We start from the raw sequence: 130,995 nt of genomic DNA, 5'->3' as shown, positions 1-130,995 counted from the left end.
TAATTTTTTTCATCCAAAATAAATATTTATTATCAAAGTACATAATAATAAAATTTTAAAAATAATTTATAAATACTGATGCATTTTTTAAACAAAATAAAATGATTTAAATTTAATTAACTACTTATAGATAGTTTTAATTAATATGCTACTTATTTTTATGCAAGGATAAATGTTTATTCTTTTAATACTTAAATTATAATTTAATGTTTAAATAAAAAATAATTAAAAACGTAACATTAATGGCTACATATAATTTAACTTGCTTGCATCATTTTCGAACAATTTTCAAATTCTCGGATTTTAATAATAATAAGTTACCAATTCTAACTCAACGAAGCTGTATTTATATCAAAAATTGAAGGAAGCAGCTGATATTTATTAAATATGTAAGCAAAGTTCCCCAACCGCAGTAATCAAAAGAAATAGTAGAGGGCAGGTGTTGATTTATTGAATGCGTTGGCAGATGGTTCAAAACGTATTAAGCGTATACAAAATTCTTATTTAATCGAACATGATCAAGAAATAAATTCTTGCGAAGATAGCGTAAAAATTCAATCAATTGTACATCATCAATTGTCATCACCAATTTTGAATAAGATGATAAGGTATGCATGGTACGTTGCCCAACTTTCTGATGAAAGAGAGACATTTTTAAATGCAAATGAAGTTGTTTTCTCATAGATCTCTTAAAGAAACCTTGCTCTTGTGGATAATCATTATTTATCAGTTGTACAAGATATCGAAATATATTTTGTGTCCAATATTTTTACTATAGTTACTATTCTGGTTCTTGTATATAATCGAAAGTAAAAGTATATAGGATAATTTTTTAGAAATATTGAATAATTTTTTTACGATGTGAGTATTTATAATTAATAATTATCACTATTTATGTTATATTGTCACGTAGATACTTTAGCATGGAATTCAATGACACATACAAGAAGTAGAGCTAAAACAATTTATTAACTGAACTCAGAACACAGTGACTGACAAATCTTCTGATTTTATACTAGCAGGGAAAGTTCCAGAATACTTTTCTGGAGACAATAAGAAAAGTCCAGAACACTTGTCTGGTAAACTAAAGAAATGTCCAGAATCTTTTGGAACATGAAATAAAGGGAAACATAAAATCAAGGAATTAAATATTTACACAAACTGTGAATCGCATTGTCTCTAGCGGGATTCGAATTTGCAATCTCGTGATTATGCGATCAGTGCTATGACCATTCAACTGACTCTTTTCAATGCGGCAATATTTATTACTATTTTTTAAATATTAAATTGCAATTTAAGTATTAAAATAATAAACATTTATGCTTGCATATCATTATACTAAATCTCATCCCGATCTCAGATTTCACCCCCGTGACCTCCCCTTGTCAGTACTCAATAAGAAGTGAGAAAATATATATTATAGCAGTGAGTTTTGGTATAAAAAAACTTTGTCCTCTGATTATTGGTGGGCAAAAAAAATGAGTTCATAGAACTCCGGCTTTTTTGTTAACCAGCCTGCCCTTCCGCCACATTAGGCCGGATATTCGGGAGTGTAGTGTATATAAATAAACATATATTTAGGAAATATTTATATTTATTTTATACAGAAATGTTTTTGATTTGCAAAGTTATCCACTCTGACGTCTCTTAAGAGCAATAATGGTCAACAACCTTTTAGTGCAATATTTTTAATAGGTAATTAATTGCACACATCAGATACACATATATAAAGTGGTTTCAGCATTTAAATTTATTAACAGGTGGCCATATTCCTCGAACATATCACAGACACCGTTTACCACACAACACCATTTTCACATCACTCCATCGTGCCTTCTTTCGTTCTGGTCTTTTTTAGAGTTCGTTCATAGAGGGCGCTAGTCAATATACCACGTTTATATCCATTCTATTTCAGATATCTTGTTATTTAAATTTCTATAATAAGTAATCTAATATTCAAAATTCAATGCTTAAATTTTGCCTTCAGATAGCCTAATACTTAAATACTTTGATTTTTTACAGCCTGATGGATAGAGCCTTTCTCGTGTACTCTTTAATAAAATTGTTAGCCCCCCCCACGCATAAAATTGTGGAGCTTCGGTTACATCGTGAATACCTTGAAAACGGCATTGGCAAACAACAGTAATGAAATTTTGATCTTTGGTGTAAATTTAGAATTTTTGCTGAATCTATTAAGTGATCCTTGGCGATTATTTTTTTTTGGCGATTAATGCTTGGTGTTTAGGAGTAGTACCTGAAAATCGAATTTGTGTTTTAGACTCGTTGTTCTCACTCGATTAAAGCCAAAAATGTGACATAAAATTGTATTTGTAGTCGCGAAATCAATTAACAAAATTTTACTGATTCAAGACATTGCATGTTTGAGTTATTGTGTCGGTGTAAAGACCATATACCAAATTTCATTAGTCTGGTTCAAAGCATTTTTGAGTTCATTTTTGCCACAAACAAACAGGCGATGCCAACATTATGTTAGTCGAACTATTGGAGGTCTGAAACGTAGAAATTCTGCAATATATCTCGAATTCGGATTTTTTGACGATTACAACATTTTCTGTATATTTCATTTACAGGAAAATAAAACTTAAAAAAGGCTTGAACTGACAATAATACAAAATTTAAAAAAAAGACGAAAAATCTGTAGATTGAGGAAATGAAAAGCTAATAGGAAATATTAATTAACATTTTTTTTTCTTAATTTTGGAGTCTATAAGATACTCTTATGTAACTCACGTACAGAGCCGGCCTTCTCTATAAAGGGGCCTGGGTGCAAAAAATCCAATTTAGGCCCTAATTTTTTGTGAAATAAAAAAAAATACAAACACGAACATATACAGTACTGTGCAAATTAATTGGGACAAGCATATTTTTTAAGAAAATTGTTCCTTTCTCGGAGATTTTCCGCCTCAAACCGGTTTCAACTGCATTTTCTTAGAACGTGCGACTGCCCTTGACTAGTCTAAACCGGTTTGACACGTGATCAGGACATGTCGAAAATTTTTCCCTTCAGTTGCTGTAAGAAGTGATCGCTTGTGTGAATTGTCTCTTTCTGACGTGTATTTAAAAAATGGATATCACTCCCAGGAAAAGAACAAGAATTGTTACCCTTAGTCAGCATACTTCTATGACTGTGAGGGATATTGTTGCAGCAGTTGGAGTTGGAAAATCTAGTGTTTCTAGGATTATTAATCAGCAAAACAATTTTGGGACAGTGTCTCCAAAACGAAAGAGTAAATGTGGACGCAAACGCAAGATCACACCTCGAACAGTATTATTACTGCGAGATTTTTTTTTTTTTAATACATCAATTACTTCAGAAAAATTACAATTTTTTGCAATTTTTTTTTAGATGCTTAAATGCGCAAGTGCATTTAAGCGTTTTGAACACATGCTTGACCGAAGATTATTCTTAGTTAATTTTAATTTGTTGAAAGAGCGCTCAGCACTTGCTATAGTAATTGGCAAATTCAAGAAAATTTTTAATACAGTTAATACATTTAAAAATAACTAATAATAATTATGATTTAGCATGTATTGCAATAAATCTTGTGCGTTATTTACATCTCTTTCATTCAAAATCAAATCTCGTAGCAAACAAATTTCCTGCATGAGGTTTTCATCTACATCTTTTTTATAAAACTTTACAAAGTTTTTGGAACATTTCTCTAATTTATGTTTTTGTAAAGCTTTTATATCAATGATTAATTTGAAATCAGAAATAATATTTGGTATACTTTTAAATCTATCTTCTTTCTAATGTACAATAACAATATCAATTGCAGTGTTAAAAAATAACACCTTAATTCCTCTATCGGGTTTTTTATAACTTCATCTTTGGCTAATTTGGAATATAATCGTTTCCTTTTTAAAATTCGTTTTTTGCAGGAAGATTTTCTGAAATGTTCAAATTACATGCTAGCATTTTTGCTTCGTCTAAAAATGTGTTAAATTTTGTTCTTAAATTTTGGATTTCAATTTTAATTTTATTGACTAAATTGAAAGCCGAGTCAAGAGCAATTGTTTTTGCTTGAAATAGTTTATTGATAGTGTTAATTTTGGACAATATTTCAAATCATACTATTAAACATAAATAAATGACATTTCAAGTATTGCATCCAATAAAATTTTAGCTTTGTATACCGCTGTATTATCGTTACTTACATCAATAAATTCTTAAGGGAATTACAAGTTTGTTCAACCGATGTATTCACTGCTTTAACTGAATCTATTTTGGCTTTACAACGCATGTCGCATAATGGTTTAAGAGTAATCTTTAAATGCTTTTGTAGAATTTCCCATCTTTTTGTAGATGCAGAAAATAAGCAACATAAGCGTTGCAATATCCCCCAAAAAATTTACAATATTTATCGCTGAAAGCGGGATCACAAATTAATAAATTAAAGGAGTGTGATAGGCAAGGCACATAAATTGCATGCGGGTTTAGAGAAAGTATTCTACACTGTACACCTTTATATTTCCTTTACATGTTGCTACCGTTGTCATAAGCTTGCCTTGTACAATTCATAATATCTAAATCAAGCTCACTTAATTTTTCCAATATTGTTTTCGCTGGTTCTTCTCCAGTCACATTAGTTACTCCAATAAACCTATAAATGACTCATTTGTAGTTAACTTTTTCTCTTCAAAATTTATTTACCTAATAATGATTGAAGTTCGTTCCTTATGGGAAATATCAGGAGTATAATCCATTTGGATACTATAGTACATGGCTACTTTTATATCGTACTTAATTTTGTTAAGGACATTTCCTAACGCAGAAATAATTTGTTCTTGTGACCTTTGTGCTAAATGATGCGCAATTCTATTTTTAGAATTTATTTTTTTGTATAGATGATCCACTAGCACAGGGTCGTATTTACTTAATAATTCGATTAAACAAAATATTTAAATTTTTTAGGCGTACCTATTATTTTGTGGATTTCCCGAAGTGCAAGATTATTACACCCTAAAAATAGAATTCTATCTACAGTTCTTTGAAATAGTAATTTGAATCATGCCGTTTCTTTACTTATATTAACTTCATTTGTTTTATAAATAATCGAATATAAATTTAGTCGTCTTAGTAATTCTTTCCAAGCAATAAATGAATTAAAATGACAACTAGAACACTCATGATTAGGGATTGCAATACCGGTATACCGAATACGGGTATTTTGAGCCATTTGTACAAGTTTGTAATACCGGTATTCACAAGTTTAAATACCGTTTTTTTGGAATTTACTAGAAATTTTTAAAATTGTCTCCACTATATGTTCAGGGGTCGCCAACATAGCAAAATAGTATATGTTTTTGTTTTTATGTCTCCCTAACGGGCTAAATTAATTAGCTAATTAATAACTTAATTAATTGCTTAAATCTAAATAATCAAAACATGGATTATCCCTGAAAGAAGATATTGTATTCATAACGACTGATGGAGCAACAATTATGAGAAAAGTTGGAAAGTTGATTGGTGCAAATCAGCAATGGTGCTATGCTCATGGAATTCAATGGGGTCAATTCATGTGACGTAAAAGTCACATGTCATGAGCTATTCGCGCATGGCATTTAAGTTTCATCCGCACCGCTTTCGTCGATTAGTCTGCCATTAACGTTCTCCGCCGAGTATGAAGCGGATTTTTTTGTTTACATTTGAAGTTATAATTTTTGAGTCATTTTCTTTCCTCTTATTATGTGTTAACAGAGGAAATACTGGTGTGCTGATGGATGCATGCTTTAATGTGAAACACAAGAGTGACTGTCATGTTAAAATGTTTTCTTATTTTCCTTTCAACAACTCCTGACTTGGGTTGATAGCTTTGGTATAGATTTTTTCAAGCCTTCGAAGTCGGTGATATACTCCGATCATTTTGAAGAATTCATTCAGTGTGTGTCCATTTATTAAATATAGCTGTTCCAGTAATTTGGTAGAAAAACTCTTCGAAGAAAAAGAAATCGGTAAGTGATTTGCCATCAAAAACAATCAAACAAAAACATGATGCATTTCTAATTTACTTTATTCACATTTGGTGAAATTTCTGATAATTTTGAATATGCTTAGAAGGTTTTAAAATGTTTACATGAATATTACATTGCATTTTACTACAAAATTTTATCTAAATTTAATTAATGTAAGTAAACAAATTCCTGTTGCAAAAATAACAACTGCTATAATGCTAAACTTAGGTGGAAGTGAATAAATTTCTTAAAGATTTATTTAGTAAGTGAATTCTTTACTAACTACTAAAAATCCAATTTTCTTATTGACTGTTATAATATATATATATATAATTGATGTATTTTATTAAAAGTGCTCTTTATTTGATAAATTGAATGCTAGATATAAGAAATATATATATATATATATATATATATATATATATATATATATATATATATATATATATATATATAAGTTTTGAAAACACATGTCAGTTAAGTATATAAATGCAAGAGAATTGATTACTAAGCAAAATTATATGAATTCTGATTTCAGTGGAATGTACTCTGCTTCTTCCCAGACTATTACTTTTTCTGAAATAATCGACAAGATCAGCAATTTGCAAAATGAGCTACAAGAACTTCAGGATTCTGTAAGAAAGAAAGAAATTCATTCCAGAAAATATTGGACTTTTTTTAAAAATTTATTATTATTTATTTTTATTTATTTATTTATTTTCTATTTCTTTAACATATCAATCTTGAATTATAAAATTCTGTAAAAGCATAAAAGTGTTTGTTTCAACTACTCTTTATATCCTATTTTAATTCTCTCTCTCTCTATATATATATATATTTATCATGACCTTATTCTTGTTTATTAAATTTACTCTATTATATTGTTACGAAAATTTTCTTCTGCTACAAATACCGTCAATTAATCTTAATGACGCAGCGCATTTAATCTCTAATAGTTCATTAGTTCAGCAGCTTTCTTGCTGTCTAATCCTCCAAGACCTCCACGTGTCGGCGACTCTGACTCTCTTACACACAACTTCTGACGATCCACACCACTTCTCACGATACACACGACACGACTTCTTCCTTGTTGAGAGGGGGATTACGGCTCATTGGGGCCGCAGGCCCCACCATCCGTAAATCTAACAAGAAATAAAACTTTGGGGTGAATAAAAATGTTCTTATTAGTTCAAGGTACTAGTAGATGATGAGAGATTATCAAGATTACACCACAGGAGTGAGGCCAGGAGAAGGGAGCACTGGTTTTCGGGGTTCAGATTAGTAGCCAGGAGCCAATGAGGTGCAGGATACTGGGAGAAACTTGTCAGGACCAATCAGGAGACGGCGAGGGTAAGGGAGACGTAACAGCGCTGCAAGAGAGAAGAGCGGGGTGATTATTCTAACAGAGCATTAATTAAGATGAGTTTCTTTTCTTCTTTTGTCTTAGCCACTTTGATCTTTTTCGCTGCATTGAGAAGGCCTGGAAATTCCGCCAGCATAGACTTGATTTCTCTTAGTGAATCCAAGAGATCTTGAATAGGCATATTTTCAGGGGTGGTTCGGTTTCCTTGTTTGGGTGGGTCAGGAGCGATCGATTGATGATTACTAAACTTGTTTTTTGCAACATCTGCGTAGGATTTTCTTATCTCCGGATTAATTTGATCACTGGGTAGGATTTACATCCACGCCAAGAGGCGAGGTGTCCAGCTTGGTGGCAGTTGATACAGACAGGTTCTTCTATCTTTTCTTTTATGTCACATCTATTTGTAGGGTGCTTGCCGTTGCATTTGATGCATCTGGGGGTGCATTTACAGTTTCTTGCACTATGATAAAAACCAGCACAGTTGTAGCACATCGTGGCTTTGTTTCTTTTTCTGTAGGTTTCAACTCTGATCTTTAGAAAAGCTATTGATTTCAGGTTGTAGATATCTTGAACAGATTCAGTCCTTTTAAGTTCAACCATGAAAATTGGGTAGAGGGTTTTCTCACGATAATTTCTCAGCTGGGAGATTCTTAATGGGTGGAAGTTCCTTTCTCTAAGTTCTTCATTGATTACACTACTTACCATGTTGACTGGGAGACCCTTGATGATGATTTTAAGTGGGCGGTCTTCAAAAGATTCAGAGAAAACATATTCTTGATTCTTTTCATCTAGGAGGGTAAGAATCTTATCTCTTTCATCTTTGGCATATGGCGAGATTTGGATATAGTTATTTCTGAAGGTGTTTACGGTTCTTGGGAATTGTCGGCAGATTTCTTGCAGTATAACGCTGTAGTTTTCGGATATTTTCAGATTGATGGCTGGGATTTTTGACTTTTGGAGATCTTCAGAGTGTGTGATTTCTTGCTTTTTATAGTCTTCCAAGAGGGCGTATTTATTCGCAGTCTCAATGTCAGGTTCATTAGTTGTAGAGAGAGTTCTCTTCGCTGTTTTCCTTGGGGATACTGGTATGAAGTCGTCGACATTCATATCTTCATCGGGTTGTGTGGCATCTGTGTTCTTCTGTGGAGTTTTTTCGGGTGATGAGTCCGCGGAAACAACGGATTTGGTGGTTGGTCTAGGAGCAGGCTGGTCTGGGTCATTCCTTGGTCCTTGATGTTGATTTACTGTCAAGATTCGGAGCTTTTCGTAGAGTTTATTAAGCTCTTGTTGGGCGTTTCTCTCTAGGGCGGCCAGTTCCCGGCTGTTGGGGTCCTTTCTTATCATGTAGCGGACTTCTGTTACTTTCTTCTTCCCATAAAATATAGCATCTTTGCATCTCTTTATTTCGTCGCTTTTGGCAATTGGATCCATGTTGTCGAGGTCCATAGCGTTCACCACAACTTCCTACCAAAATGCAAACTTGAGAGTCCACAATTTCAAAAACCACAACCAAATTTCTAGTTCTAATGAATTTTTCAAAAATATTTTTCCTAAAGTTTTTATATTACTACGATCACCGCTGCTCACGACTTCCGACGACCACACACTTCCACGACTTCTTCCTAGCTTGATGGTTGGGTTGACGGGGCGCCTAGCCCCGGCAGGGGCTTATCCCCGGTAAGGAGAGACTTCACAGTGCTTTGCTGTCTATACTTTGCCGTGGCCTTCTTCGACGAAATTTGGAGATGACGAGTGTCAGGACTCATTGTGATTGTCTGATATTAGGGTGAGGGTGGGAGGGGGGTACGCTGCCGTTGGGCTTAGTAAGTTTTTACTGCTTGTGAGCTAGAATTGGCTATTGAGATACAGTATAATTTGAGTTTGAAAAAATAAAAGTTAGGAAGAAAACTAAGGGGCTGAGATAAATTAAAGTAGTATATTACGGGGTCTTCTAGAGTTTGTAGATGGTTTATATTTAGGAATTTTAGCTATTGCTTCATTTTCATTCTTATCCATGTTTTTAAAGAAGTTAGTGGCTACATTTTTAATGAATTTTTTAAAGGGGGATAGTCTAGACATAAGTACATATTTGTATTGGGCATGTAGTATTTCATATTGCAGAAATTTCTAATTAAGTTATTTTGCTGGCGTTCAATAAGTCTAAGATTAGTCTTGGCAGCATATCCCCACACAGGGCAGGCATAAGTTAATACTGGACGCAAGTAGGAAGAGTAAATAAGCATTTTATTTTGTCTACTCATTTTGGAGTTTCGAGAAATTAAGGGATAAAATTTACGAGTTAGGTCTCGAAACTTTTTAGCTGTGTAAATAAAGTGGGGTTTCCAAGTTAATTTACTGTCTAGAATAACGCCTAAATATTTTCATTCCTTAGACCACGGGACAGTTTGATTTTTAATTTTAACTGGGGAGAAATTCTTTTTACAGTTATTTTTATTAAAAACTATAGCTTCAGTTTTACTAGCATTTATTTCAATTTTCCATTCGACGAACCAGTCCTCAAGAGATTTAATATGTCGGTTTAAAGCTATGGTAATGAAATTTTGATTTTTGTTTCTAGCTAGTATTGCAGTGTCATCAGCGTACATGCACAACATAGTGTTAAATTGCTTGGGGATATCATTAATAAACAAGGAAAATAAAATTGGCCCTAGTTTAGATCCTTGAGGTACACCTGCAAGAATAGGTTTTACTTCCGAAAATTCATTGTTTATCTTGATTTTAAAGGATCTGTAACTGAGGTAAGAAATTATAATGTTGATAAGGTGTGGGGGTATGTTGTAATTAATTAGCTTGTATATAAGACCATCTTGCCAAACTCTGTCAAAAGCTTTCTGAATGTCAAGGAAAACCGCTGCAGTTTTTTGTTTATTTTCAAAACCTTCCTCAATGAATTCTACTGCTCTAATTAATTGGTGGGTTGTAGATAGGTTACGGCGAAATCCAAATTGTTCAGGTGTTAGTATATTATGTTCTTCTAGGTAATTATTTAATCTATTGAGAATTATCTGTTCAGCAATTTTGCTGACAGAAGAGAGTAGGGATATGGGCCTATAACTGCAGGGATCAGTTGGGTCTTTTCCTGGTTTTAATATGGGGATAACTGCAGCTGTTTTCCATGACATGGGAAAATATCCTAATTTGAGAATGCTATGAATTATATTAATTAAAAATTTTAGGTAATTGTCCGGAAGTGTTTTTAACATTTTGTTGTTAATACTGTCAAGGCCAGGGGCTTTTTTGATATTAAGTTTTTTAATATGATCCTTTAATTCATCAGTTGAGGGAGGGGGAATATCAATAAACTTTTGTGGCAATGAGTCGAGAAAGCCTTTGACTGTATTATTTACATTATGTTCTGTGGTGAAATTGCTCAATTCATTAAGTTGAAATTGTTTCTCAAGGCTAGCCGCCAGGCAGTTTGCTTTTTCTTTATCAGTTATTGCAATACTAGCAGGGCCTTTAAGGGCCGGAATTTTTTGTTTTTTACTTTTAAAAGTTTTGACAAGTTTCCAGATTGATCCGTCTTCTGTGTTAACACTAATTAATTTGTGTATAAATTCATTGCTTTGGATTTTATTGTTAAGTATTTCAATTTCCTTATTAATTTGGTTCATTAGTCTCTTGAAGACTGGGTCTCTGGTTTTTTGAAAATTTTTCCTGGCAAAGTTCCTGTCCCTGATTAGGTCTCTAATTTTAGGGTCAATAAAATTTTGACTATTTATAATGGGGGTGGAGGCTAGATTTTTTGCATTAATAATTTGCGATTCGAAGATGTTTACAAAATGGTCAAGTTTATCTGGGTTTGTAAATTCATCAATGTTTGGGGTTTCTGATTGACTGAGGGTTAATTTAAAATTATTCCAGTTTGTTTTAAATTTATTAAGATTATTGGGCAGGGAATATTTAAAGAAAAAATTTAATAAGATGGGATTATGGTCAGAGCTAAGTTCAGGTAAGGAGTGAATTTCATATGGGTACAGGAAGTCTTTAATTAAGGTGAGGTCTATTGTATTGGCTGACTGATGCCCAAATCTAGTGGGGGTGGACGGTGCTATAATGTCTAATCCGGCCTGAAGGGCGAATGATTTTAGGGAATTACCTTTTGGGCAGTTACGCTTACAATCCCAGCTAACGTGGTGAGCGTTAAAGTCTCCGCAAATTATTTGATTAGGTCCTGTTTGCATCAGGTTTTCGATGTCGAAAATAAAATTGGAATTATCTGCACTTGGGGGGATATAAATAGAGATTAAGGTTATTGGATCTTGATTTTTAAAATTTAATTTTACCACGCTAGCTTCTACATGTTGTAGTAAAGGTGGGGGGACCTCACTGTGAGGTAAACCATTTTTAATTAAAATTGCAGTACCGCCGCCAGCCTGGTTAGCTCTGTAACTGTAATATGAGAAATAGTTTGCCAGGAAAATTTTTCTTTGTGGTCTAAGGTGGGTTTCTTGCAGTAGGATTGCATCGGGGCTATACTTATTTACAAAATTACGAAGGTCAATTATTTTATTGTTAATGCCATTTGCGTTCCAATAGACTATGCGAAGGCTATTGCAGGAGAAAACTAGTTAGTGACAGGTAGACTTGGGTTATCGAATGCCTTCATGAGTATATCCAGTTTTTCCATAACAGTGTTTGCGGTTTTTAGTTTTTTAAGCTGTGAAAAGAGTAAAGGGTACTCGGTCGTTAGCTTTTTCAGTTCTTTCATTGCTTCTATAATGTCAGCGAAATCATTGCCTTCTAAAACGGTGTTGTTGGCTTGTTTGTGACCATAGGTTTGTGGCACCAGCTCTGGTGGGCTTGTATGGTAAGAGTGTAATGGAGGCGCTATCTCATGATGGCTTGTGTTTTTAAAAAGACCTGCAAAACTGACATTTGGCCTGATCAAAGCTTGATTTTTGTGAAAATAGTTGTCCCTATTTTTTCTCGCAGACTGAATTTTTGGGAAGGCCTCGCAGCCGCGGTAAGATGCTATGTGCCCTTGTTTGCCGCAATTGATGCAAGTTGGCGTTTCAATTTTTTCTTTTATTACGCAAGCATTAGTTTCGTGGCTTTCGCCACACTTCAGACATCTGGGCTTTATGTTGCAGTTATTCGCTGCATGGTGAAAAAAGTTGCAACGATAACATTGCGAGACTAGGTTGCGACCTCTGTAGGGCTCTACTGTGATACTAAGGTAATCCAGATGTTCTATTTTAAAGATTTCCTCGGCTTTTTCAGTTTTATTAAGTTCAACCATATAAAATGGAAGAGGTCTCTTAGTTCTTAGCTGGGTAAGTTGAACAACCCTAGTCACTGGGAAACCACTATCAACTAGGTTTTGAGCTATTATTTTTGTGTCGTATTCATGGGGGAGCCCTTTGATGACTGCTTTTAATGGTCTTTTGTTTTGGGGGGTTATGATATAATAATCATAACCCTGCTGCCTGCAGAAATTTTGAATGGCTTTGTGTTGATCAGCCGATTCTGGGAATATTTTTATGAACCCTTTATTCAGTTTGTTAACAGTTTTGCCGCAGGTTTTGGCAATTTGGGATAAAATTTCATTAAAGTTATCTGCATATTTCAACATTATTGGTGCTATTTTATGTTCTGCAGTGTTGGGAGTTTCATTTTCAACTGGAATATTATTGAGGACTTGAAATTTATTGCTTATGTTAATTACATTTTTAGGGGGTTCCGGTTTATTTCTGGCAAGTTTCCTCTTTGTTGGAGAGACGAAATTATCATTACTCAGGTTCAGGGAGGGTTCCTTAGAGTGTTCGCATTTCGAGTCCTGACAAGAACTAACGAGGTTCATCTTACCCAGAAGGGTCTCCATCTCCTGAATCGCTTGTTTTCTTCTAGACTCCATGGCTGCAAGATGCGGGTGAGCATAATCAATCTGCTCCCTCTTGGCATGCCTTGTGGCTTGGTTGATACCTTCAATTTCAAGACTTAGGACTTTTACCGCATCGCGGATCATCAGTCTTTCCTTGCAATGGATGCAAGTGTATTTCTCTTTAGTTTGAGGCAGATCACTATGATTGCCATCAATGATCATTTCTTCATTCGTCTCCGCGCATCTGCGCTTTCCACCTTCTTCGCAAACGCTACCGTTCATGACGGAAGCTAACACGAGAATGACTTCAAACAAAATCAAGTGAAAATCACAGCCTGCTTTTATGCACACAAGTGAATACACAGCGACTACTTCAACAACCAACAACGAACCAACAACAACCCTTCTTCCTAGCTTCAGATTGCTCGTCTTTTATAGTTCCGGGAGGCGGGGCTAGAAACTGCAGACCAATCAGGGCGTAGCTGGCTGTACCTCGTGTCTTAGTGGATGGATCGTGAAAGTTCTCGAACTTTCTGGTATTATCTATTTAGTCGCCAAACTCGCCAAATATATCGCCAAGCCACCAAATGCTCGCCAAGTCTGTCGCCAAGCTCTAAGTTCATTGATCTCAGCACGTACAGGACCGATCGTACAACGGTCTTTCTTACGATGACTCTATTCGTGCCGGGTAGCAATATTATAGGTTTGTAACAATATGTTTTTGTTTTATTTTATGATATTCATTCAACTTAATTTTTATCAATGTAACTTTAGCAAAAAAAAAAAAAAATCATAAATGTTCTGCTTTAAAAGTATATTGTTCAACATTATGTTTTTATTGGTAATAAAAAAAAAATGTTGTTTAGTATCTAGGATGTTTCTGTTGAATAAAACTGATTTCATCATTTACATTGACATTCTTGTAATACTGTGTTTATATTATTTCTAAGTAGAAAGAAAGATTTATATTATTTCTAAGTAGAAAAATAGATGTTGATAAATAGTAAATAGTTTTTTTTGAATTAGTGAGTGCATTAAAAATCCATTTGATCCTATTTTTCCAAATAATTATCATATATATTTTATCTATATATATATATTTTTTAATGTGTAAATAAAAATTATGAAAATTTGATTTAGTTTGTTTTCCCTTAATGATTTCTACAAATTAAAATGAAATAACTGATTCATAAGTTGCATAGATTTAAAAAAAGGTATCTATGCCTTTTATATTTCATAATTTGAAATTGTAAACCTAATTTATTCAATATATACTAATTTGAGTTTCATGTTCTTTCCTCTGAGCAAACATAAAACATCAAAGTCTCAATATTAATAAAAATAATTACATAAGAAAAAAATGTGATAATTTTATTAGTAAGCTTTAAAATATTAACTTATCTAAGAGTAATAATTATTTTTTAAAAGAACTATATTCATAAGATTCAACGTTCAATAATATTTAAATAATATGTAAAAAAGAACATATGTAATTTTTCAAAAACACTGCCATAGTTGTTTGTTAAAATGTATCCTTTGGATAAAAAAGGAAGGGATATGGGAAAGGAAAGAATAAAGTGGCACCAAACGAATTAAAAAGCGATGGTAATTAATTATGCAAAAACAATAATTCCATTGAAAATACTATAATATAACTTAAAAATACTTAATACTTAATATAAAATATAAAATTACATAACTACGAAAATTTGGATTAAATAATTCAAAATAATATCTTTTTTTTAAAAAAATCAGAAGTTTTTAATAATTGATCGGCTAGCGTAATATTTACAAAACGATGGTTTCATCAACGTTATCGACAGACATCACGACATGCGCAGAACGATTGAAAATTGAACAGAAGCGGTTTGTTTGGTACATGACACGTGACCGTGAATTGACCCCATTAGGAGTAATAGATGTATTATACCAAAAAAATAAAGAACTGAAGAATCCAAATACTGTGGATATAGAAACTTCGGATTCCGACTTTGAAAAGAGTGAGAGTGATATTGACAATGAAGATATTGACAATGTAATTGTTGAAAAAGATATTGCTAATGAGGATGAAATATTAACCCATTAAGAATTGCTTCCTATAATTTATAAAGTCCTAAAAATTGTTAAGATATTTAAACGTTCCCCTACAAAAAATGTCATATTACAAATATATATACTAACTGAAAATAAAACAGAATATATGTTAATATTAGATTCTAAAACATGTAGGAACAGTTTACTCCTAATGATGGAACGATTTTTGAAACTGAGAAATCCAATCCAAAAAGCAATAATTGACTTAAACCTGCAAATTAATTTTTCAGATAATGAATTCGACTTAATATCCAGAACTGTATCAGCTCTAGTTCCAATAAAACTGGCTGATGAGGCTTTATGTCTGAGAGATTCTAATTTATTAACAGCTATTGCAACAATAAATTTCATGTGATACCGAATGATTAATGATTAAAAAAATGGGATTAAATGATTTTAAAATGATTTAATTATTAATGATTTTAAAAATGGGAATGAAAAAGAAGAAAAGAGACTAACCAATTCAAATCTCATCATGACTATAGTAAATTTTCTTAAAAATTTTTACCCACAAACCTATCCATATTCAGAAGAATTCGGTACAGTTATCGAAGATTATGATGACACTGATGATAGTGAAAAGGAATTGTCTCTTGAACAAAAATTAGAATTAACGATAAATAAAAAAAATTTCAACAAACCAAAATACAATACAGAAATCAGCTATATCCAAAACCATCCGACGGGAAATCGATTTATTTGAAGACAAGGAATTTAGAGGTAGATACTTGGAAAAAGTATATCGCGCATTGCTAACAGTACCACCAACTAGCGTAGATGGCGAAAGAGCGTTTTCGACAGCTGGTAATTTTTCCACAAAATAAGTTTTCAGGCTTAATGACAATACAATTAATGCATTATATTTTTTAAGATCACATTTCCAAATTTTGTATTAGTACCACAGACTGAATTGTAATATTTATACTTTTTTGGGAATTAAATAAATGAGATGCTCCTTTACTTTTTTTGTGATTCTTTATATACTTTTATAATTTATAAGTTACAAATTATTTTTTGTGATATTTTCACTCTCTAATAAAACTGACCTGTGTTTTCTTTCTTTTTCTAAAATTTCTACTACCGGTATTAAGATCCAAAAAATACCGAATACCGGTATTGAACTTTTGGTCCAATATTGCAATCCCTACTCATGATCTTGGATTACTGTTGACAGCTTTCTCCAGTTATTATAGCCACCTAGAAAACGTGTAATTTGATCATTTCCTCTTCTTTTGGAAAACAGTATACAAAAAAAAAAAAAAAAAAAAAAAACGGAATCTTGCGTTTTTGAATAAATTAATCAGCTGCGAAGTTGGATTTCACCATTTGGCATTTTTAAAAGTAGTGCGTAGTTGAAAATGATCTATCTTCAGCATTTATAGCAAAAACTCTTTTGTACTGTACAGGTCCGATTATAACACAACACATTCTAAATTTATCAGTTATAATACTTGCCCGTAAACCAGGATCATTTATAATCTCTTGGTCATTTTTGTTATTGTCATTTTCGTCATGATTTTCTGATTTGGTCATATTTGTATAAACATACGATTCTTCAACAAATTTCACCGTTTCCACATTTTCATTGCAAGACTGCGTACTTTGTGCAGAACTTTCTTCCCCATTTGCAGTTTGAATTGTAACTTCTGAAGTCGAAGCAATTTCTTTGCCAGAATTACTTCGTAACCAAGAAAACAGATCTACTTGAGACTTCTTGAAATTTAGCTTTCTTCTTCTTTCCTTTTCTGATAAATTTTCTTTTTTGACTCCTAGAGGGATACATCCTTGGCATGGACATGGTTATATCTAACAGTATTAAGCGGTTTATAGAATGAATTGTCAAATTACTATATGCTGTACTATATGCTTTTACCTAGTAGGTGAGGTAAGTGACTGTAAATCTAATTACGTTGTATTAACTATATTTTGCATACTTGCACTATACTATAATACATAGTGTAAACTTCGTATATTTCTAAATCCGTCGACTGCTCCATTTAAACTTCTTCCTTAAAAGGTTTTCATTCCGGTCGTGGCCGGTGAAGCAGTAATGCAATGTGCATTGTTAGGAGTTGATCGTTTAATTTATCTTCGTTTTACTTTTTGTTTGAACAACTTAATATAAACGAACACGCATAAAAAAAATATTACATTAGATGTAGTAAAAAGTAAATAGTTAAGGATTTACAAGTCCATTTCAACCCAGCCTTGACTTCTGACCGCCGCTTGCGCCCAGAAGTAGCGCCGCTCTGTCTTAACATGTCTGAAGGGGATTTCCTCATGTATAAATGAACTTTTTCCCTCTTTTTATAGGTATCACTGCTATCATTGCCTAATAACGGCGTCAGTCGACTCTCAGCCAGCCACGTGGAAACAAACTTGAATACTTTCAGAACGTGCAAACGCTATTATTATTCAGAACACTATTTTAATTCTTAATCACGGTGAGGCCATGGCCGCCGCACCCCTCAGATGACCGTCCCTGCTCACGTAGAACATAAAATTAGTTTACACAAACTTAATATATAAATTAAATAATTCTCAAGTTTGGTTTTTGCAAAGTATTAAAATAACTTTAAAACTCTGATGAGTTAAATTCAATAATACTTTCTATTTTTATTGTTCCCCTGCAGATTTCTAAAAACTGAAAGCTATTCACACCAAAATTGAAATAAATAATTTCATTCAATTGAATTTAATGACAGAAAAGCTATACCATCTTAGAGATTTCTATTCCCGAAATATCAATACATGATAAATAAAAAAAGTTTTCTTCAATCATTTACTAAAAAAAAAGATAGAAGTTTTTTATATATATCTTTTGCATAAAATGAGTTAAATTGTTTCTGATATCAATCGTAATAAAACGCATGAAAAATCGTATTATTTAATTGCATTTTTTTCTTACAAATGTTTTTTATCTGGCCGGCTAAACATTTTCACTCGAATTCAATCCTTCTGAGTTCCTAGAGAATTAATTGATGAAACTACGTATCAGTCAATGTCAGGGAACTAAGATCCCCACAAAGAACATCTGCCGTCAGAAATCGCCTCAGACCAACTTCTCCGATACAAGGGGTGTAAAAGAAGGAAAAGAAAGGGTATCCCTCGCAGGAGGAGAGGAAACGCTAGAAATAGAACTTTCAACCTGAAGGAAAGTATTCTCCTATCCCCTTAATTAAGGCTATAAAGGGAATGGAGAAATCTGTGAATGGGTTGAAAAGTGGACAGATCAGTTATTCCTAGAATTTCAGAATCATTGAAATCATTCGAAACCGCATATCACTGTGCTATTCCCAGGAAGTGTTTGTAAGAATGAAGTCATTGCTTGCTCAGTGGTATCAGTGATTTCTTGACTTCAGTAGGGATGACGAATATTTTAAGAGCGGTTATTACGTAACCAATATCAAAAAATCACAAATACCAGTGATCAATACTTTTCAAAAAGGGGTGTGATTCAAATCCTTGACATGATCTTACTGGTGATATTTCGATTAAAGATCTTGAATCACGATAGAAAGTAACAATCGATAGATTTTTCCAATGGAAGCTCTCAAACAAGAATTCAATCATGCAATCTGTGAATGGGTTGAAAGGTGAACTGACCGGTTATTCTTAGAATTATCGTCTCATTGAATCGCATATCACTGAAAGTGGAGCTATCACAGTAATGTGTTCATAATTGTGAAGTCACCGCTCCGCTATGATAACCGCTCTGCTTGACTTTCCGATATTCGCATTTAACAATGCGTTATTCCACTAAGATAATTTCTAATTGCCTGTGACCACAACCTCCGTAATACATTACGAAGGTAGTGCTGTGACATGACCCTCTAATGGCATACATTCCTGTCACTCTTCAGGCGCCATCTATTGACAGAATATGGAACTAAAGTGAACATTTTAAAGAAATGACTTTTTTTTAAATTCAAATTTTCAGAAAATTGTTTACTCAAATAAATAAATTAAATTAATAGTTTTGAAAAAAAATTTAAATTAAAAAGTAAGCTGAAATAAATCAATTAATTCAATCACACGTTACTTAAAATAGTAAATTAAGTATTAATTACTATTAATAAATTTTATATTTAATAATAATTTATCATTTTTACTGAATAATATGATTGAAATAACAGATATTTGGACGAATATTTAAAATTAACTACAGCAAAATTATTTGTTATTTAAAAAGTCGTGGATTATGCATATGTAGACTTCAGTGACTTCTCGTCCAACAATATGAGTATCCCATAGAGAGAATTTTTAATTGCCTGTGATGTGACATTCTATTGGCATTCATAGAACCATCTATTGGCATAGCCCTAATGTGAAAATTTTAAAGAAATAATATTTTTCATTTCAAATTTCTCAGAAAATACTTTACTTCTGTAAGTAAATTAAATAAATAGTTTTGAAAAATAAAATCAAAATTAAAACTTTTCTCAGATAGATAAATTAAGTCATTCCTATGTTATTTAAATTAATAAATGAAATAATAATTATAATTAAAAAATGATTATTAATACTAATTAATAATTTTTATTAAAAGTGAGATTAAATAACAGTTATTTGGAAAAAATATTTTAAAATAACAATATTAAAAATATTTGTTATTTAAAATACACGATTTAATACTTGCTATTAAATCGAGGATAATGCATCTCTAGATACAGCCGATCCTTGCGGAATGCTAAGTTCAGGGAATCGTTCTTCTGAGAACGAATGGGTAACGGACCTCAGTGAGCCGTCGCTCGCTTTGTTTACTGCTTGGCGATAACCTCTTGGCGACCATCCACAGTAAGGTAAAAACGGACTATTTACTATAACTTCGACTTTTCTACCGCATTCCGCATTGGGTAGTTCAAACTTTTTGTTCTCTAGTCATTTTTATCACAAAATAAATGGGGTTTTGTGATGTGTTATTAGTTTTACAGTGTGAGTTTAACTAATTTTTTATAATAAAAATATATTTATTGAATAGTATTCTCTGGCATTTATAGTTGTGACAAAATGTATTTATGAATTATAATTTATATAGAAATCGGATGTTTTCTTTTGTGTCTGAATATGGATAAGAAATAAAATTCCTATTGTTATACATGAAGCCAAACATTAAAGAGTTGTTGGTAATTAAAGCTATCATCAAAATTTTGTGATCTTTTACTTCTGCAGTTTTAAATTAAGCTTTTGTTTTGTTTCCTGTTTTATAAAATGAAATTATTCTGCAATTCAGACCTGACCCTTCTAAAACAAAACTAGAGACACACACACATAAAACCTCTCATCATAAAAATTTTTTTATAGGAGACTATATATTTGTTATTTAGCTGCACACCTTGATTGGTTGCATAATTATTTATATAATTAATAATTATTGATATATAATCAAAATAAATAGTTTAATAAATTTTTATGAAATATATTAAAAATTGTAAATAGCTGTATATGCATCTGTAATTTTGAGAAAACTCTACTTCATAAGATTACACTAGGTTTGTTTCTCTTAATAAATGTGTTTTTCAATCTGTTCAATTATAAGCTTTCCTTGTTTGTATTGATGTGAAACCTGCAACAGCTGCTGTTTGAACTTAAACTTTAGATTCATTATTTATACATTCTATAGTGTAAAATGAAGCTTCAATCTTAACAAGTTAATTTTGTTTCATTTAAATCTAAATTATTTTATGCAATATTGTATGCAGTGATATCAAAATGTTTACAATAATGTTATACAAAAAATACTTTCAAGTGATAAAAAATTTCTCATTAATTTTTTTATTTAAAAGAATGTTATTGAACAAAATAATTTGAAAATCTATGAAAGCATTTTTTAGCAAAAGATTTACATATTTGTGCTACAAAGTTATAAAAATTTAGCCATTTTAGCTTTGAGAAGTTACAGGTTTTTAATGCTATTTCTATATAAAATATACTGATATACAAAATCAAATCTTTTTACTTATAATATTTGCTAGAATAATTGTGGATATGCAAAGTTTTGAATGCTACTTGATGTTCCAACAAAAATTAAAAAAATTCTCTAATTATTATATTGATTCATTTATTATTATTGGAGAAATTATGTGCCATTCTGAAGTGTTCCAATCAACTTATATTGGTTAATATTTCATATTAAAAGCACACAAAAGAATTTTCTACAGGTTTCTAAGTTTCCTTAAGCATCTTACTATTATTACAGAAATGCATTCTTTTCATATAAATTTGAAAGGTAGCACTAAAATGATCTATAGTCTATTGAATGAAATTATATATAAACTGAAAATGTATTGTTAAAGAAGAATCATATGGAGAGAATAATGATTAATAAAATATTCATTTCCAACTTATTGATTAATTTTTTGATTTTTTTTTATATATATAGATTTAGTTTGAAGAAAACCAGGATTTAATCATGCCTAGAGAATTAGATATAGAGAAGCTTGAAAGAAAATTTTCATCTCTAACAAAGTCAAAAGAAAGTATTCGAGCAGTTTCTTCCTGGATTATACATCATTCTGAATTTTACAAAGAAATTGTTGAGCAGTGGTACATTGCACTAACTAAAGGTAATTATTATTCATTACTTCAGATTCCTTGTGTAGAAAAGTTAAGGAAATATGTCAAAATAATTTTAGAATTATTGATAGTGTTATAAGTTGATTTAAAATGTTATTAGTCTGATTTTTAAATAAATGTGTAGAAAATATAAATTCTATAAATTATAAAATATTAGGACACAATTGAATTGAATTTAGAAACAAATAGAAATAAAATTAATTGCTTCTTTAAATTATATATTAGATTATGTTGCATTTGTCAAGTCCTAAAAAATTATAATTATAATGTTAGTTATATTTATTTGAAGTTCATTATTTCTCAATAGTAATGTAACTATATCTGAATGATTTTATTTAGAATTGATGGTATCATAATAAATAATTATGGTTAGTTTTCAAAAGTTTTATTACTTAGTTTAATTTTTTCTTGATATATATACATATATATATGTGTGTGTGTATGTATGTATTGAAATAAAAGAAAGAAATTAAGGTATATATTTTATTAAGTTATTAAAATAAAAATAAATCATTAATGTATTTGAAATGTGAAGCCAAATAGAAAAGTTATTAAAGGAGATGCCTTAAAATGTACATTGTATAGAGCCACTCGATCTTTAATTCTGCTACTGATTGTTAGAATCATTTGTCTGTGTTATATTTACGAAATAAAAAGCATTTGCCACAGAAGTCTTTAATCCTTTTTTTCTGCCACATTTAGCCTTATATTGTGCAACATTGTCAATTGTTAAGGGTTATTTCGTGTATTATTGAATTAGGACCAGAAAAGTGACTATTTAATGTTGATTACTAAAAGTAGATGCTTAATAGAAATTAAATACTCATAAAAACAGAGATCACAATGACCTGATTGTAGAGGATTAGATGCAGGATCAGTGGGTTCCCGATTCAAAGCCAAAATCATTATATAGATAAATTAAATTTTTTAGTAAACTTCAAACATTTCCCTGCTATGTAACAAAAAAGCTTCAGGAAGGATTGTTCATAAGTTTTTTCCTACTTATCTGACTGTAATTAAAAATTACTAAATTTTCATTACAGCATTTGTATTGCTACAAAATAAGATGTTATGATAAAACTAAATCTAACACACACAAAAGAAAACAAGGGGAGGGGGAGAGAATTTTTTAAGAAAATGCTATCAAATAAAAAATAGTAAAATAAGATCTAACTTAGCTAAAAATAAGATACAAAATAGCTAAACTTTGATTAATTGATTAAAACGACAATTTTTTTTAGTGCATGACTAGTGACTTAGAAAAGAGCTTTCTGTTTAAAACCTATCCTATTGTATAAACCTATCCTATCCTATATGAATGATAATTCTGTATGTAAAAGAATAAATAAAACAAATTTTATAAAATATCTTCACTAGCTATGTTTGAAGAAATTCTATTACTCAGAACATTAAATGAAAGAATGTGAATCAAAAATATTATTTCATGTTTAAATAATAATTTTTATGTGTTATTATAGCATTTTCATTTTGAAAATAATATTTAAAAAGTATTTCAGCTTTATAATTTCTTATCAAATGTAAAAATTTCATATTTAATTTATTTGAAAAGGTGAGGATCTGATTTGAAAGTCATATTTAATATCTAAGAGCTTTTTAAGTCAGAAAAATTGTGACAATGCGCTATTCTTAGGTTTAGTTTTACTGATTTTTTACAGAAAATTTTCTAATCCATCATTTTTAAGTATCATTTTTTAAAAGTTTTTCTTTATTTGCGTAGAACTATTAGTAAAAATTTAAACACTGCCCTTAAATATGTGCCTATCTAGAGAAACCTTTATCTTGATAACAGTATCTCAGGTACGATTGCTACAGACTAACTAATGAAAATTTCACTCTTGCATATATATATATATATATATGTGTGTGTGTGTGTGTGTGTGTGTGTGTGTGTGTGTGTGTAATAATATTTTAAACTCTAATTTCAATTTAATTAATTTCCAAGGTTTTATCTTACTTCAGCTCATAGTAACTTGATTCTAAAATATTCTCTTATTTCCTGATCCAATTCCACTTTCACTAATTAATTAATTCAAGAGAAGCTTTGTAAAATTGCTGAATTGGCTAAAAGTCTAACTTTCCCACATTCCGAGTTAAGGGACAAAATACCGCTGACGAGACAAATTCTTTTTTAAAAGATCCCTATGTTTCCCTTGCCTTGTTGACGCGTGTAGCAAAAATCCGTATCGAAATCCTACTAATATATTAGCACTGTAAAGAAATATTATCCCTATCCATCCCTCTGGTTATATAAGACCAGGCATAAAATGTTCAAGAGCTTTTCCCTTATTTCTTTCTGTGTTGTGTGTTGCTCGTCGCTCCTGCTTGTACATAATGCGTGCTTCTCTCTATACTTATAATAAGGCTCATGTATGTTGGCGCTCTACAGGCCAGACCGTTCGATCTATAGTTACCAAATTTGGCACATGCATACCTTAGAGGTCGGAAATGTGCACCTGGGGTCCTTTTCTTTTTGAATTTTTAATTATTAATTAAAAACTAACTTTCTCGCCAAAAAATTTTCATTTTCCCACCTCTAAATGAGTAAGGCTTGTTTTTTCCCCACGCTAAAGATGTTAGGCTTAGTAAATTTTCGGCCGATTATTTCAAATGATTCTGTCTATTTTCTTAATGTTTGATGCATTTAAAATTAAACATTGTTGATTAATCGATCTTTCAGATTCATTCTGAAGTACTTTTAAATTAAAATAAAGCAGAATAAAGGAAATTAAAAATATCTAATCTGCATAGCGTTATCCCAACTGGCGTAGAAAATTCACGCATTTACGTTACCATAATTGGCGTTGAAAATTCACGCATACGCATTGCGTTCTGATTGTTTACAACTATTTTCAACGGATACGGACTTAGTTTTGAAGGCTTGACATGTTTTCGACAGATTATTTCAAACGATTCTGTTTCTTTCATTAATGTTTGATGCATTTAAAACTAAACATTGTTCATTATCGATCTGTTCATGATGAATCTGAGAAAATTTTGTTGAATACTTCTTGAGATATGACATAAATTAAGAAAGATATTCTTTAGTGCCCATAAGGTTTAAATGCTCAGTGACTCCGTTTTCAGTAATCATATTTAAAAAAAAGAAGAAGAAGAAAGCTTTGTTTCAGTAAAAAATATTCTTATATCAATTGCATTTTAATCATTTCCACTTTAACTTCAAGCATAAATTCTGCGGGAGCTAACAGGAAATTATATACATATATATATATTGTTACAGCTGAAGGTCTTTATAATGTTATGAGTGACTTATATAACTATCAAATTTGAAGCTTTAAAATATTTTGATGAAGAAGCTATTAAAATAGGAGTTACATAAAATATTTAATTATTAAAATTTTATTATGACATAAAATATCTAATTATGAAATAAAACGACGTCACGAAATCGAAAGTCTCTTCACTGCCTTCAAAACTGCATTCTGATTCACATAAAATATTGCTTATATATTATTTGTATACTTTAATTACATTAAAAACTTTATTTTTTCATTGTGGGATTTTTTTCTATTCATAATGTTGAGGAATTGAGGAACATTCTGATGAAAACTAATAACTAAAATCACTTGCAAACAAATAGTAATCATTAACAGAAAAAATATACAATGCCAAAAGCAAAATAAAAACAATGCTAAAAGAAAATATTAGCTATAACCTCCAAATGAAATGAGAATATTATGAATCAGCTCATTAACTGTTGCTATAATCCAGCAGGGAGTGGGGGATTGTAAGCAAAATGTAAGGTTAGGATTTTCTAAACCCGTGACTAATTTTTATTCTTTTGACTCATCTGTTGTACAATTCTCTCTCTTGTTGTACCATTGTTTCTCCTGCAGTAGGATCTTTTCTATTCATAATGTTCATGAACACTTAAAATAAAGCTAATCATTAGAACTAGATTGAAAGAAATACTATTTTATTGCTGCTGCCACTTCCTTTGTACAAATGATGAGTCGCACCTTCTAATGCATGTTCATGAACATTTTAATATTCAAGATAAAATGCAAGATCACATAGTAAAAATTGCAAACCTCATTTTTGCTACAATCTAATATTTGAAAAAAAAAGTGTAAATAAAGCATGGAATTGATGAATCATTATTTGCACAAATAAAAAAAAGTAGTCTTAGACACTAAAACAGTTGATTTAGATGCCAAAACAACATAACAGACATCAGTGGGATAATACTTTTGTAAAGAGTTATTAAAATTTTATTACCTAATTGTTCAAGTAACCGTTTTCATAAATAACTAAAATACAAAAATAGTTTTTTAATGAATTATTAAAAAATATATACCTTATTTTCAAAGAAAAAAAATCACTAATATATTTTTCTTTAAATATATTGTTACAAACCTGTAATTTTGTTTCCCATCACGAATAGTATCATTGAAAGAAAGGCCGTTTTACGATCAGCCCTATAGGTGCTGATAGCAGTCGGCCACAACAAATCCTGTCTATACTGCTACGTTCAGTGGTGGCGGGGTGGTCGGCTGTACGTAAGAAGAAGAAGAAGCAGCCCTATAGGTGCTGATAAGGTGCCGCATAAGTGATCTTAGAGCTTGGTGACCATTTGACGGCGACAACAAAATCGATATTGCTGGAAACTTCGGGAATTTTATCGATCTATCCAATAGAAACTAAGATACGCCCAGATATTCTTGATTGGCCAGGAATGTTCTCGGCCTTCCTCCCGGGAACTATAAAAGGACGGCAGTCTCAAGCTGTAAGGAATCGCAGTTGGAATCGTACTCGGAGTCGTAGACAGGTAACAAGTCTTCGAGAGGATAGCGAAGCAGCGGCGGAGTGCCAGCGTTTGTGTGGAGCTCAAGCTATTGCTGAACTGAGCTGTGTGCCGAGTCCTGTTGTCTATTGTGGAAGCAGCATCAAGTCCTGTGAGGAGTAGCCAGTCTTGTGGTAGTGAGTTGGCAGTTGGATACAGTTAAAGCGAGCGACAGTGAGAATTTCAGCCATTTGTCGAGACCGTAGAGCGAAGCTCCGAGGATCTCCTCGCCTGCTGGATTCTGTCTGGCCGCTTTGTGTGCTGTGGTCGATTACTAGTTGTGGGCTACTGTTTGCTGTAGTGTGCTGTCCTGTGTGTCCGTCTCGGCTGTACATATTTATCGTCTTGTATTCGTCGTCTTTGTGTTAGTGTCTTCGTGTTTAAATAAACGTAGTCGTTGTTTTCTACTAAGGGACTGTTTATTTCAGCATCGACCATCAAATCTACACAAAGAACCCTTCGACGGACGAGGAAGTAAATCCGTAACAATTTGGTGTCAGATGTAGGATTTGATAGGTCGATAATCATTAGAGCAATGGAAGAAGAAATGAAAGCCGGACAAGAGAAATTTATGCAAGAAATGAAAGCCTGACTAGAGAAACTTTTGCAAGAAATGAAAATCTTTATGGATGAAATGAAAGCTTTTACGAAAGAAATTAAAGCTGGGTAGAGAGAATTAAAGAAAGACCGTTCGTCGATGAAAGAAGCTTTAAAAGATCAAGTTAATAAAACCGAAGAAAGCGTCCAAGATGGCAGAGAAGAAATTGAAGGAAATGGCGAGAGCCAAGTGAAAGAGGAAAAGGCCGAGGATCGAATGGAAACCTGTGTAACCGAAAAGGAGCTTAGCGACCAAGAGGATGAACCGAAATTTAATAAGAAGAGGCATGCACAAGGAGATTGTCAAATAATTGCAGAGCTAAAACATTCTTTGAATGAGTCCCCTGAAGTGGAATCGGAAGTACAGGTGCTTGGAGATGGAGAAGATGAACTCTCTTTGGATGGGTCTGTTAGTGGCGGCCAGTGCTCGTTGTCTATGGATGCAGGAGTTGATACGACCCTGTTTGGATCGGATTTATCCAAGAGGTTAAAGGGACAACCTCTTTGCAAGCCTCTTGGTAGCTCTCTGCAGAGTGCTACGGATGAAGGCTACGTAACTGGAATCGCTGGTCCTTATAGTCTCGGCCTCGACTTCGCTCAAGAATTCTGGCATGCGACGAATTTTCTTAGGAGTGCGATGCAAAAAGGAGCCGTCGAATCTTCTGTGTATCCGGATAAGTTATGTCGTCGCAGAGGAACCCTTACCACAAAGACAGATGGGCTCTTTAGAAGATCCTGTGTTAAGAGCTGCGGACAGTTCACAAATGAGCCTGGAATAGGAGGAAGTATTAACGTGAAAGTTTTGACGGCGACGATGAATCCCTGATTTTCAAGTGGACTCCGGAAGGCACTGTTGGATCATCCTAATATTCAATTGGTTCGATGGAAGAAGTTCAAAGTGACCAATCGACCAGCCTGGCTAGAATTCGTTCCGGAGAGCTCTGCCACGATACGATGTTTGGCTCTATGGGACATCTTGCATTTTAAGGACCGAAATCAAGTCTGGGTGTATAATCCGAAACGAAGAAGAGGCATAGGTCAAAGGCAATGAGAAGCCTCGGACCGATCTTTAGCTGTCGCCAAATTAATGGATGGTGTCATTACCGCAAGTGCGGAAGTCGACCAGCTATGGATCAACGAATTGTTCACATCGTTCGGAAGCTTACGCCAGCTGTTGGATTGAAGTGGGACTGCCGGGTCGTCAGTCCTTAAAGAGAGGAGCAACGTTGCAAACCTGTAATTTTGCTTCCCAGCACGAATAGTATCATTGTAAGAAAGATTTATGATCAGCCCTGTAGGTGCTGATAGGGTGCCGCGTCAGTGATCTTAGAGCTTGGCGACTTGTCGGCGACAAAATGGATATTGATGGGAACTTCGAGAAATTTATCGATCTATCCAATAGGAACTAAGCTACGCCCAGATATTCCTGATTGGCCCAGAAGGTTCTCGGCCCGCCTCCCAGGAACTATAAAAGGACGGCAGTCTCAAGCTGCAAAGAATCGTCATTGGACTCATTAGAACAATTAAAATACATCATAGTAAATAGCTCTCCCACCCCCCTTTTCTGTTCTGTGTATTGTGTCGTCCCATGTCATACAAATGCACACAATAATTAAAAATCTAACTAAACTGATATTTATATCTACCCCAGTTAATGCTCAACATAATTTGTCTGTTACTAATAACCATTTCAGCTGAGCGGAAGATGAAAGGCCGCCGAGTCTATGCTCTTCCAAAAACCTGCATCATCATTGGCATTGGCAATCGTCATTGGAATAGCAGTTGGAATCGTACGCGGAGTCGTAGACAAGTAACAAATCTTCGAGTGGATAGCGAAGCAGCGGCCGAGTACCAGCGTTTCTGTGGAGCTCAAGCTATTGCGGAATTGAGCTGTGTGCCGAGTCCGGTTGTCTATTGTGGAAGCAGCATCAAATCCTGTGAAGAGTAGCCAGTCTTGTGGTAGTGAGTTGACAGTTGGATACAGTTAAAGCGAGCGATAGTGAGAATTTGAGCCATTTGTCGAGACCGTAGAGTGAAGCTCCGAGGATCTCCTCGCCTGCTGGATTCTGTCTGGCCGCTTTTTGTGCTGTGGTCTATTACTACTTGTGGGCTACTGTTTGCTGTAGTGTGCTGTCCTGTGTGTTCGTCTCGGCTGTACATATTTCTTGTCTGTGTATTCGTTGCTTCGTGTTTAAATAAACGTAGTCGTTGTTTTCTACAAGAGGACTGTTTATTTCAGCATCGACCATCAAATCTTAAATGAACCCTTTGATCCGTAACAATATTCACTTCAGATTGCTTAATTCATTCATTCTTAAGTAGAATAATTTAATATCGACTTGTTTACAAGATTATTACTGGAATTTTGAAATTTGATTTGTATTCATTCAAGCCTGCATTTCCGGTTTACAAACACTTGTAATTTTTTTAAATTTTATAATCCTGAATTTTGGATTTAATTTTTTGTCGTTTTTTATATTGATTGATTTTGAGAGATTTTACCTTAATTGAAATATTTGATATTTTCTGTTTCTTTTTTTTTTCTTATGATTGGTTCAAGATGTATAATATTTTATTTAAATTAAATATATATAAATATAGAGACCATTTTATATAAATTTATTTTTTGTAACTTTTCTTAATTTATTTTAGGTCAAAATGCATTGTTGATGTTTTTTGTTGTTAATGAAATCATTCATTATTCTGGAAATAAAAGAGTTCCTCTGTTCAAAGAAGCTTTCTCTAAAGTTTTGGAAAAAGCCGTTTGTCTTGAAAAGTAAGAATTTTTACTCTTTGTTGTATGTCTAAGCAATTTGTTGATGTTATAGTGTTTTCATTTAGAAGGAAGATGTAAAATTACTTATTCATTTTACTTGTTTTATATGTATGAAGTCATTCAAAATTTGTTTTTATATGTATAAAGTCTTTCAACATTTAAATTATCTTCCCCCCCCCCTGATTGAAAAAGTTATTGTTTTTTAGAATTGCAATTCAGAATTTCTGTTGTATTGAAATTAAATAAAGATTCTACTTTTTCTTCTTACCTGATATTATTTTTATAAATTTTCTTTTCACTGATCATTGATTTTTCTTAATCTTTGTTTCGATATATATATATTGCTTTATTATCAAAAATTTCAAAAAAAAAAAAAAAAAAAAAAATCATTTTCCTTGGAAAATTTTTTTAATGGAATTTCATGTAATTTTTTTTTTTTTTTTTTTTTTTTTTACCATTTGAAAACATAATTTAAACATGCATAATGAAGCTTAAGTTTAAAAAGCTATATACCCTAAAACTTTTGTAAATCATTATCCTTTTGAATGCTCTTTTTTGTTTGGCTTGGAATTTTGACTTCTAGACATAATGTTAAAATAACCTGTCCACTTGAAACTCTCATCATTTTATTTTAAGACAGAAATGGAAAGAAGAGAAACAAAAAGTTAAAGTAAAGTAAAAGCATTGTTTTTAAAAACAATACAAAAATTAATATTAATCACCTCTTTTACATCATGAAGAGAAAAGTTGATTTTATCCTCTTCTAGAGGGATTCAAGTAGCTATATTTACTAATTGTAGAGTAGGAAACCTATTATTAGTACAGATGGTGAGAATAATTTAAATGTTGTTTATTTATTTATTTTTCCTTTTTTTATAGCACAAAAGGTTAAAAAAACATAAACAAATGCATTAAACATTTTTAATGCATTTTATAATTTCTTATTATAATTTGTATTAAGATGTAATACTTCTTATATTTTTAATTAATTATATTTATAAGATTCAGTTTAAAATATTTGTAGTAAGTATATTATAATTTGTATATTTAATATTTTAAATGTTTCAAATTACCTAAAACATGAACACAAGTGTCTATGAACCTATTATATTCATAATTACTGCTATTATCATAATAAATTTATACAATTATTTTGAAAGATTTTCTTACACAGAGATTCCTCTAGATGGATGGTGTCCTTGTTTGAGGACACCACTCCTGCGAAAGGAGGCAAATTAAAATTTTTGATTGGAAAATCCTTGTGTATACAACCTGTTGGTCACATTGATTGTGTTTTATTATATTTCAGAAAATTTAATGACCCATGCAGGAAAGGGTTAAAGTTGTGTTGTTTTAACTGTCTCTTACATAATGTATATAAACTTTTGTTATAGAGATCAGTTCCATAACATCATAGTGCTATTAAAAATGTAAATCTTCTCTTCTAATTATCTTTCCCCTTTTTTATTCATCTTCAAAATTGTCCAACTATTATTCAAAATCATCCTTCTTTAGTTCTCAACAAGAGAAGAAAATCACATAATTGATTATTTGATGAAAAAATGAAAACAGTTTGAATTTCAGAGTGGCATTGTAATCTATTAGATTTAGGCATATATATGTATATATGTACACACACATTTAAAAGGTTGCTAATATTCAGGAAATATTTGTATGATATTTAAATTGGTGTTGTTGGAAAGATATATATATATATATATATATATTAATTTTATAATGGGAAAATTGTTCTTGTGCTGTAATATTTTGAAAGCTGTAGCCGAAGAATGCTAAAATTTTCCTTCTTATTTAATTTGTTAATTTTTTTTTAAATCACTCCAAGGTGCACATTTCTCCCTCCTTAAAGTATATAAGTTCCAAATTTGGTGAAAAATTATTGAAATTAATTTTAAAATGTATATTCAAAACTTGATATTATTCAGTTTAAGTTTTTGCTGTGAATTTCTTTTCTATTTTATGGTATGTACGAAAATTTTATATGTATTGTTCTTTTTAAAGGGTCAAAAAAATCAAATCGGATGTGTGCTACATGTTTAATTTGTGGAGAGAAAGGAACATGTTTGAAGATGACTTTTTGAAGAAATTAGAAACTAAATGTAAGCTAAAAATGTTTTTTTTACTTTTGCTTTATGTGTTGTTATACAGTGTTGTGATTTTCCTTTCCTTTTTTAGACTGAGGTGTATTTCAAAAGTTTACTTTAGAACTTTTAATTTCTTTTGATGATAATGATAAATTCATAATGCTTTAGCATGTTCAAAATCATTGCTTTTTAATGAAATTTCTTATCTGATCTTATGACTAAGATTGTGAATCTGTATCAAATATTGTAATACAATCAGTCAAAAGTAAGATATTCAAAATACAGATTTGTTTTATTTCGTATTCTGTGTCATATTGTGCAAACATCTGAGAAAATCAAAGGATATTCCTACTGGTTTAAAGAAGAAAGAAATTGCTTGATATAAGATGAACTTTTCTAAATATTGACAAAATTGTGGATGAAGCAGAAAAAAGTATCATGAAATTTGCAACACTGGTCAGTTACTAAATATTTCTTTAATCACTTATATATTCAAATAATATGTTTGATTTACATTCGAGCAATTTTATTTACAGTGAATGGTGCTGAAGTAACCTCATCGCTTTCAGCAGCAGCAGCAGATGATGATTATGAAATTTCTACAAGGAAAATAATTTATAATTACAAGGTAATATTAAATTGTTTTTTATTTATTTTCAATATTAAATTATGTGAAATTTTAAATAGAATTTTTTTTTTCTGTTTTTTGATATGAACTGTGTGTTATGTTTGTGCTTCTACAGTTTAGTGTTTTATTGACAGTACATCATTGGATTGAAAGGCTGAACATCAATTTAATTAAAATACAGAGATAGTTTATAAGTTTTTTTCCCCCTGTTTTTCATTGTGTATGGGTATGTGGTAAATTATTTTTCTAGATAACAAACTCATAATATTTTGCATTCCTAATACAATAATAAATAGATTCTGTGTTAGATCTATCAACATTAATTCATCCTATTCTGACTTGGCAGTATTAACAACACTAGCTACCTTTTTAGACCTAACTTATTTGCGAAGATATTGACATTTTAAGCTGTTAAATGATTACATTTTGAATACATTAAAAAAAATTTACTTTATTTAATATGGATTTTTTTACTATAGATGAGTTTGCATTTCATCATAACAGTAAAAGCATTGTAACAGACTGTGTAATAATTGCATTAAAAATTATTAAAAATAAAGAAAGAGTTATACGGACGTAAAATTGATATTCATTAAAAAAATAACTTTTTTAGTTTTAGGATAATCATTTTCGTGAGATTAATAGCTTTGGAAAATATGTTCATCAATTTCTATAGATGAGGCAAAGTGATTGCCAAGTTGGCAATGGGTAAGACAATTTATTTGACACCTATTTCTGGACTTCTTTTTCTTTTATCCTTTTTTTTTTTTTCCTCTGACTGAATGAATCGTTGGATGATATAGCAAACCCACTTCAGAACTTTCTAATATTTCTTTCATTCTAACAATATTTTGCTTCTCCTTTAATAAGTGAATTGTTGAATTAATTTCATCAGTAAGAACATTCAATGAAGCAGTTTGAAACATTCATATAGCAATTTGTTTAAATCTGGCTCATTCCAGTAAGCAAGCTTACTCTTTATATTAAGTAATGAGAGCAATTTCTATGCTGTATGTGTTAGTGTTTTATATATATATATTGAGAGAAAGATCTTTTTGTATTATTTACAGGCTCAGAAGTTTATATACATAAAATGAGAGTAAATTAGTGTTTTGATACTTCCTTTCATCTAAAATTTATATGATACTCAGACTCAGGCTCAGAATTTTGAATAATGGCATTGATTTTTCTAGAAAATTATAAATTTCGAATTCCACCGCTCAACAAATATTGTTGAATCTATAATATTTACTCTTCGTCTACAGTCTTTATGATGAAAAAAATAAGTAATTCATCTAATTTCTATTGATCCATTATTACATATATTAAATTCACTATGAATTGAAGTAAATAAATTTGGCTGTATCTCTAAAATCATTTCATTTGTAGTTTTCTGAATCTAATTGTCCAAATTGTATGATTTTTAATTATCTTGGTTTGGTTTTTTTGCTACTTTACAACAAATTGCTGATATAACAATTCTTTAATTTAGGTGAGGAGAATTTGCTTTTGGGTTGATAAAGTTTTGAATGTGGTGCCAATTGCTTCTTTCTGTCTTAAATTCTTCTATGGTGAACATGCACATGGCATCTTTCACTATTAGTCTTGTACTTGATGTATGTAAATTATCTTTTTTTAAGTTTTTACAATAATTTACATTAATTGAAATAAATATATAAAACTTCAAATAAATTGATTTCTAGATTGAAACCATTATAATGTTTTATGAAAATGATCTACAATACAGCTTAATCTATTTACACTATGTATCTCTGCTACTAATAAAGAGGAATGTGTTGCTCTTGCCGGCCCTAAATTATTGTTGTCTTGCAAATACATGCCTTTCTTTATTTTTTTAGAAATCATTGGTTACCTGGGTGACCAGGTAGAGAAAATCAGGGAAATTTAATATAAAATTAGAATTTTTTTTATAAAGTAGTAATTTTGATCAAACATAATAATTCATTGGTGTTTTTTCATAAGTAGAATGAAACATCATTGGCAACTAATGAAAACCAAACTTTTACTGATAGTCAAAAACAGATTACGAGAGAGAAGTATTAACCACCATATCTAATTTATTGTATATATGTATAAATGTATAGTATTTTTGCTGAAAGTTTTTGTTTGCTTTTTTTCAGAACATCAATCAAGTTATCAACATAATTAGTGAAAATGGTTTTATGTACTGTGGGAAAAGGCAGCCTAATTAAAGCCCAGCTCCTGATACTGTTATGATTTTAAGCTGTAGTGGACTTCTTTTATTTAAAAAAAATATATTTGGAGCTACCCTCCTCCCTCTTTCTTCCTTCAAATGCCAAATCGATCATACCATATGCTACTGAAGTGAAAATGTGAATTTTTTGTATAAATATTCAAAACTGGATGTAAAATATTGACCCATTATTATAATTCCCAGACAATTTATTTTTAATTAAATAAATATTTTGCAATAATTATTATTGTTCAGTTCTGATTGGCATGTTGGTAAACAGTATGGATAGGTGAGACCCCATTGGAAGGAAATAAATCATTCATTCATAAGCAATCTGCCAATGTTTTAAGCAATCAATATGTTTTTGTACTGCATTATTTGTGAGTAAATTTGAAAAACAGTTCTGAGATATGACTGGTTGGCTAAAAGTTGACCTAGCTGGCTGTGTGTTTTCTAGTGTTGGTTAATATATTTGTAAAAAAAAAAAAAAAAAAAAAGAGTTTCAAATAATTGAAACTTAACTGAAATTCACTATGTGAAAATGGAGTTTTTTTCTGAGCATAGTTAAAAGAGTAGAAATTTTTTTCAAATACAATTAAGAACATATTGTGCAATAATTAAAGAGGATAAAATAAAGCAGCAGCATTTTGAAGATATTAGAAACATCTGAAAACTGTGAGGGAAATTCGAACAACAAAAATGTTGGCTACTCTGGATCCCAATGGGAAGATTTATTTTCTCATTTCATAGTATCGCCTTATTATAGCTTTGTATTAAAAAAATTAACTTTTTAGATTTAAAAAAAATTGCTATCCTTTTTGTTTTTTTTCTACAATATCTTCAGTATCTTCAAACAAATAGGTATTATCAATTGAAAAATCCTTTTTTTTTTTTTTTTTTTTTTTAGCAATATTAACTTGTTTCAGCCTTTGATCAATTTCAGAAATTTAAAAATAATTTTTGAAATTGATTTCTTTTCTTCAAATACCAATGCTTTATATTGGGCCATCACTTTAATTCATAAAAATATGAAATGTAAGGAAAACGTGGTTAGTCTGAAGTGAATAATGACTAATCTGAGAATGGAAAGGATTAACTGGGACTATTTGTAGAAGGAGGCAAGCCTCTTTTTTCCTCTTCTAAATTAAGTTGAATGATTGCTACTTGTTGAAATTTAAACTTTGTACATAAAACAAACAAATGCTTCCTTTAAAATGATGATTCCTGTAGACCAAATGTCCCTGAAAAAACTCAGAGACAAACTTTATGCCCGTATTTAATTAAGTTCATGGACTGGATCATGAAAGCAAATGAATTTGCAATAGTGGAGGAGGAAATTACAAAAAGTTGTCACTTTAAGGACTGGTATTCTGTGATTTGTATATTGCGCATTGTATAGGCAGCGAACATCTTTTCACATTCCAATTGTTATCGTAATCATCTCTCCTCTATATATCCCCTATTGTTGTGATCCAAAAGGATTAAAATAGTGAAAAGGTTTTACACCTGGACATAAAAGCAAATGCAATCTTTTGATATCTCACATTCAGGATAGTAAGATATCATTTCAAAAAAATCAATTCATATGTATTATTAACTGTTTAAAAAGGAAAAAATTATCATTATAGATAAGTTATCATTATAGATGATATTGTTATATACAGATTTTGCAATATATTTATGTTTGGGAGGGTACTTTTCAACTAGGTAAACAACAATTATTACCAATAAAAAAATATTGACAAAGCGCTTTAATTTATTGTTTGTTTCCTTGTTGCCAAGATGTATGCTTGAGAGTCAAATACAGTGGCCACATTAAATGCAATTCAAATAGCCATGTTATAAGCTTTTAATTATTTGCACTTTATGACACAAATCTCTTTAATATAGATTATATTATAATTATGCCATATTTAAAATAGTAAAATTTTTTAAACAAATATTTTCAAATAACTTTAATAACAACAACAGCAAAAAAAAAAAACTTAATGCAAAAATTCTTGAGTATCAAACATAATAACTTATGCTCAATTTTTTTTGGAGGTAAAAGTAATTAATAGATATTAAGAAAGGCTTTTAACTAATCTAGAAATATTTATGCATCAGAAGAAAAAAAAGTAATTGAAAAAATAATGATTCCTGTAAAAACCATAATAGTTTGACTAAGAATAGCTCTGTATTTCTCAAACAGCACTGTAAAGGTGAAAAAGTCAAAATATTCATATCTTATTTTTCAGATATATGTATAAAATCTTGTACAATAAGAATATTCTATGACTGCATATTTGTGAATTTAAGTGTTTCTGCATGGATTTATATTATTGTTATATATTTACTATTGTATTATTATAATATAAACAAACATGTAGCATGTCTTTATTTCGTAATGTAAATTGGTGACAACTATTCTTAACATGTTTGATTGCTACAGTTTCCAAATATCTAATCCCCCCCCCATGATTTTGTGTGCATATATATATATATATATATATATATATATATATATATATATATATATATATATATATATATATATATATATATAGGTTATTATTAAATGACATATACTTATGGTTTCCTTTTTTCTCAATACAATAAATATTTTTTGTTTTATTGTTTTTATTTATAAAGTATATTTTTTATTTTAGTCTCAAAACCTTTTTGACAGTTTGAGAAAGCTGACGGCTGCAGAAGCTGAAGCAAAAGAAAAAATAGAAGTTTTTTTAAAATTTGCTGATGAGCTTAAATCAGTTGATTTGAATAACTTTACTGGTATATTACTTTCTGTGTTATTTCTTTAACTTGTTCTTGCATACTTTTTGCTGAAATGTAATATTCATTTTAAATCGGAATGGTTGCTCATGACTTACAGCCATAGTTGGCTTGAGTGCTTCTTTATCATCTTTTTACTAATATTATCATATCAATACTCCTGTACAATGATTGAAAATTTGTTAGTTTAATAATAATGGTATAGATAACCGATGTTTAATGACATATCTAGACGTGATAAGCTTTCATATGAAATAAATATTTGCGAAATGGGGCTCGGTGACTGATTTGTTGGGTTTTGTTTTCCTTATTATTTTAAATATACATACTTCAACAGCCATTAATTTTTGTGATCTAGATGGTCATCAAAAATTCTTAGCATGTTAAAACTTGCCAAGAGTGTATACTAATACCTGGATGAGAGTTTGTTTTATAAGTAAGAAGGCTTTCACTTTCCTGGTGGGTAAAGTAATGGTATGTGATTGATTTACCTTTACTCCAAAGATAGAATGTTAATTTTGTGGAAGGGGTTGGGCTTTGCTTGGTAATGATTGTTTGTACTCCATCATCAGTTCCAAATACTTTTGTGAAAACTGTCATTTAATTTAATCCAAGACACTTAGGCAGGGTAAGGATAAGTCTTTCATAGCATATATCTAGTAAAAAAGTTTTTTTTTCAGCGACTTTGTACTGATTTTTCTTTAAAAAAATTCATAATTTCATTTTTTCTCAGTTAATTTTAGTATTTTATTTTAATATAAATTAAAAGAAATCAACTGAAATTTGTGCTTTAAATTTAGTTAATCATTAACAGATTAAAGTGTATTTTAGAGCGAATTGCTAGTAAAATGAAATAAGTGCTTTTGAAATTTTCTTTATTTGGTATATAAATTTTTAAAAACATATTCATAAAAAATGCTAAAAGGAAAAGAAATATCTCTTATATTTGGCACAGCTATTATGTGCCTCATTAAAAAAAATGGTAGTTTTTATAAGAACAACAACAGCAGCCATAATATGCTAAATTAAGCAAATGTTTAATAATCTTCTGCACAATAACCCCTTGCAGACCTTGACTGACTCAACCACATGCACTTTCCAGCGCTTTCTATACCCTGCAATTCCCTTCCAGTTCTTTATCCTCAGAACACTCGGGTCTCTTTCCACATCATCCAGCCATCTAATTGGAGGTCTTCCTCTGGCCCAGATCCCATAGGATTTTTAAGAGTGGATATTTTGAGGGCAAATGTTTAATAATAATGTTCAATAATGAATAATCGTTTTCAGGCACCAGATGTTCGCTCACTGTGTTAATAGTGTTAATTTAATCATATCAACCGAATTTCATGAAATACATTATATCATATGATAAGAAAGAGCTGTGGTAAATTATACTTGCACAGTAACCATAGAGTATTTTGATTGGATATTATGCTTGCAAAGAGAAGAAAGTAATTATTGAAATAGGTGCAGTTGTTGAGCCTGGGGGCAGGGTTGTGTCAAAGTTTAATATTGCCTGGGGTCATAAACATTCATATAAAATAAAAATTGGTAGAATTGGACTAATATTTGGGGCTAGGGGATCTGTTTTTATGGTTTTGTCAGTTATTTTAAATAATGGAAGTGTGTATTTGAAGGATTTTTCAAGAAATGGTATGACTTATATTGCATTGTGCCGTTGCCGTATTGTTGCTGACAAGTTAAAACATCATTATGTGGTTTTATTTATTTTTTTATAAATTTTTGTTTTGATTTTATTTTATTTTAACATTGAATATGACAAATTTGGTCCAAAAAATGCAATTTGTACATTTTTTTTAACTTTTATTTTCGAAAAAGGTGATGTTGAAAATCACTGAATGCTATTGGAAGCTTATGGTGATTATACTTCCTAAATATCAACTTGTGACCACTAGTTCCAATGCTACAAAACTGGCGATTGGGATTCAGAATATAAGAAACATCCAACTCTTCCTAAAAAGATTTGAAGATGAGCAATTAGAAGCTTTATGATGTTTAAAGAACCTATGAGATTATTAAATGTTGACCAGTCAACAATATCTAGACATTTCAAATTCATTGGAATGATTTATGAACAAATAAATTGAATACTGTATGAGCTGAAGCCATTGAAAAACACAGAACAGCCTGTGAATCATTGCTTAAAAGACACAGAAAAAAAATTGCATCATATGGTGGTATAGGAAATGAAAAATGGAATTCTATAATAATCCAAAGTGCAGAAAATCATGGTAAGTCAATTCAAACAAGTCATCAGCATCAATGGCATAACCAAAATACATGTCATCAAATTCATGCTCTGTATATGGTGCTGGTTCTTTGGGATAGATTCTGGTTTAAATTTTCGATTCACTATTTTATATAATTTAGTTAATTAACAGCTTCTTCAGCAAAATATTTAAGTTTCAGATTTTGATTGTCATGTAACCGATGCTATAAATTTCTATTATTTTCTGTCAGCTTTCATAAAATTTGAACTGTAAATTGAAGTGGAAATGATTAAACTTAAATTAAAATTAAAGCTTTTTTTCTGAAATCAAACATAAAACAGAATCCTTCCACTCTGAAGTTTTAAATGCATTCATCTTTTTTGGAGGCATTTAATCAAGCTTTTCTACTATTATCTAAAGCAAATCTAATTTTGTTACTTTGCACTTCAAAGATTATGACGCTGTGAAGGTAGTAAACTTACAATTCTTAACTATTTAAAATGTATTGGTACTTCTTTCACATGCATATATTAACACTGGTACACTGCTTACAATTTTTTATCAATTTATTCATTTCATAAAATGTGTCAGCAACTTGTGAAATGTAATGTTATAATAATGTTTTCAGTTTAGATCCATCTTGCATAAATATGACACCTATTCTTTAGATCCATTTAAGTCCTAAAAAAATGGAGCAGTCTTTGTTAGAGTGTATTGTCTTCAAAATTTGCATCCCCACCCAAGTGAACTGAAATCTATTATGCTTGACACTATTATTATTTTTTTTTCTGGTGTATCCAGATCTCAGATATTGGCTTCTATAGTAGCAATTTATTCACACTTTTCTACAAGTTGAATGAATATCATGCAACCATATCAAGTCCAACAACTTTGACATCTTTAATATCATCTAAATGTCACTACTGGATAAGATTAGCATCTTCAGTTACATGACTTGACATTAGCATTTCTGTTTTGGCATTCTTTATTGTTTATTTTCTATTCTATTTTATTTCTATTACTTGTTTTTATTTCTAAATTTTTCATTCGTTATAAATTTCAAAATAGGAAATATTTGAAACAGAAGAGGGAAATACAGAACACAACTTTGAATTCATGTAAGTTGAAGTAGATAAATCAAAATATTATTTTATGGTAAATTATTTATATTGAAATATAATGTAAGTCTACAAAAATTGCTTACATGATAGCTAAATGAAAAAAATTAGATGAATTCATTTTGCAATGCCTGTAATCATTATTGCATAATGTTGATGGATACTGTAGTATCCTTAGCATTATCTGATAATTGTGTTTATTTTTAAAATTCTTATCCATTAAAGTTGTTTTTAGTTAACATACATTTTTTTAATCTTGTAGACCTGAATGAATGTCAGAAGATATTAAAAGTGATTGATACCTTTCAAAGTCTTGTCGAAGACTGTCTAAAAGCTGCTGATAATGAATCCGAAGTTAGGAAGAATGTTGTAAAGGAATTGGAACACAGTTCTGTTTTTTATAATGCACAATATGGAGATGTGAAGAAAGCTTCCAATGTGGGTATACAAAAATTAATTTTATATATTGTTGTTGTCAATTAAAAAAAGGAAAAACTAATTCTAATGCATTTTTTCAGGTTGTAATGAATTTTGTTAACATTTGACTTGGCTGATTTTATTTAAAACTTTACACATTGAAAAACTTAATAACATTATAATGGAGATGGAATTAATTGTTCTGAAAATGAAAAAATTGAGCCAGCAAGCCATTCTCTATACTTCTCTTTCTGTCTGTCTTTTCTTTCTTTCTTTTTTTTAATTTTTTTTTATATACTTCTAAATTTAAATTCTTATGAAGAATATAAAACTCCCCAAATTAGTTTCCGATTTGATTTAAATTTTATACATCAAATTAATTGATATTACATTTTATATCTCAATAGCAATTTAAAATACTCTAAAAGTTTCGTTATTTCAATTTGTATATCATTTTTCAGGCATATACGACATATGGGAAAAAACTGAAGAACATGGAAAGAATGTTATTTGAAAAGAAATTGACACTTCTGTCTCAAAGTGAAAGCAGCTCTCCATGTTTTTCTGAAAGCAATACATGCACATCACCAAGTAAGTGTACTTATTTTAAAATTGCAAGTAAACTTATTATGTATTGGTGTTTCAAAATAAGAACTTTTTGACAAGAGATTACAAATAATGCGAAAAATAATAATGGGTGTTTGAACATTTATTTGTTTAATTTAAATCAATATCAATGTCCTTAACATTTCAATCAAAGAATTAATCATACCTATCGCTGAAAGAAAATAAGCATTTGTGGAATTATTGTGATACTTTGTCCCAAATAAGAAATAAAAATAGCTGTGTTTTAACAGTTACGCTGATGATCATATTTGAACATATCCATGTCAAATTATCTAATGTCTACCAGTTATGATAATCATATTAAAAACTATGAAAATAATACCTCAATCAAAGATAACTATTTTTTTTATACAAATGCATTATTGTAAGCATCCACCAACTGTAAAGAAGTCAATAAAGTTGATTATTCTGTTTTACGCATTCTCTGGAAGAGAAAAAAATTCACCAAATCTGATCAGCAATAATACACAAATACCAAATTAAAGTTGAAAATTTTTTTATAATTTTCTTCTGATATTTAAAAAGATTTGTTCTTTGAAAAATATGGCTTAAAAAATATTGATTGATTTATACATTTAATAGAAAAACTGATTCCAAAAATTTGTAGTTTTATTCATAAAGGACTCATTAAGTGATATTGTATCTATATATAAATAAATTGCCCAGCTCTAATAACTAATCCAATTTTGCAAACTTTTGTTTCATATGAAAGCTTGTAATGTCTAAATATTTCAGCCATAGTTACCTGCTCGCATTTATCTACCATTTTTGAGAGAAATTGGGTACAATATCTGTGAAAAAACCCATGACAGAACTTTCCAGCCCCAACCACTGGACCAATTTTGAACACTTTAATTTTATATAAATGCACATGGTCCTTAGATGCATTATTAATGGTCAACTACTCTCCATGACCTCCATTTTTGAAAGAAACGGAAAAACACTGTTACACTGTACATTCTTTATGGAAAAAGTAATAATAATGATCCTATTTTCAATTTTGAAATGTTTTGTTTCTTATGAATATTTATGGACCATAACTACCTTATCCAATGGGCATCTACCCTCTTTCTATCCATTTTGAAAGATATTGCAAAATAACATTTTGACACAGTCCTCAACTTTGGCAACTGGATTGATTTAGCTAATTTCCATCACTAACTATACAATTAAATGCCTTCTGTGACCATATTAAAGGTAGAAATGGTGACCAATTAATATAGTCATGTAAACCAACTTTGATGAAACACATCTAATAAAAACAAACAAAAGTACTAGTTAAAATTGTAATTGCATAATAATGATAGATCGTTTTGATTTGTTAGATTTATTTACGGTATGTTCAGTTGTTGAGATTAGGAATTTTATTGGATTTCTGTGTCTCAATATCTCTCAGATATGGAGATGGAAGGGATGGAAATGAAATAAAAAATTGTTTAAATCATACTTTATATATTTTATTTAGTGGTTGAGACTAGGAACTCTGACATGGGATTTTTCCCTTCATTGAAAATGTACTGTTAACATGGGGACATTGATGATGTATTTTTGTCATAAATTTTCATATCATTTAAAAAATATCAAAATCAGTTCAATGCATATCCACTAACAACTACTTTGTGGAATTATGGATATATAGTGAGAAACTACAAAAAATGCCAAAAAGAACCCTCACAGCAATGCGGATGGTGAAAGTATTTTTAGCATGGTTAGGGAAAAAATAAAATCCTAATCCAGCATGAATAATAATAATAAAAAAAAAAAAAAAACACTGAAGTCACCTTTCATAATAAATATGAATGCAGGTGTTGGTTATTATGTTAAACTGAGCAATAATGACGTTAAAAAAAGCAAAAGTGATTACTAATCAATGAAACAAAGTTTAAATGTCTGAAAAATAGTGTTAATTTATTTCATCAACAAAATCGTGGTGTGCACAATTATTTTTAAAAAAAATTATTTTACTTATATATTTCATTGATGACAAATGTCTATTAATTTTGAATAATGTTTGAAAACATTTGTTTTAAAGTTAGACTAATTTTTAATTATTTATTATTAATATTACTTATTTTTTAAAATTAAGTAATTTTAAATTTCTGTCAAAATATCTGTTCAGTAATTTGTTGATACTATTACTTTTTATCGATACTGTGTAACATCTATAAATAATGCTACTGATGACTGGATAACCAATGTTGGAGGGTATGGCAATGATTGTTGCTTAAGGACAATCTTTGTTTAGACAATAAATATATGAGTGGTAGGAAAACACCTGATCATTGTATGTTGCTAGGCTTTAAAAAACAACCTAACGATGGAAATAGATTTTAATTAAATTACATTTTAATGATATGTTATGACAGGAAACAAAGGGAAATTTGGCAAAAGCAGTGAATACTGTGTCACTTGAAATGATCTGTTCAGCTAAATGTTGGCTAAATCTTCCTTAATTTTTATTCTTACTTTAAAAAATGCAGAAGGAAAACTCAGAAATAAATATGTTTTAATATATTTTAGTGGCTTAATGATTAATTATTTGATTTGTATGGTTTATGAAATTCTGAGATTCAAATTATTTATCTAAATAATTTTTACCCATTAATGCATCCTATTTATAGTATAAGTTACATACTATTACTTAAACTTACTTATTACTTATTATTTAAACTTATTCCATTATTTCTTTTTTGATTTTTTAAAAAAAAAATCAGTATATATTCCCTAACTCCTGAATAGTTTATAGCTGTTATAGATTTAAGTAAAGTAGTTTAGATTTAAGTATAGATATTATTTCGATTTTTTTTTTATTTATTTATTTTTATTTTATTTATTTATTTATTTATTTTGCTTGCTTGCATTTATTTTTCACATTTTTTAATAAATTTTTATATTTTAAAAACCGTTTAATATATCTGTAATGAAAATATTTTAATGATACATTTTTATTATTTGTTCAATAATTTTTCGTAAGAAAATTTCAGAATTTAATTTGTTCTTGATATTTTTAACATTATTTAAAAGAAATTTTGTGTTTTAAATTGAAACGAGTGTTTATGGATTGTTTAAAATTATATTGATGGAAAACCTTAAAAATAATTTTGAGTGTTAAATGAGGTATATAATCAATCGAAAATGAGTCTGTAAACCATTTATCCTTTCATTTCAGGTTACAAAGTAATAAGAAGGTAGCTTTGATTTAGAAAGAAAAAATAAAATGAAAAGAGCTTGAATTTTTGAAAGATCAATAAATTTTTGATCATGGGAAATGGTGCAACAAAAAATTTTTGGTTTTGATACACACCCTTTTGTTTATATATATATATATATATAATATAAGCCTATTTTGGTTGAAGTAGAATGCAGGTTCGAAGACATAGAAGACACTTTGTATTTTTTAATTCTCTTTAATATTCATTCTGGGAAAGCAATTTATTTACAAGCAGGCGTGGACAAGGCACATCCAGTACAGCTCGAAGCAAAAGCAGAAGTAAGAAAAAGGGACAAAACAAATGATCACTAGTCTTATATAACATGGGATTTTCGGCCACATGGCGATGGAATACATGTTTTGACCTTTGACAAGGGCAACAGAGAGATCATTTTCACTTGATACGTAGAATTGATTGTGCAGTAATTTTTACACAGTTTCATATGTGGTTTGGGGATCAAGAAACAAGAGAACACTTTAGAATGACCCCAACATGGGCTGAATTAGGCAAAAATTTTAAAAATTAATTTGGATTAAATTAAATATTAAAATATCATAACATTTATACATATAAACACCTCAATAAAAAGAAACTGATATTGAAATAGTGATAATGTATTAATTTTAGCTTGAAGCAAATTAATTTATGAATTTCAGTAATTTCAATTTCGGACTACATTATATTAATGCATGAATTGAACATAAGGATTTTGCTGATGCACAGTTTTTTATTGCTGAATGCGGAGGATATGTTTATGATAATTTATTGCTATTTGTTTTATATTCAGTGTGTTCATTCTGATTAAAGCTTAATAACTAATGCTAATTATGATACCATTAGAGGAAGATAAATATTTCCTGCTGAAAATATGCTTTAATCAATGTAAAGATTCATATTGTGTGTTTGTTTCAGTGATAACTATATAAATGAAAAAGTTACAAAATGTACATTTTTTTTTATCTAATCTTTGGATCTTCATCATATTTAATAAAATATACTTGGTTAATTAACATTTTAAGTTTTTAAAAAAGATGAAGTAAAAGAAGTAGACGGTGGTTAATAACATTTTAAGTTTTTAAAAAAGATGAAGTAAAAGAAGTAGACGGTGTACATCTCTGATATTAAAACTGATTATGTTTATAAAGCCTTGAATTTCATTATTTTAGGTGAATCGTTAACTGCCTTGAGAGAAGCTTTGTGCATTGATTGATGGATCTGGTTGAAGGTGGCAGTTCAAATAGTCTAAAATAATAGTATTCAGTGTTTCATAACTCAGTCAGTTTTAGTCTTAAAAATATAGAGTATTTTTTTTTTATGTTAATGTGTCAAGCATATTTTTTCTATTTATTATTGATAAGGAAATATTAAAATATATGCAACTGAGAGCTTTATAAAAGTTTGAATTTTGTAATTTTTAACAATTTATTAATTGAAACATCATAAAGTATAATCCTTTACATCATTTAAAGCCTTTTTCCAACGGGAAGTAAATACCTTATTCTAACTGTTTGAAATTAGCTGTTTACCCCAATTAGAGTGGACATCATATATATTTAAATAGGTTGATATTTTTTATTCATCTGAACTGCATTTGTTGTTAAGCATAAATTTGAAATCTAAAATATCACTTTTGTTAAAATGACTGCTGACAAAGTGTACATTTATACCAACTTCAACACTTTATGCATGAAGTTTGTGAAAATGGCTAATTTCACAATGCTGAACTGAATAAAGCTGAGTTGCTTTTTAAATCAGGGGGAAATACTAATAGTTTTTATTGCAGTTTTATTAAATATCTTTGTTTCTGTCAATTTTATTATTATTTTTATTTCTTTTTAGTTACTTGCACTTTTCCCTTTGATCATGATAATGCAAGCGTATCTAGAACTTCTTCAAAAATATCACTTGGTTCTATCAAGGAGAAAGGCCAAAGTACGATGCTTAGTCCTGACAATGTGAATAACAGCATTTCTTTCTGGAACGAAATTTCCTCAAATACCTTGTCGAGTTTTCCTAAAAATTGTGAAAAAAGTTTAGAAGAAACTTTTTCTAAGAGAGTAGATCAAGCACCTAAACAAAACTTGAGTAAATTAGCACAAATATTTGCAGAAATAAAACCAAATTCTGAAAAACAAATAAGACCCAAATCAGCTCTTACTGGAATATCTAATCTAAATGTGCGAAAAGAGAACAGTGGTGGCTTACAGATAGCAGTTGATCAGCAAATTAAAGTACCAAAAAATATAGAACTCATTTCTGCAGCAAAATCCTCTAATCAGGAGACAATCATATCAGATCTCTTGACTAAAAAGACTTTAAATCAAAAAGAACAAACAGAAAATGGTAATGAAATAGAGATTTTATTTGAAAAATCGTTTGATACGGAAAAGGCTAAATCAAATACCAGTATTAAAAGAAAAATGGAACCTTTTCAAGAAGAAGAAATTCCAAATATCAATAAAAGAGGAAAATTTAAAAAAGTTAGTAATATTTTTATGCCATCTTCTAAAGCAATGGAAAAGTATAAAGAAATTGACTTCTTAAATAATAGAAGTGAAACCCAAGATTCATTATCAATTAATAATGAAACTTCTCGGGAAGATAAAACAAGAAACAATAGAACTGTTATTCCTGAATTCAGCTTCAATTCAGAAAGTAATTTTTCACTGCAAACTCCATTAAGAATCATTGATTCTTCATCCTCATCCTCTACATCTATTGAATTTCTGAAATATATTCCTGGAAAAAATAAAAGCAGTCCATCTCCGAATGTTGAAGATAATTGTGTGACTGATGCATCAGCTGTAAAAGATTACATTGAAGCTGGAAAGCTTCTAGAAAATGAAGATTCTGAGAATGTGATAAAAAATCCATCCCATAATTCCAAATATTCAGAACAGTTCGCAAGCAATGAACAAGAAATTCCATTTATTGATACTAAATTACCAAAGCTAGCTGAAAATGACGAGAAAATGAGCTCACCAATTTCAAATGTGCAGTTAGAATCAAAGGATCAGTTAAAAACTGGAAAGGCAGATGAAAAACCTAACTTACTGCAAGGCCTTGAAATTATTTTAGAGGGCTTTGCTAATAAAAGTATTTTTAATTGTGATTTTAAAAAGGCATTGAAGGATCCACCTATAATACCTCTTGAAAACTGCCTCATTTTGTACCATATACTGAGTACTTTTGATAAAAAACATGCTAATAACTCCAGTCCTTCAAGTTCTCAAAATATAGTTCCTTCGAAAACAATCTCAGAATCTGCGGTTTCTTCAGAAATTCATAGTCAAGATAATTTAGAAGTCATGGATATGGAATGTGATTCAGATTGAAGAAGCTATATGAGCTTGGAAAATACTTTTAACCTATAAATGAAGAATTGTATATTTGTAAATAATTATGGCATGTGGCTATTTCATGTTAAATAAGATTATGAAATTACATATTATAAAAGTATAACATAAAGTAAATTTTTATATGCTGGTAATTAATACTGATGAGAAAGAAGAAAACGAGCTTGGAAAATTTACATATGACTGCTGCATATTATTTATAAATAATTATGGCATGTGGCTGTTTCATGTTAAATAAGACTATAAAATTACATTTATAAAAGTATAACATAAAGTAAACTTTTATATGCTGGTACTTAATACTGATTAGAAAGAAGAAAACGAGCTTGGAAAATGTACATATGACTGCTGCATATATTTGTAAATAGCTACTATGTTTTATCATGTTAATCAGATTAATAAAAGTGTAAAAATGCAATATTAAAGTGTAAACCTTCTGGGACTTGAAATGGAGTGAAATTACAAATGAAGAAGATGCATAAGCTTTAGAAATGATAATGTAAATAAATAAATGGTAATGTAAAGATGCATATTTGTAAGTAATTTTATTAAATTTGATTATTTCATGTTAAATAGATTGTGAAACAATTTTATATGAAAGCAAGATATGAAATAAACTTTTTTATGTGCTGAAAGGTGATACTGAATGAGAAAGAAAATAAATAAATATGGAATATATATATATATGACTGCTGTATATATTTGTAAATAAGTGTCATGTTTTATAATTCATATTGGAAAAAGTGCAGCAATGCCATATGAAAGTATAAACCTGCTAGGAACTCTTCTCTTTCACACTATTTGTGATTTTGAATATGAGTGAATTAAACGAGCTTGGTAATAAGTGTAAACCTTTGGGACTTGAAATGGAATGTGATTCCAAATGAAGAAGATGCATAAGCTTTGGAAATAATAATGAAAATAAATAAATGATAAAGTAAAGATGCATGTTTGTAAGTAATATTACTAAATCTGATTATTTCATGTTAAATAGACTGTGAAACAATTAAAGCAAGAAAAAGAATAAAATTTTTTATGTGCTGAAAGGTGATACTGAATGAGAAAGAAAATAAATAAATATGGGATATATATATATATGACTGCTGTATATATTTGTAAATAAGTGCCATGTTTTATAATTCATATTGGAAAAAGTGCAGCAGTGCCATATGAAAGTATAAACTTGCTGAGAACTCTTCTCTTTCACACTATTTGTGATTTTGAATATGAGTGAATTAAACGAGCTTGGTAATAAGTGTAAACCTTTGGGACTTGAAATGGAATGTGATTCCAAATGAAGAAGATGCATAAACTTTGGAAATAATAATGAAAATAAATAAATGATAAAGTAAAGATGCATGTTTGTAAGTAATGTTACTAAATCTGATTATTTCGTGTTAAATAGACTGTGAAACAATTAAGGCAAGAAAAAGAATAAAATTTTTTATGTGCTGAAAGGTGATACTGAATGAGAAAGAAAATAAAAAAGTATGGAAAATGTATGTATGACTGCTGTATATATTTGTAAATAAGTGTCATGTTTTATAATTCATATTGGAAAAAGTGCAGCAGTGCCATATGAAAGTATAAACTTGCTGAGAACTCTTCTCTTTCACACTGTTTGTGATTTTTGAGTATGAAAGAATTAAAGGAGCTTGGAATACGAGCTACATATTACTATCTATGTATTTGTAAATTATATTAATGTTTATATTTTGTTTTGTAAGATTTGTAATAATGCATTTTGGAACTTCAAATAAATTATTTGTTTTCATTTTTTGCTTTTAACTTTCTAGTGGAGATCATATTGATCACAACTGTCTTTATATTTTTGTTGTTAGACATTGCTTTTTTTTTTCCCACATGCTTTTCATCACATACCAATCTTTATGCAAGTTCAAAGAAAAAGAATTCACATCGAATTTATTTATTCCTTGAGAAAATAAAATTATTTTTAAAATCATATTATTTAAGTAATTTTTCATTTGCCACATTGGTTATGATTGCTGATCTATATTTTTTTCTAGATCGTGACTTCTTAAGGTAAGGCAAAAATTTTGAAATTTTTTTAAAATTCAATATTCTTTATCTCTAAGTAACTTTTTAACACACACTCACATAAATAGTTCTTTTAAATTTCTTTCTACATTTATTATTTGAGAAATTACAATAATTTTATATTTTAATGCTGTATTTATATCGTTAAATCTATTTTCTCAAATTCTATATTTTGATAAAATATTACAAAAAAAAACCTTCATAATTTAAAAACTAATGTGAATTTTCTATTTAGCTTTGTAAGTAACTTCTTAATATATTCTGCAATTCTTAAATTACTTATGCTATATTTAAAAAGTATTCTAGAGTAGTTTTAATGTTTTATAAAGAGAAAAAATTGAAAATTCCATGTTATTTATCAGTTGAACCCAAATATTTAAAAATCATAAAAATATTACTTAAGAAACAAAACTAGGCCTATATATTTCTAAAAATTATCTGAAAGAATTAGAACAAGTTTTTGATAAATTTCTAAACTTGAAGGTTTTTACTTTATATTTTTTAGCCTTCCCATCCAAAAAAAATCAATGAGATAGTTTTGTTTCATAGGTATTTTCTCAATCTGTTTTATGCAAAAATTTAAAAATGTAAGTGTTTTATAGCATTTTTCAAAAGCTTTTTTTAACCTTCTTGTTTTATATTTAATTATGATGCTTGAGACCTAGTAGTAGTGCGAACATTTTTAATTTCATATACATATTTTTTAATTTCATCTGAAAACTCATGACCTCTAGATGTGCCATTAGTGATCACTTTCACCAATTTCCATTTTCCCTTATGAAATCGTAAAAACTCTACTTCCCTTAACATTTGCTAGGTAAAAAAACAGCCATTGAATTCCTGTATACTTATTATTCCGATTCAGGAATTCATTACTTCATATCAGTACTCACGATTTTCAGGTAAGTTATTAAGGTTCTACCACCTTTCTTTAGATATTCATGATATAAAATATATCTCACATATCTACCATCTAAAGAAAGATTTTAAAAAAAAATTCTAACATTATGCTTTAATTTGATTCAGTTAAGCGAGTTTTTTTCAAACAGGTCTTTTATTGGACCGAAAGAGAATGGGGTCAATATTTCCCAACCCTGACACGGAGATAGACCCCTCGGGGTCAAGTGCAACTGAACTCGGAAATGTGGACGGAGGACTCAGGGAAGAGTTGTCTTTTCTTTGTAAGGGTTCATGTCCCTGGAATCGGCTCGTCCGGAAATAGGGATGTTGTTCCTGTAAAAGCACCGCGGCTCTTGCGGTGTCCGATGCGCCTCTGTCGGCCTAACGTTTTAAAAGCACTCTTATTTTCAGTTCAATTTATATTTGGAACTGAATAGAATATGTCCCAATCTTTCTGCTGATTCAAACTCATGACTAATCCAATCTTGCAAGCCATTGCCAATTTAAATATCTTTTTAAAATAAACTTTCATGATTCTTAGTTTCTTGGGTTCTAATCTGGCAGCATGCCAAAACATGCAAAAGATTTCTTCCTTCATTGACTGGATCAGTGAAAATAAAATCATTCAATTCATCTAGAAAATAATTAATCAAAAACCAATCAATTAGAGTATTTTAATCTTATTTTTTTAAATTAGAAAAAAATGTCCGAATAAATACCTCAAAAAAAATTCGAAAAAGAATAATGGAAATAGAATGTCGGTTGCAGAAATTTTAGTTTTAAATTAAAAAATTTTTCAAGAAAAGTGAATAAATTTTAAAAATTTTTTCTTAAAAATGATAATTAATAGCACAGCTCCAGAACAAATTTCTTTAGAACAACAGTTGATATCTTTGATGGCACATTTTTTTCCCTACAATCATTAGGATCCATACTACGGGAAAATGCATGCGAAAAATCCATTTAAAACAATACAAAACATTAAATAAAAAAAAATTCATTACTGAATTTTAAAATTTGGGCTTGAAGTGCATTAAATCACTATTAGTCACATTTCATGGCTGCAAGTGCGATAGATTTGTGTAGATTTCATCGGCACGCAAACAGATACACGAACACTTCCTTTTAAGTTAAAACATATATTTGAAGCACTATGGTGTAGGGTGGTGGCAGACTGTCCTGCTTGCCCGATGGAAAGTGACATATAAAACAATATGGGCACCTAGGATGGTGTAAGAAAGAGCGAGAAAGAAAAGAACATGCTCTAACAGAGAGTTCCTTTTGCTTTGATTCTTTGTACTTGATTAAACGCCGGGAAGTCTGGTTGATAGGTCGTTGGATTCGCATCCCTTGGGTTGTGAGTTCGAAACCCTCCGGCCAAAGACTCTCCATGTACATGGTGGCTGGTGTACTCATAAATATGTCGTAGCCTCAATGTCCTCTACCATTGAAGATACTGGATGAGAGGTGATCGTTCTCTGATTCAGGTCTAAATTACGATCTTTGAATGAAATGTATGAATGAAGTCCGCCCCGTAAAAGGGGCTGTGACGCATGAATAGCTAAGACGTATTCTTGGCCCTAGATGGCGCTGCAGAAAACAAAAGACGCTGACACTCGGCATTAAACCCGCTAACCTTGTAAGCATGCTTGTCTATGACAAGTGCCATAAGCAACTATAACTTGATTAAACGACGTCATTACTTATCTTTTATTTTTTTATAATTGCATTTTACCGTCAGAATCATAAAATCACAAGGCCTTTCTAAGTTTAAGGGGGGGAGGAAGTACTAAAACCTTTAAAAAGGAGCAGGAATGATGTAGTTTGACGACCGAATTCACGAATGAGGGGAAACACACACACACATACGTATTCTTCGATTAATGTGTTTAGAGGAGTTTATTTAAAGGCAAACACCCTTTGAAAAAATAGTATTGATGTCCCTTTGCCGAAAGATTCTTTCAGGCAAACAATTGGAGAAAAATTTTGTATTCCTGATTAAATTTTTCATTAAGAAATTTAACCAGGAAATTGTTTTTTGATGATATTAGTAAACATTTTTGCTTGTCTATTTTCCTTTGCTTTTACTGTATTAAACCCTGGCCGCTTTCGGTAATCAGCTGATTCGTACGTTTTGTTTGTGTTAATTTAATTATTTTATTGACTCGCCAATTTCATTTTTCTTTTGAATTAATTATTAATAACTATGTGTATGAATTTGTTACATACACTCAAACATAAATACAATGAAAAAAAAAGCAGAAAAATATAAATAACAGAAATAAAATTTGTCATTTGAATTAAATTTTATAAGGAATAAAAGAATAAAATTTTCTAAAATTTTTTTGTTCAATGGTGATTATTTTTCTTCTGATTATTTTGGTTTTAAAGTGAATTTAAATTACATTTATATAGCTTATTTGGCTAAATATTATCTTAGCTACCAATAAATATAATTAAATCTGTACAGATACACTTTTAGATCACAAATTGCTCTCCAGAAACAACACTATTTTAATATTTTTTGTGCATTTTTTCTTATATAGGAGGCAGTGGGCCAGAAAAAAAAAAAGAAAGAAAGAAATTCTGTGTTGGATTAAAGCGACCTAAGTTGGTGGGGATATACTTTGGAAAATTAAAATATGCTATTTAATTTATGCTATTATATGCTATTTTTTTGAAATTTTAATTAATTAAAAATGAAATGAACCATTTGATATTTTTCTCGCATAATCTCCTAAAATACAAAAAAAAAAAAAAAAAAAAAAAAATCAATTATACTAACTTAATTGCTATACTGATATTTGTGTATTTTTAATTAATTTTCACAAATATTTTAAATTTATTTTGTATTGTTTTTTAATATATTTCATTGTTGTAAAACAAAAACTCTTTTTTTCGTTGTTGCTTCAAATATTTCATTTAGGGCGTTTCATTGTTGATGATGAAGATATGAAAATAATTTTATATTTCCATGATGCGAAGGTATCTGTTTTATATATGCTTTTAAAAACTTTTTGATATTTTCTTATAATTAAATTTAACTTTAAAAATAAACAGAGTTTTTTCATCGAGTCTATTTTTAAATAGTTGGTGTAAGAAAATCATATTAGTAGCAGTTCAATAATATCCGATTCAAGTAAAAGTTCAAATTTTAGGTAAGATGGCAGAAAATTCGAGATGCAAAGCACAATAAACAGAACTGGTAAAGCTTCTAGAATAGTACATGTTATATGCCACTCAAAATTTGAAAATTAAAAATAATTTGCTGACATAAAATATTTGAGTGAAGTTTTTAGCAACCATCAATCCCGGCCAACTAGGTTGTCATCAAAGACCCTTAACAAACAATAACAAACAAATTAACAATAGAACCACCAGAGAAGATTATCTTGATATAAGGGAAAACGCAAATTAAGACCGGGACTAAAAATTATCAAACTAACACAATTAAACTATCTAAAAAGTAAATGGAAAAAAACAGCATTTCATTTAGAAATGTGACAACTAAAAGGGAAAAAAGAGGGAATCCAAAAAGTGACACGAAACATGCAAGAAAAAGGAAGAAAAAATATGCAAAAGGTTTGAATTAAATAGTCAAGTACAAAAAAAAAAAAAAAAAAAAATCAAAACCACAGCCTAATTGGCTTTTATATTCATTTTGTGGTGAATTGGTATGAGGATAGAACCTAGAACCTTGTGGTTCGCAGTCCAGTAACATGACCATGATACAAAAGCAATTGCTCGTGCAGTGTAGTTGTTAACTGGCTTATAAGCTTTCACCACAGACTCTCCCTCCAGTGAGTCGGAGGTGAGACAAACGATATGGCTGTTGAGTGGTGATGTATTAGCTGTTGATTCTAATGCGCCTGTACCCATTTGAGTAACGCCAAGCGTTATGGCGAGCGTGTATGGGTGAATGATTGCTGCGTCAAGTGAATCTGATGACTTTGGGTTGCTATGGGTAGATGGCGCCACAACAATTGTACGAAGGTTGAAAGATCATCGTCCGAGGTCACTAATGTGGCGGATTGATATGAGCAAGGATAGAACCTAAGACCTTGTGGTTCGCAGTTCAGTAACATGACCATGATATAAAAGTAATTGTTCGTGCAGCGTGGTTATTAACTGGATTATAAGCTTTCACCACAATTTCAAAATATTTATAAAAGTAAGAATTCAATAGCATTTATGATTTTTCCAAAGACATTTAAGAAGTATATTGTCCCGGACAAATTTAAATAAATATTGAACAAGTATGAGGGGAAAGACAGTACTGTATTGTCAACATACCTCGTTAACGTATTTTAGCAAACATTTTTTTAATGTTTGCTAAACAGATCTCGAATACATTATTGGCCTTTTTTTTTTTTTTTTTTTTTTTACAATTCTTTCATTGACTTGGCTGAATAGATATTTCATAATTTGCCATGAAATTTTTATCAGTCACATCGGCACAACAAGCAGCTTCATTTGATTTACAAGATTTAAATGCGGAAGAAATTTTTGAGACCTGGGAACTTCTTTTTTTAAGATAAATATTTCTTATCAATAAGGTAGCTTTGCCAAATATTTTCTTTGCAGTTTCCTATGACATTAGCCTTTTCCTTCGACTGTTTGGCGCTAACATTTGTTTTTTCTTCTTTATTTTTAGTAAGAATTTCTGCTCTGAAGTTCCTTGCTATTGAATTCATATTTTATAGCGATCCCTGTTCGTTTTATCTTTTAGATAGTTCAGTTAGTTGTAGGTACAGTTGAATTGTAGATTTCTTATAAGGCGGAGAAAGATGACAAATCCATAAAAAACGGAAAACCGTGGATTCGCGGTAGAATGACATCCCTGTTCAATTCATCAAAAGGTTTTAGACTGTTAGAATTAAAATAGATTTGCACTTATGTTTTTAACAGAAGAGAAATATTAGAGTTACTGATTTATCAGAACAATGAAGCTTACTTTTCTTTAAGATATTGGAAAGCATTGTTGAAAATTATACAATTAAGGCTTAATTTTTAGAATATTTTTAAAATATTGCTAAAGGTAAGCATTAAAACAACATGACATGAGAACTTAATGGATTCTATTTGCAATAACTGTGAAGTTGCAGTACTTGTGTTTAATATCAAAGATTTTATTACAGGCTTATATATTACAGGCTTATATATATACAAAGATATTATAACAGGCTTCATGATAATGCATGTGATAACTTTTATGAGCTTTATAAAGTCATCTACATACTATCAATCATTGCAAGAGATTCAAAGCTGAAGATCATTAAGAATAGATTAAAAAATTGTCTGTGGACAAATTGGAATCACATGTATCACTTTCGATTGAAGGAATTATTAGATGGTTTAAATGCAATAACGATTATTGATAGATCTGTACAACCATCTAGAGAACTGAAGCGTTTGTTTGTCCTTAAAATAGTGACCTACCTAGAATTTCTGCACTTTTGAGCTGTTAAGCTGCGATAATATGTGTTCTTTAAAATAATTGACTATGGTAGATAGTTTGCACTTAAAAATAAATTAAATAAATTATTAAAATTAAAAATAAATTATCAAAATAACAATATTGTTCTGAAATATCAATATGGTACAGATTTATCAAAAATAATTCAATTAGAATAAATTATTTTAATTTTTCGATTTTAATTATATATATAAGTGTATGTGTGAGAGTGAATGAGCCCCCACTCGTTGTCACCTAGCAATTAATATTTTCAAATATAGTTCGTCACTTGCGTGGGACCCTGTTGGAAGCAATTGGTTTTATCGACTAAAGGCTGGCCCTGGTTATATCTAAGGGTAACATGTTATTTGCAAGTATAGTATTTATGGACAAATTGCTATTTGCAGGTCCTACACTTAGGAATAAAACGTTATAAGTTACTATCAAATGTAATATTTCTTTTATAGAACTTTTTTTTTGGGGGGGGGAGGCGAGGGAGACTCCTTTCCTATTGTTTTCTTCTGTAGGAGTGTACTTCATGAAAATTAATGTAATTTAATAAGAATTTGCTACTTCAATGATGACATGTAGTGCTTTTGGTTTCTGTAATTTCATTTAGGATGCTGGCTTCCCTTAAAGTGATTTAATATGTTGAAGACAGCATATTTATCGAAACATCAGAAAATAAAACTACACTTATAATTTCTAAGCCTACAGCATAAAAGATTGCTTACTAACCATAAATTTCGAACACACCTTGCTTTTATTAGAGATCCAAATTCAACAATTTAAATTTGTTAATTAATTCACATTGAAAAAATGTTGAATTATTTGAAAATAAAATTTTTAATAAACCAGAGAGCTAAAAAAGAAAAGAAATTGTCTTCATACCTTTTTCGAAGCCTATTTGAATGGTTTAGACAATATAGCATAAATTCTGATCTTCAGATCCTTAGTTATGTCCATATTGTTTCTTCCTTTTTTTTCTTGACTGTAAAGCTGACCTGATTTTAAAATTTTGGATTATCCTTTTAAAAAGTTTGAATGCAAAATTCATTTGCTCTTTAATTATTATATTTTTTATTCACCTCTAATTGATTATCAGCCAGATTTAGAATAACTGTTTTCATCTTCCATTGTATTTGTAAGAATTTTTTCAAGTAACAGGGGTGTTTGTGGGACCCCAAAAAATCCCCTGAAACTTTTACGGACTTACTACCGACATTTTGGAGTTTCGAGAAGGGGGGGGGGAGAAATGAAAAATTACGATTATGAAGTATTGAATGACCTAATTATAAAAGTTCAATGAATTACTTTTTTTGCAAAATTAATAACCATTAATTTTGCAAAATTAAGACCTTTGAACCCAGGTCACGTGATCGCACATCTGGTCGAACGAAGTCTTTCCCTTTTTTTTCTGCCGCGCCTACTTGCCGAAAAGAATCCAGAAGAGAATGTCCGAGAACCGGGGGAATGAGTCATAACTCGCAATAAGGAAAGAACAAAAAAGAAGTTTTTTCCTCCTTTTCACGCATTATCACTGCCTTTGGAGAAAGAAAGGAAAAGTTTTCACCACACACACTGACCTTGCGTTTTCTGCTTTCAAAGCAAACAAAATTACCCAGATCAAAATAGATAATTCATTATTATTCTTACTTCCTTTTGAACGACGATCCCCGGAATTTCCGGGTATCAAAGTTCAAAATCCCCGGAATTCCGGGGTTTCCCCGGAGCACAAACACCCCTGAAGTAAGAGTATGAATGATCTTTCTCTTCTAGACGTACAATTAAATTGACAAGGATGCACAGCATCAAAAAATAATATTTTAATTATAGGCAGAGTATGTATTGATTTGTATGGTCTAATATTTGATGAATTTTTATAGCAAATATAAAGCATTATTTCATAAAATCGAAAGCCAAGTGTTTCATGTTACAATAAAAGAAATCAAAACAAATGCTCCCTCATAACTTCAAATTTCTGTTATTAATACATATATCAAGTCCTAGAGTTAAAAGTCAAGCCTTATACAATTCAATTACTGATGGCAATTGCCTGGATATCCTTGGTAGCTTCTAGATTATTTGGTATCATAAAATAATTTAGAAATTTCCACTTTGTCGATCCTAAATACACAATTTAATTTCTAGAAAATTTTTATGTCACCAATAAAACAAAATTTTATGAAAATATCAGTATTTTAAATCTTTTAATAATAAAAGTGTCATAATTAATTAATAAATTATTATAAAAACTATACATTAATTTAGAGGTTTCAGTTTCAGACAGTGGGCAGATTTTCCTTTTCATTGAACATCTGTAATAAAGAGGAGGAAATTAAACTAACTATGACTTTGATGTTAATTATAACTTATACTCCAACAGTATAATAAAGTTTGAACATATTCTAAAAACATGATACAAAACATATATATAAGGCTTAAAATAAGGCTGAATAGTTTGTTTATTGGATCAATTAATTCTTCAATTTCAGCTTGTATTACCTTCTTATTAGGAGATGTGGGGAGCGAATTCCCTTTCTATTTATGGCATTTGAAACTAATGTGAAGTGCAGTTTAATTCAGTAGCTTTACCATATCATTAACTGCCTGTTGACTAAATTATATATATATATATAAAGGATGAAATAAAATTAATATATGCATTAGTGCTATTAATGTAGTGGAAGTCATCACTGAAGTTTGTTATTTACTGAAATATAATTAAAATTCAAAATGCATTAATAAATTTGTTAGAAAATAAAATGACAATAGAATGAATCACTAACTAATATGTCAAAATTAAATAATATTTTATTACTTTGATCTAGCAGTAGTCTACGGTATAATAATACAAAAAACTGGACTTAAAATTGGAGGAATAAAGTCAAACATTATTGAATTTTAGATGAACACTTATACAACAGAGAAAAGTATATTTTGAATTAAAACAGTAAGCTTTAGGCAATAGAAACCAGGGTAAAGAATATTATTTGTATGTAGCAATCAGTACCTGACAAACAGATAATTTGAGGTTTATACACTGGGAGTTGAACTCAAAAATATTCAGCAATGTTCATTTAAATCATTTGTTAAATTAAAATAAACCTTTCATAATATTTAATAGATTCTGGATTATCTTATGTAATAAAAAGAGCTATCTTCATATATATATATGAAGATAGCTCTTTTTTTCATTACATAAATTTAAAAAGACAGAAGCTCTTCAACTTATAATTTGCAAAAATCATTTCTTTTTTTAAGTCCCAGTAACACTGATGAACTAGCAAAAATGAGGAGATTTTCCATTTCAAAAGTATACGAACCAAAACATAAATTTTAATTTCTTCTTTTTACAACTGAACATTTATTGATAACTAGTGCTACTTTAAGTAATTATAGTAGAAATCAAAGATCAGAAGCCTCTAAATGTTTTACCTAACATCACCTTTCATCTAAAGAATCTAACAATAATTTGAAGTTTCATCTATTAAAAGTATTTTTGATATGCTGTTCAAAAATGTCACAACATAATGGCACATTTTTATTACAAAAATATTTAATAAAATTCATTTAAAATAAAATAAATAAATTATTATTTAGTTTGAAAATGAGTGTTCATGCATTTATAGTTGATAACAGTGCTAATTTAAACTAATATTATACTTATCTTGATAAACATATTTAAAACTATAATGATTTTTATATTTAATATAATAATGATATTTTTTAAAAAATGAAGAGAACTTGATAACAAAATCAATAATAAACTTTCATGATTCATGTAGACGTGAATATTGCTAATTTAATCTAACAGCATTAAAAACTGTATATAGTTATATTTAATTTTTAAAAATAAAATGGAAAACATCTGATAGCAAAATTAATAATAATTTTTCATAATTCTTGTAAATGAATAAAAAATATAATAAATTTTCATGATTCTTCCAGATGAATAAAAAATATATTTTGCAAATACTTAAGATTTTTTTATTAATAATTTTACAATGCTTCAGTTACATTCTCTTTCCAATCACCTTTTGCCCATGAAGGTAATGGAGATTCAAATTCCCAGCCATCACCTTGATATTTCAAAGCATGAAGAAACATTATTAAATCTTTGGGTTGTGGATCCATATACTTTTGATGACATAGATCACATGAATCTTCAATGATAAAGTTTTCAGGTTTTTTCACATATTTCTCCGCTAACTTTTCATAACCATCGGATTTAAGGTAATACTCTAAAGCGTTAAGAGACATTTTGTTTTCTTCATCATTTATTGGATTATTAGCATCAGAGTCTGCAGGTATTATTGGTGCATTGTCATCAATGAGCCATTTCTGAAGATTATGAGTTTTTAAAAGGTCTTCCAACAGCTGATCTCGGGATTTTCCCATTTCTCCATTTTTTCCTTTCAGAGGACCAAATGCATGCTCATGATTGTAAATTGGATCATTGATAATTGGATGACCAAGATATTGTAGATGCACACGAATCTGATGCATCCGACCAGTTAGAGGTTTACATCGAACAACACTGGAAGTTCCATTAAAGTTTATTTTTTCAAAAATGGTTTCACAATCCTTACCATTTGGACTTACAATGCAAATGCCCATTTTTGGAGATATTATTTCAAGTGGTTCTTTACAGTGGATAATACCATCAGGAAAATTACCAACTACTCTACAAACATATTCCTTTTTAACTTTCCGTTCACGGATTTGTTCATTTATTTCTTGAGACTTTTTAATGGTTTTAGTAAAAACAAGCAACCCTGATGTTAGACGATCAAGTCTATGAACAGAGTATAGTTCCTTCAAACCATAATCCTTTGCTAAAATAAATAACAAACAATTGTGTCGATAGCGCCCACAAGGATGAATAGGAATTGAAGGAGGTTTGTCAACAACAATAAATTCTTCATCAGAATGTATAATATTTATAGGAGCAGCAATAACTGCTATTTCATGCCTATGTACTTTATTAGTAACACGATCGTTTTCTTTAAAAATGTAATCGCCAGTCACAGGTTTGCCATTGACTTTTATATTGCCAACAGCTATATTCTTTTCATATTCTTCTTTAGAATGAGCACGAAATTCCTCACAAAAAACATCAATTAACTGTCTTCCAACCCAACGGCCTTTGCAAAATGTCGTGTAAGTGAAATAATAAGGATAAACTTTTCTAAGATAATTTTCAAAATAATATTCAGTTTCTATTAATGTAGAATCCTCCAATCCACGCTGTACTTCTTTCGAACGAATTCTTTTAGGATTTTTATCAGCAAAGTCACCTTTTCTTTTCGATAACACTTTTTTCATTAATGTATCAGCAGCAGATTTGTCCGATCTTCCTTCAGTACTCATATTCAATTTAATAATTAATCAACAGGCGATGACGATAAAGAATCGTAAATTGATAAAGATAGAAGGCGCTCTGGGATTTTTTTTTATTACGGTTTCTCTACTTCAAATTTTTGAGGTTTTGATTAAATAACAACCATTTTAAAGGAAGGATGAAGAATTGTTGACCGGCGTATGCTTCGGAGCCGGGTTCTTGGCCTATGCCCGGTTAACAAGATCAAAATAGAATATCACATGAAGATTAAAATCTGTCTGAAGAAAAATCAGAAAGACTAAAATAGCTTTCAATTTATGACATCTCTTACTGGGAAAATCACAAAACCAAACTAAAACAATGGAAAATCCTTTTAAACAAATTTAAATTGAATACAAATGTAAATAATTCCATGTGTTCATGTTCGCAAATAAAGAGAAATTGATGCCACTCACAGCTTTGATTATTTAATAGCTAATAAAAATACAAAAAAAATCTATTCTTGTGAAAACTATGGTGTAAATAGAATTAAAAATTGAAAATTTTTGTTTCATTTAAATTTAAACTGCACATGTTTTAAATATCACATGGAGGAAGATTTTTTTTCTCGCATTAACATCATCGTTTTAGTTTTTCGAATTTTGAAATTTTCTATGGCAACTGTAATTGCAGCCATTTTCATTCTGGAGCCGCTATACATCGTATGTTTTAATATACAAACAATAAATATTGAGTTATTGGTTTATAAATCAAAATTTTTGAAATAAAATTAATTGTTTAGTGAAATAAAAATGAGTGCTGAAGGAAGATTTGAACGAGAACGTTATGGATCCCGATCACGGTACGATTTTAAAGAAACTGTTGTTACTTTATTTTATCTAAATTATTTCGTATTCGAAAAATTTAAATCTTGTTATTTTGTTACACTAGTGAAGGAAGGATTTACTAGATTAATTTTTACTAATTAGGTAAAACTGGAGTTATCAATGTGTGAATAAACTTAAAGAAATTCGAAATAAGAATACTTATAAGCTCATCTTTTGTATTTCGTCTTCTAAACCGTAACGCTAATCATCACACAAGTTAAAGACTATTTTCTTTTCTTTACATTGTATAAAATTTTTTGTACATTCCAGTTCTATTGAATTAAAATGGCATGGCAAGTATTTGCCGCGGCAATTGTTTATGATTTATGACATGATGTTTTTTTTTTTCGGTCGATTCTTTTGTAAAAATAATGTTACATGTAAAATGATATATTTTCATAAAATAATTAAAAACTTGTATTGCTTCATCATTTAATACTTTTTCAATATTAAAATTGAACATTTCATATATTTTATCTTAGGTAAGATTCCCTTATCAGAAAATTCAGATTGTTGATCAAGTGCTTATTGTAATATTAATTTTCGAATAGTTTATCATATTTTTATAGTTATGTTTATGAACTTATTTTTCATTGTACTTGATTTCATTGAATAACTTACTCATTTTCTGATTTTTATGATTTCTAACATACTTCAAAACTATAGAATAATTTTAAATATGATTTTAGAGATAGTTTTAAGAAAGAATATGAAGTAAATGTTTAAAAATTTTTTTCTCACATGACTTTTCTTATTTGAATCTAATTACATTAATGAGCATACATATATCTGAAATAATTTGTGAATTTATTATTGAATATATGCAAAGCCCCCCTTTTTTTAATGCAGTTTGAAAAGAACTTTAGTTTTAATATCTATATTCTTAATGTAATTTGAAATTTTGGCGTGTGAAACAATTGTTCAGTCATCACCAGGACGCATAGCATCATTAAAATGTGTATAATTTTGGGGGGAAAAAATAGGAGTTTTTCGAGAAATGCAAGTAAAGCTATTTTTTTTCGTAGGCTTTCCTTTATATTGCCTTTGAATATGATAAATTGAAAGTATGGTCATAAACCCTTGTTTAGGGATATGTCAAATCAATAAAGTAAAAATGGGTTGAATTTGGAAAAAGAATTCTTTGTGAAATAGATCTATGGATGCCAACACTTATTGAGATAATGCTTAATAACCTTTTTTGCCTCCTGCTCCCTCTTTTCTTCAACAATGTGCATTGCTATTTTTTGAAGTACTGGAATGGTTATCTTGAAAAGGCGATATGAAATACATACTGTGTCATTCAAAAAACATTTGAACACCTTATGTGTAGGTGAATAATTTATCTTAGTTATGCCAGATAATATTATATAAAGCCTTTTGTACGCTGTTAAGGAAGAATATGTAAATTGATCTATAATTAATTCATATTATCACTTATATGATAACTTATGATTGATATATCTGTATTCCTGTCACTTATTGTAAAAAATAAAAAACTGCTTTGGGTAGAAAATGGGAAAAAAAAAATCTATTTGTTTTTTTATGAGTGTTTTTAACCAAAATTTTGTAATGAGATTCTTCTGATGAATGTTTTACATTTCCCTTTTTTTATATTTAATGATGATATATATGATAATGCACATATGTTGGTGGTGGAAAACGGGGTGAGTAGCATCATGAAAAGTTCTTAAAAAGTGCTTAAATTTGAAAACCATTTTTTTTGGAAAAAAGGTCCTTAAAGGTGCTTAATTTTTTTGAAAAGTGCAAAGAAGATATTCCTTTTTGTTTCCGCAGACAATGAATATGATAAATCGAAAACAGTCATAAATTTTTGTTTACTGGATATATAAAAAAATAAAGCAAACGAAAGGGAGTCATTCAGTGAAGGGATACACGAATTTGAACTCATGTTAAGAAAATACGTAATGAACTTTTTATTTGCTCCTTCTTTTTCCAACAATGGGCATCGGCGAATATTGAGATGGTTATTCCGAAAGAGCGAAATATGAAATATGCCAAACTGGTAGCAACTCAAAAAACGTTTGAACTTCTTTTACATTTAGTGTTCTAAATAAAGAATAATTTATTTTAGTTATGCTTGGTAACTTTAATTTCAATTCTTTTTGTGTTCTTAAAGACTACGCATATCAGCTCCGATCGATAAAAAATAAGAATCAGTATGGTGCGGAAAAAAAATAAATAGATACATCAGAGATGGCAGAAGTTGTTCTAAAAGTGTACATAAAAGATATTTATGATATTTAACTGCTTTTATTCTAGTTACCATGAAGTCTCATTATGCATTCAATTATCATTCTCGTTAATGTGTTGTTGTGAGTAATCTTTTGAACGACTCCAAAAGGGATTTTGCTGTACAATTATTTATTGTGATTGTAATTACTTAGTTGATTGCATAAAATCCAGTGAGATAAAATTTTAATTTTAAAACGTAAGTTTTCAATAATTTCTTTTGCTGTGTACTTTTTTAAATGTCCCCATTCCTTTGAAAATTATCATTTGTTGAATCAATCTTGTCGAATGTTGGTTTTTATTTTTAAAAAATTGTGCTAGGTCTGATATTTAAAATTGAAGAGAAATAAAAAAAGTATTAAGAAACCTTTGATTCAGATTATATCATTTTGTAAAAGTTTTTTTTCTCTTTTTGTAATTTTTACATGATTTTTTTTCTTCCTTTTTTTTTTTTTTTTTTTTTTTTTTTGTTTTCCAAGGAAATTTTTCTTCCTCGGTATATAAACATTTGCCTGACTAAAACAGAGTATCATTGAAATAAGAAACATGAAATTTAGTAGGTAATTCTTTCTGGCTGTTAGAGGATATCTAAAGATGGATTTTGCAAAGTTTTAATTAGAAATTCAATTGAAAAATAAAAATTTTAATGAATTTCCCACATAAAGCTAAGGAATATTATATAAAAAAATTATTTTTACACCTTCTTAAAGGTTTTATATAATATTTTCCAACACTCTTCTGTGAATTTGGTTGCTGCTTGTTACTTCTCATTTACTTTGATGACTGTGGAACGCTTGCATTAATTGTGATAGTAATAGAAGGATTTTTCCATTAACAGCTTCCAAATCTGACCTTCTCCTATAGTATTTTGATGGATTCATCTTCATTTAAAGCTTCAGAAAAATACCAGCCATTTCAACTCTTACTCCTTTTTTTTGTAAATCCATTTTTTAGGACCAAAGAAGCAAATTCATAGATAGTACATATGTTTGGAATTCAATTCCTGTAAAGAAACCTGATGCAAAATTCTGTTAATGAACGCAAAGTGGAGAGTATCGCGTACAGCAGTTTGCAAGTTATCCTCCGTAGAAAATTAATGCTGCCGACGTCCCCATAAATATATTCAGCAACCGACATATACTATACTCTGTAGAAGTTAAAGAACTGTCATGAAAAGCTAATGAAATGAAGGATTTTTCACTCATAGCGAAGTGCAACAATATTCAAAGAAGAAGGATAAAAATCAGAAATTATCAATGAATTTTTTTTAAAATAGAATTTGTATAAATAGTTTAAATAAATTTATTTATATGAATAGCAAATGTCTTATATAATCATTTTTTAATAAAAATAACATTAAAATAAAAGCTGTATGTATTAGTTAATTTAATTTATCAATATAAAATAATACTGTCAGATTTTTATCATTTTAATGTTAAAATTTGAGTTGAGTATTTTAAAAACTAAGGGAGAGGAAAAGTCAGTTACTTTTTATATGTAAATATTTTTAAACCATACACATAAAAAATAAAAATAATTAAGATGTAGAAATTATTTAATTATATTTTTTCTGATTTTATTTAAAAAAAATTTAAACTTAAATTTAAAATTATTCTGATAAAAATCTATTTTATCTGTCAGCATTATCTAGTATTATTAAATTAAATTTTCTGAATTAATATGTGATTGGTTATGATTTTTTTTTGTATAATTAGCATAAATTTTTTTGCCCGATATCTTTTTTAAATTTATTTTTGTTGAATTTATCAATTATTTGAATCTTTAATGCTTGTAACATATATTGAATTCCTTTCAATTTGCTCTTAATTCAAATTTTCAGAATTTCTTTGTATTAATTATTTCTGAACATAATCTTGCCAATTTAAATAAAATGTGAAGCTGGATTCAACATTCAAATATCAATTAAAATGTGAAAAGTTGTTTTCTGATCAAAGATTAAAGTCTAAAAATCTTTTTAAATAGATATTTTTAAAATTTTTCTATAAAAACTATAATTTATTATAAGACAAAAAAAATCCTATGAGAAGAAAATTCTTGAGTTTATGTATGTACAAAAGTGCTTGATTTTTTTCGCTAAGGTGCTTAGAAAGTGCTTAATTTTTGTATCCATTTCACACTACAAACCCTGGAAAATGAATTTTCAGGATTTGTTCCTTTTTTTTCAAACAGTGAGTTCAGTTCAGGATTGTAGCAAATTTTATCTTTTAAATAAATTTATTTATATAAATAGGAAATGTCTTATATAATCATTTTTGTAATAAAAATAATGTTAAAGTAAAAGCTGTATGCATTAGTTGGGTTTTTTTAAAAGACTTTTCTATGAACGGATATAAATATTTAAAAAAACACAACTGGCCCATTCCATGGATTTTGAAACCAAGGGGCAAATTTTTTTTTAATCTATTATCATGGTTATAACACATAATTTTAATGAAAAATATCTGATTTTGCTTGTTGTTGACTTGATTTTTGTGTAAAAATATTAGATCTCATCAAAAATTGCATTTTTTAAAACCTTGGCTGAGAATTTGTAAATGGCCTGTTTCATTATTATATTTTTTAAAGGTTTCTATAATTATTTCACCTTTCATAAGGTGCCTATAGAATTTTAATTTTCAATTGTTAATATGTTTTTAGTAATACTATATCAAAAAATTACAAATTAATGTCTATTTTGGCTTTGTTTTAACAATCAAAGCTAATGAAGATTGTGGAGTGTCACATACATGACCATTAAAACTTTTTTTTTATTTTTTGCATCATTAAATTAATAGAAAGTTCTAAATTTTTATTTTCTAAATATAATCATACTATTTGATGAAACTGCATTTAAAAATTTAAAAAATATTATAATTAATTTATAATTTTCAATGGTCAGGTATGTGACTTCAAGCAGTTATGTATGTGACATTGAATTATAAAATCCAAAGCAGTTATTTTAAATTCATCTCACCAGATGGCAGTACATTCCTTTACTTCTCCAGCTATAACCTAATGTTTGTTTTTAAGCAAAGGTTCACAGCACACTGTGTTTGAAGTATGCTGCAAGTCAGATTTTGCTATCTTTAAGCATCTTAGTCTTATTTTGCTATTTTAAGCTTAAAATATGGATGATGAACAAAGAATAAAAAATGCTACTAAACAAAAGAGATATTATGAGAAAAAAAGAAATGATCCTGATTTTAAAGAGAAAGAAAAGCTAAGGCAGAAAAAAATAAGAGATTTAAAAGCAGCAACTATGACAAAAAAGGAGAAAAAGAAACAAAAGCAAGCAGCTAGAGAAAGGCAGAGGAAATGCAGAGCAGCCAAAAAGATAAGTAATTCTACAAAAATTTCAAGTTTGAATTCTTCTATTGCGACTACCCCAGAATGTTCTCCTTATACAGTTCCCCAGACACTTGGCAAAGCAGTTAAAAAAACTTTGAAAGCCTTACCAACCTCACCTCGAAAACGAATGGCTGTAGTCAGCAATTTAGTGGAAAAGGTAGGTTTAAAACTGCAAAAGGAAAGAGAGTCCAATATCAGTGATAATAATCAAAACAAAGAACTTGTGGCAGACTTCTTGTGCCGAGCAGACATAGTCTACACTGCTCCAGGAATGCATGATGAAATGATAATTTGGGAAAATGGCATTAAAAAACGTGTTCGTAAACATTTTCTTACAATGTATATGAAAGAAGCACATGCTTTGTTTAAGGAAGAAAATCCAAGCATTAATATTGGATATTCAAAATTTTGCAGTTTAAGACCTAAAAATGTTCTTCTTCTTAAAGACACACCTAGTGATCAGTGTAAATGCAAGAGTCATGAGAATTTCATTCTTTTGTTAAAAGGATTAAATATTGATTATAACAATGATTTTTGGAAAGAAGTGCTGTGCAATTCAGACTTGGAATCAAAGTGTTGGGAAACAAAATGTGATAAATGTAATGCTGGAAAATTGCTTTTAGATTTTATTGGCAAAAAAGGATTAAATAATGCTTCTAATGTACAATGGCACCAATGGGTTAAGTCAGAAAATAAGCGCTTCTATAAAGAAACCAATGAAGGTTGCATAGCTGAATTAACTGATAATGTTTTAGAAAATTTTCAAAGTTTTAAGCAGCATGTAAAAATTAAACGAATCCAAGCTGCTGCCTTTCAATCTGATATAAAGCAAAGCAATACTGTTGTATTGCAAGTAGATTTTGCTATGAGTTATTCATGTGAGTGGCAAAGTGAAATACAGTCTGCACTATGGAGCCGGGAAAACGTAACTTTGTTTACAGCTGCATTATTTGAAAAGAATCATAAAACACAGAGTTATCTTATTGTAAGTGATACTAAAGATAAATCTAAGCTATCTGTGTCTGCTTTCATTTTGAAGCTTTTGGAAATTATTAAATTTCAGGCAAATAAACCAAAATTAATAATTTGGAGCGATGGACCATCCAGCGAGTTTAAAAACAAATTTATTTGTTACTTCCTCTTTATTTTATTCAAAACACAAAAGCATTTTTCTAGTTTCGAATGGAAATATTCAGCAACTTCCCATGGAAAGGGAGTTGTTGATGGGATAGGAGGTACTGCAAAGTCCCGAGTCTATGCGGAAGTAAAGGCAAGAAGAGCTATAGTACAGAATGCAGTTGATTTTGCTACAGTTGCTGCAAAAGTAGTACAAAATATCACTGTCATTCCTATGCTGCAAAAGGATATAGATAAAACTCAAATTGATTGGAATTTAGCTAAGGATGTTCCAGGAATTAAAAAAGCCCACATAATTAAATGTTTGGATGAACACATTTGTTTATTTACAAGTCAGCAAAATTTGGATACAACTGTGCAAGAGCTATGCTTTTGTAAAAATACAGAACAGTGTTTGAAAAGAACTCCATTACTTGCACAAAATCACACTTCTGCATATATTTCACTTGGCAAGTTTTTACTTGTAAAAGTGTTTGGAAAAAAGTCCTGGAAGCCTTATGTAGCACAGGTGTCTGCATTAGATAACACCGAAATCAATGTTATTTTCCTAAAGCAGGTATCCGTATGCAACTTCATTTATCAAGAGAATGATATAGGAGTTATTCAGCGGGATGACATAATTAGAGTATTGCCAACACCTATAATTAACGGTCGCAATACTGTAATATTTCAAAATGCAGTTATGTGAAATTGAACGATGTCACATACATGACTACTTGTCACATACATGACCTGTAAAGTTACATTTTTTTTTTAATTGAAAAATTAAAGAAATATTTAATGCATTTATTAGTTTGTCTTCATTAAACCTTTTTCTTATGGGAAACTTTTTTTAAGCACGTTTCATGCATATAATTCACTGATTTTTTTAAAGAAAGTTGGTGTTATCAAATCACAGTTCCAATTTTTGTCACATACGTGACTATCTAAAAAAAATTTTAAAAGGTCTCTCAAAATTTAAATACAAATATATTTTTCATTACCATTTATTAAAACTCTTTTTTAATTGTCTAACAAAATTAAATTTTTGACTTTCACTACATTTGTACATAAATTTATCAGATATTTATGCATATCTTTTAGTCCGATTGTCACATACATTACCGTGGAATGGGCCAACTGGTTTAGGAAAATACTGTTAGATTGATAAATCAGCTTTAAATTCAAATGTTGAATATTTAAATGGTTCATTTTTAATATAATTTATTATATGAATATATTTATTAGATTCTGTCATGTTATTATTTTATGAGAATTATATTTGTAATGAATTTGCTAATTTGGTGTTTGATTTTTTTTCTTTTGAAGTTTAATTAGTATTTCATCTTTCAAAAGAAATATTTTAATGAAATTTATTTGTAGGTCAAGGTCTCCATTCCGTAAAAATTTTAATGAGCGCTCTTACAATGACGATGACTTTGGTAAAAATAAGAACAGGCGACGTGATCGATCTCCTGATGCAAGACGATCTGGTCGGGGAGCAAATGTGAAAAACAGGGTGTTTGTAAATAATATACCATTTGAATGCAGATGGATGGAACTAAAAGATTTATTTAGAGAGAAAGGTATTTCAAAATTGCCAATTCTTTTTTGTACAATTCTTGAATAAAAGAAAGTGTATTTAGATGATTTTTAATAAGAATATTAGATTATTAATAGATGATTATTTTAATAAAAATGTTGATTCATACTTTTAGACATTTTTATGTATTTGCATTTGTTTACAAAGCATTCTTATTTTGGAAGTATTTTTTTAAAACTTTCTTTTTCTAGAAATAAACTTTTAAAATAAAAACAAAAATTAAAAGGCAGAATTATGTAATTTTTAGTATTATTTGTATTACAAAAGCAGAATTATGCAATTTTTAGTTACATAAGTCTGCATGTTCTATTATTTTTCACTTATTTTTATCACTAAATTGCAAAGACAAATTATTTTCATAACATATTTTTATTTCAATTTTCTATTATTATTATCTCATTCATTGAAGTTATATCACCTTTAAAAGGTTAATCAGAAGGAATCCTAATCAGACAAATCTTGCTCATTCAAGCATTTCTTATGCAACATGATGTTATGTACCATATTTTTTCTTCCTAATACCTGTTCATTGCAGAGTATGCATGTGACCCTGCTTAGGTACCATATAAAATGTTTCTTAATAAAGATGAAATTATTGCTTAGTATCCACTTCTATATTTTATATATTTAGTAGCTACTAAACTAAACTCAGTGGCACAACAATCAATGTTGGCAAGGCCTACAGTGCCCATATCTGCTTTCTTGACTGAGGCCGTGGGGTGCAAGGCATATGTCCCAGTTAGGTGATCAGCCTAACGCAGAACCCCCAGTTTTTAATTCCCAAGCATGCTTGGTCCTCAGTTTATCAACCTACTGAAGGGATGAAAGGCTGAGTTGGCCTTGCCCAACCAGACGATCGAGCATCGGACTTTTGCGTTTTGAGCGCAAAGTGCTTCCACTAAGCCACCGGGCTTCACATTTAGCAGCTACTACTGCTTAATGAAAGTATTGAACTCGAAATTAATAAAGCTAACAAAAATTATATATTTTTTATATTTGTTTTTGTATATTGGAACTGTAAACATACCTAAATTTTAAGTTTTTTTTAGAAGATAATATTTTTCGAATGTTAAAATGTTTCAGTTGGAGATGTTGCTTTTGTGGAATTGTTTGAAGATGAAAGTGGAAAATTTAAGGGCTGTGGGTAAGTGTTTTTTTACCCCCTTATATGCTTTTATCACTTCTGTTATATTTACAGTTTTGTATTCTAGCTGGCAGTTTCGACATTCTTAGCCATTTATCAAAAGAGATGTGAATAAATGAAATCAGTTGAAACTTCTAAATCTTTTTGCCTTATATAACACTTTTGAAGATTGAAACGATTCATTTTTCTTCATAAAAGACATCTTAAATGTATATATCTATAATGGTGTAGAGTAAAATTTTTGTTGCCATCTGTTTTCTTATGAGATGCTAAAAATAAATTTTTGCTCTAATGAATCATCAAAATGCTATTGCCTTGTTAAGAAGAAAAGTTTTTAAAATTGCTATTTAATGAGAAACCACTACCCTTGAAGGGCATTTTCTGGATGGCCAGCTGACTGCATAAACCATGAAATTTCAGAAAATTTACTTTAAAATCAGATTTTTTAAAAAAATAATTCAGTAATTACTATTGAATATAATGATTCAGTATTCATAAGTAGAATGAAACATCATTGGCAACTAATGAAAATCAATTATTTACTGATAGTCAAAAACAAATGCTAACCATATTTCAACACATACATTAAATTGGGGGGAAATTTATATTAAAATTTCTGAGTGATCAAAATTTGGGTTTGCTGCAGTGTTGTATTTGAGAAAGTCCTTCAATTCTGATCAACAACTGCAATGCATCTAGATTATAATGGATTTTGATTCAAATTGTACTGGCTGTTTTACTATTTGCCTTTTATATTCAATAAATTTCTCTAAAAAAATGTTCTTTTTATGGCATTGGCATGATAAATTGTCAAAATTATAATTTGTTAAATCATCATTATTAGACCAAGTTGCAGTTGATGCTAGGTTTTAGTATTAGCAAATAAATAAATTTATGCCTCTAAAATTTTTTTTCTTTTTATGCTATAAAAATTGATTCTGTATGTTGACATTCAGCCAATATGCAGGTGAGTTTTTATTGTGATTGGTGCATTAAAAATTGATGCAGATATTTTATTTTGTATTTGTAAATGAATTTTTTTTTTCTCTTAGTAGACTTATTGCTCAGTTCTGATTTGTGTGCCGATAAACAATATTGATAGAGGAGAACCCATTGGAAGGAAACAAATCCTTTCAATCTAAGCACTGTAGCAATGTGCATGCGTTTTTTGTGCTGCATCTTTAATGAGTAAATCTGACAAACAGTTCTGTGATATGACTGGTTTTTCTAAAAGTCTGTCTAATTGGGTATTCACTTTCTAATATTAGTTAATATTTTTTCAAAAAAGGGTTGGAAATGTTAGTGTTTTACACCATTGAAGGTTATCTGTAATTTAATAAGTGAAAACAACATTTTTTTGTTGTTTAGTTTTGAGTTTCGGGGATTAAATTGCATTTTACATTGATTTTAGTTAATAGAGTAAAATATTTTTCACATATAGTTAAGAATATGTTGTAGAATAAATAAAGAAAGGAAAAGAAAGCAAAAGAGAATATTAGATATAATCACATAAAGCTTAAAAAGCATGGAATTATCATGGAAAAGTCTAGAGTCAGAGAATCAAACAGCTGAGATGATGACTATGCAGATTTCGTAATATTAAATGTAAAATATATATGTTATTATATTGTAAAATATATTTATTTACTTTTTTCCCTTCTAGAGTGGTTGAATTCAAAGATGCAGAAACTGCACTGAAGGCTGTGGATATTATGCATAAACACGAACTTCGAGGGAGACCACTGAATGTTAAAATAGTATGCAGTTTCATGAATTTTTACTGTGCTGACTATGTTTCATTTCTATATTTTATAAAATGATGACATTTAAATATTCTTTTTAGAGTGGATAACCGTAAAAAAATTGAAAGTAAAAAATTATTTGCAAAATATTCCAACTGCTGTTATATGATTAACAATAAGACTTTTTCAGATTATACTTATAAAAATAATGTAGTATATTGCAAAATACAGGTTGATTATAATTAAAGTGCAGGTGTTTGAAGAACTGTAAAAGAAAAACTACTTGAAGTATGTTGAAAAAATTTGATCTATATTATATTTACAACATGGAGAAATGAATTACACAACAAAAAAAATGTTAGTTTATTTTTTGCAATAGATGGCGCTGTAGATTATTAAAACGTTGTTTTTGCTCTGTACTATTTCAAAATGAATACTACTTTGTTTTAAAATCATTATGATGATAAAAGTCACGTATCTTTAAGTTATAGCCATGACTTTGTCAAAGGTAGAACGTGCTCTGTTAGTAAAATGTTATTACCAAAAGAATAGTAATTATAGTGCTGGTTTGAAAGAATATCACAGTTTTAAAGATTTGAAAAAAGGACCAATGTCTGTGAATGGCTTAAAGAAAATGATTAATAAATTTGAAGCTACAGGAGAACTCAGAGTGCTTCCTGGAACTAGAAGAAGATCTGTGAATCGGGAAGTTGTGGAAGAAATTAGGGAAACAATTGATTCAGAGTTAGTAGATCAGCGATCTGTAAGCTCTAGAAGTGTAGCAAGGACTTTATCAAAACCACGGACGACCTTATGCAAAGTTTTGCATTCCATTTTAAGACACTATCCATATAAAATTAAAATTTTGCTGCACTTGCCAACCACACAATCCTCAACAAAAAATTGATTTTGCTAACTTCATTCTTGCTAAAATTGATGAAGATGAATCATGGATTCGAAAGATTTTGTGGACTGATGAAGTACACTTTACTTTATCCGGACAAGTCAACACCCATAACTGTAGGATATGAGGCTCATCCAACCAGCATACTGTTTTCAGGAAACCCTTTCAATCAACATTTGTTGCAGTTTGGTATGGTATGACTGGTCCATTATTGGTCCATTTTTTAAAAAAAATCTTACACCAACAGAGCTAATTTACTGCACCGTTATAGACACTAGTTACACTCAAATTTTAGAAAGTAATGTGATCCCTGCTTTGCAAGACCGAAACTGCCTCGATTCAACAACATTCATGTAAGATGGAGCATCACCTCACATTGATCATTGTATTACATAACTACTTCACCGAACTTTTAGTGAGAATCATACAGTTAACAGATGTATCCAAAATACATGGCCACCTCGTTCATTTGATTTGAATCCTTGCAATTTCTGGCTCTGGGGATATTTAAAAGATCGTGTCTACAAGTACAAATATAACTGTTGTTGCTTTAAAAAGCAGCATTACTAGGCATGTCCTAGAAATTCAGCAGGAAACATTAGGTGCTACTGTGGATCATGCTATCTTATGTCTACAGCATTTGATAGGACTTGAAGTATCCCATATTGAACAAATATTGTAATACATTACACATTTCATATTTTAACAAAGAAAAACAGTATAAATTACAATGTATAAAATATTGGCATTAAAATGCACCACCTATGGGAAAAAAAAGTTGAACTATTTTTTTTAATTGTGTAATTCATTTCCCCATGTTGTAAATATAACATATATCAAATTTCTTCAACATACTCCTTCTTTTCCAGTCCTTCAAACGCTTGCACTTTAATTATAACCACCCCATATTTTTCAGTTATTTTCTTCTGTCAATTATATGCCCTATTTTTTTATACTTTGTTATGTTTCTCCTGTAGGATACTGGTGAAATGGACAGACGGCGAACTTCGTCAAGAACATCCGAACGAGAATTCATGAGAAATAGTGATGGATTTGGCAATAATGAGTTTAGACATGAACCTTCATTTAACACATATGGTCTCAATCCAGATTTTTTGAAATCACTTGGAATACATGGACCATTAAATAATAAAGTTTTTATTTCAAATGTTAGTAACGATGCTTTCTTGTTAACCATAGATTTGCGATTTCATTGTCATGATACTTTTTCTCTAGAATTAGTAATCTAAATGCTAACTTTTTTTCTGCCTTAGAATTTTTTTAACTTGAATAATTTTTTGAAACATAATCTTTGAAATATGAGATGTGCTGCATTACATTATTACGTTTCAATTTCTCTCTCTTTTTTTAAAGAATTATATATTAATAACTTGAATTTTAAACTGACTTAAAGTGAATTTTTAATCTTGGAATTATGAAACAAATACTAGATAATGAACTTTGTACAATGAATTGCTATCTGAGGTGAATTAAAAACTTTGCTATAATAAAATCTATAATCATTTTATATTAATGAAATAAAACTTTAAAAATAGAGATATCACTCTCTCTCTCTCAATTAATCAAATCATGTTAATTATTGATTAATTAATAAATTTTAACTTTTAATAAGCATTATATAATTTTAATTAATTAACTTTTGAATTTTTTTGTACTTGAATAAAATAATATTAAAATTATTGAATGATAGTTAATTATTTAAATCTCTAATTTTTAAAATTTCATATTTTGTTTACTTAGAATTTTCTAGTCTACATGCAATAACAAAGTGTTAATATTGAAGCTTATAATGATGTCATTTGTGAGAAATAAAAGTTATGAAAACTGACTCGTGATTATTATGAATTGTGAGGTGACATTTATCGTTAAAAATATTGTTTTTCAATTATCTGTTTGACAATATGACAGAATAATCTGTTAATAATGCATTTAACAATTTCTATAGAAAATCATAATAATTGTCTCCTGAAATAAGCTTATAGAGTTGCATAAGAATAAAAAGTAATCCATATTTCTGTAAAATATTGATTTATTTTCTTATATTCTGTAACATTCCATTAGATTACAAATCTGCTAATTTGATTTACTTTACAATAATCAAAATATTAATATACTTGGAAGTAAAATTAAAACTTATGTATTTTTTCTAATGCATTAGGTTTACGAATAATTCCTTACACATATTGATAAGCTATATGCCATTTTCTGCATCATATACCAGCATTTTTTTAATAAAAAAATGGAGATATAAGACTATTCTATATAAATAGAATACCCCCTCCCCCTTCCTTTTCACACTATTTATAGGAAGTATCTTGGAATTTAAAATGATTAAATTGTAAATATATATTCATGTCAAATATTAACTATCTTAAATCCAAATATTATTCATTTAAGTATCGTACATATAAAATTATTAGATCATAGTATTAGTCCTTAGTTATATAATTATTGGTCTTTAAACATATTGTCTCCTCTTTTGTATTTGCTAATATTTTTATTTTAATGTTTCTAGCTTGATTATAAAGTCACAGAAAAGAAACTTGAAGAAATATTTAAGATTGCTGGAAAACTAGTTAAGGTTGAATTAAATGTTGACAATGAAGGGAAAAGTAAAGGCCATGGTACTGCTGAATATGAGCATCCATTAGAAGCTGTACAAGCTATATGTATCCTTCAATGATTTTATTCCCTCAATACTTAATTTAATATTTTCCACACTGCATTGTAAAATTATTGCTCTTCTAGTATCCTGTGATTTTTATTTGGGTATTATATGTCACTCAATGATTTTTATTGGTGATATAAGTTTTTTTTAATGGAAATTATGAGAGTATGTTGTTTTCATCGTTTTTTTTTTCTTTCTTTTGATTTAAGCAGTTTTTAAATCCTGCTTTTTTTTTTTTTTTTTTTTTTTTTAACTTTGTACATAATTATTACAAAATTTTCAAAACTACGAACTTAATGAAGTACTTAATAACATAGTTTCTTTACTGAACACTACTTAGATGATTAGCTGCAAACATGGTTATTGTTTTGTCTTATTTTGTATTTCTAGAATATGCTTGAAAAATTTGTATTTTGTTGAACATTATAGATATCCGGGGTAGTTTGGAATGATGGCAATTTTTAATTGTAGCAATTAGTTTTACATTTATCAGTATTTCTGTTGTTGACTAGCAAGTTATTTCTAGAAAGAATTTAAGAACCTCTGAATTTGTATTGTATCTTTTCCAGTTTGTTTGCAATATATCAGACTTTTTAACTTTTATTGAAATTAATTTCTGGCAAATTTCATAATCTAGCTTAATGGAAAAAATATTGTTATTTAGCTATGCATTTAGAAATTTGCATTTTGCAAATTAATTTTCAGGAAAACAGGTTTTTCAGTTGGCTTACAGCTTATGTATTATTTTGAGTGATATGCTTGATAAAAATCTTTTCTTGGTGATGTATTTAGTGAAAAGTTTAGGATTTTCATATTTTTGGTAATCAGCCGCTGGCATGTCATTGATACACAAGCACCTTTTATTCTTCTACTATATGAAGTTTTAATTTGAATTTATTTTCAAATTGATTTAGTATAGGAAATTAGGTATAACTTAAATATTAATGTGACATATTAATGTGAATTAGTTTACTTTTTTTTTGCTTTTAACTTATTAAATTTAATTTTTTACATGATTATTTTATTATATTTAAATATATTTGCAATTGGAAATATTTTACTCCTTAATTTGCTTGAAGCTATGTTTAATGGCCAACGATTATATGCTCGAATAATGAATGTTCGAATGGTAAGCTAAGTTCCATTATTTTTCATGACTGCTTATAAAGTAGAATCCTGTAAATTAATACTTTGTTCAAAATGACAATTTTTAAATGTATTAATTTTCAAAACTCTACATGTGTTTTATTTAATAAAATTGTGTTTGAAATATTTTTTTATAATTACTGTAGGATAGAATTTCATAAAATACTGTAGTAGTAGAAGATTTAATATTTTTATTTTTGTTTGTAAGTAATATCATCACTCAATTTTGGAAAAGTTTATTTTGACTAATTGAAAAATATTGTGAAACTATTCTCTGTTATTTTAGGATAAATTTAGTGAGGAAGGTGATTCTATTCCATCTAAATTACCTGGTAAGTAACATGTTATTCATTTGGGTTCACTTCAAAATGATTAGTAGTTCTTATGAAATTAATTTGCTTTTCAATTTTATTTTTAGTTGGACTTCATGGTATAGGGAAAGGGCTAGGAATTAATGGCCAACCTATGCAGTTTAGCAGTGAGTTTTAAAAAAAATCATATTAAAATAGTTAAAATTGTCAGCTTCATTTATGTGCGTATCGTAATATTCTTTAAAGAATATTAAGTTTTAATTGATTTTTTGTTTTGCTACCTTCTTTGTCTGTTTCAGATATATCAAAAAATATATATGAGCTATAATGATCAGATATTGATTTTTTTCTTGTTGGAATTGAGAATATAAGCAAATACATGAAATGCCTTTTGTATGAAAGGAATCAATATTAAAATTTACTCTTATGTTTTTTTTTTTTTTTTTTTTTTTAGCATTGCTTTAAAATGTATAATCTTTTCAGAAAATGCTACTGGTCCAACCGGAAGTTTCGGTTTTGGAATGGGAATGGGAGGTAAGTTATGAATTTAAAATGCTGTTACAAATAGTAATTAATGGTGCATTAAATTTTAAATAAATGTTAACGTCATTTAATCTTTTATAAAGCACTACATTAATCATGATTTTATAATTAAACTATTTTCCAAATTAACCAATTGTTTATTTTACTTGAATGAGGTCTCTGTGTCAGAAATATTTTGGATGAAATTAGGAAGTGCAATTGATGCTAGGAATTGTAGTCAAAAGGTTGACTTTAAGCCTTCTTAACTCTATTGTTTCTTTGTGTGTGTTAAAATTTTTATATTATTATTTAATGGTTGATTACAATTGCTAAAGAATTGAAATTGTTTTGGCATGTGTAAATTACAACTTTTTTTTAAGAAATAATTATCTGTGCTGCTTAAAATATTGTAAGTCTGAGAGCATTAACTTGCATACTAATAATCAGACTTCAATCTTATCATAGATGAAGAATGATTCATAAAAACAAATGAAAAGTTATAACTATTAATAAATTTAAATATCAGTTGCAATAATTGCATTATCTAAGATGCTGGACATATTTATAAAAGTGAAAATCATAAGATCCTTTAATAAAGCTGATCTGAAATTATTCAGGAGGATTAGAATATAATTGTTTTCTATCTAATGGCAAGATTAATCTAACTCAGCATTTTTCACTAATACATTTTAGATCTTTATCATTATCTGTGCTGGCTTTTATGATAAGAATAAGAAATTTAATTTGCTGAAATCAGAAAACTCTTTTACAAACAATCGGTAATTATTAATAACTCAATAAGTATTTTTTTGTTGTTTATGCTTATTAATCAAGAGTTCTGAAAGTAGGTAGTTAAACAGAATAAAAATATGCTAGGTTTCCTTATTTGTTTTTGCTTTGTGCCGTATTGGTTGTATTAGCCTTAGTTTTGAACATTTAGATTTTAAGGTCAAAAAGTTATATAATTGCCATTGTGAGATTTAGAAGTCTTTCAACTTTTCATGTTTTGTTTAAATAAACATGTGAATTTACATCTTTATATAGGAGCAGAATTAATGATATATTCAAGGAAAAGAAAATAACTTATAGAAATCAAGCTCATGAAATATGGCTGATTGTTTTCTAGTATATATATATATATAATTAAAGTAATTTACACTGGCTGAAAGGATAAGAAAGTATTAAAACGAATTTCACAAAATATCCTGCCTGTGGAATACAATCCTATGTACTCATTCTGCATTGAAAATTCATACCATGATATGCATTTTTTTTTTTTTTTTTAATCTGAGTCTGAGACAAACTTTTTGATTATATTTCATATTTTCTGTTTATAATAATATTGTATTTGGAGATTTTCCAGAGGTATCATTATAGATTGTATTTTATTTAGATGAATAAATTGATATTGCATTTTGGTGTTTGATTAAAATATTTAATTATTTGGAGGTGATATGAATGAGAATAAATATGTCAGTTGTATTGAAATAAATTGTCAGTATATTCACCAGGGGAATTTTCTTTAAGAAATTTCACATTCTGTAGTATTTGAAGCACTTCCAAAAAAAAGTTGTTTTGCTCTGTGGTTTGATAGGTATTAGTTCCTATTTAATTTCTGCCTCTTCTCATTAAATCCCAGCATATCTGTGTTTTCTGAATATATTTTTTGATACATTGGATAATGAAGTATTTTATGTTATTGAAATTGCATCTTGTTTAGTAGTGCAGATTTTGTGGCTTAAGCATATGGCAATGTTTTGGAATTTTTAATTTAATTGTTATATGTATAATTGGAAATTGATTGAAGGTTCTGGTTTTGAGTTGCAGAATATTACTGACGTATATGGCGATTTGTGTTATGTAATTAAACTGTATTCAACATTACTTGCTGTCCATCCAGATTTCTTTTTAATATTATTCACATTCATTGGAGCTGATTGTATGTAGTGTCTGGTGTCAGCAAAACTACTATACAAGTTTTTAGTGTCACAGTACAACAAGTACTGTTTTTGAAGTAGTATAAATGGCATGTGATTACAGGATTCTGCAAAAAGGTTTGAAACGAAGCTGAATATAAAATCTTACTGCAAGTCTCTTGTGTCATGTTATATTTGGCAGGAATAATTTTTCTGAAATTTTCTTTTCTAATGATTTTTGCTAATAGAGCTTGAATGCATAATTTTTGGCTGGCCTGGAAGAGTGTGACATTATTTAAAATTTTTTTACTGAAAATTTTACAAAAGTTTTTTTGTTTGTTTTTTTAGGTTGTCTACCAAAAATAATTTAGATTGGTTTTGTAGTTAAAAATAAATAAAATGATTTTCTTTTTGGTTCATTGGACAGTTTTTGAAAAAGGAAACAGTAATTGCAATTTAAGGAATTTTAGGTTGGTGGCAGTATAGTAATTTAAAAATTGCAACTCTATTTGTATTATTTAATTTTATTTGAATTTTTGATGTGAGCATGAGAGAATAATGCTGAGATGTGCAATTAGAAATTCACATGCAATTTCTTTGCCAAATATAAAATCCTTTTTTGGGTATAAAGCAAATAAAAATTAATTCTCAATTAAATGTTGCAGTACCACATATCTCAGCATTGTCATTTGAATGTGGACAATAAATCACTGTAAGAGTTTTTTTGCTGTGTTTTGATATGCAGAAAATCTGAGTGCATTTCTGTGGTTTTGTAGTCTGAATTGCGTGTGAGCCAGCTGCTTAGCGGTTATTTGTGGAAGAGTGTGTTTATTGGATTCTTTTAAGTCGTGCCGTTAAACCAAATGTTTTTATTTCAGGTAATGTTTGTGATGATTTCGTTTCAGGCAGTGTAGGAGGAGGTGTAATGTCTGGTTCAAGTAATTTAATGTTGTCCTCATCTGGAATGGGTCTTCCTGCTACAGGATCAATGGGTATGAATAATTCAATGGCTGCTGACAGAATGATGGGTGCCTCTTCAATGGGCATGGGCATGAGTGGCTCAAGTATGGGTGTTCCCTCTCCCAATGTTGGCATGGGAATGGGAGGAACATCCTCCATGATGTCCAGTGGCAACGTGATGGGCCGTTCTGGTATTGATAACATGGGTCGCGATACACCTTATCAACTTGGAAGTGGAGGTCGAAACTTTAGAGATGGTTTTGATCGATCAAATGATTCCTACGGCAATTCAAGTTTGTCCGACACAGTATTATTAGGAAATGTAGGTCGATTTTCTTTTTAAATTTTTATGTGTTTTGTTTGATGTCTGAAATTGTTGTTTGGGATTGAATGTTGACAAGCCTGAAGCTCGGCTGAATCCAGTTACCTTTCTAAATAATTTGCAGATATTGATTGTTGTAAATATTTATGCAGTTGGAAAAAGTCCGATGGAAGTTTTGTATTTCAAATGTATTAAAAATTGAAGTAATTTTTCTGTCAGTTATTATTTGCCAAATGTTCAGTCTATGCAAGAGAAACAATAAAATTAAAATGCCTATAATAAATGAATAGCACCTGAAATTTTAGTTGCATATTGTAGATAAAGTCAGTGGCTATTGATTTAATGTTCATTTTAGTTATTTTATAAACAACAATTACTGTTAAGGAAATTATCCTTTTTCCTGAATGCATCCATTATTTATTGATACGTTTTAGTTCAGATAAAATATCAAAAATTTTTATATTGGAATTCTTGTTCTGTCTGGAAAACAGTAAAAGTTCTTTCTCTTAAAACAGTAAAAGATCTTTTAGTTTACCATTTAAAAATAAATATGAAAATCTATCTATTTGAGAAAGTTTGTATTTAGAAAAAAATTTTCAGCATCATTTTAAATACTTACAATTTTGGCTAATGTATGATTACTTCAAAATACATTTTTTATAAGTTTTATTTCTTGCTTGTTATTAAGAAATATACCGTATATTTGATCTAAATATATTTTTTAGTATAGTAAATTATAGGAATATTCAAGCTTATTGGAACTGTAATCATCTCTGTTAATGGACTGAAATTGGAATTGTTATTGCTCTTAATAAGATTTTCCAAGCTTTATTTGAAATTATAAAAACAAATTTGCTATATATTTTTTTAACATATTGCAGACATATTTATGCTTTAACAAGTCCTTTATTAGTTTTTGAATTTCTTACATGCATTTACTGAAACAGTTAATTCATTTTAATGATGTCGAGGGTAAAGACACTGAGTTTAATTTTATATAATTCAAAAATAGTACATTAGATAATGTGTTGCAAGGAAGGGTGGTTAGCCTATTGTGTGAGTAGTTCTTCCTTGAAATAAATAAAAGGGATAAAAATGAATATGTGACATTAGAATTTAAAGATCTTTCAGGTGTAAGATCAATGACTGACAAGAATTGCAAATGTTTCTGATTTTCACTGTTCCCTTTGTATTTTTCCCAATGGTTCATTCAGGGTGTTCTTGAACGAAAATTATTTTTTGCTCAGTTGCATGAAACTTTTTGACACTTCTAAAATGTCACTTTTTCCATGAAAATTCATGGAATTTCCTCATGTCACCAATGAAATGTTTTAAAATAGAATTGTTGTTATTTATTTGTCTTGAAATAACTTCTGGAGCTGTCACCTTTCGATAATGACCTTTTACAAGCTTCAAAATACTCATTTTGATGTCTTTTTCTTAAAAATTTGTTGATTTTACTTAAAATTGATAGACAGAACTATATTCCCTAACCTCAATTGAAAGATGCACAGGTTCTACTGTATATGTTTTTAAGAATGTAAATTTATTAGACAATTTGATTTTTTCAAAATAATTGGGTAAATTATTGATATTTTATTTTAAAACTGAAATGTGCATAATTGCCTAATATATGATAATATTAAAAAAAAATATGTAACATGAAAGGCATTTTTTTTATAAATTATGTAATGTAGAATAAAAAATTTCTACTATATTATTATATTTTGCCCCACTTTCTTGCCATTTTTTAAATTCTAACCTTAGAAATAATAATTTTTTTTTAATGAAATAAAATTTTGGGGGGTAAGGGAAATATCCAAAAGATCATTGACTCATTTAGAAGATGGATACTGTAGAAATCAAATCAGTACATTTGTTTCATGTGAATTGTTTGATTTTCTTGACCAACTTAATGAAGGTAACTGGATTCAGAATGAACATTTTATGGTTGCTAATTCAACTATCTAGTTTGAAAGTTGGTTTGTTGTGTTTGCATTGATGATAAATGTAATGAAATATAACCAATTCTTTTTTTTTGTTAATAGGAAATTTATAAAGTGTGTTCTTTGTAAGTTGTTCATTCAAAGTTATTAAATGCGTGAATTTTTTTTTGAAGTGAAATTTTTTGGCATTCGGTAACTGAAGCAATATGATTTGATACACCCTTCCTGTCTGCATTGAGGTTATTGTTCTCAGTTTTGTTTTTTTCGCATCACATTAGAAAAGTCATAATGTGGACTCCTAAGAAAAGCTTCTACAAATCGCAGAAACAAAAAATTTGTGTGCTCAGGATTGCGTTTTGGATATTGAAAATTTCCATTTTGTTGTATATTTGTAGAATTTGGTGAGTTAGAATAGCAGATTGCTGAATTGTGTGTTAAAAATTGCTCATTGAAAGGATACGGCATAATGCTTCAGTTGCTTAGCTATGAAGTTGCATTTCTGTTGATTTGGGTGACTAATTTTATTAAGAACATGGAAATGGCTTCCCCCCCCCCCCCCCCAGTAATCAGTATTATGATTTTCAGTTTAAATTCTTTATTTGACAAAAATATTTTACTATGTTTGTTCTTATCTAGAGTTATATTTTTTTATTGTAATATTTTTCTATTTTAGAAAAATTTGTGCCTATGCAGTAATAATATTTTTTATATCACTTTTTCAAATGATTTCTTGATCTCTGCTAATATTATTATTTTGCTAATATTATCTAAAATTTTTATTTCTGCATCATTCATATAATATATATATTTTTTAAATCATAAAAAGTCATTATAAAACAGTTGCTTAATATTTTGTAATTTAGGAATTTAGGTTTATTGGAAAGACGTTAATACTTAAAGAAATGCAAACCATTTTATAACTTCTAATTTGAGTGTTTAAATTATTTTTATGCTTAATTTTTTTAATTGATTAGAATTTTTTTTATTAGCAAGCATATACTTGATCATTTTGCTTGTTATCATTAAATATAGTAATTTCTAAAATTGTTAAAAATTTTATATAAATGGCTAATATTACATATATTATAATTAAAGAGATTTCTTAATTAGCTGTTTGATATCACTCGTAATTAAATAACTTGTAAATAACCAATTTATAGAATAAAGTGATCCTTGAATTAAGAGAAAAATAATAAGAAGTTGGTATCTATTTAAAAATTGATTGCTAAAAATGTACTAAGATGTTTTTTTTTTTTTTTTTTTAAATCCTATTCTAGCTCCCAAGTTCATTCAGCTGGCAAACTCTTAAAGAAAGATTCCGAGATATTGGCAAGTTCATATTTCTTGATTGTTTTTATTTGTTAATATTTGTATCATTCTAGATCTAGTAGACTTCTTATTTTTTTTGCAAATCTTTAAGTCTGTAGCTAAGAAGAATTATCCTTATGATATGCAATTCACAGTAAATATAAAATAAATGAAAAATTATATTAAGATAAATTAAGAATAAATTTCTAAGGTAAATATTATTTCTTAATTATTCTTTTTTAACTTGGATGGCCAGACAGTTTCTCTAAAATAAAGTGCCATATCCAGGTTATTACACATAGAATGTGCTTAATTCTTTAATTAGCAAATGGTGAAAAGGTGTAAAATATTTTTTGGACATCGCATACTAGGATTATTATCCTTGAGCTGGGCAAGGTCGACTCAGCCTTTCATGCCTTCAGTGGATCAGTAAACTGATTACCAAGCATGCTTAGGAACTAGACTCTGGGGGGGGGGGGTTCCGTGTTAGGTTGATCACCTAACCAGGACATATGTATTGCACCCGATGGTCCTCAGTCAAGAAAGCAGATATGAGCAAGGCCTATATTGGGTCACTGAGTTTAGTTTATACTAAGATTATTAGGGGTATTAGAATACATGCATTATATTTGCATATTGTTAAAAATTTATTTTAATTAGTTCTTAAGAAATTATTTACTAATTAATTTCAATTATTACACAGAAATTTGTGTATGAAGGCGTGCTTACAATACCCATGTAAAATATTTTGAATTGTTAATCTCCATGCGAATCAATAAAATTGCATGTTCCTTCTGAATAACCATACCAGATAAAAACTCAAATGTCTAAACTCATATACTGAGATTTCAATACATACTTCTTGAGCCCTTGTTTAAACAAAATATTATATTTTTAAAATTTTTAGATAATAGTGATTTTCTTTAAATACGAAAACTTTTTTTGTGTGTGTTTTCATTATTATGGCATCAGAAAATTCTGTGCAAAAAACATTCAATAAATTTTAAGAATTATTGAATGGTGATTTTTGATCATTTAATGATAATGAGTCAATTTATTTAATAATCTTTTCCTCTGTAGCTGATTTCATATTGCATTGCATATTTTTATTTAGATTTTCCATAAAACATTTGACTATAAAATTAGGTTAATCAGGGAATCAAAAGGCTAACAGCTTTTCTTTTACTGACAAAATATTGGTTAATGAATCATGACAAATATTGTCTTGAACAGAATTTTCTATAATTATTGCCATTTGTTCTTAGCTGCACAATGTTTTAAGAAAATTAAATTTCATTTTTGATTGTATAATTTCACTGTCAGTTAAAATATTTGATCATAACTTAGAATTTTAATAAATTGTACATTTTTAATTTAAGAATAGCATGAATATATAGGAAATTGATTCTATTTCATTCTTCCCATCTTTTTTAGGAGAAGTAAGATTTGCTGAACTTAAAGGACAAGGAAATGCAATTGTACGGTTTGCAAATGTTCAAGATGCTCAGCGTGCTGTTGGTATCCTTATATAAATATTTTTGAAATATTAATACATAATGAACTGGAATTAGCAGAATACATGTTACACTAATTTTCAGTTCTAAGATATGTTATGTTAAAGTCATTATATATGAAAACATTTTTTGCTTATTATTTATTAGAAAAATTTTCTATTAAATAATAAGCAAATAAATTTTCTATCAAAACTACTATGCTTTTGGAGTGATTGAAAGCTCTACTTAAGTCTATTTTAAAATGAATACTTTTTTTAAACCATACAGATACCTTTTATTACATTTCATGTAAATTAAAATTTATTAAAGACTTAATGAATATATTATTTCTAATAGACATTATGTTAAACAGGATTTTTAATTTTCTTAGTTTCAAATTTTCTAAAAATTGATATACTCTTTACATTTAAAATATTAATTTTGATTAAATAAAAAAACTGCAGGTATCTAAATTTTAAAGTATTTATTTCAGAAGAATTGTTCAGTACTTCACAAATTAAAAATAAACACATTTTAGGTGACTAATTTAAATGAAATTACAAATATAAAGAATTTTTCTAAAATTAAGGTTAAAGAAAAGGTGACATATTACAAAAATTGGGTTAATTAAATTTGAGAGATTGTATGCATGTATATTTTTATATGTACTAATAATGAAATCAGAATATACATCTGCAGACAGCCATTTTTTACTTTTAGGAAAAATTATATTATTTTTTTTATAAATGGGTTTTAAAACACAGAAGTTGATATTTTGTCATTTTATGTGTCTATATATTTTTAGTGATACATATTTAAATTGCATCTTCCTTAATCCAAGCAAGATTTGATGAATGGTTATAGAATTGAAGGCCGGGCTATTCAAGTTCGATTCTACTGAATACGGTTTCTATTTTGACAAAGTCACTTCAGTCAGCATTTCATGTGCATTTGATCATTTTGTCAGCATATTCAGATGTGTACTTTTGATTATGATTTCACTCTTATTGTACAAGTTGATGTTATATGTGTATGAAACATAGCTAATTTAGTACATATTGGTAAACTACTATACCGAATCAATATTCTAAATTGATATTTCATATTTTTCATGTGACGTATATTATAATATTACTATTTTAACATGTGCAGAAATTCATGTTTCCATTTTTTTTTATTGTGTATATAGATCATTTTGTGACATTTGTTTAAATGCAGGCATATTAAATTGCCAGCAGACATCATTTTTGATCTGTTTCAGATTTTACTGAGTGAGATTTAAAAGGAATAAAATTTTATTCCATTTAAGCAACGATTCTGGTGTTGTGATAAGCATAATAAGACAAACTTGAATTTTGATAATAAAATTATACTTACAATATTGGAACAAGAACTTTATATGGAATTCATTTCTAATGTATTGGCTTATGTTATCTCAATAAAGTACTTGCTTTTGTTTCTTATCTAGGTGCTTATATTTTTCTTCTAATGGGAGAGGGGGGGATTCAGCACTCTAAATCTGCCCAGTTACAGGTTGTATTTTCTTTGTCGTGTTGGACCGTTTAATGTTTAACAAATTTAAAGAATTACTGATGGAAAAAATGTATTTACTTCATTCTATCTATTTGATTTTTTTTTATTTGCTTTAAATAGGGAGAAATATGATCTTTTATTTATTGCACTTATTATTTACCTCCTTTTGTTTGTTTAGATAGGGAATGGGAAAGTCTTTTTTTTTAAAAATTAATTTTATGTATTCATGTAAAACCATGAGTTTCAAAATAATAATGAATGAGTTTTTTTAAAATCATTTATTTGAAGACCATAAATTTAAAAAACTGTGGAGAGTGTTGGAAATTTTCAATCTCTTTTTGTTAAATGAGGATTCAGCATTAATTAACATTTTAAAGCATTTTTAATATAAAAGTCAGAAAGAAAAATACCATATGTAATTTATGACCAAATAAAGCATTCTGGCAGAATTTACTCAGTGAACATTACTTAAAAATTGAAACTGTTAGCAATGCCGGTCCATTCAAATAGCAAAAAAAAGTTGTCAATGACATAAAAAAAGATCAATTTCTTTATCTCTCTAAAGGAAAAGGAATATAAAACTAAACTTTTAGACAAACCAAAAACTTTTCACTATAACAAATAGGATAGGTTATTGGCTAAAAAATTGGATGAATTAGATGTTGGAAAGTGTTCTTAACATTTTTCAATGTACTGGAATGTTAATGAAGTGTCAGCATAATTCCCCCTTTATAATCGAATAATTTAAGGTATGCAATGGAAGTCAAAGTAGAGTTTTCAAATGAAAACCATTTAAAATAATTTAATTTTAATGTTGGTGAAAATTATTCAGTAATTCCAGGCAGTATCTCATGCTTATATTTGTATAAAAAATTGGACACTTAAATTTAGTAGGGTAAGGTATTAATTATTTCGCAATTCTATTTAAAAAAAAATTAGTCTGTGTTTCCTGCTATCATGGTTTCACAGAAATTCTATTTTACAGCAGATTAAAAATATTAAATATACAGGGTGTTTTAAAAACCTTGACCGTGGCTTTTATTCCTAAAATATTGAGCATAGACATATACCGTAAATTACAAAGTTGCGTAAAAAAGGTGCAAATTGCTATGAAATCGATTAAGGTTTTCAGGGGATTAAACTTATTAAAATTTTGTATTTTTTTATGGACCCTGTGCAAAAAAAATTCCCAGTGAGTAAAATGTGCCGCATTCTCTAATAAGGTCATGTATGAAATTTCAACATTTTATCACAAAAAGTCTCAAACATATGAAACTACATAAATGCTGACTTAAATCATTTTTCGATGCCTGGATATGAGTTCTCGAAAAGGAAAAAAAATCACGTCGGATGTTCGTGTTTTAAAGGTCATACACAAATTAACAAAGAAAATGATTGATTAAATAAATAATAATTTTGCTATTTATTGGTTGAAAAGTATTAAAAATGTGTAGAAATAATAACTTAAAGGAAAGATTACATAAGATTTTTTACAAGTTCACTGACTGTGCTGTTTTTAAGTTATATTTTGTAATTCATGATATAAAATTTTAAAGTATTTTTCAGGAAGCATACATTTTAAAATTTGTATTTAAAACTAAAGATATGAAGCATATTTAATTTTCTTATGATGCATTCCTGCTGTAAACATTTACATTTTAATTTGTGATTGATCCTTCTCCAACTTTGAGAATTTTCATGACCTTATTAGAGGATGGGACACATTTTACTCACTGGAAATTTTTTGTACGGGGTCCATATAAAAATTTAAATTTTGTATTTTTTAAAGTTACATTTTAATTCATTTCATAACATTTTGCACCTTTTTTTATGCAACTTTGTAATTTACATATATGTTTACAATCAATATTTAAGAAATAAATGCCACAGTCAAGGTTTTTGAGACACCTGTATATTGTGAGATAAATATTCATTGACACTGAAAATAATTCAAAGATAATAATTATCTAGAGCAGTTTTGAAGTGGGGCTATTTAAAAAAGTTGAGTGGATCACTTTTATTTTATAACATACTAAAATGTAAAAATGAAGCTAATGCTTGCGAGTAATCTTATTAATTTTATCTGACATACACTTAAGTATTTAGAAATTAACTTTAATGCTTTAAATAATAAAAATGTGTTTTTTGCTTTAATCCAGAAATATATCCAAAACTTTGCCTCAATTGATTTTTTAAATTCTGCATTATACTTTGATAATTAATGACTAAGGTAATTATTTTCTGTTAATGGTCATTGGATTGATATTTTCCATCAATTTATTATAATTTTAACACTTTTAAATTTATTTCTGAAAAACCCTGATGGCAGAATATCAAGTTTTACTTCTACTTGAAGCTTTTCTTTTCAAAATTTTTATTTCAAGTAATCTTGTAAAATAATTTAATAAATGACACATATTAGCAAGATTTTTCATTTCATGAAATAAATCTAAATGCTATAGCTATGTTGTCCCCACACAGTTAATTCATGCAATTTTTCAATATTTATGCTAAAACAATTGAATCATTAATCATAAAAATATTAGTCTTATTATTGATTGTGCTATATTAAATAAATACTTTTTAAATCAAAAATATAAGTAATTTTAATTTTTCATGCAGCCAATTACCTAATTTGATCTATAGAACTGATTATTAATTATTTAAACTTATACAATTATTAAATATAAAGTACATTTCTATAAAAAGGCTTTAAGATAATTAATTAAAAGTTAGTTCGTTAGCACTCAAAATACAATATTATTAATGCTTAAGACAAAGCAACCAAGATTAGTAAATTGTCTAGAGAACTTAAAGAATGTATTAATGAAAATCCAAAATAATCAGCAAAAAGCAAAATTTCTAAAATATTACACAATAGCAATTAAACAAAATGAGTTTTGGTGAAATAATTAACAATCACTTCAAAAATTATCAATGTCTATAATAAAGTACATTTCTATAAAAAGGCTTTAAGATAATTAATTAAAAGTTAGTTCGTTAGCACTCAAAATACAATATTATTAATGCTTAAGACAAAGCAACCAAGATTAGTAAATTGTCTAGAGAACTTAAAGAATGTATTAATGAAAATCCAAAATAATCAGCAAAAAGTAAAATTTCTAAAATATTACACAATAGCAATTAAACAAAATGAGTTTTGGTGAAATAATTAACAATCACTTCAAAAATTAACAATGTCTATACCAAAATGTTAATGACAACAGCCAAAGAAATAAAAATACATTAACCAAAATTTTCAAATTCATGTTTTCATTTTGTCAATTTCTCATCATATTACAATATAGTACTAGCCGATTTTACATAATATTTGGTAACAGCTATGATAATAATGCTTAACATATGCATTATCTGGGAATTTTTCATATTATTAGACCTTTAACAAATTACCTAGAATTTTTCTTATATATCTAAAAAAGAAACTATAATTGATTGAAGCAAACAGCAGTAAGGAAATGTTTTATGAATCAAATATATACATGTGATTCCACTTTACAATGTACAAAATGAAACTGAAGAAAGATTGAGAAAGTTATTCATCCTCAAGTTCTCCATCTTCTAAATCTGATGTTTTAGTAACTGTTTCATTAGGAGTATGTGTATCACTGTTGGTATTATGCTCTTCTAGCGGTTCTTCCATTGGCATTGACTCTTCCTCCATCCGTGATTCTTCTTGGTTCTTAGGTGGCTGTGATAATTCCATATCTGTTAAATAAATATATACATGTAAACATATTTTAACAGTGTGTGGACAAAAATATGAAAGTTTTGGAATTTTAACTTTGATATATTTCCTGGGGATATGATTTGTACAGAGAAAAAGCAATAAGAGATATGTCATTATATATCCTGAAACAAGAGCAAAGCAGAAAATTTTCCTTTAAGTGATTTTACTATGATATTCTAACAGGGATTTATTTGCCACATGTAGACTTAGGAAAGGAAATCTTTAAGAGAATGTTGTAAGCATTAAGGATTTTTATCCTTTGTTCCTGGTTTGGAAAAGATGCAGTCAGCAATTTTGTTAAGCACTTGTTAAAAATAATTAAATAAAAAAAAAGTGGGAAATGTATCACAAAATAAGAAAACATTTTAGAGTGAAGTTAACGTGGGCTAAATTACGATAAAACTTAGGAAAATAATTAAAAATCAAAAAAGCTTCTTAATTTCAAATATTAAATGAATATCATATAATATTTGATTTTGTTTTATCCCCCCTTCTATCTGCCCTTTTTTGCATAGCAAGTAGTTTTAAAGGGCACTCATTAAACAATTAATGTGAGATAGTAACTTCAGAAAAACTTTATTTTCGAATTCTTTCAAAGGATCCTTTGCAATGCCCTTTATTTAATTTTTACAATAGTTATTAAAGGAAACTAAGCAATCATTGTTTTCTTCTAGGTATTTTGATAACTTAAATATTACTGAACCATAATTATAAAATGAATTAGTGAGTAAAATAAATCAATTCTTAAGCTCAGTATTTTAAATCACAGTTTTTGAAAATTTGTGTATATTAAAACTTTCCAAATTTTAGTAACGATAAATTTAATGAAACAAAGATAAGATTCAGTTCTAATATAATTATAAGAAATAATACTTTTCTAAATTTTTTTAATAATATTAAACTTTTAAGTAGTGAAATATAGACAAACCTGCATTTACATGGTTTTTTTTTTTTTTTTTGCTTTTTATAAACATTTAATATAAGAATAATTAGTTGGTCATAATTCTGTGTTCAAGATTAAGAATTAATGTAAGGACTCATTTTAGTATTCTGTAATCAGAAAAATAAAATTATATACTGATATGAAATAAGGAAAAGGAAATTCATTTAACTATTATTTTAAATATGTGTGTTTGCAATTTATGATGTAAAAAGAATAAATACAAAATTTAATTAGCTTGATGCAAATATTAAACTTGTTTTCTAAATATTTAAAAGATTAATTACTTGCAGGAAATTATTTTATTTCTTATATAACTATCAAAATTATCCGATGCCAAAATGATCTACCATCTGGAATAGTACCCGAGAAATGCCTAACAAGGGGTTTAAAACCTTTATCCTGCTTATAAATTTCTTACAGAATTGTAATAATTAAATAGTAACCAATTTAATAATTCTCCAAACGTAGTCTTGTTTTACATATTAAGATGAAAATAATGAACAAAGTTTGGTTTTTATTTTAAACATCTCAAATTATATACCAGTGTACAGCTTAGATTCATCAATTTTAAAAACATTTATTTTTCACATCATGTAGAGCAAAAAAGTAATGGAATTTCATCTAATTTCATTATTACTGTCTGAAAAACATCTCCTCTTTCATTATAATACAATGAGAATTCTGAGCAAATAATGAAATAAAAAAATTTATTTAAGCTCACCTTCAGCAAATTTCTGAAGACGTGCCTTCTCTGCTTTCTTTTTTAATTTTCTTTCTTTCTCAAGTTTCTTTTTCATTTTTCGTTTCTCCTCAAAATATTTTTTCCGATCAAAGCTAGTCATTTCACCTTCAAATATCTTATCAATTGCAGATTTTTCAATATGTTTGTCAGCTTTTAATAGTTGAAAAAAAACACCACCTGGTGTTCTACGACGTTGATTGTTCTACAAAATAAACAAAAATATGGGAAATAAGAAAATGCATGAAACATTTTATAAGATAATAACTAAGACAAAATTTATTCAAAAAGATCAAGATTATTCATTACCTATTTAGATTGATGGACATTTTTAATAAATCATGCTGCTTGCATATACATATTTATACATGCATTTTTAATTTAATAGAAGCATATTTTCAATCAATATAAGATAAATGAAAAGGCAGTTTTTAAAAATAAATACAGCGAAGCAAAAGAAATATTCTAATCTAAATTGGCAGTTAATTTTCTTATTAGTTACAAATTATGTTTGCTTAGTATAAGTGAAATATTGTGCTATCAAACAGCACAATTGTACTGGATTTATTTAATAAAGAGAATTTTTTCAAAAGCAAAAATAAGATTTTATTTTATTGAAACTGAAAAAATTATATGAAAATAATCTTGATGTTTCTTATTACTTAAAAACTAATTAAAAAAATTGATGACTTGTTTTAATGGTTGATAAAAATTGAAATTTACTAATTTTAATAGTTATCTTCATATTCATTTTGTAAACATATGTAAATAAATTCCATTCAGAGTATTGTAGCATTCTAAGTTTTATATCATTCTTTAAAAATTATCTATATATTATTAAAAATATTAGCTTTAAAAAAGACATTAAAACTGTTTGGTGCAACATGCCTTCTCATTTTCATTAAAAATAAAACTAAATGTTTGTCTGTTTAAAAAATTATACAATTCCATTACAAAATTTCACACTTCTGCTCTTTAGCACTTAAAAGGACTAAGTATACTATTAAAAATTTTCTAAGCCAATCCAATAGTGTTTTCATATTAACTAACTATGGAGACATCACTACAAAAAAGTTATTTTTACACCTTTTAATATTAAAAGAATAAAATAAACAATGACACCAGTTCCATTTTCGCAGAAATATCCTTTGAGTTTTCAAACAATTTTTATTTTTTGTCTAAAGAAAAAGAAAAAAAATCATTAGGTACATTTATCTTTTGTATGCTTTTGCCAATGTTAAAGCTGAAATCTAGAAATTTTATTTCACTTGCATTACATAAAATAAAATCAAGGAAAAGAAACTTAGATAACAAAATAAGATATTAATATACATCAAAAACCCTATCTTCTAAATTTGTGACAATTCCTTTTATTGTGTAATTAAATTTTTATTGTTTAATATTTTAGCATTTTAAGACTTATAATGAGCCTAGTTAGCATATTATGAGCCTTTTTAATGATTGTCTTTTAGTGCGAGCTTGGAGCAGTTATACTTATAATAAAAAAAACTTTTATAATTCATTTATTTAATTTTGTTGCCAACAGGTTTTTGAAAAATTGAAAGTATTTTGTCTTTTTATTTACATGATTATTATTTGCTTTGCTTGGAGGCCGAAAATAAATTAAGAATAAAAATATATTTTGAATTTTTATTTCTTTCTCAAGAAGTAAGAGCAAGGTGTAAGTAAGACAATAGCAAGTTTATTGAATTAGATTTTATTTCTCTTTAAGTTTGTCAGTTTCCATCAGATTGTTATAAGATTAGTTGTAACACTTTCAAGTTTTAAAAAAATATGGCATGTCAATACACAAACCTTTTCAGTTTTACATTTCCTGATCACAATTTTTTGACATCCTTTCTATTGTGTAGCATTTAGAATTTTGATACCCCCTCACCCCTTATTAATCATTATTTATCATTTTTTTTGTGTGTGTATGTGTGTATAATAACCAACTTAAAAAAATTAATGCAAAATATCTCTCCAGAAATTTCAAAAAAAGAAAAAAATCATCACCAAAACTAATATGAAAAATAATTCACCTAAATACCTTATAAATAACAGTAAAAGAATAGTATAATTAGTAAATGAAATAGCATTTAAACTTTTCACAATTACTTTATTTTAAGGGATATGCCATTCAACTATCAATGTCTTTAGTTCCCAATTTGTTTTGTTTTTGCAATAAAGTTTAATAATTGCAAAGGACAAAAGGAAAGAACAAACATAAAATTATTGATATCAATCAATATTTACAAAGATAATCTAAATGATGAGAAGAAACAGTTGTGGCCCTGACTTCTTAAGAGTTGAAAATAATATCTTGTAAACAGTACAATATAAAATTATATATGCTCTATTTTTTTTCTTTTATGCAAATAGAATTGATAAAAGAAGACAGAACAAAGTTTAATGTTTTATATAAATCAATTCCTTTTGTGTGTTAAAGCAATAAGTTGTTTAAAAAAGGCCAGTATTACATAAATAATGGTTCAGTTGAGTACTAATACTAAATAAATTTTTATTGTCTCACATACAAAGGTGCAGATTTTAACAACTAATTTGATAAAGTAACAAAATTACTTTGCATATAATTATTTGTTATATTATAAATTCTTCAAATTTTGCATACTAATACTGAAATATGAACAGGATTTTAATAAAGCTTTTGCAGTGGATTTTTTAAATCATTTTTCATTAGAAATGAAAGAAAAAAAAAGATAAAAATTTCATTCCCAAAACAGCGAGTATATGACTAGTATATAAATAACAATGACTTCAGAGGTTATCTCAAATTATCATGTATAATTTTCTTAAATAAATTATTTTAAAATCTTGTTTGTGTCATCAATGAATATAATTGGGAATATGGCAATATTTTCAAAACTTCTGAAAATATTCATATAAAACAATATGGATGAAATTTTATGAGAAAATTTATTTTGCCCACCTAAATAACATTCAGAAATCTGAAAAAAATATTTAAAAAATAATAATTAAAAGCTAATAATAATTTGTAATGACTGCAAATTTAAATAAATAAAATGTAAAAAGACAATTCTACTGACCGAACTTCATTATTTGAAATAAACTAAACCATGCATATTCAAGGTATCAAGGTTAGCATGATTAAACAGCATTCAATAAAATAATTTTTTTATTTGAATAAATTGTCCAGAATTTTTATATAGTGGTATTAAATTCAAGATAAAAATGACCATAAATTAAATACTTTTATTTGCCTAAATTAATAAAAATACATTTTCAAAATTCAATATTTCACATAAAATACACTTCAGTTAATTGATCAAAATTATTTCTTTTGTTCAATTGTTTTATACTACTATTACTATTGTTTCATAATTTAGTTTGGATAATACAAATAGATTTAATAAAAATTAATATTTGTATTGTAGAAGAAGACACATTCAGCTCTTACTACTTAAAAAAAATAATGTAATGCTTAAAATTTTGTTTAAAAAATTAGTTTTAATAAGCGCAAAAGTTACAGTTGAACAGTTTATTAATCCATCCATTTTTAATATTAAAATATGTCTTCAATTAAAAAAAAACCCTCATACAACAGAACTTTAACAACTTTAATTTTATCTGATGAAAATATTGCATTATTATATATTTTCTCCTTTATTCAGCAAGTTCTTTTATGTAATTAATCTTTGAAACTTTCCATTCAATATGTAAATAGTTTTTAAACTCTTATTCCTCTCTAACAGTATATTTGTGATTCATTTTCATGTTGTTTGTATTAAAGAGAGAAGTAAGATAAGATAAAGTTACATAAGTTCAAACTTTAGAAATACCATATCTTTTAATTACTTGAAAATAGCAAAAATTTTCATGCCCTCCCTATAAAAACCTCTATTTTAAGAGAGAAATTCATGCCATTTACAATTATTACAGTTAATCAGCTGAAAACTCGCATAATCTGATTACTTACTATTAATCTGCTCTACAATAAGATTTACAGTGTATACATTTTTTTTAATATAAGCATGTTCAAATGTAAAGCCTCTAATTTGCATATAATAGAAATCCATAAATATACTTACATTTATCATCATACCACCATTTTCTTCTATGTCTTCAGTCATTTTCATAAGTTCTATAGCTTTTTCTACACCTAAATATTTAACAACCCGATCTACAATAAAAAATAAATTATATCTCTATAAATGTATATTAATTATATATATTGTTCTAAAAAATCAATTGGATCATCAGAAAAATTACTGGAATGATTATGACACTTTGGGTATATATTATAAACCATTTTTTAATTCTATATAACCAAATCAAATCGAAATATGTACAAGTTATCAATAATTATGGCTGTGGCTCTTTTGGGGAGGTGGGGGATATTACATAAAATCATATGGACTAATTTTTTTAACCTTTCACTTTTAGATTCAGACTTATAAATATTAGAAACTTCGCAAAAACAATTCATAATCTTCCTTTTTCTAAACGTACGATATGAATCTGTTTATAACCCTTGTAGCTTAGAGAATATGTCTATAAATCTTCTGACAAGATACGAAATTGTAAGGATAAAACACATTCCCAAATGCTCAATAAAAAATAAATTAATTTCAGTTTAAATGATAATGTAAACAAATTAAATATTTAGCTTTGTGACTAACGTAACAATTTAGTTACCACATAAAAAATAGATAGGGATACATTTTTTTTTGAATTTTTATAATGAAAAAAAAAATCTGCAATTAATAATAGTAATACATGGGAATGCTAAGTTTACAGTAAGAACAGTTTGGGATTAATTAATAATTAACAACGATTATTTATTGGTATCATTATTATTTCAATGGAGAGACTAATTTAACAATTGGACCATCAATAATTAAATATTTAAAAATAAAAAACTTATATAAAGAAATATTAACACAAACAGTCTTTCTTAAACTTTTCATAGAAAGCAGTAATGCCTTTTCTAATTTCATATTTGATCCATAATAGCAAATTTCTACTTTATTCAATAGGTCCTGTCAAAATAAATTTTTTCTGGACCATTTTGTTGCAATTAACAAGTCAAACCTGCTCTACTTCTCCACTGTCTCCTCGCTTTAGCTGTATCCAACTGCCGACTCACTACTACACGACTGGCTAGTCCACACACGACGATGTTGAATCCACAATAAACACCAGGACTCGCCACGCAGCTCAGTTCACTAATCAATTGAAGCTCCACACAGCGCTTGTTCTTCTCTGGACTGATCCAACTATTCCGCCATTGCTTTGCTATTTTCTCGACGACTCGTTTCACGACTGACTTCGGCTTGAGACTGCCGCCCTTTTATAGTTCCCGGAGGCGGACAAAAAGGTTCTGAAACAATCAGGCATATCTCGGTTCCTATTGGCTAAATCGCTAAAATTTTGAGAGTTTCCAGTATTATCTATTTTGTCGCCAAGCTCTGGGATTACCGCCGCGGCACTCGATCAGCATGCAACAGAGCTGATTGTAATACGATCTTTCCAGTGATTGAATTAATCATGTTTGAAAGCAACATTACAGATTTGTAACAATATGTTCACTCAACTATTACAGTAATTCTCTGTTTCATTGTAATCACTAACAAAGACATAAATTAACATTCCTTTATCAAAGAAAAACACCATGTGTTCTGCATCCATCCTCCCACCTCATAAGGTATTCAACATTACATTAATGGAAGGATTATTGATGAAATATATACAATAGAATTCAATACATAAAATAAAAATACATTTTTTACAAGAGCGTTCTTACAAATGCATGATTGCTATCAGTTTGCTCCACTATAGATACATTTCAACAAATTTTGTTCAAAACTTTCATTGAGCATTTAATTTTTTCAAACCTATCTATATATTAGGAAATATGCAAAATTTGGAAATATTCTAAAAATATCCTTAACATAACAATAAAAGAACGAAACTACGTATAAAATTATTCAATGTTAATGAAATTTCTACATTTAATTATTTTAAATAATGTGACAGTTAATAAATTACTAAAAATAGGTCACTGCAGACGCATTAAAATTTACTGTAACATTTTTCAGATAACTTTGTAAACTATTTGACTTTATAAGGTTTAATATTTTCTATTAAACTTTTACATCTTTTTCGGTTCGATTAATATCATCATATTGAAAAATAAAAGAGAAATATTTTCGATTGATTAAAATTTCCATAAATTTTATTGAATAAAAAATTTAAGTTTTGAAAAACATTTTCTTATTGAACATCTATAGTGCAAGTAGTAACTGCAAGACAAATTTGGCAGCTTGAGATTCAATTGTCCTATAAAAATCATTTTCACTGATTTTTGTTTCTTGCAATTCACAGAAAAGATGCCAATCTAAAACATCATCAAGAATTCTTCACAAATCAATCATTTACATCATGAATTCATCTAGTCCCTGCTAACTTTTTGTAATACGTAAAAAAAAGGGGGGGGAGGGTTTACATGCTTGCAAAAAATTACTAAGCGATGCTAGCAAGCAGTACATTGTGTAAAGCCATTTACCTTTTTACTTTGCCTTATTTCATTCAAAACTATGCAAAAAATTAATCAATTGCTATTTATTCTATTGTAATTATGATTAATCCGTTGCTTTGCTAACACTTACAAATAATTATTTGAGGAATAATTATAATCCCTATTTTCCTAAAAATAGACCCTTTTTTGATTTTTTTAAAATTGTTGTCTCCTCTGTGTTTAAGGAAAAATAAGAGTGCCACAAGCATTAATATAAATTATGCAATAAAAAATAAAATGAAATAAATATAAATGTTGTTCTACAGGGAGCGGCAGAAAAACCATTTTTAGTATAACTTTATTAAAAATAAATTAATTAAAAAATTTGACAAATAATAATAGACCTTTTCTAATAAATACAATTGGTGTTCGGTAAATATCATAATCTAAATCTGTTAATAGACATTTAGCAGACGATTCCTTTTCAGACATTTTATAACTGCTACTATTTTTATTTTGTTAAAATATTATTAAAAAGTAAAAGCAAACGATTTTTTCTTTGATAAACATATTTTGTTAATATTATTTCGTTTATTTTTTGTAAAATAGTTGATGATCAATTGTAAACCTTCTGGAATCTGGCAATGCTTGTAAGATACGCTGCTAAGTTCAAAGAATAAACAAGCCGATGGAATTCTAAGTTGCTTGGAGCATTATTTTAGTTTTAAGAATTTAAGATACTCTGCAAGCTATAGTTTGAAGCTTAAGAAAACGGGTAGTTTTCTAGAAAGCATGCAAAATTGTGGTGACCCGGACGTGATGGATGAAAAAGGTCAGTAAATTAAGCTTTCGTTTTCCGTTGCTTTCGGTTTCGATTATAGAAGATCTGATGAAAAGACGTGGTCCAGTCAGGACGAATTTTACGAAACGTTATAATGCAGTAATAACGGCGTTGAATGAAGAAAATCTAAATCATGATGATACTGAAATAAAACTTTGTTCTTTAGAAAGAGTTGCTACTAAATTGGCAGAATTTGATGACAGCGTATATAAAGCATTAGTAGCTGCTAAATCTGAAGAATACGAAGAGTATGAAAAAAATAGAACAATATCGCGAAAAATTAGATGCTGCACGGATTCGTGTAAAAACATGTTTAAAAAAACTTTCTTCTATATCCGAAGCGCCGGAATCAGTTAATGTAGAGAAAGCTAAATTAAAACTTCCCGAAATAGAATTAATTAAGTTTGGGGGTGAAGTTAAAGATTGGCTTAGCTTTTGGAGCCAATTTGGCAGAATTCACTACGTTACATTGGCGATGAAGTAAAATTTCAATATCTCATACAGAATACAATAATAGTCAGTAGAGCGCCGGAAATAGTTGATAGTTATTCGCCGACAGCAAAAAATTATGCTAAAGTTGTTGACAGCCTGAAGGCTAGATTTGGCCGCGAAGAACTTCTTGTTGAATACTATGTAAGATAACTACTTTCAATGGTAGTAAAAAATGCTGTTAATATGAATTCAAAATTGAATATAATGAAACTCTATGATAAATTAGAGTCATATTTAAGGTCGCCAGAGTCTACTGGAGTAACTACAGAAAAATATGCCGGTATGCTTTTCTCGCTAGTGGAATCTTGCATTCCTGAAAATTTATTGAGAGTATGGCTACGAAATCCACTGATAAATAAAGTAGATGATACAAATTCTTATGGTGATAAATTGTCGCAATTATTTCTCCGAACGGAAGTTGAAGGGGAAGAGAGGATTTTGATGGCAAGATCAAGCTTCAATTCCACAGAAACTCGAAGGTAGGGTAAAAAATATCGACAATTAGAAACTCCTGTTCCCACGGCTAATGATTTGGTTTATGAAGCAAAATTTTTGAAATCTTGTCTATTTTGTGGAAAAGTCCATAATTCTCAAGACTGTTTCAAAGCACAAAAAATGTCTTTGGAAGAAAAACAAGATATTTTAAAGAAGAATAATGCCTACTTTTCCTGTTTAAAGGTTGGACACGTTTCTAGAATATGTAAATCTAGTGTTCAATGTATGCTTTGTCAACGAAGAGATTGGACAATTATGTGTCCTGAAAAGTTCAATAACGCCAAACCTAACGCCGCAGAATGTCCCAGCACTGATGGAAATATAGTGTTATCAAATCAAAGTGAACTGGAAATTCTTTTGCAAACACTTTAAGTATTAATTGAGACGGGTGGAAGAAGCAAAGTGGAAGAGCATTATTCGATACAGAATCGCAAAGATAATATATTTTGATGTCTACTGTAAATCAAATGAAAATAACCACAGAACGAAACCAAAATTTAACGCATGTAGTATTTGACGGCGCTAGTTCCAAGAAGAAACATAATTGTTATGAACTGTCAGTGAACAATTTGAAGAAAAATTATTCTTGTAAGAGTTTTGGATCAGGATATTATTTGTGGTTATATCCCTAGCATACAAAAGGGTCCATGGGTCAAGGAGCTACAGAATAAAGGTATCTAATTCACTGATGTTGGGAAAAGCTCGATGCCTATAGAGTTGTTGTTAGGAGCTGACTATGCTGGAAATCTCTTCACAGGAAATATATGTCCCTTGTCATCTGGTTTGATTGCTGTCGAAACTTTTTGGGTTGGAGTGTAATGGGAAAACCAAAAGCTGTTTTCGACAAAAATTCCTCTCTATCTCTTTTTATTCAAATGGCATTTCAGACCTGTGGAGACTAGAAACTCTAGGTATAATGGACCCATGTGAGACTGATAATTCAAAAGACTTAGAAAGTAAAGCTTTTGATTATTTTTCCAGAAATGTAAAAATTGACGGGGATGGAAGATATGAGGACAAGCTTCCCTGGATGCACAGTCAAGATGAACTACCTACGAATAGAGACATTGCTGGGAAAAGGTTCGTTTCTACTAGCATGAAGTTGTTAAAGAGCAATCAATTCGAGTGCTATGATGCTGTCTTCGAAGAATGGAAGAAAGAAGGTATTATAGAAGCTTATGATGAGGGTCCTGGTCACTACCTACCTCATCGAGGAGCATTTAAAAATGATTCCACCACTAAAGTGCGCCCAGTTTTTGACGCTTCATGCAAGTCAAGAGATAATCTCACATTGAATAACTGTTTGATGAAAGGGCCAAATTTTATAGAGACGATACATTCAGTATTTATGACATTTCGGGAGAAAACTTTTGGTGTTGTATCAGACATCAAAAAGGCGTTTCTTCAAATATATGTTGCTGAAGAAGATAGAAAATACTTGAAATTTCTGTGGTGGAAGAATGAGAGCAGAGATGCCACTAAAGTTTATCAGTATGCCAGAGTAGTTTTTGGCCTGAATTGCAGTCCCTTTCTGTTGAGTGCTGTCTCCCACCATCATTAGGGCCAGTATTTATTGTCTCCTTACCATGATATTGCTGTGAAGTTAAAGAACTCATTTTATGTCGACAATTGTGTGACATCTGTAGATTCAGAGCAGGAACTGCAACACTTTGTTGAAGATTCAACAAAGCTGATAGCACAAGCCAAGTTTGACTTTAGAGGTTGGGAATTTACAGAAGAGGCAATTTCATTAAAAGATCCCAAACCAACTCCTGTTTTAGGACTTTTGTGGGAAAAATCAGTAGACGTGCTCTTTTGTGATAATTCTTTACTGGAAATGCCACCCGATACAATTACTAGACGTGTGACTTTATCTTATGCCAATAGAATTTTTGATCCGATTGGTTTTACGTGTCCAGTCTCTTTGCAACCTAAAATATTATTGCAAGAGAGTTGGCGATCGAAACAAAGCTGGGATTCGGAAGTATCAACGGATATGAAGGAAAAATTTCTTAAATGGATTAAAATGTTACATCTTGTGAAAATTCCAAGGAAAATTTTTAGCAGCCATGTTTCTTCCTTTAGCTTTCATGTATTTTGCGATGCTAGCGACATTTCATATGCAGCAGTAGTAATATTCATCCGATGTCAATCAGTCCATGGAACCTCTGTACAATTACAAGCTGCTAAATTTAGAATAGCTCCATCAAAATCTATTACTATACCGAGACTGGAATTGCTCGCCTGCTGCATTGGTGCAAGACTCTCAAAATTTGTAAAAGAGTTTAAATATTGTAAAGTCAACCATCTAACTCTCCGACCCGCCCTAAGGCACACGGATTTAAACCATAAAACTGAATGACCGGACCGCCGCAACAGCAATTGTCGGGAACTGTGGTTGAGTCCTAAGGGCCGCCACCGGCCACGGTACAACCCTCCCCGAAGGAAGTACGTCCCGTCATCGATGGGAGGAGCCAGATCCCCCACCTATTAGTGTACCCTCCAGGGTGGCGAGATCCAACCACCATGCCGGAAGCATCTCATCCTCATTTCGAGGTGCCCCCCCCCCGAGGGTCTTAAATATTGTAAAAATGAGTTGAAATACAGTTTTGGACCGACTCTACCACAGCTATACAATGGATCAGACGAGACGAACCTTTGAGCATTTTTCTCCGCAATCGAGTGAATGAAATTCGGCAGCTGTCAAATATAGACGACTGGAGACATGTTCTGGGACCATTAAATCCCGCTGATTTGCCCTCTCGTGGATACTCCGCTTTGAAGCTTCTAGGTTATAAATGGTGGGAAGGACCCAAATGGTTACTCTTACGTGAGGATTTGTGGCCCGAATTGAATCACCATTTTAATGAAGAGATTGTCTCTGTAGAAAAATGTGGCAAATCAATTAGTCTTGTAAACAACTCTCCTGTTACTGCAAGTCTCTTCTGCAAGTTTTTTCATTGATAAACATATTTTATTAATATTATTTCGTTTATTTTTTGTATAATAGCTAATGATCAACTGTAAACCTTCTGGAATCTGGCAACGCTTGTAAGATACACTGTTAAGTTGAAAGAATAAACAAGCCGATGGAATTCTAAATTGCTTGGAGTATTATTTTAGTTTTAAGAATTTAAGATGCTCTGCAAGCTAGTTTAAAGCTCAAAAAACGGGTAGTTTTCTAGTAAGCATGCAAAAATTGGTTTCAAAGTGGCCGCCTTTTGCAGCAATGCAGAAGCGCAAACGCTAATTGAAACTTTCATCAATGGGCCGCAAATCTTCTAACTTTAATCTATCCTATTCCCGACGAAGCTATTGCTTTAGAGTCCAAAATTTTGTATGGTTTAGTGCAAGCCCTAGACTCCAAAATGGACCATACACTGTAATCCATGGGAATGAGATCCGGCGAGTTTTGTGCCCACTTTCCAGATGATATCATGTCCGGAAAATGCGCCTTGTACCACTCTAATGCCTTTTTGGACTTATGAGCTGGAGCGGAGTCTTGTTGAAACTTCTACTTTACCTTACGGAAGTAAAATAGCTTCTAGAATGTCCTGCTGATGAACTTTTTGATTTGTTTTAACGCCCTCATCCACAAAAACCTGAGGTGCTTTGCCGCTTGCGCAGATTTCGTCCCAGACAAAAATAGACTTAGGATTTTGGCGATTTTCAATAATAGCCGAGGTGCTTGGAGTGTCTAGAGACCAGATCCTATTGTTCTGGGATTTATGAGCTCGTTGAACGGTAAAGAGCTTCTCATAAGTGAAAAAGAATCTCTCCCAGCGTTGACTTGCGGCCCGTTTCAAAGGTTTCTGGCATATTTGGGACCGCATGAATTTGTTTTCTTCAGTGAAAAGATGAACTTTTTGGAACTTGTAAGGCTTTAGTCCAAGCTCTGATTGGTCACTTATTTCCATTTCACAAGCGACCTTTTTCAGAGAAACCCTCGGATTTGATTGAACTCGTTTTTTGATGGCCTTTTGGCTATTGAAAGTGTCCACCGTACGTTTTTGTTCACTTCCTGGACACCGACTATTATTGTCAAGTTCTTTGAAACGACAGATTTCTTCAGACGCCATTTGCTGAGACACATTAAGCAAACGAACGACTTGACACTGTCGTTTTCCTTGCTAAAACAACTCTAAAATAGCAGAACTCTTACTTGACATTGTAAAAAAGCCAAAAAACGATACGTAAAATAAAAGATACATTATAAAATATCTTGCAATTGAAGTGGTAGACAAAAATAAATGAATACAAATTTTAAAAAAAATGAGTTAACTTCTATTCTACGATGCAATAACTTTGTCCAAGTTTTTTTCCACACCCTGTATAACAAACATATAAGAACAGATCTATGTATCTCTTCATAAAATATTCTCATTGAACAATTATTATGGAAAGATAAAAATATTATGGCACCATGGGGGGGGATTAACATTTTCTTTAAAGGTTTATTAGAAATGAATTTCTTCACAAATTCAATTTTGAAATGCATTGATATTTTATACATATTTTAAATCTGAAACAAAACTTTATTTCTTAATTAATGAAACACGAAATTTCTTTCAAGACTTTATTCAATATTTGAAAAACAAAGAAAAATTTTTGAATAGAGGAAATCTTGTCACTCTTATGTCAAAATATAAATGTAACAAAACCTTCTTGACATCTTAACAGATGTACATTTCTATTTCCTGCAATGAAATTTCTACCCAAGTATCTATGTTATGGATAAATTTTGATGCAAAGTAGATTTGAAAAAAATATAAATTGGGGGGGGGGGGCGTGCATAAGCTTTTTGTTGTTTTTAATGCTTTGATGCCAATCAATATATTTTAATAATGTTTAATGATCTTTTTATAATAAGAACACCAGAAAGGTTTTGTTTTACTTTTGAAAATAAGTACTAATAAAATCTTGCATGACTTAATTTAAAAAAAGATTTTCCTCCATTACAAAATCAACTTAATACCTTTCCAAAGAAGTCATTTGTGGTGAGGGATAAAAGTGAAAAAAGACGTCTTTTCTGTTTTCAGTGACAAAATTCAAAGAAGGAAAAAGCCAGTTTTAAACTATCTTCAAACTAACCGAAAAGGGCGAAATAAGACGTTTCTGCATGTGTGAAAGCTGATTTAATTTATGTAAAATCACATCTACAGCCATTGAAGGGTTAATACCTGCATGATGAATAAAAGTGTTACTTATAATACCGTGAAATGTAGAAGATAGAGAGGAAACAGACATTTTCATTTTTAATATTGCTATGATGTTATCAGTAGGTCTCCATTAGAAAGGCGCATTAACAAAACAAAAGGAGCTTAATTAAGAAAATTAAAATAACATGGTTTTAATTAGTTTGATGGAATATGAAATTATTACTGAACAATTTATTTGAAATTAAATATAACCATATTTCCAGTCAACCAGCTTGTCACCACCTTAATATTTATACAATCACCAATTTTTTTGTATATTCACTCATGTAACATAAAAATATACATCCATCTACTGATTTTAAAACAATTTGCATATAGTTGAATAAGCAGATCATTAGAAGGTGGCATTTAAAAATACAGTAATAAATTATGAAAAAAAATTATATTATGTTTGCTTTGAAATGAAGCATTTTAAAAACTTTTTTTCTGATCTCAAATATCAGAATTTATAACATCATTTAAGTATATATTGTTCCAAATTTATTTCTTATTTTTTGAAGGAAAAAAACTCATAAATAATAAATCAAATGTATAGTATAGGCTCAGTTATGTTTGTTTACAGATTAAAATACAAACAAACACCATTTTTTAAAAACATAACCAGTAATTTTGATTTCATCAAAATGGAAGTGCCAAATGAGAATGGAATGTAAGTGCCAAAATGGAAGAGGATATTTGACTTTTTATTAAACACAATAAGGCAAATACAAAAGTTAAAAATTAAACACGCATAATAAAAACTGAAAATGGACACAAATATCAGATAAATATAACTAAATTAGCAATTTAAATAATAAAAGATTCCAAAAAAGTGCTATTTTAACTCATTGTATTTTATTTCTTGGAGGAGTAAAAATATCTAAAAGTGATAGGCGCACCTTTCTGAAATAAGCATCGTAGAATATGTAGTAAGACCTATAAATGTCTTGATATACATGTTTTCATGCATCTTAAAATTATATAAAAAACTAAGTGAAGTTATGCAGTTTTTATTTTCAACATGGGATTTTATTGAAAAAATATTGGCTAATAAATTAAATTCTATTTAAAAATATCAATTACTTTAAAATACAATAGGACAGAGGTTTCCAATCTTTTAAAATTTTGTACCACAAAAACTTAATCATTTTGCAATGAAGAATTATTTCAATTTGCAATCCAGATAAAAATTTATCTGCAATAATTGTAATCAATGAATAAAAGATGTTTTTCTTTTAGCACAGTACCAACATTATTGCATCAGATTTGACGCCAATATTTGGTGACAGCTGGCTTCAACTTTTTCACTTAGTGGTGACTCGTGCCATGCTAAACTATCAAAGTCTAAAAGTATCTGGCTATAGTCTATAATATTTTGAGACAATATTTTGCTCGAACAAATATTGATATTATATTAACATAATAGTAATGGCTATAAAAAATTTAAAATTTCTATTATTCATGAATAAGACTTCTGCATCATAATTAAATATACTATAATAATTGAAGTAAATTGTGATAATAATACATATTAGTAAATATTATGATTTATATTTGATGAGTCGATAATTCATTATTTATATTCATTAATTTAAAACACGAGTTAGTTTTAAGTTACAACCATATCATATTTATCCTTACCTAACCCTATAGCTGTAAATGTAATTTCGTAACAATATGACGTGTTGACAGATCTGGAGTGCCAAGTTAAGTAGAATACCACATATGTAATGACATTTCTTAACATACACACATATATATATACATAGAGAGAGAGAGAGAGAAATTTATATGCTAATTAATTTCCTATTTTTAATTTTAAATTAGTTCGTGTTACTTTATTCTAAATTTTCTCAATCCAAACCACATTAAAAAAAAAAATTTAATTATTGCCAACAAGCACTAAAGCAAGGCAGGTCCCCTCCCCCCACACCATGAGTGAAGGGATTAAAATTTCTGGTCCAATGCAATCGTTTCAAAAATTCCCTTTCCTAAGTTAACACATGTCAAAGAAATCTCTATCAGAGCCTTGTAATAAAATGCCACAAATCTTGTAATAAATTGAAAAGGGGGGAAAAATCCATCACTTTCGCTTGTTCTCTGATGCAAAAACATACTGTTTTTGTCCCCTTGTAAAAATTATGCCTCAAGTGATAAAATAACTTGGAGATCATTAAAAAAATATGTCCCTTCTAGCCATGAATCTACCAAATTTATGCTACATATATATCTAAATAATAATAAAATTATAACAACAGATGTCATTTTATTTTAATTTAAATTTTTATTAAGTAAGAATTTTACTAATAAAAATAAGGCAATGCATCATTAAATATACATATATCGTAAGCTGAGAGTCCCCAATTAAGATTATATTCAGGGCTATTTAATTATGCGTGAGTCTTGAACAGTTATTTTCAGTCGTCATTGATTAAAATGACCTATTTCAGCCTGATAAACAACGTAAATATTTTATTAATATATTTATTATTTTACATAATATTTATTAAATATTTTAATAAAATTCTTATTACTTTATATATTAATAGCATTATAAAGCAGCACTGATACAAAATAAAGAATAATAATAAATATAAACAGCATTACTTACATATTAAATGCCGCTTTGGCTCACAAAGAACTTTGATTATTTTTCTAGCAGCAGCCAATTCAGCACTATCAAGATGAACAAATTTGTCATTTTTTTTAGATTTAAAGCTTTTATTTGAATAAACAGAACTAGTTTCAGATGTATCATCTGCAGACATTTGATCATCCAAATCAGCATCCTCCTCCTCCTCCTTCTTTTGATATTTATAACTCAGAGTATAGTCATAGCTTTCTTCACCTCGGTTGAAATAATCAGCTGGCTTGTTTTTGATACCACAGTGGTTTAAAGTTTCTGATATCATCTGATCTTGGAGAACGTCACACCAGACGTTATTCCTTTTACGCTTTAAGTTATTAGTATTACTTATTGGCACTGGAGCCGAATTCTCTAAAGGTTGTTCAATTGGAATTTTTTCCAACTCTTCTGTGTGAGAAGTCTTTCTGGAGGCTCTTTTCCAGACAGTGCATTCTCCATCACTGTCATCCGATTCACTGTCAGAATGTTTATTTGACCGATAAGAAAATGCAGCAGCTGCCATTTTCTAAAAAAAAAATTACATGAATTAGGAAATAAATATTGACAAGATAAAATTTCACAACACAAGATCTTCTGCTTGATTTAAAAATAACAACCAAAACAACCTTTCAAATAATGACAAGATAAGTTTTCACTGCAAGTAATAATCCTATTCCCAAACAAACAAAAACCGATTAATTTATTTAAATACAATAAAAGGATTTTTAAAAAATCTGCTTGAAATATATAAAATATTTGCTTGGAACATTGGTAAAAATTAATTACAGTTAAAGAATTACACTACAAAATCATTTCAAGATATGAACATGATAAATAATAAACATAGCTGCACTTGATTAAAATATTCAATATATTATGTATTATAATGAACAATTGGCAAGGATTTAAGAATGAAAACTTCAATATGAATTTACTTTGAAAGTTTAAAAGCTGAATTTTCCTGCTTTTAATGTTTAAAAGCTGAATTCATAAACTCACGTGTAAGAACTGATTATGAAAAACATAGATAATTAATATTGCAAATATAATAGATGATTTCGTTTTAATCTGGTAATCTGCTTTAAAGGAAATAAAAGTAACAGTTGGGTTTTAAGGAAGCAGATGGGTTTTTTTAAATTTCACCCTGGTATGTATAAAGACCAAAATACAAAATTTACACTATACTTTTAAATGGAAAAAGAATTTGGTAAAAGCAAAATTTTACAGATGTGATTTCTTGAAGATCAACTGTTCATAATATTTCAAGGGGGAAAAATAAACGAATACAAAATTTGTTTACATCTTTCTAAAAACTTGTGTTTAAAAGAACTCTTTATTCTTCAAGTTTCTGCTTAAAGTTTTCTTCGAAAAATAGCAAACTGCTCTATGTTATGATACATAAATTTAAAAGAAACAGTCTTTAAAGAGACAGATAAAACACAAGAAGGGAACAAAAAACATTGAAATCTAAAAGTGCATTTTATTTCTTCCAAGAAAAGAAGTAACATAAAAATTTTCAATAAAACAAAAATAAACATTTCAATAAGTATAGCAAAAGGGTCGAGAAGAATAAAAAAAATTATCAATTAACCAACCTTTCGAATTCAAAAATTAAGAAATTACAAAATAGAAAAAATTAGCCGCAGCGATATCTATCTACTGTTTACTTCCCGCGGGTGAACACCGAGGTCGACACTGCTACGCAGAGAACAAATCTTTAACTTATGAAAAATTTTAATGCTTTAAGAACAGAAGAATCACAGCGCCATTATTATGATAAACAAAAACTGGACATTTGGTTAAATGGTACTGGCCAATGAGGGATCACATAAAACATTTATAAACCAATGACGATAGCTACTCTTAATGCTGTTTCGTTCTTTATGGGCAAAACTAAAGTGGGCGGGTTTTTAAATGAGAAAAGTTTAGACCAACTGCCCTAATATCATAATGGCTAATATGCCTAACTTTTTTATTTAATATGATAAATGGCATTGAAAGACACAGAAAGAAAGAATAATGCTTTTTTTCATGGCTTTTCATTAAAATTGAGCTTCAACTCTTAATTTTAAATTATTTTAAGATTCCATTCAACTTCAGAACGCGAAGAAATATGAAAATAAGTTTAAAAGTTCAAAAAATTTTTGTTGCACTATGAAAAGTGTCATGTTTAAAAATAGAGCGCTTCTACATTGATAAAAATATATAATGTGCACGTACAAAAATAATATAACAGTTAAATATAAATAACTTGGATACATTTGATTGAGCTATAACCGTGTAATATTGGAACCGGTTAGAATTGTGCGCGAACGATAGACGCAGTCACAAAACAACTAGCACTAGCATCAACAAGCGGTTGTCAACATTAGTGAGTGACTCGTCATCGTTCAAGTTCGTGCATGAGTTACTATGCGTGATTTTGGAAAGAAATAATGTAAAATACATATGATCATTTTATTGATTTATTTCAGACGAATATTGAATTATAGGTTAAGCGTACTTTAAAGTTCTAAGTGAAGTAGAACCATTACTATCTCTTCAAATGTTTGTTTTCTTATGCCATATGTGCACTGTTTATAAAGGAAATTCTTTTAATTGATTCGTTAATGACCAGAATCTTTCGAATGGATGTTTCATCGATTTCTTTCTTTGCGACAGAAAGATTTTTTTTTCTATAAATCTTCGAAAGCAAATTAAAAATTTTGAAGTTTATTTTGGATTGCTTAAAGTAACTATGGTATATTGCTGCATCTAAGCACATGTCAGTGTTTGTATGTAAATGTCAATTATTTTTAGTAATAATTTTGTAGTGTGAAATCCTATTTGGATATCCTAACTATACCAAAATATTAGTTTTGTATACAGTATATTAAAAGCATATATATTTTTACTGCTTATTAATAAATTTTTCATACTTGACGGATCAGTAAATGTATTTTCATTATTTAGAAAATACGTTTTAGTGTCTTAGCAATTAAAATTCAGCGAATTAGTATAACATAATATTGCATTTGATACAGTCAACTATATTGTTAATAATAATATGTTGTATTGGTATAAATTTTTCTCCTATATTGTATATTGTGTAGTCAAATTTGTTATTTGTATCGTAAATTTATGCACCTTCTGTATTGAATTCATTAATATGATTCATTCAGTAAACTGTAATTTATATGTTATCGTGGTTCTCTGGCTCTATTTTAAAGTTAAAAAAGAGTTTGTTCTTAACAATATATATTTCTGTGGATGGCTCTCTCTATTTAATATTTTAACAATCTATTAAACAGCGTTTAATGTGATTGTTATAGTCAAGTCAGTATTATTCAAGAAGAAGATATTGTTACAATGATCTTAAATCATTCTGATTTAAGAGAGTAAATTCTGATTCTTTAATTGATGCAAATGCAGTTAATATTAATATGCTTTTTAAAAATTCTGTATCTGATTTTTATTTTAAACATTTAAGAGAGTTTATTAATTGTACAATAGATATTGTAAATGCCCATCTTTTGATTCTTTTCAGCTTTTAATAATATATGTTAAAGCTAATTAACAATAATGATTCTGTATGGACCTTTGTGTTGAGATTTGAATGATAACTTGAAAGAAGGTCAAATTTCTTTTGCTTAGTGGAGGTTTAAGAATTTTACTCAATAATATTTGAAATTGAGCTATTGTAGACAAATCCATCATGTCTTACAGTACTGTGATGTAAAGTTTGGGAAATGAGATGTCCTCTCATTTATCGCTTTTATAATTGAATTATAATCGGATATTTTGAGGCTCATTTCTAATGGTTTTTACATAGCTTAGTTCTTGGATGGTAATTTGACAAATTCATACCATTTTTAAGGCTATCATAAATTCTTATAATTCCCGTGTTTTTAATTGGACATCCAAAAACAATTCCTTAGAGTAGGATAATGGAACACAAACATATTTTAAATGCTTGCACAGTATTTTTCTTTCAAATAAATACTAATAGTCATTGGAAGTCTATTAACATTCAATCTTTGGTAATTAATCACTGGCATATAGTTAATTTACAATTATTCTTTTCAGTTAGATTAATATTGTTATTTCTGTTGTTTTTATGAATTTTTATATATTTGTGTGCATCCATTTTAACCATATTTTGTGTTTGCATGAAATGTTTTTTTCTCTAGAATCTGTATATTTAGATTTTTTTATTATATTAGGTTCAAGTTCATAATATGAAGATTCAAGGACAAATGGAGCGCAGAAAAGTAAACAAGGACTCAAGTACTCACTATGACATGCATGAAGCAAGTGGTCGTGAAGAAACTGTTCCATTTATGAACCATGCATCTGAGAAAGAAAAGAATGATCTAGAAACTTGGAAGAATGATAAAATAAACATTATAATCTTATTATTTCTATATGTTTTACAAGGTATTCCATTGGGGCTTGCAGGCAGCATTCCAATGGTATTGCAGAATCGAAAAATTAGTTATTCAGAACAAGCACTTTTCAGTTTTGTGAACTGGCCTTTCAGTGTAAAATTACTCTGGGCACCAGCTGTTGATTCCTTATATTGGAGGCGCTTAGGACGAAGAAAAACTTGGTTAATACCTACTCAGTATTTGATTGGATTGTTTATGATAATTTTATCAACATCTGTATCCTCACTTCTGGGAGATGATGTTAATGGTCCTAATGTGTTGCTTCTTACTATTATCTTCTTTTGCATGAACTTCTTAGCAGCAACACAAGACATTGCTGTAGATGGTTGGGCATTGACAATGCTTTCAAGGTAATACTTATATTGTATGTTAATAAGTTCTATAACTTTTGTTAAAACCTTTAATGTAATTATCATGACCTTATCTAAAATGCTTTTTGTATTTAAACCCATATGCTACTGCAGGCATGCAATAGTATTTTATTTTGACTTTTATATCTTGACCTGTATAATGGTTACTTCTCGCATAAAATTTTTTAAACTCAAAATATCAACTAACATGAAGTTGTTATATCTGGCAGACTTGCATATATTTGACTAAAGGGAAAAATAATATTCACATTAACACTGATCTAATGAAAAATTAGCTAATATTTTTGGTGTTTGCTTTTCACTTAGAGTGTAAATTTTTAATAATAATAAATAAGTAAAATCTTAGTTATATGTAGTATTTGTTGGATTTTACAAGTAACAGTGGATATCAAAGATTGAATCTTGATATTAGGCTCCTTTAGTTTTATTTTTGAGAATGCATGCAAAATAGGAATTAAGGTAATACAATCATTGTAAGTTTTAAGTATTTAATTGACGAATAACAGCTGTTTTCTGAGTTTTTCTTGTAAATCTTGACAAAAAGTTATTAGAAATGGAAAAGCATATCACTCCAGTATAACTGTATTTATTATAATGTAATAATCTCAGAAAGTATTTATTCTACACAAAATACTGGATCAAATAAATATTTTGAAAATAGAAACTATTTTTTTCATCCATTACTTAAAGGACGGAATTTAATACTATGAATATAAACTCATTAGAAAAATGACTCCTTTAATCTTGTATTCTATTACAGTAGATCGTAAAATATGTATATAAACTGTCCTCTTCCCATTTTATTATTGAGACATCAACAAAACATGTATATATTAGATAAATAGGACTGTACTGTAATTTTGCATCCGATTAAAAAATCTCATTTGCAGAGAACATGTATGTACTTTTTCAGAATTCGGTTTTGTGGCTAGTTTTCATGGTAACTTATATGCTGTTCTTTACTGTTAACTTTGAAGCTTATTTCATCCTGACTCGTTATTTCTGTTATTTTAGGCAGAATGTTGGCTATGCTTCTATTTGTAATACTGTTGGTCAAACAGCTGGTTACTTCTTAGGCAATGTTGTGTTTTTAGCTTTAGAATCTGCTGATTTCTGTAACAAATATCTCAGATTTACTCCTCAACCTGAGGGTATAGTTACTCTGTCCAGTAAGTACTAACTGAATGATGATATTTATATTTTAAATATTTCATAAACCATATTTCATTATTTTATAAGACTAAGAACTCTCAAAACAGTATTGGAGCATTCAGGGCTCCTTTAGCTTTTTGATGTCGCAATCAGTATTCTTGATAGTTATTTCTGTAGAAATATGAATTTTTAGTACATAGGAGCAGATTATATGCCTTGTAAAGCTAAAATTAAATTTACTAAATGATATTCAGGGCTCCTTTAGCTTTTTAATGTTGCAATCAGTATTCTTAATAGTTATTTCTGTAGAAGTATGAATTTTTAGTACATATGAGCAGATTATATGCCTTGTAAAGCTAAAATTAAATTTACTAAATGATAATTAAATCGCAATCTCCTTCCACTTTTTCTCTAATAAATAACTATCTGGGAAATAATTGTAAATATAGAAATTTAGAATTCTACTTCTTTCATAAATCTTGCAAATATGCTAATTTTATAATATTATTTTCAGTTAATTATTATGTGACAGTAGGAGTAGATTGTTTTGGGAGAACAAATGGTAGGAGTTCTTTACAGTAAATGCTCTTTCTTTTGCGATAATAGCAATCAAAATTTTTTATTAAAGGCACTTTTTTTCTTCTTTTCATTTGCTAGAGCTACTAACATATACAAATAGCAATAATAATCAAATGTAGAAATACTACTCAGGATTTCTATATTTGAAACATGAGTGCATATTTTTTAAATTAAATTTTCAATGGTAATATGACATTGATACTACTAGCATCAGTGATAACTAGTAACATTTACCAGATTAATAGAATACATAATAAGCCAAACTATATCCAATATCTGGTTAATTAACTGTTTATTTATTTATTTTTTACTTAAGTGAATTCTTAAAAGTGTAATGAAATAGGCAAATAGAGCTAGGTAGATTTGGATACAACATTGGATCAGACAACTTGATGAACAATGTTTGTTTAAGATCATAGCTTTTTGAAAACAATTAGTGTGTTTATAAGTAAAGCAAGATCATTTTTCAGGAACATACATGACAAAAATAAGAATTCTTAATGGAAACATTTTTATCTTACAACAAATGTTTTGTGTATTAATCATGTTATTCATGCATACACATGTTTATTGCATATTACATGTGTATGCATGTGTAATATGTTTGTGTGTGTAATATGTATGAATTACTTAATATAATTATATTTTCCATCAATTAACTAAGTAAATATTTTTTTCAGGTTTCTTGAGATTATGGGGAATAATTTTCTTTATTTCGACTACATTGGTATTAATTTTCAAAACAGACAAAGAAAAGGGAGTATCTGATATTCTTGGCATTAAAGATACTTATTGCCAGCTGTATCGTATTTTGGGCCTTCGAAATATGTGGTTGGTTGTGGCTTTTCTTCTAACTTCAAAGGTAATTTTTGCATTACATTTGAGATGAATTATTTAATAGGTAGTTAATAAAAATCATTTGCTTTGCTTTTATTCTTTTTAAATTTATGTTTTACATTATCCAAACTGCTGTTTAAATTTTGATTATAAAAAGTTTTATTTTTTATTTATAGTAATACATTTATAAATAAAAAGCAAGTCTGTTAATGTTATTAAGTATCGTTTTTACCCTAACCAAATTTCATTTATATAATTTAAGATGTAAAATAAAAGCATACATTTTTAATAAAAACTAATTTTTTCAATTTGAATGGAAATAACAGGAAAACTTATTTGCACATCTGTTTAAACAGCACTGTCTGTTTAAACAACTTGTACAATAACATATTTATTTAAATAACATTGAATGTACATGTTACTTGAACATTTTTTTAACATTCAATTCTCTCTTGTATTCTTGTGCACAACAGAAAGCATTGTAATTGTCAAAAAAAAAAAAAATTCAACACTCAGATTTGTTGGATCCCTATATTTTATGCTTCCTTGTATCTGCGAGAAAGAAGGGGAAAAGTTTTTGGAATTAGGTTTGTCTACTTTTTAAACATGATCAACTAAATATGGTATAAGCTAGATATATTAAATTTGTTTTGCATGCTTTTGATGCACATTTTACATATTAAACCAAATTAATATGTATACATTATATAATATAATTGATATATACATAATTATGCACCAAAATTATACATATACATCAAATTTTGAGACAAATCTATCAACATGAAAGTTCCCCACGCATATGAACATGAAAATGCAAAAAAGTCAATCAAGAAAATGAATTTGTTGTATGGCTTTATCATTAGAATTGTTGATCTGACTAGATCTTTGGTCCTAATCATAAATTGATTGACTGATTGATATTTTGTCATTCATGAATATTTGAATACATTAACTCATAAATGTAGTAGGTAAGGGATCTTGCCAATAAATTTGTAATTTTAGGCCAAATCAATCATTAAAACAAATTTTAAAAGACATGTTTGATTCTCTTGTCCTGCAAAGCAGGGTGAATACAAAATATATCACAATAATATAAGTATACAAACAAACTGAAAAAAAGCCCCACTGGTTATTGATACAGTTATAAAATGTTTCAATTTTTTCATTTTCCTAATTTTCAAAAAATAAATAAAAATCAAAAATATAAATAATATATGTAATTCTAAGTGAATTTTTTTAAAGAAATCATGAAATAAAACTAAAATTGATTAAATTTATTGTTAATGTTTGCTTTCAAAGCAGATGTGATGTCTAAAATTACTCAAATGATCATGTCTTCTTATGTTATAAATTAATATAATTAATTACATAAAAGGTGCAGATGTAGTTAAAAAATTGTAACTTTTTTTTTTATTTGTACATCTTTATACATTTAAATTAAGATTAAGAATTTTGTAGATAAAAATAGCTTGGAATATTTCACATTTAGGTTTACGAAATTGGAATTTTATATAGAAAGTTCTAGAATCATGCAAAACAACAGTTTTGTAACTCATAAATAATAACTGTAGTTGGAACTAAAAACATTTACTTATTTTAAAGAAGTGGTGCTAAACCAATTTACTCAAAATAATTTCTAATAGACTCTAAAAAACTGCAGTGGCCTGGTGTTAAGGCTGTAGCTTTGGGAATGTAGGGTTCAAAGTTCAAAATGTAGTGTTCAAAAGTTCAAAGTAGTTCTGATTCTACTAAAGAAAGGCTGTATAAATGTGGCCTATTAAATCTATTTATAGTCTAATGTCCTCTGGCTGATATGGTACAGAAGTTTGGAGTGGGAGTTGTCAACTGGGGTAATATCCTTGAAATTTGTTTCTGGTTCAGAATTATGATATCCATTTCAAAATAATCAAGTGTTACTTCAAAATTGGTTGTCAATAACATGAAAGCTAATCAACTTGAAATATATTAGTTCGATTTACCAAATGCTTTGCCATGTCTTGAATATCATGTTACAAAAACTCTAAACTCTATTTAAATACATTTTTGTTCATATTTTTATTAATTCTTATTGAAATATGTAAGATAACATAGTTAAAAGTGAATTTTATTTGCAAGTTTTCACTCTAAGAAGATCAGCTATATTCATTTAGATTATAAATAAGACTAATCTTGTTATTATAAGAACAGTAATATAGCCAAAAATTTTATTTACAGATTGCCTTTGCTGCTACTGATTCAGTAACTGGGCTTAAGTTGATTGAAGCTGGTGTACATAAAGAAAATTTAGCCCTTTTAGCTGTTCCAATGGTTCCTTTGCAAATCTTATTACCACTTGCCATAAGTCGGTATACTAATGGGCCAAAACCCTTATCAGTATTTTTATTGGCTTATCCATTCAGGTGAATATATTTATGTTATGATTGATTTTTCTTTCCATTAAAACATCATACAACAAGTATGATGTTTTAAGACAATTGTATGTATCATGTTAGGGTTCAGACTATTTAGTTACATGAACAAGTTTAATGGTTTTAGCATACTGGACTTCAGGACTGCCCATATGTTAATGTCTTGGCTTTGGTATCAAAGGAGCATGAACTTGTGATTAGATTCTACTAAAAGTTAATCTTTTTTTGAAGAAGTTAGTTGTACAGGACAAATCAGCTAATGTTAGCTTTATTTTTCTCATATCGATGTGAAGTATAAAGCGTAATAGGCCAGTTGAAATATTCTGTCAATAATCTTACTATGATCTATAATAAGATTTGTATTCTTTCACTACCAATCTGGACCAACTGGCCATGCAAATTCTCTACTGGCTTGCCAGTTTCTATTTCAAATGAGTGGTACTAAATGTAAAACAAAGACAATCTTGGTTTTACATTCTACACCCCTCATTTTAAACAGAAGCTGCCCTGTCACTGAAAAATTTACATGGCTGATTCAGTAATAAAATGATTAAAATTGTTTCAGAGAGAAATTATTAATATAATTTGATGCAAATTGATAATTTTTGAACTAAAGCTTGATCAATTAATTGCCACTCTTAAATTAACATGAATTTATTCTGAAAGGACTTTATTATAAATCTCAAAGGTGACTTCTGAAAAGAACTGAAAACCTACATAAGCAGGAATGACCTAATTAATCAAAGTCAACAAAATCTTACATCATTTTGAGTGGACAGGGGCTTTTTTTCTGACTTGCAACATTTCAATTTGTTAATATGTCAGCAAGTTGCTCAAAATTTCTCTGAAAGCATTTGTAATATTAAATTTAATCCTGATATAAATTTGAAACTGATAGTAATTTTATTTGTTTTAACAGTTTCATAATCATAATTTTTTTTTCTTAGGTTATTATTTGGCCTTATCTTTCCTGTTCTTGTTTGGTGGACTTATCAAGTGAAACTAGAATCTGGAGGCTTTCCGGTATATTACTATGTAGTAATATTGTTAGCTTATGCATTGCATCAGGTAAGGGAAATATATATATAGTAAATTCTAAGTATTCCATGCTTTACTTTGATCTATCATCAAGTGTTAACACCCTCTAATTATCATTATTTTGAAATTTTATTTAAAAAAAAAATTCTACAAAATGATTGAAAAATGGGGCAACTCAAACTTTTAACTATATAAATTAAAAGGATTTGAGCTAATAATAATAGTAATTTATTCTAGTAGAAGGGAAATAATAGGTTTCATCTCTTTAAACATACTATTATCACTTAAAATTTCAATTACTATTCATGCTGTTAACTTTATGAACTGGCCTTATCTTCCCTGTTAGGAGGAAAATGGAGATGAGCTTCTCTAAACTGAATGAATTTTTCTGAATGAGTACTACTTCATAGAGTACTTTCTTATGAGACTTAACAAGACAATGATTTTCAATTATCTGCTTGATAAATTTTATAAAAATAGAATAGTGCATGATATGAAATGCTATCCATTTATTCTGAATCTAGATAAAATTGGAAAAAATCTGGAATTCCCAGCAAAAATTATTTGAAAGTATAACAATCTAATTTATAATGAATATACAAAAAGCATTAGTTCATCTTTATTTCATTCTTGTTCAGAAATTGACAGAAACAAGTTTAGCATATGATTTGAACTCCTATGGGTTTTTCAGATAACCCAATGACACCGTGAGAAAAAATTTGATTATATGTTTTTATGCCTGCAGTTTTGCATAATTGAATCCATCAATTTCTGTAATTGAATATATCAATAACCAAATGAACATATATGAAATATAGAAAGTACACTGTAAGGGCATGAGTTCTCTAAATTTGTAAAAGATTGTTGTTTTATACACTGGGTCATGCTAACAAAATAGTGGCTACTTTCTTCCTAGTAAACAGCAGAAATTTTATACTGCTTGCCATGATACTGATGCCATCTATCAGTTTATTGCGTTACTTGAAGCAAATGAGTTTTATCAAGATAGTGCTATGGATCTAATGAAATTGCTGTTTCTCATATACTTATTATTTTTGAGGATTTATCTAAACTTGTATATTTATCTGAACTATCTTTTAATGATATCAAAACAAATATAAAAATGATACTAAAATTTTTTAGTTTTATATTGATAAAATGGCATAATAATTATTAAGAAAGAAGAAGAGTTTTGAAAAGATGCATTTTATGAAAAGGTTTAAATGTCCTACAATGTTTGAAGTTTTATAAGTTTGCCTTTTCATTACTATTGTACTTGTAACATTGTTTCAGTTTGTAGTTCAAGTGACTTTAATATTTTTGGGCACCATGTTTGACTTTCTGAACATCCAATTATTTAGAGATGTTTACTATAAAATAGTTATGAGTTAAGTATCTTTTTTTACTTTACAAAAGTTAATGATAACTCAACTTAATTATTACTAATTTAAATTTCCAAAATCTTATATAAACTGACCTTATGCTGTTTTTCTAAATAAAATTATAGAATTAGTGAAAAAGAGACTAAAATTTATTATTTCTTTTCTTTTTTTTTTGTAACTGGCTTATTTATTAAAACACAAATAATATTATTTTACACACAATACACAATATTATTTTTATAACTTATCAAATTAGTTTTTATAACTTATCAAATACTATTAATTGTAATTATTTCACTGCATATAGACTGAAATAAATGCTAAAATACTATGTTACTTTATAGTATATTTTTCATGTAATAGTTTATTAAAACAATTTATAGTATATTTTTCATGTAATTGTTTATTAAAACAATTTATAGTATATTTTTCATGTGAAAGTTTATTTACAGTTTTTAGTTTTTTTTTTTTGATACATTAATTATATAAAGTACATATATATGAATTTTCCATGGATAAATATTTTTTATCAAAATGAATGTGTTGGTATTTTCAAGATTTAATACTTGTAAATGTGGTGTTTAAAAATCTATACTAAATTTTTTTTTTTTTTTCAGATAACGGTTTATAGTATATTTGTAGCATTGATGGCATTTTTTGCAAAAATTAGTGATCCAACAATAGGTGGCACATATATGACATTATTGAATACTATCTGTAATCTTGGTGGCAATTGGCCTTCTACATTAGCATTATGGCTTGTAGACTCACTTACCACTACAGGCTGTGAAAACCCCGAGTTTAGCTGTGATACTAAAGAACTAGCTTTGGTAATTTTTTTTTTTTTTTTTTTTTAATGAAGATTTTTTATTATCTACTGTTTTAGAATCTTTAAAAAAATCTTTTCTTTCAGCTTCAAAATTCTATATTTTGGATGGCAGTTTAATTAGAATAACACTGAAAAATTATCTTAAATATAGATTAACTTTTTGTGTCATTAATGAAATGCACATACTACAGGAGCTTCAAAATCTCATTTGGTCTCTTAAACCATTTTTGAAGGAAACTTACTTTTTTAAAACTTGAATGCAGGGGGAAAAAGGGGAAAAAACAGTGACAAATTTAATCCAATATATTCTTTTATATCAATAGTTTAGTTCTATCAGATCTATCTATTTAGTAAATTGTGTAAATACTGTTACTTTAAGGTATTGAAGTAAGTGGATAATCTTTTATATCATTACTAATAGTAATTTACTTTTAAAATATGCTTTCCTATTTTCTTTCTAGTTATGTATATAAAATTTTTTTTTTTGCCTTTGAAATTTATAAATATATATGACATGTTGGAAATCATTAATAGAGAATTAGTAATTGATTTTTGTTAAATTTGTCTCTAAAATATGCATAAAAAAATGATTTTTGAATAAAATTTATATTTTATTAGTTGTTACCAACTGTAACCCTTCTTGTTGTTACCCTAATTTTTATCATACCAATTTTGTTAATAAAATAAAATGCTTTTGAAAATCATTTCTGCAAATGTTTTATTTAGTCCTTTCAGTTTATTATTATTATTATGAATGGAACTTTTCTAGTTTTCTTCAATTAAAAAAATTCTGTAAAGTATTTCAAAAATATTTTTACAGATAATGAATTACAACAATTCATGAACAGTAACATGTATTTTTTTTCTCTTTTTTTCTTTTTTCCACAGCAATGCACACAAGCTGGTCATAAGTGTTTGACTGTCAGAGATGGTTATTACGTTGAGGCAGTTATCTGCACAATTTTTGGATTCTTATGGATTAGGTGGGGTAGAAGAACCGTGCGTAAATTGCAACAGCTCCCAGTGTCTGCATGGAAATGCCCGAGGTAAATTTGCTGTATTTCATTTTTCATGCCTTCTTTTTCATAATAGCAATATTTTATGCAGAAATTTTCTTTGTTATTAGTTGCGTTCGGTGACTAGCTGTTCACAGAAGAACTGATTATTAATTTCAATTAATCCGCCTTTATAATTTGAGTTTTACACTGTAATAAATTTTAAGCATATCTTTTTTTTTTCTTGCTATAATGATAAAATTTGGAAAAATATTTTGATTGTATTACATTAATATTCTGGTTTATTTAAAATTCCTTTGGATTCTATTCTAAAGCAGCTTTTAGGACTTTACTATTTAGGCTGTAATTACATCTGATTTCTACTTTTTTTTATCTCTTATAAATTTTTTAAAAAAAATTACTATTTGTGTTCACATATATTCTAAGTGGATTGGTGCTAGATTCATTCATTAAAAAAATATTGCTTAGTGAATTGGGTCATAAACATTTTACAAGCTTTTATTCTAAATATTCACTCCAATTTTTATTAAATTTTGACATATTAGATTTAGATTTCTTTAAATGTTGGCGTATTAGATACTAGCCGTCTTTGGTTACCAGCCAGTTCGCCAATCTTAATGCTCGTTAAAATTTTAATAATTAAATATTTTATGTAATTCCTACTTGAATTGCTTCTTCATCAAAATATTTTAAACTTCAAAATTTGATTGTCATATAATTCCCTCATAATATTATAAAGGCCTTCAGTCATAACATAATATGTATGTGCTAGATTCATTCATTAAAAAAAATATTGCTTAGTGAATTGGGTCATAAATATTTTACAGGCTTTTATTCTAAACATTCACTCCAAAATTCCACCTTTTAATTTGAGTTTTGGCATATTAGATATTATAAGATATATAAACCTTTTATTTAATACTTTCCTGTTTGAAGATATAATTTTTTTTATTAATTTACTAAATGCTTTTGACACCCAAATGGATCACCAAAAATATTGGTTATATTACTTTCCATTAAATTTCTATGCAAAACATTGATATTTATGATTTCCTTAAAAAATAATTTAATATTAGATAGAGATACTTTAACAGCGTTATATTTGTTCAATTTTGTGTGTGAATTAACCTACGTAATGAAGTCAAGTGCCATATCATCATAGTGCTATTAAAATTGTAGTTGTCCATTTCATGTAACTTGCACAGTACTGTAACTTCACTTATTATTCTTTACATAAACTACTAAGATACTGAACAAAATCTTTCTTTGATTTTTAGAAAAGGAAAAATGCAATGAACAAAAACAGTGAAAAAAAAAATTGGAATTTCATTGTCACAATAATCGACAGGACATCCATAATTTAATTACTCTGTTTTAAAGTTCTCTTTAGATGAAACTATTGTTCAAAAAGTTATGAATTTTGTGTAGGATATAATAAAGGGATTTTCGTTTTTTTGCTCAAAAAGAAAGTTTATAAAATATGAATTATAGATGACAAGTGGCTGAAGAATTGCTGTTCTTCTGTAATTATTATGTTTATGTAGGTGTCTCCTAACTGTCATTATTGACACTGAGGAATCCAGATGCTGATTGGTCTCTTCAGCCAGTTGCTGGTTTCTTTTAGACATTACCGCTTCAATACACATTGTTCTTTTTCACTCAGCTCTCCATCCATCTATTATTTTGCTTTATCGAGCTTGTCTTACCATGCTGTGAGTAGACTATAATGATTTAAGACATCTTATCTATAGAATTTCCTAAAATCTGGATTATTTTGGGTAGTTGCTCTTGTTTATCAGGTTCCAGCAATGTGGTCTCTTAGGAAGTACGTGGATATCTGACATTTTATGCTTTTGATAAAAATTCATGATGTATACAAATTTACTAAAGCTACCTCATACACTACCACACACACACACACACACACACACACACACACACATATATATACTTCTTTAGATTAAAAAAAACGAAAGGAATAGCTTCTATATTTAAATGCTGATGAAACACATTCTTAAATGTCACTTTTATTCACAGGTATATTTCTATTTTTATAAGCACCTGTATATTTAAATATATACTAAAAGTAAAGATGAATGTTTGTGATGTGGATTAACCTCTGTAGGTCAGACCATTTGACTCACAGCTAACAAATTCGAGATATTTAAAACTTAGAGGATGGAAATGTTTACCTTGGAGTGATTTTTTAAAAAATATTAATTAATAAAAAAAAATTTTTATTTTTCTGCGACAACTTCCAAAAATATTATTGCACAATGATAAATTTTACAAAATTTCAAAACATTTTAAATAATTAAACTTAAGCAATTAAAAAGTCATGCAAATTTTTCCTGAAATTTGACATTTTTTCCCCCTAATTTCCAATCTTATTGTTCTAAATTCAAATTATTTTCACTGTTTTATTAAAATTTTGATCGTATTATTTTCTTTGATTGCTGAAAGCTGAAGAAAAGATTCTGTGTACCTTACCAGATGAATAAAAATGTGAAGTTACAATACTTTGAAATTGAGGAGATGGATAAATCTGACAGTTATATCTACAATAGCGGAATAATGTCATCTGACTGGTTTTATCAAAAACGCTCATATGAAAAATAAACAAAACTTATGTAAGACTATTGAAATAGCACAACTTTAATATCTCTGTGAATTTGTTGCTTAAAAACTATTTATTGACAGAATCATGCACATGAAGTCATCTTAAGAGATTTATTTGAAATTGTGTACAACCAATATTGTTGATGAAACAGTTGGTCACCAGATGCAGTTAGTATTATATATATAATATCAGTTAGATTAAAGGCAATTTAAATATGTTAGATTTATAAAAAAAAACTTGACAAAATTTATTATTAATACCATTTTGCGTAGAATAATGAAAAAGAATATTGAATTATTTGCCCTGCAACTTATTTATATATGACTTATTTCAATATTAATTATTATTTTTTTTTACTTCATTCATTTAGAAATGTGATTCCCCCCCTTCCCCCAACTTCATAAGCAATTGCATTACACTACATTTTGGTTTAATTATCAATTTCAAAATATACAAGCATTTTTTTTTAAAGTATTAGATTAGAAATGAAGAATTTTTTAATTTAAATTTCTAAAACTGTTTCAATTTGACTCTTTTTGGGGACGAAAACTTTTCAAAGCTCCAAATTTAGAATTAAGGTTAGATATTAATTTATATTTCATAACTCAAAAGAGAGTCTTTTAAAATTAATTATTTAAAAATTTTCAATGAAATAATGCAAGATAAAATTATATATGTTTGATGTTTAATGTTTAAAATGCTTAAATTTTAAATGTGCTAGGGAAAAACGATTGTATTAGTATTTTCATAGTGCTTATATTTTTCTTTGTCATTTTGAAGGAGAAGGATTGTAATCATTGATGATATGATACATTATTCTTTATTTCAAATGAGTAATTTCCTATTTTCAAAGATAATTATGAAATTTTTTTCAAAATTTAAAAAACCGATTTTATTTTATCTATAAGATCTCTAAATTTTGTCATTCATGTGTGGTTTTCTTATACCATTTTCTTTTATAACAGGTAACATTTTAAGAAATTGACGTAGGCTGTATCAAGCCTGAAAGAAGAATTACTTACTTCACATTATTTGGACCAAGATTTATATTTTCATAGATTTTGCTTGTTATATATGATCTGACATTTTTATTTAGAAACAACTGTCACAATTTACTACAAGAAATGTTTCTTTTGTTTAGCGGATATTCCAAAATGCTAGAACGAGTGTGAATCCCTGTGTATGTCCACATTTTGCATACCATGTATGTTGCTGAATTATTGCACTATTTAAAAAAAGTACCACTTTATTTATTTGACATAAAATTTGTATATTGTTAAATAGTGAAAAATTAAATAAAGTTTTATTTTATTTGAGTAAATCTCAATGATTGGATAATTTTTTTTCTTGCATAAAAGAAGGGGAAAAAAAGTCTTTGAGGTGGCATAAAAAATTTATTATAATAGTAAACTGTAACCAGATAAACGAGAAAAGAAAATCTAGTCAAAATATAATTGCTGTCTTCGATTTTAGTAAATATTATTACCTCAAATAAATAATTATATTATTAAAGAATCACTGAAGAAATTTTAATTTCAAATGAGAAGTTAATAGGTAACGAAATTTAAATCTTTTCAATAGAAATTTTGTTTTCATTTCCCTTAACAGTTTATTTAATTTACATACATTAAAAGAAGATTATTTACATTTTTGTATTATATTATAAAATACTAAGAGTTGACTAAAATATGAAAAGTTATCCAAAAATTTTAGATCTTATCTTTTTCGGCATGTGAAATAATTATGATAATTATTAAGTAAAAATTAGTTATTAATGAAAAATTAGTGCACATTTTAACTATAAACTTTTAATACTTTTACAGAGTAGAGACTAGAGTTTTGGCTAGTTCAATCAGTTATGCAAGTGGAGGTTAAATAATAAACATATAATTGAAAATTGTAGTGGATGTATCTTATTAAAATGGTTATGTCAATTTAAATGGTTAATTTGAAAGTTTGTTTGATGCACTATTTAAATAAAAAAATAAAAGTTCAAAAGTAAAATGTACCATACAAAAATCATAATAACATAAACTAAGCATAGAGATGTTATTTACTTTAATTTGAAGAATTTTAATTAATTTATGAGAAAATAAGAAAGAGCAGCCATTTATTAACATATCTTTTGATTCATTAGCTCAAAATATGTTCAAGAATTTGAAATTAGGGCAGCACTTTATAACAAAATCATATATGCTGAAAAAGACAATGTGCAGTTTTTGCTTTTTTTTTTTTTTTTTTTTTTTTTTTTGCTTTTTAATCAAAAATGGTTAGTTCATGATGTGATATTACAGTCTAATGATAAACTTAAATATGTGTCACTTAGTATCCAGTGGTATTTTGTCTGACAATATGCCGTGGCATTGTATCTTTTTACCATCCTGTGAAATGTTTTTTTTTGCAATTTACAATCATAATTTCAGCTTAAGGTTCCATAAGGTCTGTATAACAGGCAAGAATAATCTGTTCTTATTATCTTACTATTTCAGATCATTTCTTAAATATCATGAATTTATGTTACTGTTTTGAAATAAAAATTCATTTTTGTTATTTTAACATTTATATCACTCTCCTCATGTTGTGGCATGCAGATATTCATACTAACTTTATATTTTTCATTATTACTATAACTATTGTTATCTTCTTTCAAGAGCATATTTTTCATGTCATAATAATATTTCATACTGGACACAGATAGCATTAACACTCAGCTAAACTCTTTGATAGTTAGTAAGATTTTAACGACAAAGTTTTATAAATTTGTATATTGTAGTTTGAAAGTGAGTTAACTACAAAGTTTTTTCACCATATGGCAGAAATTTTAATAGTGTTTGTAAGTGAGCAAAATGGATCATATTTATTCTTAATACAATAATAACAAGGTTAGAAAAAAACCCCATTTATCATTTATTTTTTCATTTATTCTAATGCGTATTATTTTTCTGAGTATGTAATATTTGTTTGATTTCATGTGAATATTAGGCTTTTAAATTCATCAGTAGAACAAGAAATAATTAAAGAAAAACTAATGTAGAATCAAATAAAATGCTCAATTAACCTTTTGATTACACATTCATTTGAAAGCATTATTTTTATTTGTATTTTAGATTTTATGTAAGAATTAATATATTTCATATTTAGAATATATA

The 130,995-nt window shown here is 28.7% G+C and overlaps 5 protein-coding genes across 10 annotated transcripts; 3 read left to right on the top strand and 2 right to left on the bottom strand.

Moving 5' to 3' along the window:
- Positions 1–20,124: 20,124 nt before the first annotated feature.
- LOC129988261 (regulation of nuclear pre-mRNA domain-containing protein 2-like) lies at positions 20,125–50,469 on the top strand. 3 transcript variants are annotated; one of them, XM_056096445.1, is made up of 9 exons: positions 20,125–20,213; positions 21,661–21,844; positions 29,926–30,049; positions 32,069–32,166; positions 32,688–32,779; positions 37,643–37,766; positions 41,378–41,553; positions 41,994–42,123; positions 47,211–50,469. In XM_056096445.1, exons 2-9 carry the CDS (start codon positions 21,691–21,693, stop codon positions 48,704–48,706), a joined length of 2,394 nt encoding a protein of 797 aa, XP_055952420.1. In that variant the 5' UTR covers positions 20,125–20,213; positions 21,661–21,690; the 3' UTR covers positions 48,707–50,469. The 3 variants fall into 3 exon arrangements, with proteins under 3 accessions (XP_055952420.1, XP_055952421.1, XP_055952422.1); XM_056096446.1 differs by lacking the exons at positions 20,125–20,213; positions 21,661–21,844; positions 29,926–30,049; positions 32,069–32,166 and adding exons at positions 33,393–33,487; positions 34,272–34,395; XM_056096447.1 differs by lacking the exons at positions 20,125–20,213; positions 21,661–21,844; positions 29,926–30,049; positions 32,069–32,166; positions 32,688–32,779 and adding an exon at positions 34,204–34,395.
- A 10,638-nt stretch (positions 50,470–61,107) lies between these two features.
- On the bottom strand, positions 61,108–62,918 carry LOC129989454 (pseudouridylate synthase RPUSD2-like). Its single transcript, XM_056097997.1, has one exon. It carries the CDS (start codon positions 62,511–62,513, stop codon positions 61,143–61,145), a length of 1,371 nt encoding a protein of 456 aa, XP_055953972.1. The 5' UTR covers positions 62,514–62,918; the 3' UTR covers positions 61,108–61,142.
- Positions 62,919–63,159: 241 nt separating this feature from the next.
- LOC129987989 (myelin expression factor 2-like) lies at positions 63,160–89,533 on the top strand. 2 transcript variants are annotated; one of them, XM_056096052.1, is made up of 14 exons: positions 63,160–63,325; positions 71,448–71,650; positions 72,751–72,811; positions 74,475–74,568; positions 76,435–76,626; positions 77,994–78,147; positions 79,226–79,275; positions 79,579–79,624; positions 79,711–79,770; positions 80,087–80,137; positions 82,947–83,323; positions 86,547–86,598; positions 88,012–88,095; positions 88,916–89,533. In XM_056096052.1, the coding sequence occupies exons 1-14, from the start codon at positions 63,276–63,278 to the stop codon at positions 88,969–88,971; spliced, it is 1,530 nt and encodes a 509-aa protein (XP_055952027.1). In that variant the 5' UTR covers positions 63,160–63,275; the 3' UTR covers positions 88,972–89,533. The 2 variants fall into 2 exon arrangements, with proteins under 2 accessions (XP_055952027.1, XP_055952026.1); XM_056096051.1 differs by having other exon boundaries at positions 82,920–83,323.
- A 3,519-nt stretch (positions 89,534–93,052) lies between these two features.
- Positions 93,053–113,024, bottom strand: LOC129989292 (phosphorylated adapter RNA export protein-like). 2 transcript variants are annotated; one of them, XM_056097729.1, is made up of 5 exons: positions 112,776–113,024; positions 111,170–111,710; positions 99,104–99,195; positions 95,016–95,238; positions 93,053–93,329 (listed from the first exon to the last, which is right to left on the bottom strand). In XM_056097729.1, exons 2-5 carry the CDS (start codon positions 111,705–111,707, stop codon positions 93,157–93,159), a joined length of 1,026 nt encoding a protein of 341 aa, XP_055953704.1. In that variant the 5' UTR covers positions 111,708–111,710; positions 112,776–113,024; the 3' UTR covers positions 93,053–93,156. The 2 variants fall into 2 exon arrangements, with proteins under 2 accessions (XP_055953704.1, XP_055953703.1); XM_056097728.1 differs by having other exon boundaries at positions 112,780–113,021.
- Positions 113,025–113,499: 475 nt separating this feature from the next.
- On the top strand, positions 113,500–129,416 carry LOC129988678 (acetyl-coenzyme A transporter 1-like). Of its 2 annotated transcripts, none has more exons than XM_056096950.1 (9): positions 113,500–113,621; positions 115,387–115,961; positions 116,997–117,151; positions 118,394–118,575; positions 120,768–120,952; positions 121,909–122,029; positions 123,999–124,211; positions 125,099–125,256; positions 128,812–129,416. In XM_056096950.1, the coding sequence occupies exons 2-9, from the start codon at positions 115,402–115,404 to the stop codon at positions 128,813–128,815; spliced, it is 1,578 nt and encodes a 525-aa protein (XP_055952925.1). In that variant the 5' UTR covers positions 113,500–113,621; positions 115,387–115,401; the 3' UTR covers positions 128,816–129,416. The 2 variants fall into 2 exon arrangements, with proteins under 2 accessions (XP_055952925.1, XP_055952924.1); XM_056096949.1 differs by lacking the exon at positions 113,500–113,621 and adding an exon at positions 113,653–113,958.
- Positions 129,417–130,995: the final 1,579 nt, after the last annotated feature.

This window comes from Argiope bruennichi, chromosome 10 (genome assembly GCF_947563725.1).
Source record: "Argiope bruennichi chromosome 10, qqArgBrue1.1, whole genome shotgun sequence".
In the NCBI taxonomy this organism is placed as follows: Eukaryota; Metazoa; Arthropoda; class Arachnida; order Araneae; family Araneidae; genus Argiope; species Argiope bruennichi.
Note: the sequence above shows the minus strand (reverse complement) of the source record. Positions and strands in the feature narration are given on the sequence as shown.

Excerpts from the sequence above, each read along its gene's own strand:
- LOC129988261 (XM_056096445.1), top strand. The coding sequence starts at position 21,691 with ATGCCTAGAGAATTAGATATAGAGAAGCTTGAAAGAAAATTTTCATCT. Across the intron at positions 30,050-32,068 it reads AAAGCCGTTTGTCTTGAAAA|GGTCAAAAAAATCAAATCGG; the intron begins GTAAGAATTTTT and ends TTCTTTTTAAAG. Across the intron at positions 42,124-47,210 it reads CAATACATGCACATCACCAA|TTACTTGCACTTTTCCCTTT; the intron begins GTAAGTGTACTT and ends ATTTCTTTTTAG.
- LOC129989454 (XM_056097997.1), bottom strand. The coding sequence starts at position 62,513 with ATGAGTACTGAAGGAAGATCGGACAAATCTGCTGCTGATACATTAATG.
- LOC129987989 (XM_056096051.1), top strand. The coding sequence starts at position 63,276 with ATGAGTGCTGAAGGAAGATTTGAACGAGAACGTTATGGATCCCGATCA. Across the intron at positions 79,276-79,578 it reads GAATAATGAATGTTCGAATG|GATAAATTTAGTGAGGAAGG; the intron begins GTAAGCTAAGTT and ends CTGTTATTTTAG. Across the intron at positions 83,324-86,546 it reads ACACAGTATTATTAGGAAAT|CTCCCAAGTTCATTCAGCTG; the intron begins GTAGGTCGATTT and ends ATCCTATTCTAG.
- LOC129989292 (XM_056097729.1), bottom strand. The coding sequence starts at position 111,707 with ATGGCAGCTGCTGCATTTTCTTATCGGTCAAATAAACATTCTGACAGT. Across the intron at positions 99,196-111,169 it reads GCCAAAGCGGCATTTAATAT|ATCGGGTTGTTAAATATTTA; the intron begins GTAAGTAATGCT and ends TTTTTATTGTAG. Across the intron at positions 95,239-99,103 it reads ATGGTGGTATGATGATAAAT|AACAATCAACGTCGTAGAAC; the intron begins GTAAGTATATTT and ends TTTATTTTGTAG.
- LOC129988678 (XM_056096949.1), top strand. Across the intron at positions 117,152-118,393 it reads GGGTATAGTTACTCTGTCCA|GTTTCTTGAGATTATGGGGA; the intron begins GTAAGTACTAAC and ends TATTTTTTTCAG. Across the intron at positions 118,576-120,767 it reads CTTTTCTTCTAACTTCAAAG|ATTGCCTTTGCTGCTACTGA; the intron begins GTAATTTTTGCA and ends TTTTATTTACAG.